The following is a 139,603-nucleotide window of genomic DNA, read 5'->3' as shown; positions in this document are numbered from 1 at the left end:
GCGCATCAGATCCACAGATTTAACGGGAGAAGTCCTGCCATCAACCCCACAGGTGCTGACAGACACGTGACATCCTCGCCGCCCCCCTTCATTAAAAGTGACCAACCTCGGAACTGTATTACCACGGAGTGGAGAAAGGCCTTTCCAATGATGGTGCAAAATCCAAAAGTCAAAATAGACAAGACTGAAAATTTAATTACCAAAAAAATTCCACAGGCAAAAAAAATAAATAACATGCTAACAAAATCAAAAGACAAAAAGAATGTATTTGCAACTTTTACCACTGAAGAGCCAACCTAATACATAAGGGGCTTATAGAAATTGGGGAGGAAGCCATGAACTGCAATAAAAAAAATAGACAAAGCATACCAAAAAACAGCTTGTAGAAAAAAATACATCTTAACTATATTAAAAGATACTCAATCTCATAACAAAAAAATACAAAATAAAACTACATTGAAATGCCGTCTGTCACCCACGGTATTGGCAGGATGCCGCAGGTGTGGTGGCAGTGCCCTGGGTGAGGGAGCCGACTCGGGGGTGTGCTCCTGGGGAGGGCCAGCGGGCCGCCTCTGCAAGCCGCGAGGCCCCTGAGGCCTGCACAAGGCGGCCCGGCCGCTGGGGTTGCGCCCTGCAGACGCCGCGGCACGGCTTCGGGACAGGGCACGCGCTTCAACTCCTCTGCAGTATGGAGACGTTGGATGCCACCCAGTGTCCGTGCACAGGAGGCTAGTTGAAGAAATTACGGACATCCAGGCCGCGGAGCACTCCGCAACTGCGACGGACGGAGGAGAACCTCTCGGGCGCCCAAGGTGTAAGGTGGGAGACAAATGCAAAATGCAAAACTACCTTCTGTGTGAGAGAAAGTAAAACTGAGAATGCACATTTACCGTCTCTTGTGGCAGGGTGGGGGGGACAACCTGCAAGGGTGCCTAAGAAACTGGAAAGGGGTACTGGAGGGGGCGTGGCAAGCACGACCCCTGGGGGTGGGGAGGGGCTGAGAGAGAGCCTTTTCCTCCTGTGTGGTTTAGAACCGTGTGGATTTACTGCCTATTCAACTATTTTAAAACCTGACGCCTGTGTTTGAAGAAGTGCTAAGCTTTTCTGGAAGGACATCCGTTGCTGGTGGCCACTGTCCCTGGGCAGCCAAGCATGCTGGGGAAAGGGAAGTGCGCGCGTCATTTTCCACATTCTGGACTTTGGGCTGTTGGCCGTGCGCTCGCACAGCTTCTCGGTAAAAAGGAATGACGTTCGCCCATGGCGCCGTGTTTCTGAGTGCGTGGAGGCCAGCAGTGCGTGGGGCTCCTCTTGGGCGTGGGATCATTGGGGTCGGGGCACCAGAGAAGGGACTTCTTTGTTTCTGACATGAGTCTGTGACTTTCACAGCCTGCATGCCGTAAGAGAGACCAGGGGACTGAGTTTAGGGGTTCCCTCCAGCCTCCCCACCCCGCAAAAGGCGCGTGGGAGCACTCAGGAGGGTGTGCAAAGAGGAGGTTTTGTTTGAGACCTGGGAGGGCTAAACCCCCGCCGGGCAGCAACCCGAGGAGCGTTCCAGAGGGAAGCAAGAACTGCCTTCAGCTGGGTGTCACTGGGGCCTGTCCCCATAGTTGGGCCCTCAGGGAGGACGGAAGGAGCTGAGAAGGGGACATCTGCCCTCGTTCCTTCTGTGACGCTCAGCGCCACCTGCCCAGCCCCAGGAGGCCTGCTTGTTCTCCAGACAGAAAGATAGACATTTTGTGGCTACCGTTTCCTTATTTATTTTTCTTTTTTTTTGTTTTATTTCCTATTTTTTTCTTTATAGCTACTGTTTCTTTGGCTTTCTGATGGATCACTGTCTCTCTTCGCACAGGTTAGTGCAGGAAGCCTTGAACCTCGAGTCAGGACCTGAGACCCTGCAAACCCCAGGCCGCGAACCTAGGAAGGACCCTTCCCTTCTCCTGACCCCCGGTTCTCCCCAGGGTGCAGGCGGGGGCCAAACCCAGGGGTCCCACTGATTCGGAGAGGCCCTGACTTCAACTGGGAAAGAAACACAGGAAGAAAAGTGGGCGAGGCGCCATGACCAGGGCGGGGGCGGTGATGATGATGGCTATGTTCCTTCACTCATTAGATCTTACTACCTCAGGTGGAAGGCCGCCAGGGGGAGCTGGGGAGCTTCGGGTCAGAGAAGGAAGGTGAGCTGCCTAAGGGCATCTGCAGCTGAGCTCACCTTGGCTTTAATTGACCCGGAGAATCCACACCAGTGGCAATTCTGGTTCAATGAGAACCAGGGGTTTAATTCACGCCAATTAATTTAACGAGACACTTGGAAGGAAGGCTTAGGGGCTATAACCTGAGGCTGCCTGTCTCCCTCCCCTGGGCCTCTGCTCCCCACCTGGGCCTGGGAACCCTGAGGTGGGGGTGGGGGATGGGCACTTCAACAAGGATGAGCGGATGCTGTAAATGCTGCAGTCCTGGCTGTGACCACCAGGGGGAGGAGCTGCTGTAGGAAGCCCTGCCCCCAGAGGCGCCAGAAAAAAAAAAAAGACAAGTCAAAATTCCTTGGCGTGGAAGCGGGAGGCAGTTGGAAGTTCCAGGAGCCTTCTGTCTCATCCAGGAGGTTTGACCTTCTGCTGTAAGCAAAGCCTAGGGCGTCCACCACAGGCAAAAGGCAGGGGAAAAGAGAACATTTTTTAAAGCCCATGGAAGAAGAAAGAGAAAAGAATTCTTTCAGATGCCTTGATTTAGCAGCCTCCTCTAGCCCAGAAATCCTCTGCAGGGGAGGCTGGGTCCCAATGCAGCAAAATGGCCTGGAGGCCTGGGGTAAAATGCATGTTCCTGGGCCCAAGGAACCGGCATTTTAGCGGACCCTCCCGAGGCTTCCGATCCAGGCTTTGGCTTGAAACACTGACATGGCCGGAGAGGGGAAGTCTCTCTTCGAGGGAGTGGTCCTGCGTCCAGACCTGCCCTGTGGGATGGAGTTTGTACACAGGCACAGAACAGTGTTTTCCGTGTAAAAATCAGCCTTGGGCTGCTCTGGGTTGGGGTTGGGCCCGACTGGCCTCCTGCGCTTTAGTGAGAGGTGGTTTTCTCTCTGCGTCTCTCTGTTTGCTATTTTAAAATGCATAACAAGCCCTGAACGGGTGGCTCAGTTGGTTGGAGCACCGTTCCGTACACCAAAAGTTGCAGGTTCAATCCCTGGTCAGGACACACACCTAGGCTGCAGTTTGATCCCCAGTCGGGAGACATACAGGAGGCAAGCAATCGATGTTTTTCTTTCACAGTGGTATCTCTCTCTCCCTTTCTCTCTCTCTAAAATCGATAAACATATCCTTGGGTGAGGATTTACAAAAGTGTATAATGAGCTCCTGCCCAGAGAGGCTGAGTAAGGACACGGCCTTGGCTTTGAAATCCAGGCCCGGAATCCGACTCTTTGACTTCCAGGCTGGATGACATCTTGGCCAAGCTCCCCGAGTCCCGTGAGGGAGTTCTGGGGGGCGCAGGGCCCAGATGCACACCCACACGTCCCGCACGCACTCGGCACTCGGAATCCCCTCTGCAACTGACTCAACCGATTCCCTCTCACGTCCTGGGAGGTGGCTTTGGGCTCCTGGGCTGGCCCTCCTTCTGACCCAAATCCTGAGTTCCAGCCTGTGGCTGAAATTTGGTCCACGACAGGCCCGAGGCCCCACGGCAGCTGGCCAAGGGCATGGGAAGAGCTCAGGCTTTATTATTTTTTTAAAATTTTATTTATTTATCTTTAGACAGAGAGGAAGAGAGGGAGAGAAACGTCAGTGTGTGGTTGCCTCTCACGTGGCCCCTACCCGGGACCTGGCCTGCAACCCAGGCATGTGCCCCGACTGAACCAGAGGTTCGAAGGCTGGCGCTGGGGCCACTGAGCCACACCAGCCAGAGCAGAGTTCGGGCTTTAGAGTCTGATTTGAATCCTGACTCCGCTGTGTGACCTGGGGCGAGCTGCCTGCCCTCTCTGAGCCTGGTTCCTTGTCTCAGGAAATTAGCACCACCTTTCTCCTGGGCTGTAATGAGGCGTGAACCAGAGGGTGTCAGCCGCATGGTCAGCACAGAGCAGAGCAAGCAGCAGTCCAGGTGAGGCACAGGGCAGGGCTGACTTGGCCCCTCCTCACACCGAACCACACTGGTGTGAGACACTGGGTCAACGGGGGCGTGACTTTGTGACCTTACTTGTTTCTGACCCTGTGCGCCTGCCCAGCTCCAGGGCCCACAGAGGGGCTTCTAAGGGATGCCAGAAAATTGTAGCCTTGGTTTCCACCCTGGGGGAGCTTACAATCTAATAAAGGCAACCTGGAACCTGGAAATGGAAGCTTCCCAAAATAGTGCGGTCTGCGAGCTGGTCTCCCAGTGCTGCCTGGTGAAGGTGCTGGGGAAGGAGGGAGGAGTCGCAAGCTCACAGGTGCCCCACCCCCACCCCTGCCTCCTCACGGCCCAGTGGGAGGTGAGGCCCTTCATCCTCACCTCTGTGCTTCAGCAAGATGGGCTGAAGTTGTCCAGCATGAGTAAAGTGGGGCCAACCGTTCCCTGACTTAAAGGGCCGCATGTGGAGGGCTCTGAAAGCTTCAGATTTGGGAGCCGGCCGGTGGGGCGCAGCTGGGGACATTCTCACAGCTGAGCCTGCCTCCCTCACCCCGGAGCCCATGTGGAGATTGAACTTTAACCCAGGCTGCGAGGAGGCAGCCCACAGTGGGTATTTCCTCCACGACTGTAATTCAGTAACCGCACCGAGTGGCATCTCACTGTTCCTGAAAAACCTGCCTGGCCTTTCAGTGCTGGAGAGCCAGGGGGCTTCAGGCACTGCAGGCAGTGGGGCACAGTGAGCTTTGGCCCCAGTGTCCCCAGAGCGGCGGGGCCCCCACGCAGTCCCTCGCAGGAACAGGGTGAGGAGGAGCTTCTTAGGGCATCGAGGTCACCCCAGGACTGGCTTGGCTGGTTGCTGGTCAGTGGCTAAACCCGCCTGTCCAGAGAGGTGGTCGGGGCGGGCCTGGGGGCCCAGGACCCTGCACTAGCTAGTGGTTCCTGGCAGCAGGCCGGGCACCCACCGGCTCCCTGACCACTGCGCCCCCCTCCCATCCCCACCAGGAGACCTGCCGTGGGTGCTGGCGGCTCTGGCCACGGCATTCTCCGAGCTCTCGGGGCAAGTGGGGCTGTGGGTCTCTTCCAGGTCTTGCAAGTCATCTCTCTCCTCCTGCCCTCCGTCTTCGTGCCCTCCCAAATGCTTCTGGACAACTTCTCGGTGGCCGCCCCTGGCCACTGCTGCTGGGCCCACATGCTGGACAATGGCTCTGAGTCCCCCTCGGCCCTCACACCCGAAGTGCTCCGGGTCACCTCCACCCCACCGGGCCCCAACCACGGTCCCCACCAGTGTCACCGCTTCCGCCACCCTCAGTGGCAGCTCCTGGACCCCAACGCCACAGTCACCAACTGGAGCGAGGCAGCCACAGAGCCCTGCGTGGACGGCTGGGTCTACGACGGCAGCACCTTCACCTCCACCATTGTGGCCGAGGTAGGGGCCTCCCCCCACCCGCACCGTAGCTTTCCTCCTTCCTGGCCTCCTGGTGACGGCCGTCCACCCGGGACTGGGAGGTCGTGCCGCCTGCAGCACTGCAGTGAAATGACACATTACTGTCCACAGCGGCCCGGGTTCTGATCTCGGCTCGGGTTGCAGGAGGAGCAGGAGGCTCCCAGAGTCTTAGGTCAGCTGGTGCTTTTGTAATTGGTCAACGTCTCAACCAATAATAGCAACATAACGCGTCTTCTCCTTTTGCCCTTTAAGTAGCAGGCATTGTCCCAAAAGCTTTCCCTATAGTCACATCTCATGGGGTGGGGCTTATTGTTATCTCCATTTAATAAAGGACCACACAGAAGCACAGAGAGGTTAAGTAACTTGTCCCAGGACACACAGCGAAAGTACAATGGGACTTGACCCGACCTGGGCAGTCAGGGGCCAGAGCCTGGGACTCCCCTCGCCCTCCTGTCCTGCTTCCAGAGTCGTGAGCGAGTGCAAAGGTGGGAAGCAGGTCCTGTCATGGGAAAGGGACAGGCAGGGGGCAGGCCTCTCTGAGGAGGGGACATTTAAGGTGAGACTAGATTACTAGAAAAGGATCCAGTCTCCTGGAGGCAGGGAGAGAGCCCCGAGGTCTGAGCCAGGAGTGGGGGTGGGGAGTGGGACAGGAGCTCGATTTTCTTCAAGTGCAAAGGAAAGTCCCCAGAGGCGGCTTTGGGGCAGGGCAGCCCGGTGATCTGACTTGCATTTTCAAGAGGTCACTTCACAAGGTGGCTCCTGCTGCCACCACCCTGGAGAGAAAGGCAGACGCTGAGACACGAGGGAAACCTCAGCCCAGTGGGGGGTGGAGGCAGGGCCAGGGGATGAGGCCCATCCTGGGCTGAAGTTGCCCGAAACCTCCCGGGACGCACGCGTGGTCCCTGTGGGTGCTCTTGGGGGAGAAAATGGGCTCAGCCGGCGCAGGGGACTCCCCCAGGTCCCCAGAGCTGGAATTTGAGCCTCTGTTTAACCACCTCCCACCACTGCCGCCACCAAGTACTTGTGCGCTCGCAGTGGCCATCACACTGTCAGGACCAAAGCCTGTCACATTTGTCACCTGCGTGCCATGCCGCTGGCTGTGTGTAGGGAATGGAGGCCAGCACACCCTTCCACCTCTGTCACCTGGCTAAGGACCTGGGGGCCCCACTGTGGGTGGCCGAACCCGCGGGACCCAGCCTGGACCTCCCTCGGCCCCGGCCCAGCTGGTCCACGTCCCCTGAGCCGGCTGTCGCCCCTCCTTCTCTTCCAGCGGGGCCTGGCGTGCGAGCGCCAGGGCCTGAAGCTCCGGAGGGGCACCCCCGGAGCCGTCTTTGCCCCCGGTTTCCTTGTCTATTGTAGCCTCCGGTTTTTCCGCACTTTTGGATTAGCCGGGCTCTTTCTGACCCCGACGACACTCAGTGAGTCACTCGCTCGGCCGGCCCCCTGCGCGGGGAGGTGGTGGTGGCCCAAGGCCGCCATGCATGGCTCTCACCTGCACGGGAACACGTCGCCGCTCCGTGGTGGCGAGGACCACGCCGTACGTCTGTGAACAGGAGGGGGACCCAGGGTGGGAGGGTGCCCCTCAGCCCCACCACCACCTGGCTGGCCGTGAGTCCAAGAAGCTGAGAGCCATGGAAAGGGGTGATGTGAGCGGGGCCCTCGCTGCGGAGAGACAGGCTGGGGATCCAGGGGGGCATCCGGCCAGAGGGTCTGGGGCCCGCCCAGCCCGCCGGGCTCCCTCCCATGGGCAGCAGCCCCTCCGCGCGGCGGCCGCGCCTGCACGTCGCTGGTCGAGAGCATGTGAGTCCTGAGGACTGGCATTGGATACGGAAAGATGTCATCATCACTACTACTTTTTAAAGATTTTATTTATTTTTAGAGAGAACGGAAGGAAGGGAGAGAAACATCAATGTGGGGTTGCCTCTCACGCATCCCCTACTGGGAATCTGGGCCACAACCCAGGCATGTGGCCTGACTGGGAATCGAACTGGCAACCATTTGGTTTGCAGGCCGCGCCCAATCCACTGAGCTACACCAGCCAGGGCTCATCATCACTATTATTTTGGTGCTGCAAAAATCCCTGAGGTCTGCAAATACAGCAGGACCTCGGTACTCGCCATAATTCATTCAGGAACGTGTAACAAGTGCCGAAGCTGACAACTACCAAACGACGAAGCATTTTCTCTTGTGGGGCCGCATTGTGACTCATACAAGTTTTACAAGTGTGACGAGCCCCGAGCAAGCACCAAGGGCTGAAACATCTTTTTCTCATGAAAATTCGGCGAGTGCAGAGTTCGATGAGTTCTGGAGCCAACAGGTGCCGGGGTCCGGCCGTACCTGCTTGGGTGGGACTGGAGGAGGAGACCCGGGAGACAAACACGAAGGTCCCCGTGCGTGGGAGCTGAGCTCACCTGGGCCCAGGTAAGTCTGCTGTGGGTGTAGGGAGTCATACGGGGTTGCTCACCACTTCTCAGGTACTCACCGCACCCCCACCCTGTGCCCTGGGGACACGTCAGCAGACAAAGCCACTGACCACGTGGAGTTTCACTGTATAAACAGGATCCATGAGCAAGGACGGAGGCAGCGGGCAGTGACGCCCCCAAGGGCCGATTGGCCGTGTCCTGGAAGCTGCCGGTAACACCAGATGTGTGCTAATGTTTCTTCTAACGAGGGAGGTGATATTATTACCAGTGTTTTCAGATGAGGGACTGAGGCCTTAGAGGGTCAGTCGCTTGCCCAAGGCCTTGCAGCTGGTGAGGGCCAGAGACAGGATGGGAACCCAGGCCAGTGGGCTCTTTTAACTGCCTCTGGAAGTTTCTCGTAGCTTCTCTACACACTGGGCGGAGACCCTGCTGGCTGGGGAACTCCGCACCTTCCCCCGGGGAGACCCTTCTCCCTGCCCACCTGCCCCGAGGCGGGGAAGGAGCAGACTGGCTCCTAGAACCATGCGGTCTGGCTGGCAATGTTTTTAATGCGTGGGTTAGTTGTTTTTAGTTCAGCATGATGTCAGCTTCTGCCATGGCAATGGCCCCAGAATCGGCCTGTGCCCACGCAGCCTGGGAGCCCGCTGTGGGCACCGCCCAGGTGGGCAGGATCTGGCTTCCAGGAGCCAGATGGGACGGTCCTGGGGGCAAGGCTTTGGCCCTCATCTGAAAGTCTGGGAGGCGGCATCGCCCAGCCTGGCATTAGCCCTGCAGAGGGAGGCGTGGCTGCCTTCCCCTCCCTCCTGTATGGGGGGGGGGGGTGGACCTGCTGCCTGCCGCGCCCTCCACACCTGACCTGGGGGGTGGGCCCAGCGTGCGTGGGAAAAGCAAAGACCCAACCAGGACATTCTTTCTTTAAAAGGTGGCTGCCAAAATCAACACGAAGGCTAATTAGTGCTGGCAAACCAGACCGAGCCCCTCAGGAACTGAAAAAGGTGGCCAGGATAAATGGCGTCAAGGATGCCAGGAAGACACTGACCAGAGAGGTGAGATGCTGCTTTTTGGGTCCCAGAGCGTGGGATGTGACTGGGAAAGGACATCTGCCGATATATTATCAGTATCAGTGGTACCCACCACCAGGTCCGTGACCCCCACCATTACTGTCACCTTCACCATCTCTGTTATTATCACCACCACCACCGCCATCACCACCATCACCCCCATCACCACCGCCATCACCACCATCACCACCACCACTATCACAAACATAACTACCATCACCACCACCAATAACAATAGAACTGTTTTCAACAACACACCCCTATTATTCACCACCCTAGTCCACGTGTACTGCACACCCACCTCATGGGTTTGGCAACAGGACGTTCTTATTCAAAGGTGAGTATTTCAGGGAAACAGGTGTGGGAGGATGTGCAGCCAGAAACGAGAGGACACAAATCGCCCTGGGGCAGGAGGATCAGGGGAGGCTTCCAGGAAGAGGCAAGTCAGAGCCGACCAGGACGGAGCTGAGCGCAGGGCCTACGGGGCCCAGAGGTGCAGCAGGAGGCCGGATGGGCCCTTGGGGTGCAGAGAGCAGCCAGTGCAGCTGGAGCGGGAAGGCCCTGGTGCCAGCCTGGGTGAGTGAGGGAGGAGGGCGGGGTTTTGCGTAGCAGCTGCCGAGCGCCTCCCAAAGTCTGGTGGAGAGCAGGGGACTTGAGAGCTGGTGCTGAGACTCTCTCCTTGGTTCCGAGGAGGCGGGCCAGGTCTTCAGAGGAGGCCGGCCAGGAGGCAGAGGCCCCGGCCTCTGGCCCCATCCCACCCATCCCCAAGGGCCCTGCAGTCTCCAGAGGTCAAGGCCAGGCTCCCCCATCACTCTGGACACCTTTCCCTGGCACGGGGGTGGGGCAGGGCCACGGGCCCAACACTCACTGTGGTCCTGTGCCCCCCAGAGGTGCTGATGTCCACCGTGGAGGAGGCGGCCTCTGCGAGGGCCCGCCAGTTGCTGCTGGACCTGCTCCGCATGCCCATACTCTGGAGGAGAAGCTGCTATCTGTCAACGGTGAGGTACGCCACCCTCCTGGGAGCAGAGCTGGGGGGGAGGGGAGAGGGGGAACCATGTCGTGTGGGGGCCCCGGGCAGGCCTCTGGGGGTGTGCGTGTCTTAGGCTGGGACAGGCAGCCCCGAGGAGGCAGGAGTCCCGGACGGCAGGGGACCGGCAGCATGTGCCGGTGTGGCCGGGAGGCCGGCTCCTGCTGGGGGGGCCCGGGCCAGACTGGCAGCCCAGGGTGGAGGGAGGGCCCGGCCCAGCAGTGGCTGAAGCGGCCCCTGCGTTTCAGCAATGGATTCAACCCAACAGCGCCCTTCTCGGGGGCAGGGGGCACCTACTTACCCCTCGGAGCCACCCCGAGAGATAAGCTCACTTACACATACAGGTGGGGACAGAGGGTCCAGAGTGGCAAGTAACTTCCTCAAGAGGACAAGCAGGCATTTGAAGGGGCGCTGAGCTGCCTCCTCCGGAGGTGTCACCTGCAGGCCCCGCGTGGAGCGTGGGGGCCTCGCCTCCCCGCCAGGGAATCCTGCCTTGGCACCCAAGGGGCCTGGGACTGAGAGAAGTCCCCTTAATAAAACAAATGCAGCTAAAGTGGCTTCTCCAAGAGCATATTGAAAAGTGAGAGTCCGGTTCGACAGGGACTTACCTTGAAATAAAACCGAAGATTAGGAAAATGTTTATTTTATGCTATATTTAGCCACAGATGTGTTATGAGGACAAACATTTGCTACATCTCAGATCAGAGAATGGATCAAATGCTCTTTTGGAAAAAAATTTCATTTGTTTATTTTTAGAGAGAGGGAAGGGAGGGAGAAAGAGAGGGAGAGAAACATCGATGCGTGGTGATGTGTGGTTGCCTCTCACGCCCCTAAAGGGCAGAGACACCGAACCTTCCATTTTGAAAGAGGGACAGCCCAGCCATGAATCCATCTTTTAAGACAGAGAAATGGGCTACCACAGAGGGGTGGGGACCTCTCTGGTGAACAGAGCCGGAGCCAGGCTGTGGCTCCAGAAACAAAGCCAGAGGATGCTGGAGCCAGAACAAGGTGGGCTCAGCCTGCCCCTCAGAGTCCCTCTCCTCATGGCCAGGGGGCCACCTTGGCCTCCACCATGGCCCAGCCCTGGAACGTTTGAGGCCACTGCCCTTCCCACCCTTTCCTGGGACAGCCCGACCCTGGGGAGACACGACTTACGTTTGGTAGGCGTCTGTGGCACTGGCAGTGACAAGCTGAGGCTGGGCTGTGTGATCTGGGGACAGCCTCGGGCGGCGAGGCAGGGGCCCAACTTCCGGCCTCGCCCTGCAGCTTCTCCCTCGCGATCTCCTTCTTCAGGTTGGTCTACGACCTGCAGAGCCTGGGAGGTGACAGCTTCCTCCTCCAAGTCCTCTTCGGTGCCCTGGACTTCCTGGGCCGGGCCGCCAACAACTTCTTGCTCAAGTTCTTTGGCTGCCGCCTGATCCTGACCAGCTCCCAGGCCAAAACTGGCCCCTCCATCCTGGCCAGCATGCTGGTCCCACAAAGTGAGGCCAGGGTGGCGAGCGGGAGAAGATGGGGCGCCGCTGACGCCCGGGGCCCTTGCTTCCCGGCCCCCCGCTCTGCATGAACCACCCTGGCCTCCCTCCCCTCCCCCGGCCCCAAGGCTGGGCGGGCCCACCGTCCCAGCTCTGCCCAAGTCTATCACCATTACGACCTTTGCCATATCATCTCCAGAATCCAATCCCCAAATAGCCACTGCCTGTCTTCCTGAGGAAGTTGAGGTTCAGAGCGGTGAAGTCACGTGCCCGAGATCCCTCAGCCAGCAGGTGCCGAGCCAGGGCTGGAGCCTGCGGGGGAAGAAGGGGCAGCAAGGCCGAGACAGGCGTTAGGTTGCTGGGCATGAGGCGGGAAAGGCGCCTGGAAGGGAGGCACCGAGCCGGTGAGCGTGGTGTTGCGCGCAGGGAGCTGGGGGCTGCTGAGGGCCTTTGCCATCTCTTCTATTTTGCAGTGAGGCTGCAGGGCCCTGGAGAGCCTCTCTATGTCCCCTTTGTTTCTTAAGGAGGGAGACTGGGCTCTGGCTGTGTGGCTCAGGTGGTTACAGCATCATCCGGATACGCCGAGGTTGCTGGTTTGATTCCCGGTCAGGGCACACACAAGAATCAACCACTGAACGCATAAATAAGTGGAACAATGAATCAACCTCTCTCTCTCCCTTTCCTTTCCCCCCTCTCTCTCTCTCTCTCAAATCAATAAGTACAATTTTTTTTAAAGGAGGGAGACAGGGGCAGGGGCAGGGCTGGCTGGAGTGTGACCTGGACCTCAGCTTCCTGAGAGGAACCCTGCTACCCACCCCGCTCTCTGTGAGCCCCAGGGGTCCCCACGGCCAGGCCAAGGGAGAGTGGGAGGATTCTGGGTACCCGGGCCCTGTGTGACCCTCCCCTTCACAGGAAGGGCCCGGGGCTCTCGGACCCGAGCAGCCGCCCTGTAGGGGGCAGGCCTCCCCTGCTGCCCGCAGCCGCCCCGCCACGCTCGCCCATCCCACGCCTGGCTGCCTCCTGGCCTTGCCTCCCTGCCCCCAGCCACCTGCCATGAGGTCACCCTGCCCTGAGTCGCCCCCGAACCTGGGTGGCCTTGTACTGCCTGGACCTGCCTCCAGCCCAGCGAAGCCTTGGAAGACCCAGCGCCTCAGCTCCGGGCTGGCTGGGCAACCTCTCGGGCCGACCCCTCTGCCTCTCTGCCTCTGCCCAGACTTTCAGAGCCTGTGGGTAGTCCTCGCGGTCCTGGGAAAGGGCCGTTTCGGTGTGTGCCTAACCCGCTACCCTGTCTACAAACTCTTCCCAACCTCGCTGCGGTAGGCTGCACCCCAAAGGAGCCACCAGCCCTGGGGGTGGGTGAGAAAGGGACACCCCCGGGAGGGTCTGTGGGGAGGCCAAAGAGGTCCGGGCACCCAGGGACGCACAGCAGAGGGCAGAGGGGACCCAGCTGCTGCCACGGAACTGCCCGCGCGGCCCGGCTTCCTTCCCCCGAGGCCGTCCTCAGCCAGAGCCTCCCAGAGCAGCCCGTCCCCGAGCCCCAACCCGGGAGGCCGCCCGACAGCAGGGCCCCGCAGGCCTCTCCAGGCCTGTGACTGGAAACTACCCTCTGGCCGGGTGGAACCCGGTAAGGAAACCAACAGCTGCCCTGGTAGAGGGGGACCCTGCCTGTGCCCCACTGCCCCTCCTTGTCCCATCAAAGTCCCCTCCTCGGAACCCAAGGGTTCCAGGGGACCCAGATGGAAAACAAGTGGTCTCAAGTTAGACCACCGCCACACTGGGCAGCTGGGTAAACTGAGGCTTCAGGACTGAGTGTCAAAGGGCTTCCTTAACGGGAGGTCAGGAGTGGACCGCAGCCCCCCTGACTTCTAGCCTCGTGCTCTCCCGCACTCGCGGCGCTCACTCACTCACGTGTGCAGCCTTTCATTCATTTTCTTTGATGCACACTGATTTTGTTGATATCATATAGAAAGCGCAAGCTGGCAACTCAGTGGCATAACAGGAGCCCCGAGGCCAGCCCCCAAATTACCTAAGACCAGAGTGGAGTGGGCCCTAGCTAGTTCCCAAGAAGGACTCAGGTGTTCCCAGGAAGCAGAGGCCCCCTTTCTGGATGGGAAAATCTAGGTGGGCTCCATGGAGGAGGTGACATTATGGAAGGCCCTGAAGAAGGCAACTGCTTTAGTCCAGTTTCTCCTCCCCTGGCATCTCCTGACTCAGCCAAATGTTCCTCCCCGCTCTTCGGTAAAGCCCCCTTCTCTAAAGCGCCAACAATGACAAGGGTCTGGGCCACCCCCTCAGCCCACAGGATGATAGGAGACGGCTTCCTGCAATTAGTAGGTCAGCTTGGGGCCACGCTGGGCCCCCTGATGGGGTGGCCCGCCAGGCCCTGCCCCTGCTGCCTGCCCCCTCCCACGGTGCTCTCCCCATCTTTCCAGTCTTGTCCTGCTCTTCCTTCCGGAGACTCGGGGACTTCCACTACCTGACCCTACCCAGGCCTGGAGAACCAGTGAGGGATTCCCAGCCCCCTGGGAGTGGGCCTGGGCGCCCTCTGACCTGGCCGGGCGGGGCTCCGGTCAGGGAGCCGCCCTGGTGGGGAGGGCTGCACCTGGGCCGGGCTTGCCATGGGGATGACCGCAGCCGCCAGGGGCAGGAGGCTTGTGTTTCTGGAACCGTTTAATCTCGACAACCCCCTGCCAGGGAGAGACCACAGCTCTCTGCCTTTTCAAAAACCTCAGGGAGATGAAGCGACTGCCTCCACGTGTCATAGGCGATGGCACCTTGGGCGGGAGAATACGATGGTGCCTGGCCCAGCGGCTCTGCGGCCAGACCGCCTGCAGCTAAATTCCACCTACCTGGGCACCCCACTCACCTCTCACCAAAACTGCCCGGAGAGAGGTGGCGTCCACTGTCCCAGGCGAGACTCCCCCAGAGAGTTCCGGGCCCAGACAGAGCCGCGGGCGAGTTCTCCTGGACCCTCCAGGCACCGGTCACGTGGCTGTCACGTCGTCTGTGCTTGGAGAGAGGAGCAGTGGGGGAGCCGTCCCAACCTCATTTCGTAGCCAGGACCACCTTTGTGTTTCTGCTTCCTCATTTGTAAAACGGGTGTTAAAAAAAAAGAAAAAAGAAAAACCAGCCAAGCTGGAAGAGTTGTTTTGGGGTTTGAACGGGTGGTAACAGGAAAGCACCCAGGAGAGGCCCGGGCCCTCGGCACATGGTCACTCGCAGCAGCTGCCCTGCCCGAGTGTGGTGTTTACACAGACCCGCCAAGCGGGGCAGGCACCGCGTCATGGTAACCGTGCTGCTAACAGCCGGTGCTCAGGGGCCCCTCCTGCTTCGACACAGCCCCCGGCTCATCCGAGGGCAGCCCCACAAGGCGCTGTTGTGTGCCATCTCACCGTCAGAGCCACGGAGACACAGGGCGGTTACGTGACTTTTTCTCCAATGCAGGGATGCTGGGACCTCATTCCCCCTGCCACTGCGTCTGCCTTGGTTGTGTTCCCACTGTGTTTCCGGCACCGCCCAGTGCTCTGCGGGTGCTGTGGTTGACACGACCCAGCCCCATACAGTCCACACCGCCCTCCCCACTCTGAAGGTGCAGCCCTTCCCCACTTCCTCTCTGTCGTTTAGTCTAGGGGGCAGCAGCAGCCAGGGGCCACCTGTGAGTGGCGGTCTTCACAAAAAGCACCTGGTTCTAGCAGTCCTGCCTGGGTAGAGCCCCTCTGCCAAAGACCTGCAGAGGGAATGGGCTCATCTCCGATCACAGGGCAGAAGCCCCGAGGGCCAGGCGTGGCCGGGGCCAGGCCAGCTGCTGCTCCCCCCACTCTGGGCAGACTCTCCGCCTCAACCCCGGAGGGCCCGCCGGGCTGCCTTCGGTCTCCACACCTTTACCCAGCGCCCTCCCATCCTCACGGAACCTGGCTCTGCAGGGCTGCACCCAAGCTTTGGAGCAGACCCCAGGACAGACAGGGGCAGCTCCAGACAGACCTGGGTCCGGTCTCTCCCCCGACTTCCAGAGTCCTCACCTGGGAAGGGGAGTGATGGCGGAACCTCCCTCTCCGGGGACGGGGAGGCAGGGCTGGCAGCTCCGAGCACAGGCCTGGCTCCAACAGGCAGAACCGCCGGCAGCCGCCCGAGATGGGCGTTCGGGTCGTGCCCGCCCCGAGGCGCCTGCTGAGGGGCAGGTGGGGGCTGGAATCCAGCCCAGGACTACACTGGCCCTAACGGGGGCTATGTTCACTCCGACAAAGGGTATTTTCTTTTTTTTTAAATCCCACCCAAGGATAAATAAACACATTGATTTGAGAGAGAAAGACAGAGAAACACCAAGTGAGAGAGAGACACGTCCGGTACACGTCGGGACCAGAGATCGCACCCGCCACCCAGCCAGGTGTCCTGACTGGGAACCGAACCTGCAACCTTTTGGTGCACAGGGCAGTGCTCCGACCAACCCAGCCGCCAGCCAGGGTGACCCTGCTGGTGAGGGAGTGTTCCCTGCCCTGGGGTCACAGGGACCGTGGCCTCACACAGGACACCAGGCCCTGCGCAGAGGAGATGGGCTGCACTTGATGCGTCACAGGCACCCACGGCTGCTGCACACCACAGGGGTCGCACGGGGTGCACTCAGGAGCACGGAGCCACCTGGGGCTGTGGGAGGAGGCCTTGTGTCACCCGGCGAGTCGGGGGGGCTGGCTCCTGAGGGAGGGTGTCGTGGGCTTATTTGGTGATTTCACAGGTTGGCAGAAAGCTAACACATGGTCTCAGAGAAAACAGGGACTGTACCTGGTCCCCTTGGCGGGAACAGTGTTTGGCCAGAGGACCTTGTCCACAGCAGCAGGCCGGGGACAAACACTTGCAGTTAGGTGATTTGAGACCCTTCCAATTTCGCCCGGTGTCAAAAAGCACATGAGGCCCTGGCTGGTGTAGCTCAGTGGATTGAGCATGGGCCTGCGAACCACACGATCGCGGTTCGATTCCCAGTCAGGGCACATGCCTGGGTTGCAGGCCGGTTCCCTGCAGGCCAGTTCCCAGCAGGGACGCACAAAAGGCAACCATACATTGATGTTTCTCTCCCTCTCTCCTTCCCCCCCTTCCCCTCTAAAGATAAATAAATAAAAAAAAAAAAAAAAAAAAAGCACATGACATGGGGCCTTCATTTCAGCCTCACACCTCAGGGCACCTTTTGGTTGTTGGTCTGTTTCACAGGGTCACCTTTTCCTTTTCCGCAAAGCCTCTCCAGCAGCGGCCTGGGCTGTTGAAACTATAGGGTAATGGAGGCTGGCCAGCTTTTTGAAAGGCGAAGATACTCAAGCCCGGAAAGATGAAGTGACACGCTGAGAGTCACAGGGTGAACCTCCCCCGCCCCCCGGCGAACTGCCCCCCTGGCCGGCGCCCGGTCCAGGGCTCTGCCCAGGACACCGAGCTCCTCGGCCCCCCTGCAGCACTCTGTGCCCTATCGCCCTCGGTCCTGCCGCAAAGTCATACCCCTCCCGGGGGGTCCGCTCTTTAGGCCACTGCCCAGTCTCCCTGTCGACACAGGGAGGCCTCGGGTCCCAGGTGCCCCACCCTGCACATCCCGCTTCCCTCTCAGATCTGAGGCACCGCAGACCAATGAAACCCAGTTCCAATCAAATGCCCTCTCTGCTGAACGCCCTCTGGTGTCTGGTGGTGACCATTGTACTTCCCCCGCCACAGGCCCCCATGGGTCCCCAGCCTTCCTTCACTAATAAATTCTAAATGATTTAAATTCCAAAGTATATTATTGTTATCATGGAATTAAATTAGAAATTAGTAACAGAGCAATATCCAAAAAGACCCCTTAAACTAAACGACACACATCTAAATGACCCGTAGCTCAGAGAAGAAATCACGACTTCCAGCCAAGATGGAGGCGTAGGTAGACGTACCGTGCCTGCTCACACAACCAAGAGAAGGACGGCAACAAACTTCATAGCAAAAAACAACCCGAACTGCCAGAAAATTGAACTGTATGGAAGCCCAACAACCAAGGAGTCAAAGAAGCATTCATCCAGACTGGTAGGAGGGGCAGAGATGGGAGCCAGGCGGACAGAACTTGCAGGGAGGCGGCAGCTGGTGGAGTAGACGGTCCCACATTCGCGTGCAGATAAACAGGGAGGAACAACTGGGGAGTGAAACAGACCGTGCAGCCCGGGGCCCCAGCGCAGGGAAATAAGGCCTCAAACCCCTGACTGAAAACACTTGTGGGGGTTGCAGCAGCAGAGGAGAAACTCCCAGCCTCACAGGAGAGTTCGTTGGAGAGATCCAAGGGTCCTAGAACGCACACAAACCCACCTACCCGGGAACCAGCACCAGAAGAGCCCAATCTGCTTGTGGGCAGCGGGGCAAGGGACTGAAATCTGGCAGAGAGCCGAGCAAGCGCCATTGTTCTTTCTCGAACCCCTCCCCCACATAACGCGTCACAACCCAGCGACTGGGTTGCCCCGCCCTGGTGAATACCTAAGGCTCCGCACCCTCACTACGTAACAGGTGCGCTGAGACAAAAAAAAAAAAAAAAAAAAAAAGGCCTAAATGAAAGAACAGATCAAAGTTCCAGAAAAAGTACAACTAAGCAATGAAGAGATAACCAACCTATCAGATGCACAGTTCAAAACACTGGTTGCCACGTCCACTGCCGCGTCCACTGTTGGATCCCTCTCTCCGTGACAAGGTCCTGAGAGGGGGTGTAAGACTTCAAGGAAGCAGTTTCCAACCTGGTGGACGTGGCATGGAAGGCCCTGCAATACCTATTGTGATTGTGCTTGCTTTGGGGATCATGACCCTTTTTTGCTTTAATCATTATGAATACCCTTGCAGTGATTCAGATAGTGTGCCTGGACCTTTCCCGGCTCAATGAACAGAATAATAATATCATACTAGAACGTCAAGGAATATAGGCACAAGGAAACAACCAGAACAATCTGAGAATTCAAGCTTAATCAATAACAGATCGTTGGAAAAACACCCAAGATAAGATAGAATACTCTAGGAAATCAGGAGATGATCTCACTACTTTCTTAGAAGGAATCAAAGTACAAAACATGTCTATAAAAGAACTCCTAGAGAAACTTAAAAGAAGTACCCTTAAAAGCCCCCTGCAACATAGGAATAGTCCCTCCTTTACCTTGAATAAGAATATATACCAACTAGACAGGCAAAGAAATAACAAAAGCTAGTTAGTTATTACAAACTAAACAGTCACTAGGGAGTCAGAATTTATAGTACACAGAAAAACATTTTAAGCAAAAAAAAAGGTAGATAGCTAAGTTAGACATCACAAGGGCCTTATAATAAATCTCCTATTTTCTCTACTCAATTTAGCGTATCCTTATGCCCTATACCAAATTCTGAGAAACTTTAATATACAATAAGATATTTCTAATTGTCTGATTAATGGCTCTCCTAGTTAAAATAATCTTTAATTAAATCTATAGGAACTTTTGTACTTTTACTGATTACCTTTATATTGATTTTTTCTGCTTAAATGATCATGTTATACTGCAAATATTAATCACTACCTGAAATGAAAATATAAAAACCTGCTTGTACTTGCAATAAACGGAACAGAGCTTCACTGTCCTTTGAGGTGTGTTGTCGTCTGTTACCCAGCGCCGACGCCTTACCCTCACCTGTGGGACCCCCTGACCCGCTGCGGCTGGACCGCGGCAAGTGGCGCCCGAAAACAGGGACCCTCAGGTAAGACCCCTTAAATTATTCTCGGGTAGGCTAGGCTCTCACCGACCGGGTGCTGCAGACCCCCTGGTAGATAGACCAGGTAGCAAAGGGTGAGTAATCATGGGACATACAGAGTCCAAGGAAAGAGGTTTATTTATTGATATAACTAAGCATATGCTCCATAAGAGAGGAGTAAATGTGTCAGGAAGAAAACTTAGAGAATTTTTTCATTTTGTACAAGAATGCGCCCCGTGGTTCCCGGGGGAAGGAACCTTAAGTTTAGATACCTGGCTCAAATTTGGTGATAGTATTAAGCAATACTGTTCTGACCACGGGCCTGAGGATATTCCTGTTAACACTTTCTTTCTCTGGAATCTCATAAGAGATGCTTTAGACCCACAACATGAAAACGTTTCCTTTCATAATAAATAAAAGCCACCCATGACAGGCCACACAAGGAAAGGTAGGCTTGAGAGAGAGCAATAAATTTTCCTTTCAATTAGCTTTTTTTTACAAACACCTCTGAGCATTCTTTCTTTAAAAGCTGCTTTTGCAGCCCTTTTGATTCTGCCTTTTCCCTCCGCCTGCCTGTGAACAGAAAAACAGATAATAAATGAATGTTTTAATTTCAACCGGACCCCGAAGATGAAAAGCATAACTCCCTCCGGCTTCAGATCTCAAGCGTCCCTAGTGAGTAGGGACCTTGTGGAGGTGTCTGGGGTCAATCTCTGAGACGAAGGGGCTTCACAGAAAATTCCAATCACAGTAATTTAACTCTGGGCTCGGTCAGGGAGCGCAATATAAAGGTTGGTCACCTGGCGCTTCGAGCCCTCCCTCGCAGTTTTAGAAGCGTGGGAAAAACCTGAAACCCATAAGCGGGGTTAGGGTACCCTGGGTACCAGGCAGCCCTCCCTGACGGTTTTCACCGACAGTACATCTCTGACCCACCACACTACACTCCCCAATAGCTAATTAGTTAAAGTTTAAAACGGGCTGCAGAATCTGAAACGGCAAAAATCAAAAATAAAAAAGAAACCTTTTAACAAATATAGGCTCTCTAAAGAACAAGTCATGAGTCCTCCCCCCCAAAATTTAATTTTACTGGCCATGTTTACCTATAATTTTCTAAATATTGATATATTGCTCTATACTCCAATTATAAAACATTTCCAGACAAAAGAGTCCAAGCCACCTTTATTTAAAAATCTACTAAGAGATGGCACTTGACAGGGCTCTGTGGAACTTTTAACTTGGGGAAGAGGGTATGCTTGTGTTTGCTTTCCAGAATGACTCTTAGAACTGCAACGATGAAGATGAAGCCATATCACAGAAAAGGCTTCCCTGGCCATGACCCACCTCCACCCATTAGACTCTCTTGATCCAGACTTCTCCAAGCTGTATGTCATCTCCCTGAAGTGGAATTCCAGCTAACAGCCCTGGAGCGGTATTCAACATCACCTAAGAGAGACTTTTTCTACCAACTTGAAGGAACAAATTGATAAATTACAGCTAGAACTACATTTAGAGCTATAACAGTTACAGGACATTCAACGCCTAACGGAGGAAGAAGTTCTTCAGACCCTCTGTGACAATTTTGACTAACTGAACCCCAAAACATTGGTTTGATGGACTCACTCTAAGAATGTGGGTCCTTGGAACCATTAATTGTTAATACATTCTAATAAGACTTTGTAACTTGTTCTTCCTAAAACTCTCTCACCCTGAGTTCAGACACAAGGCCTTACTGCATATCTTTAAAATAACTTCCTAAAGCCTGTGTCAATACTCCCCATACAATTTTAATAGGACCTATTTATACTGAACAACAAGGGTCTTCCTTTTATATTAATTATTCTAATTGTATTTTAACTAATTGCATTGATTCAAGACTACCCAAGAGTTTGACTACATTCATGATAGTTTTTCAACCCTCGCATGTCCTGATGCCTGTGGTACTATCTAGAGATTGGTATGCTGATACAGATTTATATATACTAGAAAAGATAAATGGGTTAATAAGACCAAAAAGATTTGTAGCCGCTCTAATATTAAGAATTACTGCTTTAATCAGTATAATAACCTCTATTACATTATCAACTACCGCTTTAGTACAAGAATACATACTGCACAACATGTTAATCAGCTCTCTCACAATATTTCCCTCGCACTAATTCTACAAGAAAATATTGATAAGAAATTAGAAACTAGAGTAAATGCCTTAGAAGATACGGTTATATATTTAGGTAACCAGATTCAAAATATAAAGACTCAAATGACTACTAGTTGTCATACAGATTTTAAATAGATTTGTGTCACACCTTTGCCTTATGATCAAAATTCCACCACTTGGCCTCAGGTGAAAACTCATTTACAAGGTATTTGACACGATACTATGTTAGGACCTAATCTCAAAGGCCTACATACCAAAATTACAGAAATTAGTCAGGCATATTTAACTGCACCAGGTTCTGAAACTGCAGACAGAATCTGAAAGTCTATTCAAGAATCCATCAACCCTGTCATGTGGTGGTCTAGTTTAATACATATTGGAATCACTAGCTTAATTATTCTAATTTTAATCCTTGTTTTTCCAGTCGTCTTCCGAGTAATCCTCTCCTCCCTTCGAAAAACTACATTAGAATTTCGTCAATTTCGGCTGAAAAATAAAAAAGAGGGAAATGCCACGTCCACTGCCGCGTCCACTGTTGGATCCCTCTCTCCGTGACAAGGTCCTGAGAGGGGGTGTAAGACTTCAAGGAAGCAGTTTCCAACCTGGTGGACGTGGCATGGAAGGCCCTGCAATACCTATTGTGATTGTGCTTGCTTTGGGGATCATGACCCTTTTTTGCTTTAATCATTATGAATACCCTGGCAGTGATTCAGATAGTGTGCCTGGACCTTTCCCGGCTCAATGAACAGAATAATAATATCATACTAGAACGTCAAGGAATATAGGCACAAGGAAACAACCAGAACAATCTGAGAATTCAAGCTTAATCAATAACAGATCGTTGGAAAAACACCCAAGATAAGATAGAATACTCTAGGAAATCAGGAGATGATCTCACTACTTTCTTAGAAGGAATCAAAGTACAAAACATGTCTATAAAAGAACTCCTAGAGAAACTTAAAAGAAGTACCCTTAAAAGCCCCCTGCAACATAGGAATAGCCCCTCCTTTACCTTGAATAAGAATATATACCAACTAGACAGGCAAAGAAATAACAAAAGCTAGTTAGTTATTACAAACTAAACAGTCACTAGGGAGTCAGAATTTATAGTACACAGAAAAACATTTTAAGCAAAAAAAAAAAGGTAGATAGCTAAGTTAGACATCACAAGGGCCTTATAATAAATCTCCTATTTTCTCTACTCAATTTAGCGTATCCTTATGTCCTATACCAAATTCTGAGAAACTTTAATATACAATAAGATATTTCTAATTGTCTGATTAATGGCTCTCCTAGTTAAAATAATCTTTAACTAAATCTATAGGAACTTTTGTACTTTTACTGATTACCTTTATATTGATTTTTTCTGCTTAAATGATCATGTTATACTGCAAATGTTAATCACTACCTGAAATGAAAATATAAAAACCTGCTTGTACTTGCAATAAACGGAACAGAGCTTCACTGTCCTTTGAGGCGTGTTGTCGTCTGTTACCCAGCGCCGACACCTTACCCTCACCTGTGGGACCCCTTGACCCGCTGCGGCTGGACCGCGGCAACTGGTAGTTAGAATGCTCACAGAAATGACTGAGTATGGTCACAAAATATAGGAAAAAGTGAAGGCTATGAAAAGTGAAATAAAGAAAAATGTATAGGGAACCCACAGTGATGGGAAGGAAACTGGAACTCTAATCAATGGTGCAGACCAGAAGAAAGAAATAAACATTCAACCAGAACAGAATGAAGAAACAAGAATTCAAAAAAATCAGGAGAGGCTTAGGGACCTCCAGGACAACTTTAAACATTCCAACACCTGAATCACAGGAGTGCCAGAAGGAAAAGAGGAAGAGCAAGACATTGAAAACTTATTTGAAAAAAATAATGAAGGAGAACTTCCCCAATCTGGCAAAGGAAATAGACTTTCAGGAAATCCAGGAAGCTCAGAGAGTCCCAAAGAAGTTAGACCCAAGGAAGCACACACCAAGGCACATCATCATTACGTTAGCCAAGATTAAAGGTAAAGAGAGAATCTTAAAAGCAGCAAGAGAGAAGGTGACAGTTACCTACAGAGGCGTTCCCACTAGACTATCCACTGATTTCTCAAAAGAGACCTTACAGGCATGAAAGGGCTGGAAAGAAGTATTTCAAAGTCATGAAAGGAAAGGACCTACATCCAAGATGACTCTGTCCAGCGAAGCTATCATTTAGAATGGAAGACCAGATAAAGTGCTTCCCAGACAAGGTCAAAATAAAGGAGTTCATCATCGCCAAGCCATTATTATATGAAATGTTAAAGAAACTGATCTAAGAAAAAGATGATGATCAAAACTGGAAACAGTAAAATGACAACCCACAACTATCAAGAACTGAACCTAAAAACACAAACAAACTAAGCAAACAACTGACACAGGAACGGAATCACAGAAGTAGAGATCACGTGGAGGGTCATCAGTGGGGGAGGAGGGACTGGGGGACAAGGTACAGGGAATAAGAAGCATAAAAATAGCCAGGGGGAGGGTAAGACTAGTATAGAAAATGTAGAAGGCAAAGAACTTCCATGTATGACCCATGGACATGAACTAAGTGGTGTGAGAATGAGGGCGGGAGGGGTGTGCAGGGTGGACGGGAATAAATGGGGGAAATGGGACAACTGTAATAGCATAATCAATACAATATATTTTAAAAAGAAATCACAAAGGAAATTAGAAAATGTTTTGAAATGGATTTAAATATTTTAAATGACATCAAAATTTGTAGGATGAAGTTAAAGCAGTGATTAGAATAAAATTTATATCATTAAATGCTTACATGAGAAAGGAATTCTCAAACACATCAGCTTAAGAAATCAGAAAAAAAGAAGAGCTAATTCCTTAAAGTAAGCATGAGACAGGAGATAATACATGGCAGTAATCTGAAAATCATAAAAGAATCACAGAAACCTGAAGCCACTTCTTGGAGAAGATCAATAAAATGTATAAACCTCTAGACAGTATAAGAAGAAAGAGAAGAAAAACCCATCACCAATACCAGAAATGAAAGAGGAAGCATCACTAGCCCTGACTGGCGTAGCTCAGTGGATTGAGCTACGGGCCTGTGAACCAGCCTGAGAACCAAAGGATTGCAGTTCGATTCCCAGTCAGGGCACACGCCTGGGTTGCAGGCCAGTTCCCAGCAGGGGACGCATGAGAGGCAACCATACATTGACATTTCTCTCCCTCTCTCCTTTCCCTCTCCTCTAAAGATAAATAAATAAAATTTTAAAAGAAAAGAAAGAGGAAGCATCACTACAAATCCCACAGACCTTGAAATGATAAGAGAACATTGTGAGCAATATTTCACCAATAAATGAGACCACTTAGCTGCAATTAACAAATCTCTTGAAGGATAAAATTACAAAAGCTCACTCAAGATAACACGGGCCTGCGAACCAAAAGATCACGGTTTGATTCCGGATCAGGGCACATGCCTGGGTTGCAGGCCAGTTCCCAGCAGGGGCCACTCAAGAGGCAACCACACATTGATGTTTCTCTCCCTCTCTCCTTCCCTTCCCTTCTAAAGATAAATAAATAAAATCTAAAAAAAAGTTTTAAAAGAAATAAATAACACTGTTAACCCTGTTTCTAGTAAAGAAACTGTGGTTTAAAACCTTCCCAAAGAGACAACTCCACACCTGGACAGTTTCCCTGGTTCATTGTGCCAAACATTGAAGCAAAAAAAAAGTACCAATTCTATTCAAAATCCTCCAGAAAATTGAACAAGAGACAACACTTTCCAACTCACTCAATGAGGCCAGCTTTAGTCAACTACCAAAATCAGAAAAAGACATTAAAGGAAAGAAAACTATAAGCCAAAATCTCTTACAAACATAGAGACAAAGATTCTTAACATTTAGAAAAAATGTAAATGTTTACGAAATTGAATTCAGCAATATACTGTATTTAAAGAGGCAGCACATCATGACCAAGTGGAGTTTAAAGACCTTTAATTATTTGTTTTTAGAGAGAGGGGAAGGGAAGGAGGAAGAGGTGGAGGGAAACATCCATATGGGGGAGAAACGCCCATCGCTGGCCTCTCGCACCCTCCCCGACCGGGGGCTGAACCCACAACCCCGGCACATGCCCCGGCCGGGTAATCAACATGGCCACCTTTCCCTTTGTGGGATGACGTCCAACCCAGTGAGCCATGCCAGTCAGGGCACCACGTGGCGTTTGTTCCAGGAATGAGAAGTAGGTTTAATAATCAAAAATCAAGGTAGACAAACAAAATTATTAACTAACCATGTGATCATCTCCATAGAAACAGCATTTCACAAAATTCAGTATTTATTCCGGATCAGTGACAGGCAGCGAACCAAGAACACAGGGAACTGCTCAGCCTACAGAGGGCATCTATGGACAACCTCGAGGTAACGTCCTCCACGGTGGGAGGCTGGGTGCCGTCCTCATAGGATCAGAAATGAGTCTCACCCACACGGGTCCCAGTCCGTGCACTAGGCAAGAAAAGCTAAATGAGAGGCTTACAGACTGGAAAGGAAGGCAAAACCTTCATTATTTGCAGAAGACAGGATTGTAGAAAATCCTAAGAAATCTACAAAAATGTTACTAGAAATAAGTAACGAGTTTGGGAAGGTTATAGGCTACAAGGTCAATACATGAAACTCTGTTGTATTTCTGTGTGTTAGTAACAGTCAGAGACTGAACAGTCCGAAAACATCACTTCACAACAGCGTGGGGGAAAAGTGGTATCTAAGGATAAATTCAAGGAAATAAAGGCCAGATCTGCACACTGAAGCCTACAGCTCATTGCTGAGAGACATTGATGGAGACCGAAATAAATGGAGAGATGGGCCATGCTCATGGATGGGAAGACTCTGTCACCAAGATGTCAATCCTCCACAAAGTAATTTGCATGTGCAATGCACTCCCGGTCACATGCCAGCCCAAAGGGCGGGGCACCCAGGGGCCCCTCAGGTCCCACCAGGCTCAGTGGGTAGTGGTGGGGCTGGGGGGGCCGCATGACTCCAGCCCAGTGCCCCCCCAAAGGAGCACCTTGGCTTCTCCCTCCAGTCACACAGCCTGCATGATGCTAAGAGCTGAGAATGGACCTGCTCTGAGACACACAACCATCCTGGCTTAGGAAACCCCCCTGGGAAGGTCAGGTTGGGAAGGCGAGGCCCTGAGGACACCTGCTTATGCAGGAGAAAGAGCAGCAAAGCAGGAGGCAGATGTCTGTGCTGGGAGAAAGCAGAGGAGACAGGGTGGGGAGGAGGCTGCTGGGAGAACCCAGAGGCCAGAGGCCAGCAAGCAGGACTGTGCAGTTCCACGCAGGCACTGATGCCCTCGTGGCTGCAGACAAATGCGCCCTTTACCTCCGAGAACCGGGAGGACCCAGAAAATGGTGCATGGGTGTGGCATCTGTGTGCACACGTGTGAGCGTGTGAGTGCACCTGCGTGCAGGCACGCTGCATGTCTGTGTAAATAAAGGCTAGGGCTGACATTTGCCCTCTAGGACACGGCAGCATCTGGGTAGGAACACAGGGAGAATCACAAGCCCTTGGAGGACAGACTCCAGCAGGTTCCCATGGCCTGGAGCCCTGCCCTTGGCCCCCTCCCAGACCTCCCTGCACTGTGCTGAGACAGCGTGGGTGGGGAGGGGGCCTGTGGGCTCTGCCCCCAGTGTCTGCATTGCAAGTGTTCTTTCTCAAAAAGTTAGAATTTTTTGTTAAAGCCGCCAAGCAGACATTAGCCCTGTGTGGAAATCACACTCCGACCCGGGTTTGCCATGGCCTCTCTCCATGGTGCACAGTCAGGTGCCTGTCCAAATGGCATCTGCCCTGCCCGATCTGACCCTGAGGCCGTGCCCCCGCCCCCCTCCCCCGTGAGCCCTCCTCAAGTCAGCCTTCCAGGGCTCCCAGGTGTCTCCCACAGTCCTGCTAAAAAACTACGATGACGCCCTGACCTGTGTGCCTCAGTTGGCTGGGCGTCATCCCACAAAGGGAAAAGTTGCCGGTTTCATTCTCAGTCGGGGCAGGTGCCTGGCTTGCGGGTTTGGTCCCAGTTGGGGCGTGTACGAAAGGGAACTGACTGGTATTTCTCTCTCCTCTCCCTCTTTCTCCTTCCCTTCCCCTTCCTCTACAAATAAATAAGTAAATTCTTTAAACAATGATGGTGATGATGATGACAATGACGATGACAACAGCATTGATGTTAAGCACTCACTGGCTGCCAGGGACCTTTCTTGGTGGTGGTCCTACATAAACTCATTGAGTCCTGGCAAGAGCTTTATAAAATCAGAACTCTCATTACCCCATTTTACACAGGAGGACACTGAGGCTCAGAGAGGTTAAGCCCCTTTCCCGAGGCCACACAGCTCGGTCAGAGCAGGGATTCAGATCCAGACAGCGAGCTTCAGCATCTGTGTGCACAGCCCTCGTGCCAGGTGCCTCTCAGTGCAGGGAGCCCTCGGGGTTGTCAGGAGCGTGGCCGGCACTGGCACTGCGGTCTCAGGCTGGGCGCTCCTCATCCGCAGAAGCGGAAGAGAAGGCTGCTGGCTGTACAGCGTGTGTGCAATTCTGGCCAATTCTGGCCAATTCTGGCCACCATGTTTTCTGGGAGAGATTTTGCCAAAATTTTCCTAGAGCTGCTTTGCTGCTCTTCATCTAGTCCTTGCATCCACCTGAAACTACTCCTCTTGGCAGGCTGCAGCTCACAAAATCGGAAGGAGACAGCTTTTGGCAGGAGGACCAGGCCCTTCCAAGGTGCAGCTGACACAGTGGGAACCTGCAGTGGGAAGAGGGGCCCTGCGGCACAGGCCCAGGGACGCAGCACAGCGGCCGGGGCAGGGTGGGGTTTGCAACTGGCCTTGTTAAAGTGTTGCAGCTCGTCCAGGTCAGCTGCAGACAAGGCCCTCACAGAGGGGGGCAAAGTTCAGCCTGCTAGTGCAGCGAGTTATGACAAGTCTGGTGCTGATGGCAGGTGAACATCTCTCAGTTGAATTTTAACTTGAAACATCTTTTTGACACAGCAAGGAGCGTGAAGTCCCTTTGGTGAAGGAGGGCCAGACCTGCAGGAGCCGCCAGGCACATGGGGAGGAGGGAGCCAGAGGGGCTGCCCTGGCCTACATAGAGAGGATTTGTTCAGTGGGCCAGAAGCACGGGGAAAAGCACTCCTGGGAAGCCCAGTGAAGGTGGCTGTGGTCAGGGCTGCAGCTGCTCACCCGAGGGGGCCAATTAAAGCCACGAGAGACTCAGCCCCAGGCCTGGGCCACCTGCCTGAGGTGGTGTGAGGCCAGCAGCTGGAGGCTGCCCCCCGCACCGCCATACCGCCTCTGGTGGGCAGTGGGCACATGCGGGGGTGCAGGGGCTTCACCCTCTCCTGGGAGTCAGGGGCTTTGAGGCCACAGAGAAACGCATTTCCGTGTAGCCACAGCCTGTGACGGCTCTGGGACGGTACCCAGGGACTCGTCGGCTGACGGGTGCCCGCTGGGTACCTGGTGGGTGCAACACACAGGGTGGCACAGGGCGTGGTGGGCAACTCCCGAAGTCGGCTGGGGGTGGGCTGCTCCTCCGTCCAGGAGAACCTCTTACTCACCCTTCGGCCCCATGAAGGCAAAGCCAGGCTCAGGCTGAGATGGAGAGGAGGCCACACTGGCAGCACCAAGAAGCAAAGGGACCTCTGCCCAGGCCTCCCAGGCCATGACAGACATTGATCTGGGGTGCTCTCTGGGGAGGTGCTAAGCTAGGGAAAAGGGGTCAAGGAGGAGAGAACATGAGGGAAGGGGCTGCTGCTCAGAGGGGAGCAGGGCCCCACGAGAGTGAGGAGGGGCCGGTGCTGAGGCAGGGTGCCGGCCTGGCCGCGGGCAGCACCTCCCGGCATGCTCCTTCCCTGCTGCCACCCTCGGGCCAGCTCCGGAGTAAAGGGACAGGGCTGGAGCTGGACCCGCCTGCATGGAGCCCCGACTCTGCCAGGGGAGCTGTGCGACCCAGATCCGCCACCCTGAGTCTCAGTTGTCACATTGGTAAAAGCGGGTGTAAGAATATTGAGGGGTTGTTGGAAGGATTAAATGAGTTAATATAAGGACAGAACTTTGCATCGGGTCCAACACCGAAAAACGACTCAGTGGCCAGTAGGTACCATCACCACCGACACCGTTATCATCACCATGATCATCACCAGCTGGCTGCCACCTTCGTCATAAAGCAGCGAGGCACTCCTCAGCTGTTCCGTGGGGAATTCCGAGTGGAGCCTGTGGCCAGCTTTGGGGCACATTTGTTCCCATGAGCAGTGGGGCTGCTGCGTGTTCTCAGGAGGGCAGTGGTCCACCCGTTTAGGACTGCCCGGAACAGCAGTGTGGGAAAATAACAGGCAGGAGACCAGATGCTCAGAGGCTCTGGACAAGGAGCTGGTGTCTGGGGATCTAAATTATCTTGACATTGACACTGGGGCAGCCATAGAAGGGGAGGGCCCTCGGAGGACTATGTTTTTGTTTTTGTTTTTGTTTTTAAGATTTTGTTTTTGGAAAGAGGGGAAGGGAGGGAGAAAGAGAGGGAGAGAAACATCAAGGTGTGGCTGCCTCTCAAGTGTCCCCTACTGAGTGCGGGACCTGGCCCAGAACCCAGGCATGTGCCCTGACTGGGAATCAAACCAGTGACCATGTGGTTCACAGACCAGCACTCAATCCACTGAGCCACACCAGCCGCAGCAGACTGTGTCTTCTTGTCTGAAAACAATGTTGCCAGGTGGGCCACGAGGCCCATTTTACAGATGAGGATATGGAGGCCCCAGGAGCCCAGATTCAACTAGAGACCATGAAGCCCGCATGGCCTCTCTCCGGCCCTGCCAGGGCCCTGGTCTGCGTGCCAGGTGCTGTTCTGGGCACGGTTGGGCACACGATGACTCAGACACAGCCCAAGGAAGCTTGCAGCCCGTTACCTGGCAGAGGGAAGAGCTTGAGGCTTGTGCAGCGGGAGGGGCTGTTTGGAGGTGTGAAGGGGCAGGAGAGGAAGCAGCTGCTCCACGGGGGCGGGGGGTGGATGGAGGCAAGAGCCCCCAGGTAAGACAGCACACCGGGAAACAGCACAGGGCAGACAGGGCTCAGGGCACGGGGCTCGGCCGGGCCACGAGAAGGAGGCGGAGAGCAAAGGCTTTGAGGGTGGGCTGGGAGGGGAGGGCTTCAGCGCCTGGGCCCGTCTCTGAAGCACTAGTGAGTCTATGCAGGCTCCAAGCAGGAGTGACAGGTGCAGCTGGCAGGTGCCTTCAAAGGGGCCGAGCCAGATGGGCCTCTCGGGAGTGCTGTCCCACCTGGAAGAACCCCCTCATGGCGACAAGGGGCAGGAGGGGAGTGGAGGCTCAGACGCTATGTTAATACTGTGTCCCAGGTTCGGGAGCCCAGAGGCACAAGCAAACTGAGCTGGCTGTGGCTGCCACCTCCTCCCGACGTCTGCCTGGACTCAGCCTGCCCTGCAGGCCGCCCAGGGACTGAGTCACCGACAGCACGTCTTCCCGCTGGCCTTCCTCCCGCCTGGCCTGGGACCAGGGGCAGCTGCTGCCGCCACAGGACATGGGGGTCGGGAGGAGTCACGACCTGGCAGAGAGATGTGCTCACACAGTGAACCCCCAGGTTCCCCCCCCAAAAAACCAACCATGTTGACAAACAGCCTGCCTGGTCCATTCCTGGACTTATGACAGCCTCCTGCTAATAATACCTCATGGTCCCCCGGGCTGGCCCCAGGTGCTGGGTACTCACCCCCTCCCCTCATCTCCTCGGTCACCATCTAAGCCAATGACAGCCGCCTTCCAGGTCTCCCCCCAGCCTCCCGCCCTCCACCTGGACCAGGACAACTCGAGGATGTCACCTGGCTCTGGAGCACAGTGGCCTCCCTGTCTGCGTGGCCCGCACCCACGTCCTCGCTGCCCTCTCGTCGGTCATCGCAGCCCTTCCCCTGCATCCGCACAGCCCAGCGGCCCCACCGGCCTCCACTGCTGTCACCGGGCCCAGCCCGCCTCCCTGTCCACCGCACCCCCTGGCCCTGGCAGCAGAACGGGGCACCGCCTGCACTCTCACAGCTCCCTGCCCACACCCTCTGCTCAATGGCCAGCCCTGCTTCTGCTTTCTCTGGCCTTCCAGGCCCCCCAACCTCACAGCCACCAGAGGGTCCACACGCCACGTCCACATGCCCTGCCTCAGCTCCTGCAGCCCAGAGCAGCTCCTAGGGCCCCTCCCACAGCCTCAGGGCTCTTCCTGCGGGACACGGTCAGGTTTTCTCCGAGCAGAGCACGGGGTTTCCACCAGCACCCAGACCGGGGCGCATCTCCCACGTGAGAACCCCGTACCGGAGACGGCTGTTCCCTTCCCGGCACGCCCAGCTGGCCCGCCAAGTCCTGGGGCCTCGGGACCGGTGCTCACCTATGAAGGTGAATGGAGGCCAAGTGTCATACCTGCTCGTCCCCTTCCGCGGCTTGATGCACACGGCACAGCCACTGTGTATCCGGTGGCCAGGCCACAGCCACAGGGCCGGAGGGCCTGCGTCCCCATCACAGCTTGGAGGAGGGCTGCCCTCTGGTCAGACACAGCCAACCAAACTCTCCACGATCAAGAAACACACTTCTAGCCCTGGCTGGTGTAGCTCAGTGGATCAAGCGCGGGCCTGCGAACCAGAGTATCATGGTTCGATTCCCAGTCAGGGCACATGCCTGGGTTGCAGGCCAGTTCCCGGCAGGGGACACACGAGAGGCAACCACACATTGATATTTCTCTCTCTCTCTCCTTCCCCTCTAAAGATAAATAAATAAAATCTTAAAAAAGAAAGGAACACACTTCTGCAGTGCTGGGGCCACCACTCGTTTGGGGCTTGGGCGGGGCAGCAGCTGGCCCCTCCCTAACTGGACCACTCCCCTTCCGTGACCACTTGGCCATCCCGGCTCACAGTGAAATCCTTCCACGAGCTCTCTGCGTCTGCGGCCCCCCCGTCCTTCCGTCCAATTCCCCGGCCATCCCACGCCCATCTGGCCCACCCACTGCTCCCCAGCAAGCCTGCCAGCCTCGGCCCTCGAGGGTGTCCACCTGCCCGCCCAGAGGGCAGTTCTAGTCCTCACCCATGTGCCAGCGGGACGTCACCGTTTCGGACGCTCTGCTCTCTGTCACTGGGGACGTCAGCGCAGCCCTGGGTACTACCTCTCCGGCTTTGCCTGCACAGCCTTTTTGGCTGGATCCTCAACTTCCTGAGCCCCCCAAGTGGAGATGAGGCCCCGGCTGGTGGGCCGGTTGGAGCGTCGTCCCATACATAGAGGTTCCAGTTTTGATCCCTTGTCGCGGCACTCATCTAAGGCTGCGGGTTCGGTCCCAGGTGCAGACACGGACAGAAAAGAACTGCTTGATGCTCTTCTCTTGCACTGATGTCTCTCTCTTTCCCTCCTCTGTCCCTTCCACTCTCTCCAAAAAGCACTGAGCAAATGGCCTTAGGTGACGATAAAATAAACTAAATAAAGAAAAACAAACATCGGAGACCAAGGGCCCAGTATGAAGTCTCGTAGCTGCTGGGTGAGCTCACCCAGACCTGGACTGGAAAGTGCCTCTGGGCTCTCAGAATGCCCAGTCCGCACCCCCCCACCCCGCGCCCGCCCCCCAGAGACTGGCTGGCTCCCGACGCACCCCTCCCCGTGGCTAACAGCCACGTCAGTCTCACCACGTGCAAAAGCAGACCATCGACTCCCCTCACCCTGCTTCTGTCCCCACCCATGTCCCCAGCAGGAGGCCGTCCTTTTGTTCCCCTCCCAGAACTCACGTCCAACCCACTCGAACCAACACACCCCGAGTGTGGGCACCTCTCCCCGCCCGCGGCCCTGCTGCCCTGCCCGAGCCCCGTCTTCTCTCCCGGGAGCACACACCGCCGCCAGGGGCGCTCTCGCACCAGCCCCTTCCCGGGGTGCTCTCCCCCAGAGGTGGGGGGGCGGGGCTGGTTCTCACCCGAGTCGCATCGCCCCGCCCCCTGTACGCATCCGTGTGTGCTGGCCTGGGACGCCTCTACCCGCCTGTCTTCCCGGTCCTTCCTTCGGTCTCACCACTGCAGCGGCGTCTCACGACCCCCGGTGCACACTGGGCACACGCTCACCCCAGGACCTTCCTGCTCGCTCTTCTCTGCCTGGAATGCACTTCACCCGGGCATCTGGGTGCCTGGTCCCCTCACCCACTCAGGTCTCTGCTGATGTCACCTCCAGAGACATCGTCCCTGACTCTACCCCTCTGCCACCCTGCTTCTCTCCACAGAGCGACTGTTTCTATTCAGTACATTGTATCGATTTCACTCCTGGCCTGTGTCCCCTCCCCCACGGGCATGTCCTTCCACAGAGGCCAAGGCAGGGACTTTTCTTGTGTGTCCACTGCTGCTTCTCGGGGTCTAGAGCACAAGCCGGTCCACCTTCACTCAGCAAAACCCCCTGACGAATGAATGAGTCCCCATAATAATAAGAAAAGAGCACAGGACATCCTCCCGGAGACGGAGGGAAGGATCCGGCCGAGAAACGAGAAGGGGGGTGAGGACAGGGAACGGCCCCTTTAGGAACAACCAGATTGCCGTTTGCAGTGACAGGCACAGATTCTGAGGTTACGGTCCCCACGGCGTGGGAAACGAGACTCGGCAGAAGGACTGAGGAGCGGAACGAATTCCACCGGTGAGCTGAACCGGGCGCCGGACCCTGGAGCTGCCCACCTCCCAGCAGGGGCAGGGAGGTTCTGATGACCCCTCAGCTGAGTGTGTAGTAAGTGACTGAGACATCTGCTCCCTCATCCATTTGACCGTACTGACTGCGTGCCTACTGTGTGTCAGGTTGCTCCAGGTCGCTGAGGTACAGCACTGCACAGAATGGGCCACCGTGAGGGAGCTCACGGTGCAGGGCCGGGAAGGAGCTGGATGAGGAGTAATGAGGCTGCCGGGCACCGGGAAGTGCGGCGGCGCAAGGGAAGCCTGCAGCCCCTCGCAGCCCTGGACAGACCCCACAGCCCTCAGAGGCTGTGCTGCTGGCCTGGCCTCCAGCCCACTCAGGGCAGGGTCCTGATGGTCTTTTGCATTTGCTCCCTCAGATCCAGGTTAAACTTTGATGAGGAAATGATTTCTAACCCTCATTCCCCAAGTCCTACCTGGTTACACTTTAATTCCGGTCATGTTGACTTAAGTCTCCACTCACTCCATGTCCCAAATTCATCTTCTCCCTGTGATCCAGGGTCCCCTGCATCTCTGGGGAACTTCCAGGAACTTCAGGGTTATCACACCCAGCCTCAGGTCCCAGGTGCAGCCAATCAGAGTGACCGTGGCTGGGGGGAGCCCCAGAGCGCCTGGCCAGGAGTCAGCGAGGTGGAGGGGCCCTTGCTGCCGCCAGGGAAGCAGGTCCTCGGGGTGGGGTCCTTGGCACTGAGCTAACCGGTGTGACGCAGGAACCTCCTCTGGTCCCCTGAGGAGCTCCATGGCCTTTTCGGAACTCCTGGACCAAGTGGGCAGCCTGGGCTGGTTCCAGGGTCTCCAGACAGTGGCCTTGGTGGTCCCCATCATGTGGCTCAACACTCACAACTTGGTGGACAACTTCTCGGGCGCTGTGCCCAGCCACCGCTGCTGGGTGCCCCTCCTGGACAACAGCACTGCCCAGGCCAGTGGCCCCGAGGCCCTGGGCCCTGAGGCCCTCCTGGCTGTGTCCATCCCACTGGGGCCCAACCACGGGCCCCACCAGTGTCGCCGCTTCCGCCACCCTCAGTGGCAGCTCCTGGACCCCAACGCCACAGCCACCAACTGGAGCGAGGCAGCCACAGAGCCCTGCGTGGACGGCTGGGTCTACGACCGCAGCACCTTCACCTCCACCATTGTGGCCGAGGTAAGGGCCTCCCTGACACCCTCCCCACATCCTGGCACCTTAGAGGCCAAAGTCACCACCCCAAGCTGGCAGGAGTCAGAATGGCCCAGTCCTGGGAGGCCTCTTCACTCGCCATGAGCTTCCAGCCACCCTACTGGCCACATCCCCCTATGGAGGGGTTGGTGGCAGGAAGCAGCCTACAAAGGTCCTGGCTGGTGGAACAGAAGGTGACACTGAGTGGGCACCCAGGGCGCCCCTTCTGTCACTTGTCAGCAGCGGCCTGGGCAGCCCTCTCTCATGCCAGCCATTGCCCCGCTGGTCATAGGGACTCAGGGAATGTTCAAAGATTCCCAGAGGTGATCCCCTGGGGTCATGAGACATGAGAACGTTGGGAGGTGGCCCTTCCCACCAGCAGGAAGGAGCTCTTTGTGCAGAAGCAGAAGGAAGTGGGCAGAGGAACCAGCTCCGGCAAGGCGGGGGAGGTCAGGTGAGGGGAGAGGGCTTGACCCCCGGCAGGAAGGCAAAAGGGAGCCATGGAGGGGCTTAGGCAATGGGTGACAGCTGTCACTGTCCCACAGGGCATGGCCCTACAGCCCTAGAGTCACCTGGTAGACCACCCACACCCGGCTCCCCAGGGCCTCCCCCTCTCACTCCTCTGCTGCCTCCCACCTGGGCCCCCCTTACCTCCTGAGCTCAGCTCCCCCTCTCTCGCACCAGTGGGACCTGGTGTGTGACTCCCAGGTCCTGAAGACCATGTCCCAGTCCATCTTCCTGGCCGGGGTCCTGGTGGGAGCCGCCATCTTTGGCAGAGTCTCTGATAGGTACGTACCTCCCGTCCCTGCCTATTCCACAGGCCCGGTTGGCCTCACCACCCCTTGCTCCTAGATGCTGGTTGTGGGTCTTGCTCCTGCCCCCTCCAGCTGTACAGTGAGCCGGCTTGGACCATCTCTGGGCCTTGACTTCCCCGACTCTCCTCGGGGGCCGTGGAGGGTCTTGCTCTTCTCAAACATTCACTGCTGAAGCCAGCTCAGCCACATGCCTGCCTCCAGCTGCTGCTTGGGTGCTTCTGCTGATGGAGAGCTCATTTCCTGCCCAGACTGCTTCCTGCCCACTTGTGCTCACAAGCCCTGAGTGGATGAAGAATGGGACTCTGGCCCCCGGTGTCATTTTCTCATCCCCTCTGCTCCATGCGCAGGGCGGGCTCTGGTGGGCCAGGCCCTGCGGCCAATGCCATGGCCAGCTGAGGACCTGTCTCCCCAGTGCATGTGTCACAGGTATGGGCGCAGGCTGGTGCTGACCTGGAACTACCTGCTCATGGCCGTGTGGGGCACAGCAGCAGCCTTTGCCCCAACCTTCTCCATGTACTGCCTGTTCCGCTTCCTGGTGGCCATGGGCTCTGCAGGCGTTATGAACAACACTGCCATTCTCAGTAGGTGCCCCTGCCCTGGGGCCAAGCAGGGAAGGCTCTGGAAGGCTCCAGGGATGACCTGTACGGCTTCCTTGCAGTGATGGAGTGGATGTCTGAGCAAGCACGAACCTTGGCGATGACTTTCAACGCCCTGGGCTACAGCTTGGGGATGGTGCTGTTGGCCGCGATGGCCTATGGTCTGCGCGACTGGACGCTGCTGCAGCTGGCCCTCTCTGTCCCCTTCTTCCTCTTCTTTGTGTACTCCTGGTGGGTGTCATCCCGTGCCCCATGCAAGCCTCTACCCAGGGGAGCAGGCAACACTCCTCGGGCTGCAGGGCTGAGGGGGTAACAGGAGCCTGGCACAGGTGGCAGCCTCAGGCCTCGATGGTCACCCACTGGTCCAGGTGTCCAGGATGCGTCTCCTTCATCTTCTCCTCCTGCTCCTCAAGGAAGCTTTCCTCTCCCTTCTGCATCCTTCCCCCCTTCCTTCCCATCACCCTTCATGACCGCTGTCCCCACCATCCTGCTCCCACCCTGCCTGACAGGGTAGGTGCCCGATGTGCCCACAGCTCTCCCTTCAAATGCTGCTGCCCCAAATCCCCTCCTGCCCCACCTTCCCTGGCCACCAGCCTCCTGCTTCCAGCAGCCTGTGTGACATTACCACAATTGGTGTCGCAGCACCAACATGTACCATTTCCTCACCTGCAACTCCCCAGGGCTCCCCAGGGACCCTGGCGTCGGCAGCTGCCCCTCCCACTGGTACTGGAGTCAGTGGCCACGGCTTCCCCTTTCCCTCCCCGCCCTCGGGACCCAGAGGGCACTGGGTCTGGTCAGCTCCACCTCTCCTGGGCACCTCGAATCCTCCCTCAGCCCCCTGTCCTGCAAACTCCAAAGGACCTCAGGGTGCTAGTGGGTGCGATGCAAGTGGCCCCACCCTGCTGCTGCTCCCAGACAAAGCGTGTCTGGCTGCTGACCTGCAGGACCAAAGCCTGGGGGCAGAAGCTGGCTGGGAGTGGTGGGAACCCCAGAGACCTGGGCCAGCTAGGCAGGCAGAACAGGAGGTCTGGACTTGAGGTTGAGGGCATGAGAGCCAGGTTAGTGTGAGAGTCAGGGTCCTGCCGTGGGGATGGGACACCGAATGACACCCAGGCAGTGGCTGCTGTTGTCTCAGCTTGGACAAGAGGGACAAGGTGAGGCAAGGGACATGGGGCCAGTGGAGCACAAGGGCTACTAGGTGACAAGAACTGTGATGAATGGGGAAGGGAGTGGACTGGGGATTTGGGGACCAAAGACCCTGCTCCAGGCTTGAGTCCCAGGCGGGTATGAAGCCATCTGCAGGGAGGGACAAGGGGAGAGGAGCCAGCTCAGGCAGCAAGGTTCAGGCCAGAGCAGGGAGTATGGGGCTGTGTGACCCGTGGGCAGTGCCCAGCCGTGGAGCAAGGGCCCTGGCAGGCCCCTACCTGTGGTGGACTGGCAGGACAGTGCTCCTGAACCACGGGGGTGCGAGAGCAACCGTGCTGCACCCAGGCCCGGCTCCCAAGACAGGCAGGGGAAGGGCCCTGGGGTCAGGAGCCAGGCTGGAAGGGGAGAACAGGGACCCCCAAACTCAACCCAGTGGAGGGAAGAGGGAGAGAGGAGGGAGGAAAGACGGCCTGCTGGGGAAGGAGGGTGGCTGAGTAGCTGTGGCCGCCACATGTCACAGTGCCCTTAGCTGCCCACCCGCTGACCTTACGACACATAGCAGTGAGGCCACCCCCTTGGGCAGAGGGGGAAAGAGGGGCAGTGAGGCTTGTGTAGGCCCAACCTGGGGCTGACAATGCAGCCAGGCCCTGGGGGCCACAGGCAGTGACCCTCCACTTGTCCCTCACCCCCACCCCAGGTGGCTGGCAGAGTCAGCAAGATGGCTCCTCATCACAGGCAGGCTGGAGAAGGGCTTGCGGGAGCTGCAGAGGGTGGCCGCCATCAACGGGAAGAAGGCAGTGCGGGATGCACTGACCAAGGAGGTGAGGCAGGGCAGAGCCTGCCCCCAGGGCTGGACCCTCACACCCACCTCCCCAACCTCACACAGGGCCTCTGGGTGGCCAACCTAAGGCTCCAGGCCCCTAGGATAAGGGCCCCGAGAGCGGGGCTGCCTGGAGCCCCAATGCTGACAGTGCGCTCCCCTCGCCCAAAGGTCTTGCTCTCAGCCCTACAGGAGGAGCTCAGCGTGAGCCAGGCTCCCACCGGCCTAGGCACCCTGCTTTGCACGCCTGGACTGCGCCTCCGCACTTGTGCCTCCACTCTGTGCTGGTAGATGTCCCTCAACCCCCACCCCTCCTGGGCCCCAGCTCAGTGCTGGCAGCCAGGGAACTTGGAATCAAGGCTCTGGCTGGTCCCACTGGCCCGCAGGGGTCCCAGGACAAGCCCTGTGGCCCTGGCACCTCTATCAGTCGGGCAGGCCAGCCCAAGGGAGCTCAGGTGGCAGAGAGTCCGTGCAGGAGTAGTAAGGAGCCCTCGAACCACAGGCAGAGCCGAACAGCCCAGGACGCTGAGGAAGCAGTCAGAGAACGCACTCCCACCAGCGCTGGGAGGGCCCCAGGAGGAGGAGGGGCACCCCCAAGCCCCGGAGTCAGGGCCACCCAACAGAGACTGAAACCACCCAGGCTCCAAAGGAGTGGAGATGCGGCTGTGGAGGGGACGGAGCCACTGCCTGAGAGCACATCTAGGAGACTGAGGGAGGAATATGAAGGCTCCTCCCCTTGTCCCGCCTCCAGCCTCCCATCAGTGCCTTCCATTGGCCAATTATAATGAGAGGCAGCATGACAAAGCACCCTGGGAAATGTAGTCTGCAGAGACCACCCTCCGCCGTACGGAGCCCACAGCGGGAGGAGAGGGTGTGACGACCATCCAGCCATTGAACAGCTCACTCCTCAGCCGGATTCCACCTGTCCCACCCCCAGGTTTGCCTTTGGCTTCACCTTCTATGGCCTGGCCTTGGACCTGCAGACCCTGGACAGCAACATCTTCCTGTTCCAGGTCCTCATTGGCGTCCTTGACATTCCAGCCAAGATAGGTTCCCTGATGCTGCTGAGGTGTGTGGGCCGCCGCACCATACAGGCAGCATCTCTGGTGCTGGCAGGGCTCTGCATCCTGGCCAACGTGCTGGTGCCCCTCGGTGAGCAGACAGGCCTGGGGCACATCACTGCCACCATAGGCACCCACCCAGGGAGGGGGTGCGTGCTGAGCCACGACCTGTGACCTCTTGCTCCCTCCTCAGAGGATGCCATTCCAGAACAGGGACCCAGTTAGGCAGGAGGCTACAGGGACGACTAGGAGAGGTGGTGGTGGCCTGTCCTGGGCACTGGGAGCAGGGATAGAGTGGGGCGGTGCCATGGTGGCACTGTGAAGATAAAATAAGACCTCAGAGATGGACACTGGAGATGGGGGCAGCGTCAGGGAGGACTTCTGGATTCTGGCTCTGGCTGTCTTCGTGGGGAGCAGATTGGGGGCATCAGAGAAAGTGGCTATGAGGTCACTTAGGACATGGTGCCTGTGTAAGGTCTGGGGACACCCAAACGGAGGTGACTCACAGACATTGAAAGGTCAGGGAGAGCTTTCATCTGACCCTTGGCCCCCACCCCCATCCCTACTAACACTGTCTCTACTACAGAGATGAGGTACCTGCGTTCAGCCCTAGCCGTGCTGGGGCTTGAGTGTATAGGTGTCGCCTTCACCTGCATCACTATCTACAGTGGGGAGCTCTTCCCCACTGTGCTCAGGTGAGGCTGTGCCTGGGCCCAAGAAGGGGGCTTCCCTGGGCTGGGACGGCATGGTGGGGTCGTGTCCCCAGACCTAGATGTCTGTGCCTCGTGCCTCTCTTCCCTGTGGTCTCGGGGATGGCTGCCCATGTGTCCCAGCCTGACCCTGGACAGACTAGGGCTGGCCAGAGTGGGAGGTCCGGGCCATGAGCAGGCAGAGTGGCCCCTCACAAGTACACCTGTGCCAACAGGATGACCGCGTTGGGCCTGGGCCAGGTCGCGGCCCGCGGGGGAGCCATGCTGGGGCCTCTGATGCGGCTGCTGGGCAAACACCACCCCACACTGCCCCTGCTGGTGTACGGGACTGTGCCTGTGCTGAGTGGCCTGACTGCACTGCTGCTGCCCGAGACCCAGAGCCTGCCACTGCCTGATACCATCCAAGATGTGCAGAACCAGTGAGTGGGCCCAGCCCTGGGACCAACATCTTCTCCCTCTGGAGAATCCCAGAGGGGGGGGGGGTGGCCTGGCCACCCTCCCCCATCACTGGACAGAAGTAGAGGCGCAGAGAGGGATAGGATTGTCTGAGAATCATGCAGCACTGCTTTGAGAGAGTGGAGGCCTAGGCCCGGGTCTCCCAGCTGACAGTGTGGAGTGTGAACCCTGCTCTTTGTTCCACCATTGGAGTCCCTAATGGCCCAACCACCCCCAGCTCCACCTTGGGAGAGGTCAGGGGGAAAAGAGTATAGCCCTATGTAAGATGGAGAGCCCAGGGCGCGATGGCCATTGCTGGGTGTCCTCAGTGACCCAGACTCTATTACTAAAACCCCCATGTCACTGCCCCACCCGCCCTCCATGGTATGCTTGGGGGGCTTGGGCAGCTCGGTCCTGGGCCCCTGAGAGCAGCAGTGTCTCTGAGTCCTCAGAATGGTTCAGGTGTGAGGTCAGGGGGCGCTGCACCTCGAGACCCAACCCCTTGCTGTCTTTCCCGAACAGGGCAGTGAAGAAGGCAACAGCCCGCACCCGGAAGCATCCTGTTGTGAAATCCACGCAGTTTTAATCTCCCCTCAAGAAGAACTTTCTGTCCTCTGCAGAAGGCAGGTGAGCAAAGGACTCAATTTTCAGCCCGGCCTCTTCCTGTCTGAGGAGGTGCCTTCAACACACTAAGGGAGAAGGATGGTGTGGTGGACAGGGGCCACCTAGCCCTCACTCTCACTGCAAAGAGGAGCTAGGCCCAGGTCTGGGAGGGTCCTGCCTGTGCCCCCTAAGCTCCCCACTCTTGCTGCCCCGGCTTGAGGCAGATCATCCCCCATGGTCATGACCTCCCCAGCTTCTCTACATTATAGGCCTGAGGGCTCTGCACAGGTACTGTGATCTTGGCCCCTCAGGTTCACCACAAGGTGGCTCTGGACCCCTCAGGCCTCTCCATATTCCAGCCACGCTGCGAGTCCTGTCTGCACCCATATCTTGTCCCTGGAATCCCCTTTGCCACCTTCTCTACAGTTCTACTCAGTCTCCTAAACCCAGGCCAATGTCCTCATCCCAGGAACCCGAGGCCCAGCCCGAGGATAGAATGGAACCTGTACCCACAGCTGGGGCCACATGCCTGTGTCCCACACCGCCAACCTGGGAGCCCCCAGAGGGTTGAGATGTCCTCAGCTGCCACACAGAGCCAGCAGAGGATCATCGGTGGGAGGGTGGAAAGAGGGTGTGAATAAAGGAACAAAGGACTGGCCCTCGCCGACTATTCGATCAGCCCAGTGAATGCCCAGGTACAGGTCCCTTGCTGGCATGGCCCTTTCCCAGGCCATAGAGTCCACCTGGGCTGCTGCCCTTTCCGGCCCCTGTGGTGGGCCAGGCACCACACTGGGCACATCAGGCTCTCATCTCATTTCATCTTCTCCTGAATCCTTCCAGGTAGACTTTGCCCTTTTTCACAGAGGGGAAACTGAGGCTCAGGGACACTGACTGCCCGTGACACACAGGTAGGAAGGGGCAGAATCAGGAATCAGCCCTGGTCTTCAGGTCTCCAGAGCCTGTCTGTGGCCACAACACCCCCCGGCCTGCAGTCAGGCCTTACCATCCCTCTCAGGACGAGCGAGGCCGCTGCAGGGTCCTCTGGCAGCACGTCAGGGAATCACCACGCAGGGCCTCAGGCAGGACGGAGCAGGCTCCAGAGGCCCCCTCTACCAGCTAACAGGTGCGGCTGCAGGCAGGAACCCCTGCTGCCCTGTGGGATCCCCACCGGCCGTGTCCAGTAGCTCTTGGCCCCGGGGCCTGTGTCACTGCTGCCAGGCACCTCAGCAGAGGGTTGCACATTTCCACGTGCACACACAGACTGGTCATAAGCACATACGTGTGCACACATAAGACAGTTGATGGGAAAATAGAATAGAGCTCCTTGTTCCCTTCCCCCCGGGGAGACAGGGTCACTCCCTGACCTGGCCCAGCAGCTGGAGCCCCAGGGCCTCTGGGGGTTATCTCCTTTAGTCACCTGCCTATGGCCAGCCCTCTGGGAAGACCCCTGGACTGAGGTTGTCCCAGCCCACCCTAGACTTTCCACCTTTGCCTACTGCCCAGCTGAGCCCCAGACGTCTTTCCTACCCTTACTCGGCATTCCTGGAACTCCAGGGTGTCCAGAAGCTTCCAGAAGGCAGAATCCAGGGCTGATGAGAGATGGCTCCTCCTCTCCCCTGGAGTGTACTCAGGCTCACCAGAGGGTCAGAGGGGCCTTGCTCCTGGCCCTTCCAGATAGTCACAATCTTCCGGGACCCAGAGCCCTGCCCTTCTGGGGCTACTAGAGGGTATCATCACATGGCAGAGTGGGCACCCTGTGAAGGGAGGCCAGTCCTGCCTGGGTGGCTGCCACAGGCCTGCTTTACAGCTGGGTGCTGCCACCTGAATGGCAGGCCTTCACCTGGGACACACCCTCTCTTTCAGTGCCTGCCACAGGGAGGTCCTAGCCCCAGGAGCTACTGGAGAATGAAGGGGCCAAGGGGACTGGGTATGGGGAAGAAGAACCCATGGTCTGTCCCTCCCATGGTGGTGGAGGCCTCAGGCAGTGAGGGCAGACACATGACTCAGGCCAGTAGATCACCCAGGAGGGTGTGCGCAGAGGGGCACTGCTGGGCACCTCAGGCTCCATGCCCACCTGTAGGAGGGGGACCTCCCACCAGAGGAGCCCAGCACTGGCCAAGCACGGCCAGGGCAGGTCTGCAAGGTCAGACTTCAGCCAGACTTCACTTCAAGCTGCTTCCCCACACCCTGTCCTTGGTCCCCCCGAGGTAGAACCCCTGACACATTCCTGTAAGTGCTGTCAAGGAGCGGAGTGCCTGGACAGGCGGTGGTCCAGCCGCCGCCAGGCCCTGCTTGCACCCTCGTGGGGGTCACTGCCAGGCCAGCCAGAACCCGAGGACTCAGCTTAGGCCCAGCTGAGTTCAACGTCAGATGCCTAAGACAAAGGAGCTGAGACTAAGGGGACCATCTCTTACAGATGGGTAAACTGAGTCAATGGCAGGGTCCAGGACTCTTTCTTCTTACAACTAAGTCTTTGAGTGACAGGCACTCTTAGCCTCCTGACACAGAGAACTGGAGCAGTTCTCACAGAGAACACAGCCACACGGCTGCGGGCGGGACGGGCCTGTCCTTCCAACGCCTGCACGGCCGCTCGGTCTGGACCCCTATTTCTAACAGACTGTTTGGGGCTATTCTAAAAGTTTATTTTATTTCTTTTAAAAATATTTATCTATTTTTAGAGGGAGGGAAAGGAGGGAGAGACACATCAATGTGTGGTTGCCTCTCGCATGCCCCGCACAGGGGATCCAGCCCACAACCCAGTCATGTGCCCTGACTGGGAATCGAACTGGAGCCCCTTTGGTTCGCAGGCCAGTGCTCAATCTACTGAGCTACACCAGCCAGGGATAGAAATTTCTTAAATAAGCATGTTCCTTCCCTTCTTGACACCAAAGAACTACTGACTGCCTGTTTTTATTTTCTTTGGCTTGTGGTGTTAAGGAGAGAGGGCAGCAACAGAGGATGCAGGGGCAGGGCCGTCACCTGCACCAGGACAGGACATTCCAGCAAGACTGCCCCAAGTCAGGGCTCCTGTCAGGCTTCCACAGGCACTAGAGCTCACTTGACCTTGGGGGTGCCAACCTCAGGCTCCACGACTGTGAGCAGTGAGGGAATCAGGGTACCAGAGCCTCCCCCAGCCAGGGTGGCTGGTTTAGGAAGGCAAGGAGAAGACAAAACCATGGAAATCCACACCCCGGGCAACTGGGGGTGGACCACTCCGCTTTCCTTGATAGGACTCTGGAGGAGGGCTCAAGGACCTCTGGGGCCACGCCCCATAGTGGGGTGGGTCCCAAGACAAAAGCCTCATCTTAGGATGGAAGGAGAAAGGGGGTGATGAGCCAACCCGGCTGGGCTGCTGCAGGCAGGGGCCTGGGAGGTATCTAAGGCTCGGGAACTGGGAAATGCCAGCAGAGCCGCCTCAGATGGAAGCTCAGGAAACTGACTCAAGCAGTGAAAGGTGATGGCCAGTTAAGAGCACAAGAAAGCAGAGCCCAGAGGGGAGGTAAGCGTCTCCCACCCCCAGCAGAAGGCAAAGGAGATCTGAGTGTTCAGTGCGCGGTGACCCATCACCACCTCCAGGGAGCACAGACCGCCCGCACACTCGGGTCCTCACCTCCAACCCCACCTGTAGAGTCCCTGCTCCTTGTGACCAAGAGGCTTAATGCAGAGCCCTCTCAGCTCGTCCGCTCCCCTTCGCCTGTCTAGTTTCTCCACGAAAGAGCAAACACCTGGGGGTGAGGCTGCTTTCACCTGTGGCCCCAGGGACTGCCATGGTCAGCCAGAGTGGACAGGGAGGTTGTGGTGGGGGAGGACAGACCTCTAGAGATGTGAAAGGAGCAGAGACCCCGGAGTTAGGCAGAACTGGGGACAAATCTGGATTCGGCTGCTGATTCACCCACCTTGAGACCATGGCGAGCCCCTGGTGCTCTTGCCACCAGGTGTAACTCTGCCTCTCCCAAGAGCTGTCAGCACGACTAGGGGGCAACACGATCCTCCTGCCTCTGGGGCTTTGTCTCCATTCACAGAAGCTAAGGTCCTCAGGTGGGTGGGTCGACCCAACTAGGAACAGAGACTGGCCTTCCCCCATCCTCAGTGACGAGGAGACAAAGACAGTTTGCCCCTTGGAGCCCAAAGCCATGCTCAGCCCAAAAGGTTGGGGGGCTACTTACCAACTCATGGGCCCAGAGGCAGGACCACTGTCCCAGCAGCTCCCACCCTGAACAAACTGCACAGGACCGTTGGGTTTGGAAAGTTTTTGTTTTCTTTTCCCACACATTTCTGGGGTTGGGGTGTTTTCCAAGACTCAGACACATTAACAAAGAGAAAAAATTGGGGGAGCAGGGAGCCCGTGGGCAGAGAAGTGACCCCAGCAGTCCGAGGGCAATGCCTCGCTCTCTCTCCCCTGCTGCTGGCGCCCACCGGGTGCCCCAGGCTGCTGCTCACGGTATCTAGATTATTTGTCTTTAATATATATCTGCATTTGCCTTTCCCCTCCCCCCACCCCCCGCCCCCCACCCCCGCTCCTCCAGCAGTTCCCCCAGCAATGCACGTTGCCCGGCGGCTCACAACAGAACAGGCTTCCCCAAGCCCAAGCCCCTTCCTTGGACTGCACCAGGAAGGCACCTCCCCCAGTGGGCGGGGCCCGGGCGCTCTCGGGGGGCGCCTGCTGCCCCGCCCCCTCCCTCGCTGGGCGCTCGCCCACCCTCCCCCCCTTCTCCCGCGGACTCTGGAAACCCAAAGGGAGAAACCAGACACACACAAAAAAAGAAGTGGGAAGGAGGATGGGGCAGAGAGACTGCAAGCCTGGGGTGGGGACTGGAGGGCTTGGAAGAGAAGGAAGGCAGGAGGGACAGAGGGAGGAAAAAGAAAAGTTGAGGAAAATTAACAGGACAAGCAGTGGACACTTTACAAAACCCCCGGCCTTCCTTCCCGCCCAACCCCACCAAAATAAAACTACTCCCTTTAAAAAAATAAATCAACCCAGGGCTGTGAGCACGTGCCCTGCCCAGGAGCGCAGAGCGGAGAGGGACAGCCAGCCCCACGACTGACGGTGCCGCCACCCCAAACGGCAGGAGGAAAGGGATGAGCACGGGGTTTTCCTTTCCTTTCTTTCTTTCCTTTTTTTTTTTTTTTTTTTTTGCGTTTCCTCTTCGTGAGAGAAGTCTGAGGCAGCCACGGAGTGGGGCCCCAGAGCCCCGGCAGGGAGAGGACCGCACCCTACTCCCGGGCCCTCCCGGAAGGGACAGCTGGCAGTGGGACGAGGTGCCCGGGGCTCAGACGTAATACTCCTTGTCTTTGTTCTTCTTGGCCTTGCTGGGCGTCTTGGGGGCCGCCGGGGCCTTCTCCTTCACCACCGCCCCATTGCTCTGGGCCGAGTTACTGATGTAGTTCCGGCTCTGGTCGACCTGGTAGGAGCCCTCGTCGCGGTTGCGGTACTTGTACATGGCATAGAGGAGGATGAGGATGCAGAGCGCCGCGGCCGCCACGATGCCCACCACCATGCCCGTGGTGCTGCTGGACTCCCGGATCACCTCCACTGCGCCCGGCGGTCCCCGTTCCCCAGGCCCCGTGGGGTTGGCTGTGGGTAGATGGGGGAAGCCGGGGGCAGAGGTCACACCAGGGCGCAGGGGAGGGGGCCTCCGTGGCTCGAAGGACGTGGGGGCCCCGGGCCCCACGGGTGGGTTCTCCAGCAGGGGCTGCAGCGGGTCTCGGTGGTTCATTTTGCCCGCTGGCAGGTTGGGGGCTGGGGCAGAAGGGGCTAGCAGCACCCCAGGGGCGCCTGTGGCCCCATCTGTCCTGAGGTTGGGCCGGGGAGCGGGTTTTCGGGGTGAGAGGAGGGTGGTGCGGTCCGTGACCAGGGGGAAGGTGGTGTAAAAGTCCTCGTCGTCCGTGGGGGGGAGGCTGGAGTCAAAGACCTCCCCGGAGGCAAAGCCCGAGGCCTCGATGGGCTCCTCGCAGTCGCTGTCGTCCTGCTCGGCCTGGCACGGGCCCCCGGCGGAGGGTGGGCGGCGGGCAGAGGGCGGGGGCAGGGTGTCTTGAGTCGCGCCCACGCCCGTGAGGAAGGGGTAGAAGGTGGGGGGTGGGGGCACGAAGGGGGATCGGGTAGCCACGGGAGGGGGGTCTAGGGAGTCCTCCGTGATAATGGGCAATATTAACTCTCCTCCTAGAACAAGAGACAGAAGAGAAAAGAGAGGGCGTCAGCGCAGGCCGGGGCGCAAGTGGCCGCCACAGAGAGAGAAACAACAGCCTCACACACCCAAATCGGTTCCAATTGGCTTTGGCGGAGACTAGAGCGGGCCAGGCCCGCCCGCCAGCCGGCCGCAGCACTGCGCTTTAAGCGGGCAGCGGCTGGATGCCCTGGGCACCCCACGCACGGGCTCTGTGGCTCTCTGGGTTTTGGTCTTTTGATTGTCTTAAGAAACCAAAAGGAACAGAAAGGAAAGGAAATAGAAAAGAAACGGAAAAAAAAACTCTACTGTTTTAAGGCTTTAAAAACAGATAACGAGAGCAGCATTTAAACAAACCTAACAACAATATCTTTTAGGGTTTTTTTCTAGATATTTCTTTTTTTGCTTTTGTTTTTTCTTTTGTTTTTAAAAAAGAAGATAGCATACCACGGAATTCAGGCAACTTACATCAACAAATAGGCCGTGTGATTTTAGCATGAAGAAAAAAATTACAAACAGAGCTGTGTAAGCGGGTTCTCCCGGAAAAAATAAGAAAAAACAACTTTTCTGTACCACGTTTTCTGTCTATCTGATATCTCCCTCCCTCACTCTTCTCTCCCTGGACATCTGGCTGCCTCCTGAATACTCTCCTCCCTCACTTGTGCCCTCTCCCCCTCGAGAAACTAACAGCACTGAAATTTGCGGTGCAGGGTGGTGTTGAGGAGCGGCCACCACCACCTGGTGTCAGCGTGCAGAGCAGGGGGCAGTGGGAAGAGGTGCATGAAGGTGGCTATGTATCGCTACAGGGGTGAGACGACTTGGGAGGGGATGGTCATGGGAGGGAGCTTTGAAGGCCACCTGCAGGTCGGCCATGAGGGCAGGAGAAACTGAAGGTGGGAGGTGACAAGGTCTATGAGGAAGAGTAGACACGGAGGAGACAGACACACTGAAGGAGAACCTTGTCCCGCGGGACTGTGGGGAGGGTGGGGAGAAGCCATGTAGAGGCAGGGCGGTGGGGCAGAGCAGGGAGTGAGTGAAGGAAGCGGGCAGGGACACACGACTCCTGAGTTATCCCTAACTCCCCAACATTCTCCTTCTTCACCCTCCACCTCTGACCCCCACTGACTCCCCCCTCCCCCTCCCCAGAACCCCCATGGGCCGCCAGGACCTGGCCAGGGCTTGACTGCCTCTGGCCCTCTTATTGTTAAAACAATAATAAAACAACGGAAAGAAGAAGAAAGCAAAAAAAGAAAAAAATACATACACAGCCATCTGGGAAGGAAGCACTTGATCATATAGGGCCCAAGGGAACTAGTGGGGAGGGGTTCGGGGGCATTAGGTCTCCTCCCTCCCTGGGTCTGATGACTGGGAACCCTGTGGCAGAAACTGCATTTCCCATCAGCCCCAAAGGGTGAGAACTGCAACTCCCATTAGCTTTTGGAGGGGTGTAGACCACAATCCCCATCAGCCCCTGAGTCAACAAATACAAGTCCCATTGGGACAGTGCCCCCGCCCCACTCTCAAACCAAAGTACTGCGACCCACTAGTGTTGGGTAGAAGGGAGCTGGAGCCCAGTTCTAGAAGGCCGGAAGTTTTCTCCCTAGCTCTCCCTCCAGCAGAGTCCAAGCCCTGCCCCCATCCGAGTGCTCCCCCCTAGTCTCTGCAGGGGGCGGCCTCCGCGGCTCTGTAGTAAGCACGGCTCTGCTGGGTCCTGACTGCCCGGTCCTGCCTGCCCCGCTGCAGCCAGCCTCCAACCCCACACTGCTTCCTCCCTGCCACTCACACACCTCACCACGATACCACGATACCACGGCTACTGAAACCCCACGCTGCCTTCCTTCCCTGACAATCACTCCAGGGGCCCTGGGCTCTGTTGCAAGCAAGTCACACACAGCATGGGGTGCTGGGATTCCTGGGGTCCAGGAAACGTCAAGCAAGCTTGCCCCAGTGAGGACCTAGCAGAGCCTGCAGGAGAGACTCCTCACTGCAAAAGTCCAACTGAGGGGCTCCCCCTCCCACTGGGCATTTGGGAGTACAGCCCCACAAAGTTGTTGGTGCAGGGACCCCAGGTCCAGCTCCATACCACAGGTGCACATCGGGATGGGGTGCCCCTGGGAATCTGACAGGGACTACAGACAGCCTCCCTCCCTCCCCCTACTTCAGACAGCTGCGGCATTTGGGAAACAGGTGCACTAATCACAGGTGCCACCACCCCCTGCTCTGAAATGGAATGCCAGTGCATGCACCAGGCCCACTTACTGGAGCTCCATTCTGGCCAAGGAGAGCACCAGCCACTCCTGAGCAGCTCCCCTTCCCCAGCCCCCCTGCCTCTTGCTAGCCCAGCAAGCTGAGCCCTTTCTGTCTTTAGGGAACAGAAGACCGGTGACTGGAACTCCACCCATGAATCCCATTCCCACCCAAACAAGGCATATCTAGCTCCCACAGGGGTGTCTAGAACTGAGGCTGAGTGTCGGGGACTAAGTCCTTAACCACTGGGTTCCCCACCCAGGTTATGAGGGCCAGAAGGCCACTAGCCCACAGGGCATCACGTGCAAATGAGCAAAAAGGTGGCTTCTGGACTTAGTCTCAGCCCTGCAGATGCACAACTTGGTGAACAGCAGCTCTGTGCACAACTGGAAAACGGTCTTTTGTCCTCCTGGGGGACACAGCCCCACCCCTCCAGGGCCCAGGACACGGGGCTTGGCAAGCAGGCACCGGCTAGATTTCAGCCCTTACTCACCTTTTCCAGCAGAGAACAACCTGTGTAATTGTGTGGCTTGACCAGAAGGATGGTGCCCCTCCCCACCCTGAAACACCAATACAGCAAGGGCACCCACCAAGGGGGACTCAAGGTCAGAGACAGAGATACTTGTGTGTGCACGTACACACCCCTCAGGGCCTGCTCCTGCGCACCTGGGGGCACATCTCTAAGCATGTGCATACACGAACCTCGATGGGTCTAAGCATGTGAATGCACGTCAGCGAGTCTGAGCAGACACATGTGCAAGTGAACCGCTGGCTCAGAGCTCATGTGTGCAGGTGTGGATGCGCCACTGAGCACACATAAGCATGCCACCAAGGGTCTGTGCCCACGCCGTGTGCCTCTGGGTACCTCTTTCCTCACTCATTTTCTTTTCTCCTGGGCAACAAAGACTATATTTCCCAGATTCCCTTGCAATTTGGTGTGGCCATACGACTGAGCAGTGGGCAGTACTGGCCCTTAAAAGCCTCTGTGTTCAATCCTCCATGCTCTTTCTTCTCCTTTCAGTGAATGTGCAAACTACCTGTTAAAAATGGAGGAGCCACCAAACAGGAGTGCAGGTTCTCAAAGCACACCTGAGGCAGAGCACCTGCTGATCAGGAGCACCTAGGTAGGGCTTCACCTGAGCGAGAAGCTCCCGCTGGTATTTGAGGGCTGTCACAGGGACAAATATACTCTAATACAAACACCACTCCAGATGGGAGGGCCACCAAAACCTGTGGCACTCGTGTAACAACCCAAGGAGACGGATCTGGCCCCGGACAGATGAAGAACCACCTAATGCAGTGGCAGGACATGTAGAGGCTGAGGCACCAAGGAAAGTGACAGCAAAGTCAGGGAGGCATCGTTAGCTCTCACTTTCTGCTTCGTGTAACATATTGCGAGAAAGAGACATAGCTGGGCAAGAAGTGGTGGGGAGGCAAAGAGGAAGGGATAGAAGGAGCCCAGAAATGGCGGCCTGCAAGTGTCCAGAGAGCCACTGCTTCCAAACCCCAGGTTGTAAGACAAAGATCGAAAAAGGCTTTGAGGGACAGCGGCCCAGTGAACCCCCCACATGAGCAAGGGGCTCAGCCTTGCCACGGAATCAGATCAAAGGTGTGGCCTCCTCCCCACCATTTCAAATGTGCTCAGGATGGTCACCAGTGAATTGAGACAGGCATGGGAGCAGAGAAACAGGAAATCAGCTGGCTGGGGAGTTGTGTCTAGGAGAGAACCCGGGGTGCAGTTACTTGGACTGCTTGAACCTTTAAATAACACTGGGGCCCCAAATACGGATGAGCAGGAATGGGCTGGCAGCACGATAGGACCCTCAAAGAGGACACTTTTCCGACACCAACTTCAGAGGTGGACAAGGAGAGTGAAGACCAGAAAGAACCTTGCAGAGGACAGCAACAGGGCCCCAGAGGGGGCTCTTCCCAGACCGCAGAGGCAGGTTTGAGGACAAAACTGCCCAGGGCGGGGGCAGGGCCTCGTGCCCTGGGTGCTCCATGCTGGGTGACTTCTCCCACTCTAGCAACTAGGAGCCGCACATCTTCTGTCCTTCCCTTCTTTGAATGAGAGGTTTATTGTGCGTTTGCCTGTGGCCCACTGCTGTATTTTGGGTGTGTGCTGGGCTGTGCAAGCAGTGACATCCACTGTCCTTTCAGTTCGAGTCTCCAGGCCACACAGGGGTGCCCAGGAGCCAGGTCTGAGCCTGATGGAGTGGCGGCCATCCCCCAGGCATCCTCACCTTTGGGAGCGCAGCTCTGACTAGGCGGGGTTTTGGGTGTCTCCCTTGGGGAGGGGTGGGTGAGCTCCGTGGGAGGGAGGAAGAAGGGAATGGGTACTGGTGATCGAAAAACTAGACTGCTGCAAAGAAGTCACTAGCTGGTCACCATAACAGTTTCCGCTTCTTCCTGGGACGCAGCAAGGCCATTCCTCCCGGCCTTCCTGGAAGGTAGGTGGTGGCCCGGTGGCTGGGCTCCGAAGGGCAGAAATCAGTGAGAACAGCGCACACCTCCCAGGCCTGTTCCATAAAACCGCCTCTTTGTGACCCTCCCCGTTCACTCCCTCCCAGCACAGTTGAGGAAGTCACCATGTAAAGATTATACATCTCTTTCAAGATGGAAAGAGGCTGGGCGCTGAGTCAGCACATGGGGAAGAGATGCCCACCACTCAGGAGCACTTACATATAACTGTGTGAAGGGGAAATAAATTTGTGTGTTAAACCACAGATGCTGTGGGGCTACTGTCACAGAACTAGTGTCCCGAGACACTCCAGAATCGGCACACATCGGAGCCTCTGCGAATCTGGGCTGAATGTGAGTCCGAGCAAACATAGCAACGGGTCCACTGTCTACAGAACCCAGCCTGAGCGCGCCGGAGCACCCCACGCATGTGCGTGGGAGCAGTGCTCAGGAGGGACATGCACATATGGGCAGTCCATGAGGCTCCTCCTGTGGGTCTAGCCACACACGGGCTCACGTGAATCTGAAGAGTTGTGTGTACTCACCTGTGTGTACTGTCGTGCGTTTCGCTGGGTCTGAACGCAGGAATGTGAGCTGAGAGTCTGTGACTGTGTGTGCCCTCCCACATGCAGCCACACGGGCACCTCCGAGCAAATGCTTAGGTGCAACAGTAGCCGTGTGGGCTTTGTAGACGTGTGTGGCCGGGGGACTATCTATGTGCACGCCTGCCTTGAGGGGTCCGAGTGTGTGTGCTCTGAGCTCATATGTGCAGGTCTGGGCACACCGAGCCTGCCTGAGAGGTGTAGCTCACTTCTGTGAGAATGAGCATGGTCCTGGTACCTGGGGACATCCCTTTGAGGATGTGTGTGCATGTCTTGGTGACTGTGAACATATATGTGTGGGGGACTGTGGGTCTGAGTGCAAGGGGATGCTTGGGTGGAGCTGTGACACACACACTTGTGACCCTGAGCACAGGCTTACACATTCCTGAACCCCAATTTGTGCACGCATGCATCCCTACCTTGCACATGGCTGACCTGAGCATGTGCACATGCATCTGTAACTCTAGAACGTCTATGAGCAACTGCATGGCAGTGTGTTCAGGGTCTTCAGGTCTGGGCACATGCATGCGCTTGTGAACTGAACACAGATGTGGGATTCTGGGCACCTGAGGACACATATGCATGGCTCTCAATGGCTTTAAGCATGTGTGTGTACATGCTCAGACCCGAACATACATGAGCATCATGTCTAAAATGAATGCTCCTAGAGGCCTGAGCATGTGCATGTCATTCCAAACATCTGGTGTGTCTCTATAGGTGTGTGCAAGTGTGCTGCAGGGTTTGCACATGTGCAGCACTGAGCATATCACATGCCTTGGCGCACGAGACACACTGCATGTGCACTTTTGTGTCGCTGAGCATACGTGTAAGTATGAAGCAGTGGGTCTGAGCAGGGGGCACCGGTGAGTCCATGGCTGTGTGCAGGAACATTTGCAGCTCTAAGCACACGTGTGCAAGACTGTAGCTCTGAGTGCATGTGTGTTTCTCCATGGGACTGTATGTATACATGGATTTGTGCTGCTGTGGGTCTCAATAGCCATTCTGTGTACCAATGTCTGGGGTTCTGAGCACATGTGTTACTTAAGTTCTAAGCGTGTTCAGGTCTCTGCCTGTGTGGATATGAATGGCCTGCACTGTTCTAGGTTTGAACATATGTGTACCTGTACAAGTGGGCCCATGTGGGCTTGCTGATAGGTCTGTGTGCTTCTGGTCAGATGTGTGTGCACAGGCATGTGTGCACATGTAGATGTGTGCCTCTGTGGGTCTGAGCCCGTGCGCACTTCCCGTGTGTCTCAGCAGGTACAAACGCAGATCCCTACAGGGCCAGGCCCATAACAAGATGTGTGGGGCGGGCCGGCTGGGACAGTGAGCAGTGGGGGCCCGTTACCAACTACGCAGTGCACGGCGCCCGGAAGGCACTCCCCCTCAAAAGAAGGGGGAAACAATACTGCTTGACTGGGTTGCCAACCTCATGTAAGATAACCATGTTAGATGATGGTCTCCCCAAGCTGGGGGCAGGGGCGTAGGGCCCAGGGCCTGTGCAGGGGCCCAGGGCCAGGGACAGGGTGGAAAGATGAGCAGGGATGATCCTAGCTTCACACCTGGCCTGAGCGGAGGATCCAGACAGGTGGGAAGGCAAATACCCTGGGCTCAGCCCTGGGGCAGTGGCTGTCTCGAACCAGTCTAATACTGACCTTGGAGCCCAAGCAAGCCGGGTCCTCTACTAGACAAGAAGCCCTCCTGACCTGGGGGCACAGGAAGTATGTGTGTCTCCGCCCTGGGTCACTCCCGGTGCGGGACAACACGGTCTAGATCAACCCAGGGAATGCTAGAGTTGCCCTGGTTCTTGACTGGCTGCCAATCCCAGTAACAAGAATCCAACCTGAAGCATTTTAAGTGGCATAAATGTGAAAGAGCAAATGCCCACTCGTGTGGGGGGACCACCTATGGCTCTAGTTGGTTTCCCCTGGGGGCTCAAGCATGCAGTATGCCTTCTCTCCCCTCCTATTTTTAAAGTCGAGGAGAGCCAAGCTAGACCACCAACCTGTCCCTACCCCCAGCCTCTCTTCTTCTACCTGCCACCCTCCCATCACACACTCAGCCCTTTTCCCAGGAGGAGCTGCCCAGCCACCCATGCAGTCTACTTCGGCCCCTCCTCACTCCCTTGTCCCAACGAAGCCCACCTGTGCACACACTCAGCGTCACACCCAGGCCCCTAACGAGACTCGGGGCTGGGGCTGGGGCTGGGCAGCTAGAACTTGGGTGGACTGTGCGTGGCTCTCATGTGGTCCAGTGCGCCTGTCTGTGTGGTGGCCTTCCGGCCCAACTCTCCTCTCTGCAGGGTCCAGGGAGAGCAGAGACACCTCCTCTCACCCTGGCAGTTCCCATCCCAGAGTGTGTGCACATAGGCACACACGTGTAAACACATATAGTGGGGCCGAGGACCCCTTTCTCATGACCCACGCGGCCCTTAGTCCCCTGAGCCCTATCCCGGGGTTCTCATGGACCATCCATCACAGCCACTCCAGCAGATCTGGGCTAGAGGCCCTGTGCCCCCACGGGAAACCTCGGTCAGTGACGAGTCAGAGGGGACAGGGCACAGTGTAGGAGGAGTGCCATGTTGAAGCTTCCAGGTGCCCAAAGCAATGGTGGAGTGTAAGGGTGCATTCCGAGCCAAGACCCCCCAGGGGGGCAGGGGAGCAGCCCCAACAAAGGGGCCTCCCCGTGGTGGTGGGCTTCTGTTCCAGGAAGCACAGGCCCTGTGCTGTGGATGGGGAGGTCTTTCCAGCCCAGCAGCCCAAGCCTCCCCAAGGTCCCAGGGCCAGGGACCACTGGAAAGAGGCCCCTCAGCGCTGTTCTACCCGGGGCACACAGAGAACAGTCGGACTTTGGCCTCTGGGTCTGGAGGCCTGCACCCTGGAAACCCCCTGCCCTTGGTCTCTGGAAGCGGAGCCTCTGCCTCGAGGCTCCAGCCACAACCCTTCCATGGCTGTAGCCTACCCTCAGCCTCAGCGTCTCCCCTGGGCCTGGCAGACCCCCCCAAGCCCACCCCCTAGGCCAGATTCACAGGACATACCCAGGCCACCCTGCCCGCCTCAGCAACCACCTCACCTCTCTTATCCTGCATGTACCTGCCCCAACCTCTAGCCTTCCGGTACCAACAGCCCACCCACTCCAAGGTAATCAGAAGTTTCTGGAATCCCAAGCAAAGGATGTGTACTCCCTTGGGCTCATCCAGGCTTCCACTAAGGCCCAGGCTCCCTGGATGGGAAGCCTGGTCCTTCCCCCATCGCCACCGCCAGCCTCAAGCACAATGACCTCAGCTCCTCAGCCACCCTCCCTGCCTGCTCAGACCCACCGCACCCACCGTGCTGCTCCACGCCCCGAAGTTCTCAGTCGGCACTCCAGGCCCTCCCCACTTTGCCAGTCTGGTCTCTCTCTGGGGCTGCACCCTTGACTCCAACTGGAAGGAGCACGCACAGGCTGGAATGTCACCCCCAGGAAGCGCTTGCTCCCAGCCCTGCTCTCACCTACTGTAACTCTCCCGCTGGAAATCTGCACCAGACCTCAGGTCCCAATCTCCCCAGGGGGCCACATGTCCGGCCAAGGGGTACCTCCCACCCGGCTGGGCACCAAGCTGCTGTGCAGTAACCGCCCTGGCTTGGCAGCACTGGCAGAATGTCCGTCCCCCTCCCTGAGACTGGGCGGGAGGAGGCCTCAGGATCCGGCAGAAACCCTCCTCTACTAGTGACCAGGAGAATACCAGGCTCAGGGACTGACGGGAGTTGCAGTTCTGGACCCGAGAGCTGATGGAAGTTGTAGTTCCCAAACCTACATTCCTCATCTCCTCTCCCCCAGGACTTATGGGAGATGCAGTAACTCAACTTTCTAGGGAAAAGTCTCCTCATTCCCTCCCAGCACCCCTTGGCTCTTAACCCCAGGACCCCAAGCTAAGGACCTCACTACCTCTGAGGGCTGGGGCACCAAAAGGCCAGAAACTGCCTCTCCAGAGGGCACCTGAGGGACCAGGGTGGGGCCCAGTAGGAAGGGTAGAGCTCTAAGGGAAAGCCAAGGCCTAGCAGCAGGCCCCTTGGGCTTGGGCCAGGTGGAAGGGACAGTCGCCCCTCCCTCCCGTCAGCTTCGCAGTGGGCCCCGGGGCAGGGGAGGGGGGAAAGGCACTCACCAGTACTGGGCTCACACTCCTCTAGGTCCTCGTCATCGCTCGGACACTCAGCCGAGGCCACCAGGAGGTCATCTGTGTTCTGAGGGTGAGAGGAGGGGTGGGGAAAGAAGAGGGTTCCAGGCTGGGTCAGTAGACCCCCACAGCCACCTCTTGAGGTGAGGGATGGCATGGGGGACAGGGCCCTGGGCCGAGACACACACCCTGGCCCATGTCCAGCTCTCTCATCACTTGGTGGGTGACTGAGGGCCTTCGTTTCCCTTGTTCCAAAGGGAAACTAAATAGCTCCCGCCAAGCAGTGGCTCCCCGTGGCTCCTGGGGATCGATGAGACAGCAGCATGTCCAGACATCTGGGGAGACTGGACGACACACTTGGGGCCTCAGGGCTAGATCAAGGGGACCCAGGGACATTGGCAAGACAAGGCACTGGGCCTCCAGAGGTCAGCATGGGCAGGGCAGGGAGCAGGACCTGGAGTTTGCTTGGCTGTAGCCTCACAACCCCATCACCCTCATCTTTCTCCCAAGCCCGTTCCCTGAGCCGGGAACCAGGCTGCACACAATAATTAGGGCTGTGGTTGTCATGACAACGGGAGTCGGCTTTGTCAGCATTTTCTCTCCTCCTGATCACAAAGAAAGAGAATCCCCAAGATGAGTGAGTGTAAGGGGGAGGGATCCTCAGAGGGGTGTCAGGGGAGAGACCTAGGGAGGGAAACCCAGAGTCCAGGCAGGAAGAGAGACTGAGACTGACGGGTGTTGGAGAAGCCTGGGGTGGGGAAGGGATGAAAGGGTTACACCCTGCCCCTTCCCCACCCCTGATCCTCAGATACTGCTGCCCACCCCCAAGGCCTTGGCAGGGCCTGGAGGACCCATTTTTAGTCTGTATCCTTGCCCCCTCTTCACCAGCCTCCCCTGTGGGGGCTTCTCCAGCATAGCTGTGACCCCTAGAGGTCCAACCCCTCTCTTTCACCTGATGGTCTGCCCATCATCCTCCCACTGAACCTGGACGGCTCTTCTAGCCTGTGTTTAGAGGGCACTGGGTGTGTTGGGTGCCTAGCCTGGGGTAGAGCCAGGCCTTTTTCCCAGGGCAAGGCCTGGCAGTTGAACCCCATTGGTGTACTGGGCAGTGAAGGCAGAGGGGAAGGAGGCCCAGGCTTATCATTCCTGACTGGAGTTGGCCGGAGCTTGATGGCACAGCCTGGCCAAGATAAGGGGGCCTGGATGGAGCTCAGTGAGCCCAGCCCCTCACCTACAGAGGCTAAAGACGGTCTCATGCTGAAGGCAGGACACATCCCCATGTGGCCTCCAGACCCCTCTCTCACCCTGGGAGGACAGAGGTCCCTCTAGGCGCAGAGGCCCAATTGCCAGAGCAATGTGGGACCGAAGAAGCTTGGGCAGTGGGGGCAGGGTGACTAACCCAGGTCTCGTGTGTCTGGCTGGAGCACTCCAGGTACCAACAGTTAGAAAACTCAGCCGGGCCCTGAAGCTGCTTCAGTAAGTCACATATGCTCAATGGCTTCGCCCACCAGGAAAGCCAGGCCTGCCCTGCCCCAGGAGGGTTTCATTCTCCATGTACAGCCCCTTCTGGTGTTCCTCTGGGTATAAGGGAAGATAAACTCAAATCCTGGGCTTGCCCGGACCCAGGGAGAGCACCTGCACAGGTGGGGTGGACTCCGGGGGAGGATAAAGCACCAGGGGACTGTCTGCATGGACAACCACAGAGGACACTGAGACCTTCTACACAGTGATGCCCGCTCAAGGTCACAGGACTTGTGACAGCAAGGGACTGGACTTGCGTTCCCACTGCAGGGACTCCAACCATCAGGAAGAGGTTGCTCTAAGCCTCCACCAGTCCCGGGAGAGGGGCTGCCACCCCCAGCTGACCCTGTAGCCCCTCCAGTGCTGTCACCTCTGTGCCATGCCCAGAGCAATGCTATCCTGGTTCCATCTGTCTCCCACTTGCTGCCCACGCAGCACTGAGCACGGCTTTTGTTATGCAATGGGCAGGGACATCGTTCCACCCTCACCCTGAGTCCAGACTTCCTCCCTCTTAGGTGGGGTAGTCATCCCTGGTCCAGCTGGGGTATCAAACTGCCCCTCAACTCTGAGAATGGCCCCATGGAAATGGTGGCCACCTCCACATCTGGGGTCACCAGAGCAAAGGACACTTCAAGAAAGGAGACCTTGCCCGCTGCATCTGAACCATCACCATGACAAGGACAGCAGCCTCCAAGATTCCCCCATGAAGATATCAGTCCAGTGCCCCATTCAAAGCTCCAGCACTTGTCCACCAGCTGGAGGGCCCTCACCTGGGTGGTGCTGTCCCTCAGCGTTGGGGAGCGGCCCCGGCGTGTGGTGGTAGTGGCCATGGTGGTGGTGGTTTCCATGATGGTGGTGGCCATGTCTGCCAGCAGGGTGGTGGCCGTGGTCTCCGCGCTGAGCAGCACAGACGGCCCCTCCCCCACCAGGCGCAGGTGGCCCTCGGTCCGCACATTGGGGTCGCTCTCGGCGGCCAGCGCCAGCACCTTGAGCCCATTGTAGTAGAGGCCAGACACCTGGCCCTGGAAGGGGCGGCCCTGATCCCGGCCCCCGATCTTAATGGCAGCCTGGCTGTTGAAGATGGTCAGCTGGCGGCCTGGTGGGGAGGGGAATGGGCAAGGGTGACAGACAGAGGGACAAGCAGTGGGGGGAGACCAGAAAAGGATGGGGAGAATGGAGAAGAGCCAGAGGAGGGAAGAGGAGTCAAGGTGAAAACCAGTGAGTAGGGTGGGGGTGGGGGGGGAGAAACGAGGAAGGGGCAGACACCAAAGGGAAAGTCCTTGTCAGCCACAGCCCCCAACTCAGCCAAGTGGGGACCCCAGGGGAGAAGGTCCCCAGGGCACACATGGGCTGGGAAGGGGGCCAGCTCCCCGCTCTGCCCACCATGCTCATGCCTCCAACCTTCCTACCCCCTCTCCTCGCCTGCTCCAGGGGCATCACACCCCCCTCCTTTCCCGTCCCTCAGTTTGGTCCCCGTCTTCACCCCCTGCTCCCCCAAGCACCCCATACCCAGCTCCAAGCCACGGAGCACTCAGAAGCAGCAGATAGAGCACACACAGAAGCAGAGACAGAGAAGGCAACCGCCAGGCTGGGGGTCAGTGCGTGTCAGGCAGAGAGGGAGGTGAGGCCAGGGGATGGACAGGACAGTGCGTGGGAGGAGGACAGTGCGAGGGTGGGGGAAGCCACGAGGACCTCACTCTGCCCTCCCGGCCACCACAAGGCCCTCTGACCTCTGGCCAGGCTCCCCTCTCCTCCTCCCCTCCAGGCCCCACAACGCCCGGGCATCAGGCCTTGGAGAGCAGAGGCCTTCCTCCCTGCCCGGATGTGCAAGCACAGAGCTGGAAAACGTTAAAGGGACCTTTCTTCGCTCACTGACAGCCAAAAACAAAAGCGCTCCAGCTCCAGTCTCACTCCTCACTCAGCAGTTCAACCTCCGAATTCCCACCTGGGTGGGTTTTTGCTGTTCTGTTTGGTTTTAATGGATCTGGGGGTCGGTTTAACCCTCTGAGTTTGTTGCTTTGGTTTGGTTTTTAGAAAAAATATTTATTATGTTTAAGTTTAGATTTAACTTTGGTTTTGGTGTTGCTTATTTCGGGGAGGGAGGGGCGCAGAACTACTATGCTGCCCCCTGCTCCTCCGGGCCTTCGGCTGCTGGCTCTGGGGGGTTTAAGACCTGGCTTAGCCCTTGTTAGCTTCTGGTTAGTGCCTCGTTAAAGATCTGGTTTAGAGTTAGGTGCTTGGAAGCCCTGCCCCTAAAACCTGGGCTGAGGACAGTCCAACTTGTGAAACCCACACCCTCTTTCGAAACACGTATCCCTGGGACACCCACCCTTCTCCTGCCTGGCCTCCAGCCAAAGGCCAGCCTCGGGCGCGTCTGCACGGTCCCGTCTGCACGGTCCCCTCCAGTCAGCCTCCCTGCCTCCTCCAGCACCTCCCTCAGCCCTGGAGCAGCGCCTCCATCTCACAAACGGGGGCTGGGGGTGCTGGGGCCCCGGAAGCTGGGCACTAATGGTGGCGAGAGAAGGTTCATAGTCAAACAGGTTTGGGAAGGAAACATTTCACAAATAAACAACAGGTTTCCTTCTCATGGGACTTCCCAGAGCCTTTAGAAAACCAATGTCCCCGTGCCTCCCCCAGCAGGAAGAGACGGGATTCAGCAGCTCCCAAGCTCACTTCACAAGTCCCTTGACTGTGAAGCATCTCATGGGACTCAAGCTTCACAGGACATATTTTGGAACTGGAAAGTGGATTAATTCAATAAATATTTATTGAGCACCTCCCATACGCCAGGTGCTGACAGTGAAATAATCCCTCCAAGGATGCCGAGCCTGTTCTCCAACACTCTCCTGCTCCTTACTGCATTCACTCTCACAGCACCCCTCGTGAGCGAGGCTGAGAGGGCGTCCCTGTCCTTTCCTCCCGAGAAGGGAACTGAGGCTCAGGAAGGTGTTGACCCTCTTGACTAAGGCACGTAACAGGTGAGTTCCTCCGTCCACAGTTGGGGAAATACTAGAATATTTAGCCTAGTATTTCACTTCGTAAAAGAGGAGCTAGTGCCCTGAAGAGAAGGTGTAACCACGTGCTGGTGGAGGGCAGCCGGGTTCCCGTCACCAGGCTGAGCTCTTCCCTAGTCTGGACCGCAAGTCCTACCCTGCCTCCCCCACCACCCGTAATGCCTGTCCTGCTCTCCCTACCCCCTGGGGTCACAAGTTGTCCCAGCCTCAGCCCATGCTGCTCCCTTGGCCTCTCTAATTCCGGGAGAGGGAGGTGGGTAATAAAGAGGAAGCTATGTGGGTTAGCAAACTAGGCCCCTCTGGCCCCACCTGCCATGAACTCCTCAAAGGGTTAAAGTTCGCCCCGCTGGAGAGAGCCACCCAGTGTGGCTGGGGGCTGTAGGTTTTAGCGATGTCTGTTACAGTCCCTTTAACTTTTTGTCCTGTTCCGGATTTATCACATCTGGTTATCAGCAAGTTTAGTCCCCGCTGGCTGTATGGGGGCTGGAAGTGGCGTTTGGGGGTTTTAGTTGGGGGAGGCCCCAGTGGACATTTAAAAGCACAGTTATCAGCTGGTTAGATGGAGGTTTAACAGTGATACTTCCCCCCTAGAGTTTAGCCTTAGAGGTACAGAGCTCGCCCCCTCTCCAAAGGGAATGGGATGGCTTTGCCCTTGGCCCCAACTTCCCTTGGTGACAAGTGGCCTTCTCCCTCATACCCAGCAGCGCCTCTGTCCTCAGACACCCCAGTGTGGTGGCTCCCTCCTGCCCTCTCCCCTCACTCCTCCCCCAGCCCAGCCACTTCTGAGGGGCCTCCTGGGCCATGGCGGGCTACTGCAGACATGGTCCTACAGCCACTCTCCTGGGGGGTGGCTTTTCCAGTAGGACCTGAAGCCCCCACTCTTTCCTCTTCTCTTCAGATGAAGTCTTCCTACCCTTCTCTGGATCCTAGAATCAGCATTTCCTGTGCCCCAAAGCCTTTCTGCTTCTCACGCACTGTAGCCCTTGGCCGGCCCTTTACAGAAACTCCGAGCTGACCACTACCCTCCCTCCTGCGTCCCAGCCTGCTTCATGCAGTGGCTCGGGAATCTCAGATTGTCCTAGTCCCATTTCAAGCTTAGGAAGAGACGAGAACTCTTGTAGGAGATCCCCCGCCCCTGCCCAAAACCGCCACCCTACAAGACACAGACCCTTGACTACAGAGGGAAAGGGGGCCTCCTGGAGGGACAATGGTCCCTTCTCTAGGGGGTGGGCGACGGGAAAGGCATGGATGGGGAAAGAGAGAGCTCTGCACCTTTAAGATAGTGGTTTTAAAGTTAATTAATTAATTAATTAATTAATTCTGGTTAATTACCTTTGTCGAGCAGCCACTCATCTACTACTCGACCAAGCCGGTAGGGGATTCTCTGTCTAGCAATCGCCAGGCGCTCGTTATCAAAGTTTCCTTGGAAAAGTTTAGAAAGACAGTAGGTTTCTCAGGCGGCGAAGTCCAAAGGAGTGAGAAAAGTAATTATGCATTTCTCAGGAGACTCAGAGAAGCAGCAACATCCGACGGACAGGGGCAAGGTCCACCCAAGGCGGGAGAGGAAACGCTGGGTCCCTGGTCCTCCCGCCTCCTCCCCTAGGCTCCCAGCCGGAGCCGGCCCCACCCTGGGGGCAGGAGTGACCCAAAGAAAAAGACAGGGACGGAGAAGAAAAGGAAAGGGAAATGACAGAAAAGGCAGCTGGAAGGTCAAAGGTCAGAGGTTAAATGGGTTTGTCTGTGCTCGAGCTGTTGGCCCTCTTCCTTCCCGATCCCAGAGTGGGGCAGCAGGCAGGCGGGAGGGGCATTTAGCAGGTTTAAGTTAGGGGGTGGGCGGCCTCTACGGCCCAGATGGTTACTGCGTTTAGAGGGTGGTTTAGAAGTGGGAGGGGCAGGTTAAGCAGGGGTTTATGCGGCATTTAGGGGGGGTGGCCCGACACACTCATTTAACAGTGAGATTTAAAAATCACTTCTCCAAGCTGGTCTCGGATCCCTTCACCTTCCTCGATCAACTCCCAGCTTTCCCCTCACCTCCCACACCTCCCCACAGCCCTGGCCCCACCACCAGCTTCCACCTTCAACCCCCAGCCCCACCCTGAAGACCCCCAAGCCCACCGCTGCCCTCACTGCAGGCGCTCCAGGTCTCTCACCCTGGTCCCGGCTCCTGTCTATCTACCGGCACCACTGCGGGCGACCTCCCAGTGTGGTGCCTGGAGTGGCAGCTGGACCGTCACCCTGCAGCTCCACCCACCCCTCTTCCCTTCTCTCCAGGATCTCTGCGCCATTTCACCTCCTCTTCCTCCAGTGTCCCCTGCCTGCTGGTGCCCTCAGTCCTCCTCTGCCTGGGGGCACCCTGCTCTCCTCCCGCCGCAGCTCCGCTCCTGAGACCTTCAGGCTCCTCTCTGCTCAGGTCCCCTCTCCTCTCTGCCCTGTGGGCCCAGCCCAGCTCCTGACCCCTCTCACTCACAAGCCTTCCTCCTTCAGGCTCTGCCCCCACACTCCCTAACCCACACCCTCTCAATCCTCAGCTGGTCACCTGGTTGTGCACCTGTCCCTCTCCACTCGCCATTCTGCAGGCCCCGCAGACAGTGTGTGTGTGTGTGTGTGTGTGTGTGTGTGTGTACAGAAGTTTGTCAGTGTGCCCAGGAGCTCCACATGCTCCTCCCTCACTGTGGGCTCTAGGTGATCACAGTCGGCAGCCGTAGAAATGCCAACAATTTCCTTTGGGAGTCTGGCCACTCTTCCCTTGGAAACCACTTACATACTACTCAGTAACACACACTTTGGGTAGTGGAAGGCTTTTCCTCTCATCTCCCACTGCACAACTGCGCTCGCCTGCCCAGCAATGCCCAGACGTGGGCCCGGGCCTGCCTACAGACACGTGCCTTGAACAAGTCCACCGCACATGTGCACAGCGGTGCCCCTTTGGGTGATTATGAGGCCACGAGACACTGCCTTCTCTACATATTCAGGTCACTCATGTTTCAGTCAACGATGGATCATTTGTTCATTTAGTCACTCAACAAACATTTCTTGAGTGCCTGCTCTGTTCCTGGTGCTGGGTATGAGAGATGGAAAGATAAAGGCCTAGTCCTGGCCCAACACGAGCCAAGCCGGGGAACTGGCAAGTAACTAGCAGTGTTCGGTGTTCTGTTACAGGTAACACAGGGCACCCCATCCTGGGGGTCATGGTAGGGGTGGGAGGGGCCAAAGAAGACACTGAAGGAGGAAAGGAGAAGTCAGGCAGGGAAGGGAGGGAGGGGAAGTTCATGGGCAGAGGGAGAGGGGCAGGAGGCACTCAAGGACCTACCTGCACTGGGGTACTTGTGTGTGTGTGCGTGTTTATCTGTGTATTTGTCCGTGTGTGTCCTAAGAGGAAAGGAAGGACATACATCTGCCTCACTGTGCTCACAAGGATTCTAATAAATGCTGTTTGCTGAACCCCTCCTCTACACCATGCCATTCTAGCACTTGCCTTGGCTTATCTCAAAAATTCTCACAGGACTGCCATGAGGCAGGTATCACGCCCACTTTCAGAGGTGGGTGCTGGCATTCAGAGAGGCTAGAAGACTCTGCAAGGCCACACAGCTTGTCAGGAGGAGATCCTGGACTGCAAGCCAGGTCCTGCCGACTTGAGGTCCCTGGGCTCTGTCTCTGGGCTCCCTTTGCATCTGGGCGCCAGGGCTCTCCTCCCAGGCATGCTGCTAACCTGGCCTGCTGCTAACCTGGCCTGCTGCTGTGGCTCAGGATGACACTCAACTTCTGCAGAGGACCTGCTCACAGTGCACACAGGCAGCCACCCGGCCCTCGGGTTCCTCTGTTTGCAGGTGAGGGGGCACCAGCAGTCTTTGCCACTTTGCCCAGACAGGGTCCCCGAGCAGGGGAGGGCAGGCGTGACTCCTCCAGCCTTGACTCTGGCCTGCTGGACTCTGCAGGGAGACTCGGGACCTGAGCTGTGACTCCATGTGGTGAGGCCTTCATGCCACCTCCCCACCGCAGTCCAGCCCCGTCCAGCGAAGCCTGGTATGCGCACTGCTGTGAAGATCGCTCTGATGGGCATGCAGCTGAGAGGGAGACAGAGAGGTAGCTGCCCACGGGCAGCATCTGTGCACGTGTGGGACTTAGCACAGGCACGCCTGTGTGTCTGAGCGGCCTCACACACACACCCTGAGCCCTGGCGTAGGGCTGGGGTCCTTGGCAGGGCTTTTATTCCTTGTGTCTGTCTGACCAGAAGAATAGGTGTTTGTGGCCATCGGGTGTCTGGAGTTGGCCCGTGTGTCCATCGGCCTCTGTGTTCATTAGTGGGCCATGTGGCCCTCCAGGCCCAGGCACTGCCCGAGAAGGTCTGGGTACCAGCTTGCACGGGCTCTGTGAGATGTGAGCCCACACGGGCACCTTTCTTCCGGCCTAAGCGAGCCCGTGAGGGTTTGCACATCTGCACCTTTCATTGTCTTTCTTCCCTCACTCTTCTTGGTCAGCATGGGGCGACTTCTCTGCCTCCTCCTCAGCTGTCATTTCTAGCTAAGAGAGGGACCGGGGCCGTGCCTCGCAGACACAGCCAGCCTCCACCTCTTTTCTCACTGGCTGTGTCTGTGCGACAGCGTCTCCATATCTCTCAGCCTCGCTCCCAGAGCCGCCTCTGCGTCTGCGGGTGTCTCGGGGACCGTTCCACACCCCTCCATCGCACCCCTCCGTCGCTGCTCCTCTGGCCCACTCTCTTTCTAAGGCTCTTTCTCTGCCTCCCTCTGTATCTCACAGAGTCTCGGCTTCCTCATTTCTCCCACGCCCTCAACCCTGCCCCTCTCCTGTGCTCCTCAGAACTTGGTTTGTCCTCGGCCACCACGGCTGTCACACCATTGAACCGGGTCCGTTTGCATTACTGTGCTTGCCTCTCCCTACCAACACTGTGGACTCCCTGCCAGCAGGGGCTGTGTCCCAATCACCTCTGTGTCCCCAGGGCCTAGCACAGGACCTGATACCTAGTAGGTGGTCAATAAGTTTGTTGCATACACTTGACCTTATTTTTTCACTCTTTTCAACTGTCTCTCCCTTACCCCCTGAGACACTGGGGTCCCTTGTCTCTGGGTCTCCATGGTTACTGCTCTTCCTTTATCTAGATCTCTGATATGGATCTTTGATTTACTCTTTGTAAGGACCTTGGTTTGTTCCTTGGTTCTGTCCTTTAGAACAGCTCTGCCTACTTGCCAAGATACGTTTTGGGTTATTTCCGAATCTTCCCTCCTTGACTTCTGCATCTGCCTCCCTGTTTCCACCTTACCTGAGCTCCGAACTCATCCTTTCCTCAGTTGTGTCTCTGCTCCTACCCTTCCTCCTCTTCTCCCTCGGCCCCAAACTGGACCCTGGCCTTACTGCTCAGCCCCAACCCCTGCCTCCGGGTTCCCACACTCCAAGGGCCACATTTGCCCAGCCCTACAAAGGCCAGCCCCGCCAATCCCACTGGTTTTCTTTAGCCACGCCCATCCTTGTCCCACCCCCAAGCCACACTTCCTCCACGCACTTAGGCCACCTACCTGCTGGGTACCGCTCATTGACTGGCCAGCTGTCCACCTGCAGGGTGGCGTTGCCACCACTTCTAGTGAAGCGCACCACGTGGTATTTGCCGTCACTCACGATGGCATTGGGCTCGTCGATGGTGATGTCGTCCGTGCCCACATTAAAGATCACCCCCACGGTGCCCTGGTCCTGAAGACGGAAAACTAGAGGTCAGTGACTGGGAGGGAGCAGCTGTTCCCTCCTTCTAGCGATCTACCTGTGATCACCACTGGCCCAGCCCCAGGGCACGTCACAGCTTCACAATACACCTGTCCCTGTCACACTTTCACTGGACCCAGCCCCAGGATCCAGAGAGGTCCTGCGTGGGGAGCCCTGCGGGGCCACCCCAAGATGCAGATCAGGAGGAGGGACAGCCTCCCCCAGACATGCCAGGCCCTCTCCGGGCACAGTCCGCACATGCTCTCTTCATCCCCACAGCAACCCTTTCAGGACGCTTGCAGCACCCCCATTTCACTGAGGAGGAAACCTCTCTCAGGAGGTTAAGTAGCATCCCCAAATATCGCAGCTCATAAGAAAGGAGCCCCAGATTGAACCTTCACTGGTCTGACTCCAAAGCCAAGGCTCTCTCCCCACTGCCAGCTGGTCTTGGGAGACAGACTCAAATGGCTGGGGAGGAGGGTGGGGAGACACAGGCACAGGCTCACTCAGGCCCCCTGGGTCACACGGTCACGGGAACCAGATCATCACAGAACACACTGCACTCCCGGGGTCTTCCTGAGACTATCCCCGTCCTCCCTGGGCACCTGGAACCACCTCCTACGCCCGGTGGATTTGAGCAGCTTCGTAGCACTGGGGATGGAGATAGGGAGGCTCACAGATGTGGCAGCGATTGGGGACTGGAGAGCTGGGGGGCGGGATGTGCTGCTGTGGCTTGGAAACCTACACCCCATCCCGTCGCCAGTTGTGGGTCCAGTTCTCCTAGAACCTGGGAAAGCCGCGCCCACACACACAGAGTCATACACGCATGCAGCATCTCTCCTCGGAGGCAGTAAAGCAGGGAAACTGAGGCTGGGCCTGCCTAACAGAGTACTAGCAAGCCCCACCATCCCCCACCCACTGCTGACAACATCTCAGGGAGCTGAGAGCTCGTCTGCTCCCACGCACGTGAGGGGAACAGCCACAGCCGCTTCTCGTCAGTACTATTGTCAGTAGTAACATCACCTAGCAGGGTGTCAGCCCCTTGGACGCCCCTGAGGGTTTCTCCCCACGAGGCTCAGCTGGGCAGGGAAGGTGGTCAAGGAGCAAGTGCAGCCCGGGAGCCGGCGGGCAGAGGGCCAGCCAGGGCAGCTGGAAGGCAGGACACCTGGGTTTCCCAGAAGGCAGCCGAGCTCAGAGCCCTGTACTCCGGGGGAGCGGCAGCTCCCCGGAGCTGCTCCCGACGTGAAGTCAGTTGTCACTTCTGTTAAAGTCATTAATTCCTAATTCCCCAATTACCTCATTAGGCGGCGGTGGGGAGAACGCGGCCGCTCCTACAGCAAATAATTATGGGAGTCAAAATTAATTTGGCAAAGTAGAGCGACGCTTTATTAGAAACGTCAAATTGCTTTTCTCTTATTTTGCTGCCGCCTCCCCACTCTCTGCGAGCTGCTAATGACGCTGTGGTGGGAGCTGATGTGTCACCAGGGGGGAGGGAGCTTGGGGGCTGCTCCCCGGGGCCTGCAGCCCATCTGGCACCCGACTCTCCCCCGGGAGCTGGCCTTCTCTCCTGGCTCCTGCATTTCCTCCAGGGCCCCCACCCTCATCGGCTCCCCATCCGAGCACCAGGCACCCGTTGCTCCCTGCCCTCAGCAGCAGCAGGCACCAGACCTTGTTCCCCAATAACCCTGCACCAGACAAGGTGCGGGGGCAACTGCTGGGAAGGGAAAGGAGACCTCTTCTCCCAGCACTCTGTTCCCCTACCCTTTCTCCTTAGCACTCGCCCTAAACCTACAGGCAGAGAGACACACAGAGGGTGTCCAAGAGCAGGCCCGGAATGCACGTGGACCAACACACCCAGGTGGGTGACCACAGACGACATCAGCCAGCACAGGGGCACCAGCTGACACTGAGGGCTTCCCAAGGGCCAGGCGATGTCCTCGGTGCCTCACGCACTCGGTCTCGTTAAACCTCCCAGCCTCCGTCCGCCAGTCCGGCCACTACGCAGACGAGAACGCTGAGGCCGGAGAGGTGAGGCGGCTGCGCAAAGGCAGAGCAAGGACGTGGCAGGGCTGGGACTCAAGCCCAGGCTCCCTGCTCCAAAGCCACGCAGAGCCTCTCAGGACTGCGGAGGGAGGACAGCAGCCTCCGGTCACAGAAAGGGGCGCAGAAACAGAGTCCCACCTGCCCTGTGTGGCCAGGAGACCGAAATAACAGCAGACAGCACTCTGCCAGGGAACGCAAATATGAAGCGACACACCTGTCACAAAACACAGTCCTTCTCTTCATCCTTCATGGTACCCCACGGTCACACCCTCACTCCTGACACAGCCACCATGCCCCCACTGTCACTCACACACACTGTCTCGCTTGCCCGGGCACGGAACTCCTGGGCTGTCTCCCCAGGCTACTCTTCGCTCTGCACCCCTTTCCTCTGCACGCCCCGCCCGTACTCCCCCCACGCGGCACCCGATAGCTGCCACTGCCACTCCAGCTCCACTCTGCCCACAGGACATCTCTCCTCACACCTTCCTCCTTTGCTCCCTGGTGTTGGGGGAGGGTGTGCAGCCATGGGACCCTAGGAAGCTGCTGTGTAAGGAGGGGCCAGTAGCCACGGCCCTAATCAGATGGGGATGGCAGGAGCCCAAATAAGCCTGCTCCCCGGCTTCCCTGCTCCCCTTAAAGCCCAGGGACTCCCTCGTGGACCTTTCCAGCACACAGAGCCTGGCCTGCCTGCTTCCTGCTCCCGGCTCGGGGCTGCATAGGTGGAAATAGAGACTAAGGTCAGAGCCCCAGGGGCTGAAGCCATGGGGAGGAGACAGGGGAGAAGCTGAGCACAGCAACAAAGAGGAGCAAGGCCAGAGGCCACAGGGAAGAGTGTAGGTCAGAACCAGAGACGGGAAGAGTGGGGGGAAGAACAGGGCTTGCCTGAAAACTCGATCTAGGGTGAAAACCGTGAGGACAGGAGCGGTGGGCATGGCAGGAGGCCCTGAGGGAGTCCCTGGGAAGGAGCGGAGGTGGAGGAGGAAGCAGGCCCTGGGAGGAGCTGGGCAGAGAAAGGCAGAGTGGGGACCAGAGGTCAAGGTGGAGATGCGGCGCTGGACCTAGAGGTCAAAGCAGAGTGAACACAGCCAGAGGGTCTGTAGGGGTGGCAGGGTCAGAGGTGGCTGGGAGAGCAAAGGTCATAGAAACAGAGGTCAAGGTGAGGGCAGAGGCAGGGCTAGGATTTGAAGCAAAGCACTAGGGTGCGCTGCTTGGGGCAGGGAGGGGGAAGGAGGGCAGCAGGGACAGGTGCAGGACACAGAGGCCACCAGAGGCGTTCTAGGCGTGAGCAGGCAGCAGCCCAGGGCAGCCAGTGATGTGGGCACATTTCTGAAGGCTGCGGAACGGCCTGGGAGACTCGAGGAGGCTGCACTTGGAAAGGTCGGAAGACACAGGTGGTCTCCAGGAGTGGAGCACAGGCCGCTTCCAATCAGCAGGGTGACTCTGGGAGTCTCATGAATGAGCCAGGAAGGGAAGGGGTCTCAGAGGCAGAACTACTGAGAGGAAACTCCAGGGGAACAGAGGTTCCAAGGGCTTCACTCAAGGGGAAGATTTGAGGGGCTGACCCCATGGCAATGGAGGGATGGGTCGGGTTTGGGGTAAGAAGGCTGCAGTGTCAGAGGCCAGGGCCCTGGGTCCTTACGATGTGCAGCTGCAGGTAGTCTCCAAGGCCCGAGGCGCTGTCCACCCGCACCAGCACAGCGCTCCGCTGGTGCGTGCTGAAGCCCACGGCCAGGCGGTCCATCCTCGTGCTCGGCCGGTCATTGGGGGGCCACGTGTAGGTGATGAGCGCTCCCCCCTTCCCAAAGATGTATGTGGTCCCGGCTGCAGAGAGAAGGAAAGGGAGAGGGAGATGTGACATCAGGAGGGCAGACCAGCAGGCCTTCAGGGCCATGACCAGAGCACTGGGACACCAGGGTCAGGGTGTGGAGCCACAGCTGGGGTGCCCACAGCGGCCCCAGGCACTGCAGTCCCGGGGACCGGTTGGCAGGCGGGTGCCCGGGTGAGAGCTGTGCACACGCAGGGACAGATGTAGCTGCCTCATCCAGAATTCTGCCTTAATTACAGCAGAACAGAGGTAACAGAGGGAGTGCGACAGAGAGACAGCGAGCCCACGGAGAGGCTGCAGGCGGATCAGGAGGACTTTCTGGGGGCAGAGAGGACCCAAGGGGCCTGAGCCTGACCTGCTCAGCTTCTCCCAGGGCTGGCGGAGGGGACAGATCCAAGGTGTGTACCTCTGTGGGGCCAGCGCCCAGCAGGCGCCCCGGCAAAGGGAGCCCCAGGCGATAGCAGGAGGAGGAGCAGGGGCTGTGTTCAGTTCTGACTCACTGCCCTAGGCTGGCCCCCTTCCAACACCTGCCCCCACCTCGCCCAGCCCCTCGAAATCCTGGTCCCAGTCTGCCCAGCACTCCCTGCTTCTAATCGCAACTAGGGAGCTGCCTGGGTCCCCAAACAAGGGGGTCCTGGAGCCCTGCCTAGAAAAGAAGAGACAGACATGGGGGGGGGGGGCGACTGGGACTGACAGCCAGAGGAAGAAGAAGGCAGAGAGACAGATGGACAGAGAGGGACAGAGAGGGGTGTAGGTGAGAGAAAGCAGGAGAGTGGGAGCCCGAGATGAAGGCTCCTTCCCCTGCCCCCCCACCTCTCCCGTCTCCTCTTCTCCATCAGGCTGCCGGGGGCGGGTGTGAGGTCCCTAACGATCTCAGCCCCAAAATAGACCCCATTAGTCTCCATGTTCCCTCCTGCAGCGGACTGGGTTCCCTGGGGGTAGCGGGTGGAGGCTGGTCGCCCAGTCTCCAGAAAGGGAGCCTTAGCCAGCAGGCCCGGAGGACCCGTGCTCTGGGGCCTTCAGAGAAGGGAGACGACAATCCCGCATTCGTTAGAACCCAAAGGGAGCAGATGAGAGTCACAAAATGCTTAATTAAATAATTAGCTACTAATGACTCCTCTCAAAGCACTTCTTGAGGGGAGAGGGGTTCAAGGGGGATTTATCCAGAGAGAAAGAGAGGGACAGATGGGGCCAGAGGGCAAGAGCCTGGAGTAGACTGGGAGAAAAGCGGGGCCTGGGAGGTGGCAGAGCTCTGGGTGGGATGGAAGACCCGGGGTCCAGGAGCTGGGCTCTGGGTGGGCAGGGAGGAGCAAACCCGCTCTGCCAAGGTGGTAGCCCAGCTGCTAGCGCTCAGGCAGGGCCCCTCAAGCACCTCCAGGTCTCGCCCCCCAGGGGCTCAGCAGCCCCACTGTAGTCAGGCAACATAGTTGAGGGACAGGGGACTCTAGCCCAGGAAGTTCCCAGGGCCCCTCAGAAGAGTGGACTCCCAAGAGCGTTGGAGGAAGGCACCATCTGCTGTCCCAGGGAGGGCCGAGGAGGGCCGGCTGTAGCCTGGGTCCCCGGGAGGCAGTGGGGCCAGCAGGGCGCTGGGCTCAAGGGCAGCAGGGGCTCTCCCCCAGAGCACCTGTGGCGACGCCCTCCATCCCCCCAGGCAGGGCCAGAGAGGAGAGAAGATCCTGGGGGCAGGACAGGGGTGAGAGAACCAACCACTTGGTGTCTAATAACTGACACCTCGCCACAGTGCGAGTCCAGGAAGCACCTCTGGCAGACAGAGGGGGCCAGGCGCCCCTCCTAGCGGGGGCCCCAAAGGGCCAGTGCTGAGAGTTGATTCCTCAGTGTGAGACACCAAGACTAGGGTGGAGAGCTAGACGGGAGCAGGGCACAGAGGGAGCTGCACCCCCACCCAGGATGGGCCACCTGCCTGGAGAGGGCAGGGCCTGAAGGCCAGAAGCAGGGTACGCTTCTACCAGTAGTGATAGTCCCTCCACTCCCAATGCAGCACTCTGGAAAATTGGCTGTTTCCATGGCAACCATAATACCCAGGGTCCTCCCTACTCCCTCCACTTACTCACAACCGCATGGCCAAAATTGGGGCTGGAGGGGGACGGGGAGCTAAGATGCTGACCTTCCTCCACAACCCCTCCACCTTCCTCACCAGAGACTGCTGCCTCTTCACCCCCTGGGCTTCAGGGTCTCCCAGGGAGACAAATGAGGGGCTTATGGGGTTTCTTGGGCTCTCAAACCAGCAATGGAAATGCCATCTACCTGGGGCCTGCTCCAATTCTCCCAGGTCAAGGGGAAAGGAGGCTCTTTCTCCTCGCTTAACCCCTCTGGGAGCCCACACTGCACACTACCCTGGGGCGAGCCCTGCCTGAGCCCAGGGAGGGCCTGAGGGGCAGGCAGTCAGATGCCCCACTAGGCAGTGAGGCCCAAAGGACCAGAGTCCGAGTCGGCACTGCGAGCCCCAGGCCCCACGACAAACGTGCCCGCTGACACACCGGCAGGCCCCACACCAACGCACAGGCAGAGACGCACCGAGCTGCACACGAAGACCCGGCCTGGAGAGGCAGACCCCCCCACAGGAGACGCGAAGCACCCGGCACCCTGGCGGTGAGCACACAAAGGCGGGGCAGGCAGCGAGGGCAGGGGCTGGCACGTGCAGGGCAGGAGGGCGCATGGTCCCGCCCCTGAGACCCAGGGCGCATGGCCACCCGCCCACGGCCTCCCCATTTCCCAGCTCCAGAGCCAGGCCTCCCAGGGGATTTATGACCCAGCTGGTCCCACAATGCAGCCAGTTTATTAAGCTGGGCGAACCTGTAAAAGCCTAAGGGCATTTATTACACTGGGGGCGGGGAAAGATCCAGTGGAGAGACATACTTCTAGGGCCAGGGAGATGAAGGATGAATGGTTTATTGGACTGGGGCGGCAGTAATTACCCTGGAGAGACATTTCTCTCCCCAGACCCAAGCTCCCGCCAGAGGGCGCAGAGGGCCAGGTAGAGAGGACAGTGGGATTGGGGGGGCACTGGCAGTGTCTCTGCCAAGTGCCCCCTGCTGGGACCCTCCTGGGCCTCTTGCCTCTGGCCCTGCAGGCTGTCCTTTGCCCTGACCACCAGACAGAGTCCTAGGGGAAGGCACAGAGATAGGACGTCCAGGTCTCCACACCACATCTGGAACCTCAGAAAGGTTCTGGAAGGGGCCGTGGAGTTGAGAGGGACCTAAGCCAAGATGCAGGTGTTGTGCTGGGGTGGTCCAGACCACTGGTTTTGATCTCCCCAGGAAGCCTCTAGTGAGCGACATCACGCATCATATTTCAGGGCTGCCGCACACCCCTTAAGCCCAAGACGGAAGCACTCTGCTCCTCCACCCAAAGGCCTGAGGCTGGCACCCTCTGCCCACACCCAACACAGTCCCTTCAAAGCCTCCTAGACCCAGAAATTCACTGATCCAGTAAAACACTTTAAACGACCAAGAATCTTCCATGGAGTTCCCACACACCTGCGCTCTAGAAAAAAAACGACCAACCATTAGTGATGGTTAGCTAACCCAGACCCAAACAACACAATTATCTCGTGTAAACACCCCATGCGGCGATGCTCCCGTGGTTAAAACTACATGTGCAGACCCTCCATCTGCCCATCCTTCTGCAGCATCACAAGCCATAAAAATCTTCTCGTAGATCTAGAATCATGAGAACCGAAAGTCCCACACAATCCAGAAAAGCCATGCTCCTAGGTGCCCCTGGGGCCACCCCAGCTCTTGTACCCGGAGCCTCACAACCCGGGAGATGTCCATAAACGCAACCGTGAGGCTCAGCTCTCCCCTGATCTAGAGTCCCAGCGCAACAGCCCCTTCGATGTTCGAGCCCATTCCTGGCCATAAACCACCCAGTCAGAAATTTAAGATAACACACTCACATCCAGAATCCGAATAAATGCCAGCCCCCTTTATTAGCCAGAGGGATGAATCCAGAAACCTTGGAAGCTACTGACCCAGAGCTGAGCTGGGAGCAACCCCTCCATCCCTGGCTTTGGAGGGGACCAGAAATGAAGGTCGGGGGCTGAGAAGCTCCTCAAGGACTCTGAAACCAAAGGTGGGGCCAGGGACCAGGAGAGTGTCATCTCTCGGGCCATTTTTAGGGCCCAGGAATCCTGGTCCCCCTGAGCCTGGGCCAACATCAGGTGCAGGAGCGTTGGGAGCGTCTGGAGAGTGGGAGGGGTGTTATGCAATGGGGGGTGGGAGGGGTGGGGGACGGAGGGGTCAGTGGAGGAAAGGAGGAAGGGAAGGAGGAAGGAAGGCCAGAAGAAAGGCAGTAAGACCCCAGGAGGGGGACGTGGAGCAGCAGACGCATGAGAAGAGGCCCCCACACTGGGGGCAGGTGCTAAGGAGACACTGGGACAGGGAGGACAGGTCTCCCCTGGCCTAGAAAGGCCTCTCAAGCTGGCCTCTTCCTCCAGCCAGGCCTGAGGCCCTCAGAGAAGCCTGCGCTCTGCCACCCCCGCCCCATGGCTAAGGTGAGCAGAGGTGGGGCTCAGCCGCGGCAGGTAGGCTCCTCCCTACTCTTCTCTCTGCCCTCTGACCCTCCCCCCTCTCGCCGGCCCAACCCCTCCCCGGCCCCTCCACTCAATCTCCCACCATCTTCCATCCCTGTCCCGGGTGCCCTCCAGCTCCTCCTCTGCTTGTACGTGGTGCTGGGCAGACATCGGCCCTCCCAGGGCCATTCTCTTCCTCTGCCCAGCAAGGGGGTGGCCATCTCTGAGACAATCCCAGCACCAACATACCACAGGGTCCCCCACTAATGCTCTTTCCTCCATTTTCTCTCCTTCTTTCTCCGTTCTTTCCGACCTGACTCCAGAGCCCAGGCCCCTCCTTCCAATCTGCTCATCTCCCTGGGCCAGTGCCTCTCACCTTTCCCTTCCTCTTCGACCAACTCTCCTCTCCAACCCACAACGCCCTCCTCCAACACCCCTGCCGTGCCCCTCTCCTCTCACCCCTCTGTGCCTCTCCTCATGGCCCAGAAAGACCATGTCTTCTCTGGGTCCCTTTGCGAGCAACACTGGGACTGACAGGAGCCCAAGGGGACGATGAAGAGGAGGGAGGAAGGCGCAGAGGACCACAGAACTCACGGGAAGAAACAGAGAGTGAAGTGTGCGGTGGACAAGCGGAAGAAGAGGAAGAGAGGGGACAGTGCTGCGTGGCGAGGACGCTCGCTGGGACGGAGGCCAGACCAGACAGGACTGCTGGGGAAAGAGAAGAAAGCAACGAAGGGGAGACTGGAAGGGGCCACTCTGGGAACTGGATGAGAGAGAGACGAGGCAGAGAAAACCAGAGCGAGATGAAGTAGAAGAAAAGCAAGGAAGAGTAGAAAAGGGGTGGGAAGCGATGGGGGAACGAAGACTGGAAAGCGAGGATGAACAGATGAAGACCAATAACGGGGGCGGGGCAGAGGCGAGGTAGAGATGGAGGCCGTGATGGGCCTCGACGGGAAGGGATGAGGACACAGCCACAGAAGGTGCCAGAGGAACAGGAATGAGCGAAAAAGTGAGAGGCGATGGATGAGCAGGAATGGGAGGCGATGGGAGTGCGGGCGTCGGAGGCAGCGAGGACGCAGAGTGGAGGTGGGTGAAGGTGTGGTCAGGAGACATGATGGGCTCGAGGTAAAAGATGCCGGGGCCATGAGGACATCCGAGTGCCGAGATGGGAGGCGATGGGGGAGAGATGGGAGGTGACGACAGTCCCAGGTTGGAAAGCGATGGAGGTACAGGAATGGGGAGCATTGGAGGGCCGAGATGGAGGCCAAAGATGGAAGCGACAGAGCAGGAAGATGGGAGGTGACGGAGGCGGAAGGCGATGAGTGGTACCACAGGTAAAGACGGGCAGAGGCGGGGGGGTGAGGGATGCGGAGGACGGAGGCAAAGGGGCGCCCCGTGCAGGGTGCCGGCAGGGCCCACAGAGGGAGGTGATGCGGTGCACGGAGCGGGGAAGTGATGAGCAGGCTCAAGTGGCCAGAGGGGTCTGCGGGGTGGGGGTGACAGGAACTCTGCGATGGCCCGTGAGGGAGAGACTGAGATGGAACATGACCAAGTGCCATGGAAATGAAATGGAATGTGAAGAGGGACAGACATGGGAGTGATGGGGATGGAACATGACCAGTGCCATGGAAATGAAATGGAATGTGAAGAGGGACAGACATGGGAGTGATGGGGATGGAACATGACCAGTGCCATGGAAATGAAATGGAATGTGAAGAGGGACAGACATGGGAGTGATGGGGATGGAACATGACCAGTGCCATGGAAATGAAATGGAATGTGAAGAGGGACAGACATGGGAGTGATGGGGAGCACAGAGGGTGGAAATCACGGGGGTGTGGTGGGGGTGTGGAGAACGTGGGGCCGAGACTGGAAGAGATGGCAGGCAGGCGAAGAACCTGGAGGGCCCAGGACGAGAAGTGATGAGGGGACTGAGATGGGAGGAGACGGCAGGCAGAAACCAGAAGAGGCAACAGAGGTCAGAGATGGAAGGGGTGGGGGCGGAGAGCAAAGGTGAAGTAGGTTTTGAGTTGGAAGGATAAAGGGCTGAGGTGAGGTGACAGTGGAGGTGACAGCAGTGGAAAAGCAATGGGAACTGACAGGAGGTGAAGGAGAGTGTGGGGAAGTCAGCTCCGAATCACAGGGCCACGGTGGTGAGAAGTGCTGGAGACCAGCACTGGCCAGCAGACATGGGGCAGCGATGCAGGCGTGCGGGCAGGAGAAGCAGGAGAGGAAGGAAATGAGGCCGAGAAAATGATGGGACAATGGAGCAGGACTGGCAGGTGGCGGTGGAAGGACAGTAACGGGGAAAGAAGGGGAGGTTGCTGGGAAGACGGGGGTGAGACAGAGGCAGGTAAGACGTGAAAGAGGAAGAGATGGGACATGGCAGAGGCAGAGCTGACAGATGGGCACAGAGGTGGGAGAGTGGTTACAGGGGGACAAAGGTAAGAAGATAATGGGGTACACAGATGCTAGAGCAGCAACGGGAAGGTGAGGGTGAGGCGGAGGTAAGCCAGATGGAGAGAAGCGGCAGAGACGCAGGAAGTGATGAGGAAGACAGCCTGGGGAAGGGAGAGCTGGCCGGAGGAGGAAAGGACAGAGGCGGGGAGGTGATGGGGGAACAGAAACATAACAGTGATAACGAGGCAGAGTTCAGGATAAGGAGGTGAAGGGGAGGCAAAGAATGAAAGTGGTGAAGACAGAGATGAGGTGATAAAGAGATGGGGGGTAGGGTTGTGATGGAGAGGCCAGGGTGGGGCTGAGAAGATGGGAGCTGGAGATGGGAGGTGAGGGGGCGCGGGCCGCAAAGCAGGAGGACTGGGCCTGGGGCACACAGGCTGGGGTGCGGCCCGTGGGGGCCAGGACGGCGCACACCGGCGGCCCGGGGGCCAGCCGGCCGATCGGGCCGGCACAGCCCGCCACTTACCGTGCCCGCCGCGGGTGAGGAAGGGCATGCGGTTGATGGCGATGGGCACGGTGCCGTGCTTGCTGTGGAAGTGGTGGACGTGGTGGGTGGTGCTGAGGCTGGAGGAGACCCGGGCCCCGTCGGCCGCCCCCAGCAGCACCAGCAGCAGCAGCAGCAGCAGTAGCGGCAGCAGAGGTGGCGGCGGCGGGGGCCCGGCCAGGGCGGGGGGGCGGCGCGGGCACCCCCCCGGCCCGCTCCCCCCGGGGGGCATTTCGGCCCGGGGGCGGCCGCCTCACAGCCCCATGGCCGGGGGCGGGGACGCGGGGCTACGCAGCCCCGCGAAGCCCCCTCCGGCTCCGAGCCCCGGGGGGGGGTAGGGGTGAGGAGAAGGAAAACCAGAGCCCAAGCCTCGGTCCGGAGCCAATGAAATCAACCGGATCCCGCCGGGGAACCCGGGGTCTGCAGAACGGCAACGCCAAGGTCCAGAATGCCTGGGTCCATCGCGAGAAGCTAAGGGTCTCCCCGCATCCCGGCGGGGTCTGGGCGGCGCAGAGGGCCGTCAGAAACCCGGGGGAGCGCCTAGGGGAGGGGGCATAGTTCCGGGTGGAGAGGTGGGGAAGGCGAGGGGGCCAAGCAGGGAGGGGACCGCGGGGGAAATCCTGCGGAAAAATCGGGCTGGGGAGGGACTGAAGCAGAGAAGCGGGAACCCGACGGAGACTAGGGCCGGCCGCGCGGCTGCCGCCGCTGCGGCCCGACGGAGGCCCGCGCAAAGGAGGGAGCGGCCAGGGGGAGGAGGGGCGGGGGAAGGGGGAAGGGAAGCAAATCCGGGTGAGGGGGGAATGGAATGGAGGGAGGGGAGAGGAGAGGAGGGGAGCAGGGCTGAGCAGAGGAAAGGCGCGAGCCTGCGAGATTCCGGCGGAGCGATGGAGGCAGCGGAGTGTTGCTGCAGAGGCAGAGAGGCTGGAAGGGAGAGGGAGGAGGGAGACGAGGAGGCAGGAAAGGAGGAAGTGGAGAGGGGAGGGGAGTGGGAGCGCGGGAGGAGGAGGGGGCAGGGCGGAGGGACCGGAGCGGCTCCCGGTCTGCGGGCGGCGCTGGACAGCTCCGGCGCGCGTCACCTGGCTAGCCCGCTCGGCGCTCGCCTCTCCTCGGCGCGCGCCCCGCCTCTCCCTCGCGCCGGGGCGCGCGCGCCCCTCCCGCCCCCTCCGAAGAAGGGGCCCTGCTGAATAATTGAACGGGTCTGAGGCTAGCAAGAGAGGCAGCTCTCTTCCTCCTCCTCCCCTCCCCCGCCCCGCACCCGGACGAACCCCAATAGTGCTTGCTGGTCCGGCGTGCAGAGATGTGGCCACCAGACACCTCTGCACGCACCCCTCAGAACACACGTGCGCGCTACGATGTGGACGGGCCTGGAGATGGAGACACACACGTGCCCATACAGGCATCAGTGTGCGCGCATGCATACATAGGCTGAGACTCATACGTGCATGCATGTGCTCATAGACTGGTGCATGAACTCACACTCAGCCGAGCATATGCACATGCTCACAGAGGCATACACAGGCTCACATACGTGTTTGTCACAGGCAATGAATGGCCAAGTACACACAGACAGCTGCTGCAGGCTCACCCTCCAAAAACAGGGTCATTTGTATGCACACACACAATGCATCGGAACCTCAGAGATACTCAGGAGTAAGACACAGTACACTCGGAAGTCTCCTCACCACCTCCCCAAGGGGTAGCCCCTAACCTCCCGAACACCCCTCCTCTCCACTCTCCCTGCTCCTCCCCCAGCCTCAACCTCTCCCTCCCAGGGGATTTTCCAGGACACCTGTCCACTGAGTGTCCCACTTGGGACAAAACCCTTCCTGGGACATTTATGTCCAGCTGAGAAAGTCACCTCTGCAAGGTGTGCTGCCTCAACTGGGATCTGCCCCCCAGACTTAGGGGGTCTCTGGGAAGCACTTGTCACAGCCCAAGAGGATAAGTACAGGGAGGCCCCCTTCCCTTCCCTTCATCTGGATGTCACCTCTGCACCCACCTCAGCTTGGGCTCTGCCCAGAGGATGCTCTGCTAGGTCTTGAGATTGGGGAGTAGAAAAGTGGGAAAAGAGGGAGGGGAGGTGGAGGTAGACCCTTGAAGGAGTCAGGGATATAGGGTAGTAGAGTGAGAAGTGGTGAAGAGGGGGCAAAAGGGAGTGGGGTAACAGGAGAAGGGTGAGGGAGAATGGGGGAGAGAAGGGTAGCTCCTGCTTATTGATTCTGAATTCCATCTGGGAGCAGAAAGTGTCACCAGGAGCCCCACACCTGCTGCACACAGCTCCTGGATGCTGTCAGGACCCAGGACCCATGACCCTTTGTGGCTTCTGCCACTTCCCTACCCTTGCTAAATGCCAGGACCCCTTTTGACGGTGGCCCTTCGGAAGTGAACAAAGGGTCCTCAGAGGTACCCAAGAGGAGGGTCCGAAGTGGTGTGCGGCCCCAGGAGGGAGGAGAGAACATGCAGGGTGGACAAGTCCCCCCCCCAAGACTTGTCCTCCTGCCCTCTCCATCCCATGCTGTGCCCAGAGCTCTGAAATATAGACTGACACAGCTCTGAGCAGGCAGAAAATTTATGGTCCCAGAGGGAAGGAGGGAGGAGCCGGTAGCAGAGGAGAGGAAGGGAAACCGCCTAGAGGCCAATCAATATCAGTGAGTGGGAAGTGGAGAGAGTTGGAGGGGGGTGACGCTGGGGAGTGTGGTGGGAGACAGAGGGTAAAAAAGAAGGGAGACAGAGGTGTGCGAGAGATCAATAGAGGCTGCAGAGAGGAACAGAGCAAATGGAGAGATGAGAAACGGGGGTCAGAGACGGTGATGAACTGATGGCCTAGGGGAGGCCTGAGACAGGCTCTGAGAGACAGAGCAGTAAGCAGGCCCAAGGGGAGCCCCTTGGCCTGGAACCTCAGCCCTGGGACTTCGGCTGCATGTCAGGAAGTGTCTCTCCTTTTGGCTTCCTTCCCCTCTCACTGCCTATTGTCTTATTCATCCTCTCCACTTTCCTCTTTCTCATGGAGGAGATGGGTCCTCGCCCTTTGATCTCTCTCCTACCTCCCAGAACAGACTCCTGAGCCTAAAAGGGACACGGAGATCCCTTCACCACCAGCCCAGTTTAGTGCCCACATCACAGATGGAGAAACTGAGGCCATAAACAGGGAAACATTGGACCTCTTTCATCTCAGCCTCAACCCACCCGACCCCCTCACCCCAACCAGCTTCACACCCCAACCTCCACCCTCCGAGGACAGGGTCAGGCTCTCTCCACCCTGGCCATTCCCACCCACATTCCCTCTTCGGGTGAAGAGCCTTTGGTGTCCATGCTGCCCCCAGGACCTTCACTCTCGAGGGCTGGGTGGGGGACAACTGAACAGGCCTGGGCCCGTTTCCTGCTGGACCTTGAGCTTCGGTGGGGCCTCAGGAAGACCAGCCTCAGAGACGGCGTGAACATGAAACAGGGAGAATCAGGAGGAGGGGCAGCCCCAAGAGAAGGGGGCTGTGGCTTGGAAAGCCCTGGCAGAGTCCCCAACTCTCAGATTCCTGCCCTGTCCTTCAGGGCAGAGAGTTCAGGGGTATCCCAGGGCCGGGTTTGGAGGCTCCTAGGTTGCACCCACCTTGTCCAGGGCTCTGCGTGCCAGACTGCAGACCAGGGTTCCTGCATGGTACCACTTCCCCAGCCCCACCTCTCCCCACCCCCCACCCACCTGGAACCAAAGAAATCCCAACCTCTCTTCCCTGCTGAAAGACGCGGTGATTCCCTAAACCGGCATTTGTTTCCATGCCCCCTTCTAGAAGGTTCCACCATGGAGTAGAGTAGCGACCATGGGCAGCAGTGCTTCTCGATCCTGATCCCCTGCACCCTCAGCCAGCCAGGCCCACCGCCCACACCGCCAGCACCCTGTGACTAAGTGAGCTGCATCGAGGAGCAGGGTCAGGAGCGCCCGCGTTCCCACCAGGCTCCACCACCCGCACGCCGGCTTAGGGCAAGGAACCAAGGTCTGCTTCCTCGTGAATTAAATAGGATGGTTGATCTCCAGCCCACTGCCTTCTCTGAGTAACAAATTATAAGGGCTTTGCAAGCTCCAAAACACTAAACATCAGTGAGGATTGTTATTATTAGCAGCAAAGGTACCACCATCTTCCGATCTGCACCCAGCTGAACGCGCTAGAGAGGAAGAGGCCCGCCCCAGCCCCATCTCTGTTCCCGGAACCCGGGCTGGAATGCCTCTGAGCTGCCCATTGTCTGGGAGTTTTGGAAAGTGCCCAGAATGGCAGGTCAGATGAAGAAAATTCTGGAGAATGGGCAGGGCCCCGCCTGAGGGCACAAGGATGGTGTCAAGGGAGATGGGCTGGATATTTTTTCTAGGGAGAAGGAGAACCATGATCCACCCAAGAGCCCATTCCAGAACCAGTCCACTCCGTAAGAAAACTAGGACTCTGCCCAAATGACTGCGGCTCCAAGGTGTGGCACAGTGGCTGAGGTGTGAACCCCCGCTCTTAGCCCCAATCTACTGTTGACTTCCTCCAGAAATCCACTCACCCCTCTGTGTGTGTGTGTGTGTGTGTGTGTGTGTGTGTGTGTGTATGTTTGGGGATCTTTCCTCCCAGGCAGCTGAGTGGTCAACTTCCCTGGTCTCTCAGCAGGGCTGACGCCTTAGGAAGCACCACTGAAGTGATACCTGAGGGAGCAGCCTGTTCCCTAGCCCCTGCTCCAGCCTGATCACCCAAAGGGAGCTGCAAACACCCCTCCAGTAGGAGGCTGCCTCTGCCCTTTTCTGCCCCTTTTCTGCCCCAGCGGTCCTCTCTCTGCCAAGCTCTCACCAGCTGCTGGCCACCGGCCACTGGGGACTGGAAACTGCTGCTGAAGCTGCCCTGGGGTGGGGGTGGGGGGTCAAATAATATGCAAGTTGGCAGGTAGATACTCAGCCACGGAGTAGAAGAAGCAGGCAAGGACACTAGGGAGTGCCCTTGTGGTTCCAAGGGACAACCTGCAGTTGGGGTGGGTCGGGGAAGAGAACAGCACACCCGATGCCCAGGGAAGCCATGGGCCCGATGACCCAGCGGCCTGGCCTCCTGGGAATCTCCTGAGTCTGCCCTGCAGGGCATGGTCCTCTCCAGGCAGGAGAGAACAGGTGTCCACTGCATAATTCTGAGGGCACCAGAGAAAAGGGGGTACAGGTCGACACCAGCCCCCGACCCTGGGCGAGAGTGTGTATGTCTGAGCTACACATACATACAACACAGAAGACCATAGCCAAATTTGCTTCGGGAGAGCAACAGAGGCTGACACCTTCGGTTCTGGGTGAAGGGAGCAGTGTCCCGCCAGCTCAGAACGAAGGAGAGAGTCCGTCTATCAACAGGTTGCCCCAGATATTCGGGCAGCAGCCCTCCTGCACAGGCCTGAGAGAAAAGACTGAGAGGGGACAGCAGCCAGCAGCTCTCCTTGGGCTCTCAGGACAAGGAGGGAAGAGAAGGAAGCAGGCATCAAGGCTCTCAGAGACCCTCCCCCCTCCCCAGCTGTCCCCAAGGTGAGGAATGGTCCCAGACCAGCCCCTAGCAGCCCCAAGCCCCCCTGGCACTCACGGTCATTGCAGACAGGGCCTCCATAGGAAGTCATGGTGCAGTCACAGGTGAAGCCATCCCACTGCTGCAAGCAGACGCCCTGGTTGGCACAAGACTCTTCGGTGCAGGTGGTACTGGGGCCTGGAAGAAGCAGGAGGAAGGAACATACCATGCTCAGCCAAGCCCCCTCCCGCCCAGAAGGCACGGAAGCTTCAGGACCAGGCTGAGAGGTTCTGCTCTGAGATCTGCTAGGCTGAAAGGGCCAAGTACTGATGAAGGGGGAGGGGGAGGAATGGGGGGACTCTAGGACTGCCAGGCTTGGCCTTGAACCGTGGTAAGGGGCCAGGGTGGGATGCAAGGAGGAGAGCAAGTGACCCTTCACCCCCCTGTACCCCTGCTCCAGAGCTGAGGGGCAGGCTTGTGCAAGGCCTGAGAAGAAAGGCCACTTTGCTGCCTTGGTGTGCGTCTGCAGCTGGCCCTCCTACAGCCTGCAGGGTCACACTTAACTCCTCCACCCTGCACTCACCGTCACAGCCCCTCTCCACCTGCCCGATGCGGTGCAGGGCGTCAGCGATGAGGTCTGGGAGGCGCCCGTTGAGGTCCACTGAGGCCAGGCAGCCCTGAAAGCCATCCCGGGAGGCCACCAGCTTGGGCAGGTTGCTGAACATATTCTTGCTCAGACCACCAATGTACAACTCCCCTGCAAAGGGAGTGGGGTCAAAAACCTGGGCCTCCCAGTCCCAATTCCCCTCCCAGGACTTCACATCTGGCTGTCAGATCTTCCTGCACGTGCAGTGTCCCGACCCACACTCCGGTTTCCTCTGTGGAGATCCAGCGCCTTGCACAGCCCCGCCCCCACCTCTTTCTTCGTCCTTCTCCACCTTGCCATCTGTCGGCTCCTCTCCCAGAGAAGAAGCCCAGATGCAGGGGGTGGGGGCTGGGGGGAGATGGGAGGGAGCAGCTGGAGAAAATTGCTCCCCACTCTCTCCCACACATCTGATTCCAGTTCCGGCCTGTAATCAGGCCCTTTCATAGATGCGCAGCCCCAACTCCCTCCCACCCCTGTTCCCCCCTTCCAAAGTCTCCCATCCCCAGAACTCCTCAGGCCTCTCCCAGCCTCTCCCTACTCTGAGTTCTCTCCTGGCAGGTGGGTTGAAGCCCAGCTTCATCTCCCCAACTAAGGCTTGGCCTGGAGACTCTGGGTGACACGGGGTACTTCTCCTCAGGTCCATCTGATCCCCACACCGCTGCCTGGCCACCTCAAACCTAACTCCCTGGATGTTTGGGCCAGCCCACAGCAGAGCTTCACCAGGTCAACTCTGATGCCTGGGCCGTGGGCTCAATGCAACACAAGGCAGGCCCAGAGCACCTGGGGTTTGCAGCCACTGTGGGTTACCTGTGGCACATCGCCCCCTTCTGGGAGCATGGAGAATTGGCAGCACCATGCCACACAATCTGCCCCAGGATCTGACCAAGCTTCCAGTTCCGGCTCTGCTGCCTGCTTACTGGACTTCAGGCAAGCCATCTAGCTTCGAGAAGCTTCTTCTTACAGCTCTCCAAGAGTGGGATGAATCAACAGTCTCTGAGGATCCCCCTCAAGCTCAGACAGTCTGAGTCACAGATACCCATGGGTCCCGAAGGAACTGAGCGCTGCCTTGGGCTTATGAAAGAAATGGCCCTCGTTGCCCCACTGGGGTCTGGAATAGCCATGGGTATTGTCCTCACTTCTGTTCCCACAGCCCAGCTTGCAGGCTCATCCTCCTCTTCCCTGCTCTCTGAACCACCCCTTCTGGGGCAGATGATAACTACTTCGATGGGTGCTGAAGAGTCCCTGGGAATGTGGGTCCTGGTGTAATGCTAGCCCACCAGGGAGCCCTGGGCCCAAAAAGGTGCCCAGAGCCAGCCCAGCCAAGGCCCACAGTATACGACCAGAGCAGCGTGCAGGGGCCCAGCTACTGCTACTCCCTCCTCCCTCCTCCACTGCCCCTTCCACCCCTCTCTAAGAAGCACCTCCCAGGATGCTAAGCTCCCATTCTCCCTCCAGCCCCATCCAAGGCAGGCTTCACAACCTCGGAGGACCAAGAGGTCTTCGGAAGGCCTGGGCTATCTACTCCTAGCTTTAGAGTAAGGCCACCAAACTCCCCATGAGACACGTCCTGCGGCCAGGCTCTCAGTGCTGAGAGGACAGTCTTGCAGAAGAGGTGAGCAGACCTCTGACAGGGGCACGTAGTGCTGGACACAGTGGGAACAGGAAAAGGGGAGGAGGCAGAATCAAGCTGGTGGAAGAGCACCCAGAGTGGGGGTGATCCTGCGGGGCCTAGGGGGTAGCTGGTCTAGGGCCAGGCCTCAGGCCCCACCTTTGAGATCAAGGTTGCGGGCGCCATTGGAGTGCTGCGTGACAGTTCGGGAGTCGATCTTGAGCGTGTGCACGTTGCCTGGGTCCCTCGACACCACCACGTTGTGCCACTGGTTGTCATTGACCGGTTTGTCCGAGTTCCCCTTCATCAAGGACGGGCCATTCCCCAGGTCAAACACGTAGTGGATGTACCTGCCCCACGGTAGGGAGGAGACACTGGGTCAAGGTGGTGGCGATGCTGGGAAGGAGGGACTACAGCTGGCAGGGGCCCCAGGGGCCCCAGGAGGAAGGGGTAGAGTGGGAGACCTCACAAGGGAGAAACCCAAAGCAATGGCACAAGGACCCCAGTTCTGGGGAAAACATGCAGAGGGAGGGCCACTGGGGAGCTGGTAGGGGGAGAGGTTGGTGGGGGCAGCACGGTCCCCTGGGATCAGGGACAGGGATGCTCTAAGTGGGGTTTTCTTGGGTAAGAGAGGCCACGGAACACGGCCCTGTCTTCTGCTGGTAGAGGGCTGGAGGGCCCAGGCCCAGACAGCGAATGAAGAACTGGAAAACCCCTGGCGAGGAAGTAACTGGGGAGTCACCAAGGGGGGAGAAAGGGTGCTGCTTCGCCATCCTGGCTGATGGCTGGAACCTGAATCAAGTTTGACCTGTGGCTGGGGGGGATTAGACATCCCAGCCAGTGGCTAAGGGGCCATATCTTGGCCAGCAGGGAGAGGGGACCACTTCCTTGACAGCAGTGCAGCGCCCAGCACCTCACCCCTTGACCAGCTCAATGACAATGAAGTCATTGCCATTGCCAGAGTTGAACAGGAGAAGCCCATCGGGGGCTGTGGTCTTGAACTGGAAGAAGAGGTGCATAGAGGCGTAGGCTTGAAGAGTGGCAAGTGCCAGGTAGCTGCTCCGACTCTTGAAGGTGACGGGATCTGCCACAATGGCACGTAGGCCAAAGCGAGCATTGAGCTCGCAATAAGTGATGTCCCCGTCCTTGCACTGGTCCATGTAGGGCTGGCCATTGAACACCAGCCCACTCAGGTGCCCGATGAAGTTGGAGGGCACCACAGAGATGAAACGCCGCTCCGTCATGATGCCCGTCTCAATGTTGTAGAACTCCAGCCGTGTATGGGCTCCTGCCATCTGTCCTGCTTGGGACAGGAGACAGAGATGAGGGGCGTGGCTTTGCGGCACAGGCTGTAGGATCATTTCTGAGGTTGGGCCATGGGTCCCCAGGAGCCTCCCCTCCATACAGGGCCACACAGCAGAGACATCAGCAAACAGCTCTCAGGTAGGTGCTGACAGCAAGCATGGCTCCTGGATCCAGGGGAAGTGGTGGGACTCGTTAGTCCTGGGTTGACAGGCTTCCAGGCACTTGCTGCCTGCAGGGAGTCGAAATGGTCCCCGGGGTCCAGCCCCCCCAATATACCACCCTTGAGGGAGAAATGACAGCAGCGGCTTGAGAGAATGCTGCCCTAGGCAGTGAGCACCCAGAAGAATGGGGCCAGGAACAGGTCGCTTGAGACGTGTCCACCTCCCTGGCCGCAGGCCACCTACCCTCCACAGTCACGTTGTCCACAGACAGCTGCAGGTTCTTGCCACGCCGCACTACCCTCACCGTGTGCCACTCGTTGTCATTGAGCTTGTGCCCCGCAAAGAGGGTCTCGGGGCCTTTACCTGCGGCACCAAGGGGGGAGTGAGCGTGGCACCTGTGCACACCTGTGCACTGCTGCACACCCCAGCCCAGCACAGAGCCTCACCACCCACAGACATGTGCACGCAGGCCCACACACAACCTACGGCACATATTTGACTGGGCCACACACCATGCACACAGGTACACACGAACAGAGCTTTGTACACACCCAGACACACTCAGTAATACCATTCCGTACGGTATCTGAGGGCACTGTTGGAAGAGGCTCGATGCGAACCATGCCTTGTGAGGCCCTGCCCACAGACACTCCCAACCAGCATCTCTCCCAGCCTCCTAGCACCCTTCAGTGTCCGTGTGTGCGGCCAGCCCCTAAGCTCCCAACATGCACCCACAGACCTAGAACTTTCCGAGCCTCACCACACATCCGCTTCCTCGCTGGCGCTGGAACCTCCACACAGACACACAGCCCCCCATCTACATGGGGACCCAGTGTGACCTTCCCGCACACACAGGTTAACTCCACAGTCTGACATGCAACCACACGCGGCACATTCAGCATGGCCAGAGAAGGGAATTTTTTTTAGGAATTATGACCATTGATCAAGACCAGGATTATCTGCTTCCAAGCCTAAAAAATATTTATCTTTAGAATGGTGCCGAACCTTGCAGCACTCCCAGTCACCCCTGGGCTCCCCAGTGCTCAGGCCAGCAGGGAACAGGGCTCATCACGCATATGCACGCAGGTACCAAACACTCACGGAGACACGCTCAACACACAGAGTCCCTCAGCCTCCACCTGCCCTGTTCCTGCACTCTCCTACACGACCTCAGGGCACGCCATGCAGAACCACTGGGAGACAGCATTGAGCCCAGGACACTGGGATGCTCAGAAATGTCCACACTCACTCTCCATCTCACCCTTGCTGACAGCCTCACTGTCACTCTGAAAGCGCCCCCACTTACAAAAACTTGGCCTCTAAGGGACACAGGCACTGGGAGGGCTGTTTTGAGGCCCTGACCAAGCAAGCTGGCCTCCACTCATAGCAAGCTACATCTTCTCTCCTGCGTGCCTCGCCCTCCCCCTTGTGGCCGCTTGTGGAGGTGCAGCGGAACATCCTAGTCCCTCTCTCCAGCTCCTTCCGGCCCATAAAGGATAGTGGGCCATCCTAGGGCAGGGGTCACCGAGTCTTTATCCCACCCTCTCTGAGATGATGAGATTTGCTGGCCTTCCTTTCCCCAGACCTGGTGAGCATGCTGACCCCGGACCCCCAACAAACTGGCCCTGGTTTGGCTTCACTTGGCCCATTCTGTCTTCCACAGCCACACCACCCCCATCCTCCTGGCTCTGGTTCCCCTCCCCACACCCCAGCCCATTGCCCAACCCCCACACGAGCCAGTGATGAGGCTTCTCCTCCCCCCACCATCCCTCCCAGACCCCAGTGTCCAGCATCCCAAGCCCCTTGGGGCTCTGCGGAAGAAGAGGGAAGCCACTTACTGGGTGCGCAGCCGACGCGCAGGCAGTCTGGGGGGGCCATGGGGCGGGCAGAGGGGAAGGGGAGACAAAAAGGCAGAACAAGTTTTTTTTTTTTTTACATCCTTCACAGGGAGGGGTGTCTGCAGGCGGGGGTTCCCCCCCGGGCCACTTTCCGGGGACCACGCGTGCCCAGGTGCCCTGTCTCCCCTTCCACAGTTGGATCCCTATACCTCCTGCCCCCAAAGGGGCTCCAACCCTCCCCAGGGCTGGGGGGCAAGGCAATCAGGTGACAAGAGGGCTTGCTTCTCCCTTCTTAGAAGGGCCCAGGCCTCTCCAGTCTGAGGGAGATGGGCACCTTGGGAATTTCAGTGTACAGGGGATCATAGGGGGCTGAGGGCTTGACCAACCCAACACCGCCCCATCTCTGGGAGGGAGATGCGCAGGCCGGCCAGAGCCCCTGCCTCCCCTGCCCTGGGACAACTCCCTGCTCAGAGCTCAGGATGTGGCACATCACTACCCATGCCCTCTGGGCTCTGAGCTAAATGGAGGAGTCTGCCCCAGGGTCCCCTTCCGGTGGCCATATGCCTCCCAAAGTCCCAGGGGGCTGGCACCACCCCTACAGGAACCTTCTTTCTACCCTTCCTGACCCAGAGGATGCCAGGCTGTCACTGGGGACCTAGTGGTCCCTCTCCCTGAAGAGGAACTGGTATTTATCGGTTTCCCTAGGAGGGGCTATGGCCTCATAGACAGGGACACTGAGACCCGCAAAGCATGACTCTGAGGGCACAGCAGGTCATGGACCAAGCAGGCACCATAAGCAAAGTCCCCTGCCCCTGCCCAGCCCCAGCGTGGCTGTCCTCCAACTCCAGGCTCTAAGTGCCCCACGTGGCCAGAAAGCAGGGGCTGTCTACACAGAGCTGCAGCCTGGGCCTCTGGCCGTCCCCCTGCTGGGGCACGTGACCCACAACATGCCAGTTGGCCAACCTTGCAGAGGGAACAGAGCACCGGAGCCCCGTGAAGTTGGCACTTAGGATCCTGAATGTCTCACTCCTTCAGACCCGACAGCCAGGAACTACAAAGTCCTGCACCAGGAGGCAGAAAAGCTGGGTCCTAATCTCATTTTGTGATGGGCAAATCTCTCTAAGCCTTAGCTTCCTTCCCTGTGATCTGAGGGGCTTGAACAAGAGGATCCTAAGCTGGGAGCAAGAAACAGGTATTCACTGGGCTGTTTCTTGCCTGTCAGAGGGGACAGTCACCAGCCCTCCGTTAACAGCAATATCGTGGCATCCTGTGACTTATGCCAGAACAGGCTCTGCCAAGAACCCCAGGGGCTAGGAAGCAAAGGGGAATAGGGGAACCTGGCATCCCCGGGCCCTGAAGGTCCCTGCAGTGGAGGCAAACAGACTCTCCTGTGGCTCTGGGCGGCACGGGCCCCTCCGGCAGTACAGCTGAGCTCCACACGCGTTGTCAACCGCAGCAGAAGAGTGGGGGGAGCAGCCGGGACCCTGAGCCACAGCCTGGCACCAAGGGGAAGGCTGAGGAGGCAGGAGGTCAAGGGGCAGGCACGGGGGGGGGGGGGGGGGGGGGGCTAGTCAGAAGTTCCAGAAAGAGGAAAGACAAAAGGAACAGAGAGAAAAAGAGGAAGAAAAGGGGAGCAGAGAGTAGGGGAAGCTGGACAGAGGGGGGGGAGGAACGTTGGGGGAGGGTGCCAGGCCTGGAGTCAGGTCACGGGGGCTCTCGGGGCCAGCAGAGTCTTCACCAATGAAGGGTCCAAAAAAGAAAAAAGAGGGCTGAAAGAGCAGGCCGACTCCGTTGGGGAAAAGGCCCAGGGAGGAGTTCAATTCTTTCCCCTCCCCAGCAGGGGAGCACCAGGAAAGGGGGTCCATCTGTCCAGAGAAGAGGTGTCAGCTCTAGGCCCAACCCTCTGCAGTGAGCACACTCTCCGAAGCCCCTACTCCAATGGGGTGTGAGGAGAGCAAACTCTCGTTGAAGACAGGTACCCCAAGAGGGAGCCAGCGCTGTCTGGGAGGAAAGCCAAGGAGCTGCAAGTGAGGGGGAGAAACAGCCCTCCGGTGCACCTCCCCGCCCAGCTCAGGAGCATCAGCTGGTAGCCTATGGACTAGTAAGTAACATGCGCCTTGAGTTCAGGGATTGGACAGAAGTGACTGGTCTGCGCAAACCCACCGAGGCCCTGGTTGGACAGAGACCAGGGTGAGGACATGAGTGTGTGATGGTACAGGTAGAAAGAAGTCTCCTGAATGGAAAGGAACTCCGAGAAAGAATGCAGCTTCCTGGGCTCCATCTGACCCCCTGCCACCCCCATCCCCACAGATGGAGGGCGTTGTGGGGGGGGCTCCTATGCAAGGAGCCTCAGGAGCCCACTGGCTGGAGCCCCATCTCAGAGGTGACATTGCAGAGTGGCAGTGTGCACTCCTGGCACAGCCCTCATTAGACCTGTCGCTGCACGAGCCCAGCCAACAGAGGGAGCTCTGACCAGCCCCAGGTGGGCACGAGGTGCCCTTCCATGGCCCCAGGGATTGAAGGGCTTTGGGATATAATGTGTATTTAGCCTGGCATACAATGTGAATGAGAGTCAGACTTGCTCTGTATGGCTCAACAGGGCAGAACTAGGTCCACAAGTGGGCATTTCAGAGGGGGGGTGCCACCTAGGCAGAATGACCCGATGATTAGAATGGCCACCTCAGAGACAAGGAATTCCTGACACGGACAGTGTCTGAGAACAGGTGGGGAGCTTCCAGAAGTGCTGAAGGAGGTGGCTTCCGAGGGCCCCTCCAGCTCTAAGATCCTTTCATTACAACGAGCCCTTCGTGTTACTGACAAATGGGAGCACATGGGCACACCTGTCGGAGGGCAACTCCAAGGAGCGTGAGGAGGAACAGGTGGCCCGGCTGAGTACTGGCCCCAGGGACCGCACCCAAGGCAGAAGGAACCCAGGGACGGAGGTCACGCTGGAACAAGATGAGGAATCCAGAGGACTCTATGGCAACCGCTCTGCTCAGGGGCTGCAGACAGCAGAGCCCTGGGAACTTGCTCGGCGTCTGCAGAAATGCTGGAGCCCGGGGGACAGGGCAGGAGGCACAGCCTGCCTTCTGCGGCAGGTTTCCGTGGCATCCTCTGCCCGAAGGAAGCAGCACAGCCTCAGGGCCCCTCTGGCCTGGCACACACCCCATCTGCTGAGACAGGCACTCGGTGCCTCCTCCCGGCTATCCCCCACAGTGGTCACTGGCAGACAGCTCCCTCTTCAGGACCCAGCACCGTGTCTGCATCATCCCACTGAGCACCTGGGGAGCAGCACAGCCACCTGCATAAGGCTGGCTTCCCTTCCCGTAGGATGAGACCACGAGGCCAGAGGCCAGGCCCCAGCCGTCTTCTCTCCATTCCTCAGGAGTGAGTCCAGCTCAGGGCTGGGGCCTCAGTGGTGCTGCCTGTCTGTGAAGCCCAGCAGGCCCTACATAGCATGGGGATCGCACCGCAGATCCTGCAGTGGGGTCATCCAATGCGAGAGGAAGCAAGCCTCCAGCCTGGCTCTAAGCTAGCGTCCCTATCCAAGTACGATTTTCCTTCAAGAAGGCTGGTGAGTCTCTAGCATGTGTCTTGCATCTGTATAATGTGATCACTTCCATTATTCCATTTGAGCCTCAAAACTATCACAGAGAGTAGGCAAAGATTCTTGTCCCCATTTTACAGAGAAGAAAACAGAGGCTCAGAGAGAAGGAATGACTTATTCAGTAGTCAAGGAGACCAGGACTAGAACCCAGATCTCCTGGCCCCGGGCCCACTGCCCTTCCCATGGCGGCCCAAGGCTGAGTGGCTGGGTGTGGACAGCCTATTGTGTCTGTGTGACCACACAGTGACCACACGATCCTGTATACACTTTACTTGGTATTTGTGGGCACATGCGTCTGCACCAAGCATTTGGTCACAGCTTGTCGTGAGCCATGTTAGAGATGGCATCTCTGTGGATGGGACTGGGCACACACAACGGGGAGAGGCAGGTGGGAAGAACTGTCTTGCTGACCATCAGCCTGAGAACCACCTTGTTCTCTAACTTCTAACTACTTATCTGGCACAGACAGAAAACCGTGGCCATGGGAAGCCCTGGCTGGTGTGGCTCAGTGGATTGAGTGCCAGCCTGTAAATCAAAGGGTTGCCAGTTCAGTTCCCAGTCAGGGCACGCGCCCGGGTTGAGGGCTAGGTCAGGTCCCCAGTAGGGGGCGCACAAGAGGCAACCACACATTGCTGTTTCCCTCCCTTCCCTTCTGTCTAAAATAAATAAACAGAATCTTTTAAAAATGCATAAGTAAAATAAAATAGTAGTGTTTAAAAAAATGGCCATGGGAAGGAGAAAGTAGACCCTAAGGGTGAAAGGTCCTGAGGGCCCCCCGAGCGCGTTTTTCCGGCCAAGGACACCGCCCCCTGCCTAATCTAGAGAAACCCAGGCTTCTTCGTGGGGGACCTAAGGCAGTCCAAGGGAGGGACAAGCATCTGTCTTCATGGCAAGCAGAAGGCCCCCGAGTCCCCCTGCTGTGTTCCCAACACGTACATCCCCGGGCACACAGACCTAGGCGGTCCGAGCAGCACAGGACCACTCAGGGCATCCTGGACGGATGCCTCCTCGCTCCTGTGACCATTTCAGGGGTGCCTGGGGGTGTTGAACAGACCCGTAGATGTGTTTCCCACCCCGCCTTCCCCTGCAGCGCTGCCCCCTGCTACCCACTTGGGCTGTGATTGGGGTTAGAAGTAGAGCTTTGGGGAACTGTAAAACCACTCCAAGACCCTGGCTATCTTCACGCCTCCCTGCCCCCAGCTCCCACCTCGCTCTGTAAATCCTTGTCCTAGGAGTACAAAGGCCAGGTGGCCAAAAGGGGAAAGAAAAACAACATAGCATAAATGTATTAAGTTCTTGGGCCCTCAAAGGGCCACAGTCTATCCCACGAATGCCCTGGAGACCAGCATTAGCTGAGACTCTAGGTAAATATCAAGAAGCCCGAAGCTGGGCTATCTCCAGCTGAGGGTCCTAACCTGCCCAGAAGAGCCCTCCTTCTCCTCAATGCCCGGGACACGAGTGACCCCAGTGACCTGAGTCTTCCTACCCTGCAGGCCCTTGGGTGCTGCTCATCTGTTCGCTTAGAGGGGCTAGTCTGGAATGGACAGATGTGACCCCCACCTGGACAGCTTAGGACCTTTTAACTTCCCTGACCGAAAGTTCCATGATGGAGGTGCCTCATCTCACCCGATACTACAGCCCCTGGTTTGGAATACACCTGGCACCTATAAGGTGTCCCATAAATATGAGCTAGATGGGCAAGCCTGCTGTTTTCTGTTCACCCAGCAGGCCTTGCGGTCCTGCCCACATGGCACCCGGAGGGCTGTGGGGTGAAGTGGAGTGCGGCCTGCTCTGGGCAGGGGCAGAGGCACCAGCCTCTGAAAGCAAGGGCCCCCACGCCCGCCCTCCCTCCCACCCCCAGCTCGGTTAGAGGCAGGCAGGAAAGCACTCCCCGCCCCTCTACTCCCATCACCCCCACTAGCTTTGTCACATTGGATAAGGCAGCGTATGAACTTCACAGTCTCTAAAACAGGGACAGTAACACCTCTCTGGTCCCACAGGGCAGCTATGGGACTCCAATGTGAAAGCAGACAAGAGGAAGAGGACACGTCTTGAGGGATCCTGTGCTGCGCGTGCACCTACACACGGAGACACAGACGAACACAGCTCTAAGTGCAGGGCCTAGGAGGGCGGCTGTGGGGGGCGGACCCTCCTCAGCTCCAGGCCTGCTGCTGCACCGAGCCCGGGCTCAGCACCAGGCGCTCCCCCAGTGAATGAACCACGCATGAGCGAATGGATGAGGCGACAACCAAGAATGAGCTCTCGGTGCATGTGTGCACGTGCGTGGGACGGAGGCCGCCGAGACCCACGTGAGAACCGTGGGAGGGCGGCTGCTGTACCTCACACACTCTCGGGCAGATGGTGTGACCACACGTGGGGCAGCCCCACACGATGCTGCTGAGCGCAGAGCTTCACCCTGCACCAGGCATCCTCACCGGGGTAGGAGCTCTCAGGGGCCCTGACCCTCCCCACCTCCAAACTCTCACTGGGCCCCCACCAGCTTCTCCAGACAGAGGGGGTGTGAGTCAGAGGAGAGGTCAGGGAAGGGGTCAGGAGCACAGGGTGGGGTGGTTACCGAGGTTGACAGTGAGCTTCATCTGGCCCCCGTCCAGCTCGAGGCGCAGGGTGTCGGCTGACTCCCTGGATGTGGTGGCCATCATGAGCCCATACGCCCGCTGGGACATGAAGCGCAGGGACACGTCCTCCGCCTCTGTGTGCATGGCGTTCGGCAGCATGATCTTCATGTACATGGAGCCGTCATAGCTCAGGACCGTGGCCTCTGCCCCAGGGGTGGGGGGAGAGCGGGGTGGGGGACAGGCAAAGGCCAGTGGAGGGAGAGAGAAGATGGAGAGAATCATTACAAGGAGGACAGGCCCAGGGCCGGTCTATGAGGGGCACCCTGCAGAGGAGGGGCCGTGGAGACAGGCAGCAGGACACCTGGGATGAAGACTAGCCTCACCTCTCTCACAGACCCGCCCCAGAAAGCCGGTCCCGACGCAGTCACAGACGAAGCGGTTCCAGCCCTCTCGGCAGATGCCCCCGTTGCGACAGGGGGCAGATGCACACTGCTTCAGAGTCTCCCGGGAGCAGAAGGGGGCAACACCCATAGCCCCCTGTGCCTCGGCCAGGCCCCGCAGGTCTCGGCTACGCCCGTCTATGAAGAGGTCCCGCACACAGCCCACATAGCCAGCCCGAAGCGCCGCCGTCCACACCTCCGGGGGCAGGGGCATTTCCACTCGGCCCCCCTCAGGGAGACCGCCCAGGTACAGCTCGCTCTCCAGGTCCAGAATCTCGCTCTCCCCAGTGGCCAAGAACGGTGTGCTGCGGCTGTTCACGGAGATGGAGCCTGGGGATCAAAACAAACTGAGCCTCAGTGGGGAAGGCCCAGTGAAGAGGCCACAGGCCGGAAAGGACAGCTGACCTTGCAGCTGGGCCTCGCCACCCCACACCCTGCAGCAGCCCTGGGTGGGAAGCTCAGCCTCACTCATCTGCTCAGATACTGTCTGGCGAAGGTACTCCCAAGTTCGGGAGTTCACCTGAGCCAGCCCCAGCCCATCTGCCATGTAAGGTCCAGACTCCTCCTTCCCCACCTGAGCAAGTCCTTGGAGGATGCCCAGGAAGGTGGACACACCCCAAAAGGGCTGGATCATTCACAGCTCATTCTCCCCTCCAGTCCCTTAAATCAGCAACTAGAGGCACAGAACCCTAGGGAGGCTAAACGGGTTGAAACTAAGGGTGTTCCCCACCAACACTTACTGAGCATTTAGGAGTATATGCCAGACGTTTAGCACTTTACTTACATCACTTAAGTCTCACAGTAACCCTATGAAATTGGTCCTTCACAATCCCACTTTGAAATGGCAGACAAGCCTTAGAGAAAATGGGGGACCTGCCCAAAGGACCACAGCAGGTGAGAAGCAGCGCCAAAGCATGCCACCCAGCCCGGACCCTCTGCCCGGAGCCCACTTTCTCCGCCCCTCCGGCCTGGAGCCCCTCTGTGGCTGGTGGACAAGATGGGCAGGCAGGTCAGCTCCTGGGGCCGGTGAGGCAGGATGGCAGCCAGGAAAAGGGGGGCTCGGGAACTGTAATCGTTTTTGGAAGGAGGAGCTGGTTACCTTGGAAAAAGATTTGGGATCAGGTAGGAGCTTCAAAGGTTTTACTGAGCAAGAGAAAATGAAATTGTGTATAGGCCTTACTCCAAGGCCACTCTAAAACATGGAAAGGGAAAAACCCGAATGGTCAGTGATGGATGACTGGGTAAACAAAATGTGATCTGTGACACGCAGTGGAATATCATTCAGCCATAAAAAGGAGAGAAATATTGGCTACGGCATGGGCGACCCTTGGAAATATTCTGTTGAGAGACAAGCCAGGACGAGTGCTGTATAATCCCACTTACCGGAAGGGGGTCCCTAGACTAGCATTCACAGAGGCAGGAAGCAGGACAGTGGTTGCCAGGGGCTGCAGGAGGGGGGATGGGCGTTCATGTTTAATGAGGACAAAAGTTCAGTTTGGGGACATTAAAACATTCTGGAGATGGGTGGTGGTGGTTGTAATAATGTGAATGAACTTGACGCCACTAACCTGTGTACTTAAAATGGCTAAAATGGTAAATTTTATGTTATGTATAATTTACCACAATTTTTTTAACTGGAAAAAGTCAGAGAGCTTTGTCAGAATGACTGCCCAGGCTGTGTTTGTGCGCATGGATGGATGTGGGCCATTGGACAAGGCCAGAGTTGGTCAAGACAGGGACCCAAGGACCAGCCAGACCTAATGAGCGGGCTCTGGAGTTCGGTGTGAAGCTAAGAAGACCAGTTCCTGAAGGCAAAGCGGAGCAGAAGGCCCAGGGGTTCTGTGCAAGGCACAGGCAGCTTTCCAGCCTAAAACGTTACTGATCACTGGAGTGGAAATGCCAGGAGGCAGCATGTGAAGCCCCCAGGTGGCATCAGGAGACCAAACCAGGGAGGAACCCATGCACCACCGAGCCCTGGGAAGGCAGCCTTTCTCTGAGGAAGGGAGAGGAAGAACCAGCTAGCCCGTGAGAAGCGGACACTTCCGGGGGCCATGGCTGCCCCCTCCTCCCGTGTGTGGGTGGATGGTCACTCCACTGGGACTCGAAGGCCTGGTGCAGTGACAGCTGAGGGAGCACACAAATTTAGCTGACATTAGGAAGTGCTTACATTGGATGATATGTCCATTCTCGTTATATCAGTTCTCTCTTTCTCGGATACTTCTCTCATGTTCAACAAGATGAATTAAGCAGAAAACAAGAGGGGGATGGGAAAGGGGGACAGAAGGTTCGAGGAGAGGGGAGGGTGGCTAAAGAGGTTCCCGGAGTAGCACCCGCCTGACCTCAGCACTCTCAGCTCTGCTGCTTCACTGTGCTGGAGTCCTCGCCAGGGCAGGCACTGCCGGCTCCCCCGCCCTCACCAGAGGGGAGCTCTGGGACAGACAGCCGGGACTGTCTAGCTCACTCCTCTCCCCACTCCAGCACCAGGGACAGCACCTAGCACAGCCGGTACTGGTATTTCTAAAGTGAATTAATCCAACAAAGTTGGATTATCTAGACAGAAGGGAGACATAGTTGGGAAGAGTTTTAGGGGAATGACATATCAACTCTGTGGGGACACTGTGCTAATGCTTGTACAATGTTCTGTTGTTTTCGCCTCTTGGTGACCCCGACGCCATGATTCCCGTTATAGGTGAGGAAGCTGAGCTTCAGTGGGGTTCAGTGATGGGCCTAAAGCTACACAGTAAGTGAGAAGCACTGAGGTGCGAGCCCAGGTCTCCAAACATTATGCTGGTTGCACCCCGGGCACCATGACGGGAGTGGCCCTGGAGGGGCTGGGAGGGCCAGAGGGACAGGGGAGAATAGTGTGGGGGAGTCCAGGAAACTGTAGGCCAGAAGAGACCTGTGGAGGACAACAGGGCATGGAACAGAAGTGGCCAGGGTGAGGGAAGGGACCAGAGGCCTCCTGACCTTTGCGTCCGTCCCTCTGGAAGTCCACGTGGCACCACTCGCCGTCATTGACCTTGCGGCTGGACGCCCGCAGCTTGATGCCCCCGGAGCCCATGTCCAGCAGAAGGTAGAGGTAGCCATCCAACAGCTCCATGGCAAAGTAGTCGGCCCGCTGGGCAGAGCTGTGGCTGCCCGTCCCGGCCCCGGCCCCGGCCCTCCGGCCCTGGCTGAAGAGCAGCAGCCCATTGGGCTCCGTGGTGCGGAAGTCCAGGGAGATGGAGCCGGTGCGCTTGGCGCTCCAGCGGGGCAGGGCCACAAAAGCCTCAGGGTTCTCAAAGGTCACGGGGTCCAGGGCAGCCACATCTTCGCAGCGGAATGACAGGTCCCCCTGCAGCTTCATCTTGGGGTCCCCTTCCTTTGCCAGGCGGGATAGCTCCAGCTTGAAGTCATTATTCTTATAGACCACCTGCAGGGAGGGACAGGGTCCGGAATGAAGAGGCAGAAGGGGCTTAGCAGCCTGGCCACTCCTGCCCAGCAGCTGCCAGCACCATGGGACCTGCCACCCAGCCCTGGGGGGCTCCCTGCTCAGCACCACCAGACCACTGGCTTGGCTTTTGTTCTAGAACTTTACACACAGAGGCCATGAACAAGCAACTCCCATGCCCCATTTATTTTCTCTGTCCGGTCTTGCCACCCAGCACCAGAACGGGGCCCGTTCCTAACACTGGTGAGCCGATCACACCACCATCTGGCAGACACTGCCCAGCTGACAAAGTCTTTTCGTTTACACTCTCATCTGCTCCTCACACCCACCGGGAGAAGCGGGTAGTGACCGCTCACTTAACAGATGAGGAAACGAAGAGTTAGACGGGACTGGGGACTCGGCCAAGGTCACAGAGCTAGTGAGTGGAGGAGCTGGAACTCAAACACAGGGGTCTGATCTGCACATGCACCCCTCTGAGAGGATGGGGACTTCTAAGGTCAAGGACAAGAGAGAAAAGCCTCCTGATGGAGTCAGTGGCCTTGGATTTTGAAGAAGGAAGGTCTCCCACCATGGACTTGGAAGGCACAGAGGCCCAGGAAGCTGGCCAGGTCCAACTAAACCACACTGAAGACTGAGATAAAGGGTTCCCAGGCTGACCGCAGCCCCTTCCTAGCCCTACTCACGTCCTTGAGGCAGCCCATGAAGTTGTTGCTGACGGGCGAGCCCGGCAGGTCGGCTGTGTTGGGGCTGCCCCCGATGTAGAAGAAGTCGTCCGAGCCCAGCATGGTGTAATCCTCCTGCGTGTAGCCTGTGGTGGTCAGGATCCCGTCCACCGAGATGGTCACCTGCCCAGCCCAGGGAGTGGGGGAGAGAGACAAGGAGACAACCGGCATCAACTCCCTGGGAAGAGTCCAGGGCTGGGAAAGGGAGGGGCTGGGGGGCAGAGGGGGAGGGGGACCCCCATTTTTATGTCTGCTTGTCTCAGAGGAGGAACAGTGTGGGGGGAGAGAGGGTAGGGGAAAAGGAGGCAGCACAAGATTTGATGGTGTCAGGGTGGGCGAAGGCCCGCCCCACGGCCCCCAGCTCAGCAGGCAGAGAGGCCTGAGGGCACTGAAAACAGTGCTCGCCAAGAACCAGTTCCTGGAAGTGGCTCCGAATGGAAGTGGGAACCCCAGGTCAGGCTCCAGTGTGGGGGATGCAAGTGGCACCCTCACTCCCTCCTCTTGAAGATACTCTCTGGGCCCGCACGTGGTTTCAGAGCCTCTTTCATAAACAAGACAGAGACACCAATTCTCCTTGGACTTTAGTGGCTTCGACTCACCTGCAGCTCCCCGTTCAGGGTGCTGAGGAGTCCTTTCAGTCCTTAGCCCAGCAGGGAGGTGGCAGAGAGCAAGGGCACAAGGAGCAAGAACTCAGATATTCCTGAGGAATCTTGGGACTTACTGGGAGACGCAGAACGGCCTTCAGGGCTGATTCCTACCACTGCGCCACTTTCCTGAGTCAGTCTCCTTACCCCCAGGTCCCTCTGCACTCAGGTCACTCTTGTCTCCCAAGGAGAGGGCAGTACTTTACCTAGTCACCAGCCTGCCCTCCTCTCCTTGCCTTCCCTGCTGATGCCATCATTGTACCCTGGGGAGTCAGGGCCAAGTTAGGAAACAGAGGGGGACAAGGCTGACCCTGCACTGAAAGGTCAGGTTAAAAAACAAGATGAGTAAGAACTGGGGGGCACGTGGTGTTCCCAGGAGGTGAGGAGGGCTCAGTAGTGGCCTGGGGGAGGCAGTGACCCTGGCAGGGAGTGGCAAGTGCAGGGAACTCTCAGACTACCCACTACCCAGGCAAAGGCCCACCTGGCCCCTGAAAAGTCCACAGGAGTGACCCACAAGGGCTCCAGACACCCAGCCAGGTTGTGGGGAAAGAGTCAAAATCTGTGGGACCATGAACCCCCACTCTAGGAAGGCTGTCGTTTAGGATGGGTCCGCTGGGAAGAGCGGGCAGGTTCCTGCAGGGGCCATCAGGGAGTAAATATGTGCTTCCGCAGGCCATGGTTCACCCCACTTCTCACTCCCTTAAAGTGCTTCGGCACCCCCTTTTCAGAAAAAGTCTGGAGACTGCAGCCTTCCATTCACCAGCTGTGGCATCCCCACCCATAGAAGTTCACCTGCACAGGCCACCAGCCATCACCCGGCAACCAGTCTCCAGAGTTCCGCTGTCATGGGGGCAAGAGAGGCTACTGGGAGCCCCAAGGGACATGAACAGAATGGGAGCAGGGGGAACCACCCCCACAGGACCCTTGAGTCCCCCTCGTGCTGAGCTGGGACCTCCCAGTGAGCGGGGAGGGGGCTGATCAAAGCCAGGGCCGAAGGGACCCCTCCAGGGGACCATCAAACCTTGTGCTGGGGGAACTAGGTTCGAGGGCAGGTGGTAAGGGGGTATCTTTGTGGAAGGGGGCGGTGTGAAAGCTTTTGAGTCTGGGTTTGAGGAGAGGGCTAGTCATTATTCTTTCTTCTTCCCTGCATCCTAGCCGGGAAGTGGGGATCTGGGTGGACGAGGGGAGGGTCACAGTATTAGTCACAAAAGCATGCAGACGAGATCAGACTGGGCAGAAGGGGGCTGGGGAAAGGGAGGAAGGTACTGGGCTGAAGGGGCGGGGACAAGACGGGGGGTGGCAGGGCGATGGGGTCTCCCTGCGACAAATTCCATTCCATCCTGCCTTCTGCCTCCACTCTTGAACTGGACCACTAATTAGTTCCTGAGGCTGCAGCTGGTCACCCCAAATAGATGATCAACTCCTGAAGGACAGGGCCCTGGCCTGACATGTCCCTGTAACCCCACTAATTCCAGGACAGTCCAGGGACACATCATAGTCATTTAAGGCGACATCAAGTCACCTCATGATTTGGGGCCACACTTGGATGTCACTGTCTGTGCCCCATGCATAAACCCTACACCTCGGGAGACTGGTGGGCAGAGCCTCAGGCCTCTAAGTGCTCTAACCTCACACCCCTGCCTCCGCCTCTACACTCGGCCTTCCAGTCCCCCCACCCGGGAGCCTCTCAACTGTCCTCCCTCCCCAGCCCCAGCAGCCCAGGCACCCGAAGGCTTCTCCTCGGCCCAGTCCATTTGGCCAGTTCACCTGCCTTTGCCCTCTCAGATTGGAAGGACCTGACTAGAGGAGGAGGGGTGCCCTCCTCAACTGCCCTCCAGATTAGGGGCAAATCTGACCGGGCCTCACAGCTTTATGCAAATCACTGCCACTCAGTGCCCCCTAGTAGAACAGGGTCGCCTTAATCACCCTATCTGTCCTCCATATTCACAACTCCTTTTTTAGAGCAGCCCTGGCCCAAGAGGTTGAGGAGAGGGTAGGAGGCGGTGGGGAGCATCAGGAGATGCACAGAGAAAGGGAGGTCAGCCTGGGGGGGGGGGGGAGTAGAGAAGTGGGGAACGGGCACTGGGTGGAAAGGAAGCCAAGGGCAGGGCAATGGAGGGAGGTCTCTGGGGAAGGCAAGAGGGAGATGACAGATTAGTAAACCCAACTGTTCCCTCAGACAAATCAAAGTCCAGACACAAAAATGGCGGATTCGTTAGTAAAAGCAGGAAACAGGGAAATAATTCCCCTGTCCCCCTCCACCCTGGGGGTTCATGATGCCCCTGCCCCCCAACCCCCCCGCGCAGCTTCTGGAAGGGGTAGGGCCGGCGGGGGAGGAGGGCGGGGGGGGGGGCATGCAACACAGAACAGCCACTGCATCAGGGGCACATGCGGGTTAGAGGGCCAGGGTGGGGGCCGGCCCAGCAGGGGAGGTGAGAGAACACAGCCACTGGTGAGAAGGCACGCAGGCCAGCGGGGCAGGAAGAGCAGAGATGGAGGCAAAAGAGCTGTGGGGGTGCAGGAAGGAGAAGCTTCCTTCCAGCAGAGGAGGGGAGAAGGGCCCTCACTAGGACAGATATCTATGGCCTGAGAAAAAAGGGGAAGGAGATTAGACTCAGACCGTCCCCACCAGAGGGTAACCCATACGCTCATTCCCACGGCCCATTCACCACTGATCACGGACCCCAGACACACCTGCTCATACACCAGCACATCCCACTGAAGGTGGCGGGGGGGGGGGGGGCAGGTCTCGATGGGCTCATTTCCAACAGCACCCTTTTCATCACCAGAACCATATAGCTCAGGCCCCAAGACAGGCAGAGACTCTATACCCTGCCCATAGCAGTTCACTCGGCCAGTCCACTCTACACGGACAGGCCGGGCCTGAGTGGGGACCAAGTAGGCCGGGAGGAAAAAGTCACAGCTCTGGCTGGGAAGAGCTGTGCCCAGGCAGGGAGCACAGCAAATGCAGGAGCCCAGCGCCCAGCGGCACAGCCCCAGCTCCATGCCCCAGGAGCAGAGAGGGTGGCTGGAGGTGCTAGAAGGGGCGGCCGACTGCCTGGGCGGGCTCTCAACCCTCCCCGCTGACCTCGCCTCTCTTCTGCTCTGCTTGGCTCCCTACTTAGGCAGCGTGGCAGGGTGTGAAACCAGGCCCTGGCCACAGACATTCCCCAGGAAGAAAGGGAGGAAGAGCAGATCCCCTCTGGCATCACCCAGAGCCCTGCTTAGCTCCCTGCTGTGATCACGGTCATGGGCCTCCTTGGAAGGGCCTCATTTGAGGGAGAATAAGATGGGGTCAGGGCAAGTGCTTCGAACTTGTGGGTGGGCTGGATGGGCTTTGGGGATTCATGAAGCCCCTTGACATTGTAGGCAAAACTGCATCAACGGGCAGTTTGTTTCCCTGCAAGGGGCCGTTTCTGTGTCATCAGATTCTCCCTGGGTTCCACAAGCCAAACTTGGTTAACTTAGAACTGAGTGGGATGGGAGCAGACAATGAAGGTGGCGGGGCATCTGAGGGAGGCGTGCAGCCCTGCTCCGTGCTGACATTTAGCCAGGTGTGCGGATGGGGGAGAAACTAAGGAGAGAAGCCGGCTGGAAAGACACACCAGGAAGATGATCGAGCCAGCAGACACAGCCCGACGGTCAGCCCTGGTGTCCGGGTCTGGTCAAGTTTGGGAACAGAAGCTTCGGGTCAGAAACCCTGAGTCCTTTAGCCTTTCCCGTTTTCCAGGACAATCCCAATTCACCTCTCTGACTCTCATCTGTACAAGGGGTTTAACAACTCCCGTCACTCTCCCTTCTCCCAGGCTAACTAGGAGGGTCACGTGAGACAGCTGAAATGAACTCATGGAAATCTTCCATACCTGGCTGCGTGACCCCAGGCTTTCTCTGGGCCCCAGTCCCTTCATCTGTTAACTGGAAATAATCTCGCCTGCTGCCCGCAATCTAGACATTCATCAAGTTTAAATGATGTTCAAAACGTGAGAGCTATTTAATGGAACTAAAGCCCCAGTGTGTGCACAAAGAACTATTACTAGTTTTATAAGAAAACATCTATTGGCCTGACCACACCTGATCCAAACCTTGGCCTTTTTGATCTGTATCCACCCTCTCCCTGAGGAAGAAAAGAGTTAGTAAAAAAATAAGTACTAACCCTGTTGGAACCCGGCTACAGAAGGCCTGGGAATCAGAGAAGGCTGAATCCTGTGTATTTTGGTGCCCTGTTCTCTGACTTCAGTCCTGGCCTGCAGGAGCTGGTCCCTGCAACATTTTTCTGAGGGTTTATGAGTCCACCCCGATCATCAATGACGATGCTCACACTGGAAAGTGTAGACTTCAAAGATGGAGAATTTAGTAGCAACTTCCCTTGCCAGGGAGGAAACCAGAGAGGGTTCTTTGCTTCTTAATCAGCTTACCCAAGTCACCCCATCACCCCTCCTCCTCCCCAGGCCCAATTCCTGAGGCACTCTGGGGTTTCATGAAGTTATTTTAGGACTAATTCCTAAGAAGAGATGGTAATAGGGTCTCCAGTGGGGCCAGCGACACTATTCTCCAGGGTTTGCTGTGGGAAGGGACCTGCATCTTTACAGAACATCCCTGCCCTGGAAACACTGAGATAATCAGTTAGCACTTTATAAAGCCTAATAAAATTAGAATTGCCTTTACAGAGTACAAATGCTTCCTCTTCCATCACCCTCCCTGACCTTCACATTGACCCCATGAAACAGGTAGTACAGGTGCATCACCAGCCCGTTGGGTAACTGAGCTTTAGCCCCAGGTCACAGGCGCGAGACTGGCAGGAAGGCCTGCAGGCCCTAACCCCAGGATGGTGCTTGGGGTTTACCACAGGGGCTTATCTTGCCTCCCCCTTCTGTCCCCAAGTTACAGTGAAGCTCTGTAAAGAGAAGTCCCGACAGGCACTTGATGGCCCAGTCAGGTGTGGGCAGCAGCTACATCCTAGAAGCATCCTCTCACCCCCTCTGGACAATGGATAGTGGAGGAGTGGGGCTGGGACCCCCCAATGGCTCCATTTGAACTTGGGGACAACTGGGAGTGACCAGAGAAGATCTTGGACTGGGGACAGCTAGGATGGCCACAGCCATGGGCACTGGCTCGGGGACAAGGCAGAGGACAGGGTCATCATGAGTCTGTGGGTGCAGGGAAGTGCAGACCCGCAAAGCATCAAGACAGGCCAGGCATGGCCTCAGAGGCAGAGCCTCGTGGAGAGATGAAAGAGCCACTCAGACTGGGAGCCTACCCGTCACACTTCCGTCCCCACCAGCCAGGCAACCACATGGACCAGGCAGGCTGGGAAGGCCAGGCAGCTGCCCCAAGCAGCGTGGGCCCCACGGGAGCGGACACGTCCATCTGCAGGGTCCCCAGTCTGGTGCTCAATCACTCTGCATTATTAATAGGCGATGACTAACCGCCTGCTGCCGCAGAGCCAGGGCCCGGCAGGCATGAGGGAATCCCAGGGGATGGCGCGCGGCAGGGCCTGCAGGCGCACTCCGAGGCGAAGCGAGGCTCGGAGCAAAGGGCCGGCCTCAGCCCCTCCCGCTCCTGTCCCCACAACCACCTCCACGCAGAGCCCTCACCATGCTCAAACACACACATGGCCGCAGAGCCTCTGGCTCACACCGGCCAGCAGTTACATGTGTAGCATCATCAGCAGAGTCTCACAAACACACAGTGCAGTCGCCCACTAACACCCAAGTGTCACACCAACATTTACACACACTTGCACCCACACACCGACACACACCAGCTGCATTTATACAGACACCCACACCAACACTCACAGGGACCGAGCCCAATCCAAACAGAGGAGCCTGGGGACAACCACCCCAACTCCACCCCTGCTGGGCCTCCTCTGACCCCCTCCCCAGGGAAGGAAACCAACCCCAGTCACAGGCCATGCTGGAGAGGCAGGGAACAGAGAGGGCAGGAGAGATGGAGGGGAAGGAAGACAGTGTGAAACACAGTGTTAGTTAGAGCAGCAGAGCTGTGGGGGGAACTGGACGCTGTCCCTGGTGGGGGGAAAGACCATTCGTGCCATGCAAAATGTGCAGGAAGATGGAACCAGGAGCCCTCAAGGTTGAGAAGTGAGGGTAGGGAGTGTCACCTCTTCTCTGGCAGCCAGCAGGGGACAGCCCCCAAACTGGTATGAACTGGTGATTTGAAAGAGCTGTCTGGGCGGGTCCCAGGCAGCTGCACATCTCCCAACGTGGTTTCTGCCCCCTCTGGGGGACCCACCCAGCTGGCAGCCACTGGAGGTCTCACTCCCAACCCCCTCCCCCAACTTAAGGGGCCTGTCCAGGAGCTGACAGTGAGCAGAGCAGAGCATGTCATGGGATGGTGTTTTCCATGGATTTTCAGGAGACCAAGAAAGAAACTAAACCAAAGAGAAAAAACGAGGGGGGGGGGGTTTTAACAAAAAAAAAAAAAGCAATAGAAATAAGCAGCCTGGCATCGGGGCTGGTCTAACCAGAGCCGATGAACTTGGGGCCTGCCTCCAGGTCCCTCTGGCCAGGAATCTGAATTCAGGAGTCAGGGGTTAAAGCAGGGACAGGCCAAATTCCTCGATTTTCATTTGTCTTTTGGATTTGAGTTTGGACCAAAAAAAGAAAGAAAAGGGAAAGAGGAAAACTAAAGGAGAAGCAAAAATCTAAAGATTGTCCAGGACGCAAAAAAGGAAGAGCAAAACAACCAAAACCAAACAAGGGAAGGAAACAAAAGAGGGAGAATCGAACAGTTAAAAAAACCCACGGCAAACCAAACGGTAAGACAATTAGAGTGATATCTACCAGATAATGCAGTTTGTTTACCATAGCGTGTCCAATCCCTGCGTGCTTCACCGGAGATAGGGGGAGGGGGTGGGGTCAAAAAAACCAACGACAAAGACAACAACAAAAGAACAGAACGAAAGAAAAGAAAAATAAAATGACCAACTGTGAAACTCAAGGAAGGAGGAAAAATATATATCCATATATATTTGGTTGTTTGTTCAGACCCTCCCACCTTAGGTTTAGCTAAAGTATTTTGTTTAAAGAAAATTAAATCATGATGGGAAGGAGAAATAAAACACACACACACAAATTAAACCCCTTCATCTCCCGATCCCTCCTCCACCCCTCCTGTGGATTCCTCTTCCCCCATCCCCGCCCGGAGGAAGAGCCTGTTGCAGAGAAGGGGAACAGTTAAAGACCTTGGTTAGTAGAGAAGAAAACAAAAGAACTGGACCAAGAAAGCAAAGACTTAAAGATGGTCAACATTCCGCAGATGACACAGAAAGGTTAGTTCAGTCTTTCACTCATACCTTGCCCCACCTGTCCCTGCCCATCCCTTGGCCCCCTGGGTTATAAGCGTGTTAGTAACACACACAGAGTCGGCAACGGGGTTTTCCAACAGAGGGTGAAAGAGGGAAGGCAGGGGGTTAAGAAGCAGACCCAGTTATGCGGTATTAGTAAACCCTATCGGCTGGAATGTTAGGGAGTTGAGGGGAGGAAGGGAGGAGAGCACGGGGTATGAGACAGGGATGGACTGTTGACTTGGGTAGGACAAGGGAGTTTATTGGCTAACTGGTCAACCAGATGGCTTTACAGAGAACTGGCTAAAGAGCGAGCTGGTGCTGGCCAACGGATTGACCAATGGCCATGTGGAGTTAATGGGTTAACTGTTTGGTGATGGCCAGCTGGCTGTCAGGCTGGGAAAAGAGTGGCCCGACACCCCTAGAGAATCACAGTAGGGGCTAGAATGACTGGAGATTTCATTTGGGGACAAAGGATAGGGATTCCCAAGGAGCATAGGATGGGATATGGGTGTCTACTCTTCCTGGGGATGGAGGATAGGCAAACAGAACCAAGGGGGGAGGGGCAGCTGCCCCCCTTTTTTTATCTATCTCCCTTCCTTGAGAAAGGAAGAGAGTGAGTTGTCACTGGAATGAGGAAAAAGAAACCTTCCCCTCCGCAGGCTGGCAGAGGGTTCACTCTCAAATCATATGTAATCATCCCCAACTCTCCCCCCTGTCCTCCCCTTCTCCCACCCAAAGTTGACTCCCCTTCCTGCCTAACCTGACTTTTCAGAGCCCACGTTTCCCAGAAAGTTCCCCAGGTCCTTCAACCACAGCACCCCCATTTTCTTATGCTCCTCCAGGCAGCTCTCCCTCCCCAAATTAAGTATCCACCACCAGCACCCCTGCCAGTCTCTGGAACTGGCAAGGTTTTCCTAGCAGCCTAGCCTCCCCCCATGCACACCCACAGACCCCTGAGCCTCCACGCCCCACAGCCAGCACCAGAAACTCAGCCACTCCACACCACGCCATAAAAAGGAGCAGGGGCCGACCTACCTCTAAAACCCTTTACTCCTCCCTAAGCTATAAGCCAGCTTCTTCTACCCCCAAGTTCATTTTCTCTTCTCACGGCCAAAGACAGGAGCAACAACTACCTTCAAAATTACCCTGATCTTTGGGGAAGAGATGTCAAAAGGACAGAGGCAGCTTCACTGAGACTATCAGCCATGGAAGAGCACTGCTGCCAAACACTGAACTGCACACCCGAGAGTGACAGTGAGAAGGAAAGGGATTCTAGGGGCAGCTCCATTAGTTGGAGAGTTATAACCGGTGGGCATGGGGCTAATTCAGTAACACAATTAATAAGGGCCTCATATAATTAAAAATAACAGAATTCAATATTTAGCAACTAGAAGGAGTGTGGAATAACCAATGTTAATTCTTAGATGCAGAAGCAGTTTACATAGCAGGAGGGCAAGAGTCTCACTGCGGGGGCAGTGGCTGGAACAAGGGGACAACGGGTGACTCAAGTTTCCATCAGCAGGGCCATCGTGAAATGAAGAGGACCACTGGTCAAGACAAGGAACAATGAGCTTCAGGACAGCTGAACCGATTGCAGCAAAACAAGTAAGAGCTGCCTGGTACTGCTGTGCTAGTTGAACAAGGTAGGAAAAGGGCATCGGAGAGGGAACACAACTACTACTGTTTTTAAATTAGAGCTCATTGTGGAAACTAAAATTTAAGGAAAAAAAAACACTTTTCAACTTTCCTTCGCAACTTCCATTTTAACAAATAGAAGAGCAAACTCAGAAATAAGATTAAGAGGGAGGAGATGGGAGTTCAAAGCCTGGGCCTTCCACTAAGGTGTCCAGAGATACAGGTTGGAGTAGGTGACAGGGGACCCCTCTAGACCTAGGGATCAGGGGTCCAGAACCCAGTCTGTGGGGATCGTGCCAGAGGGGGCAATTATGGCCAAATGTTCGAGTGGAGCTCCCACTGAAACCCATTCCCGGTGGCTTGTGAGGTGGCGACTCGTGCCTTCACAGATGACGGGATCTGGAGAGCTGACCTTCAGACTAACAGACATGCAGGAAAGGGCGTCCTCCACTCACAGGGACAACTCGGGGCCACCAGAATGGCAGTGCTTGGAGGGGGAGCGGGGCATTGAGTCACAGAGGGGAGAAGTCACTCATTGCTTCAAGTGTAGACTCCCCATGGCCCCTGAAGCGCCCTTGGGCCAAACTATACGCTGTCTCCACCTTGAACTCTGAGTGTAGCCCCAGCCCCTGGAGACAGCCTCGAGGGAGGTCACACAAATGTGCATGAAGACAATCTCTGTGGAGCTTGGGCAAGAGACGCTCAGGACAAAGAAAAGAGGCGCCCGCTTTACTCAGAGATGAGAGAGGTCCATTTTCTGAGACGAGCAGAACATTCCAATGGTTGCAAGATTTGGGAACATCCAAGAACGGCAGAACCACAAGACAGACTACAGCCACCACTGCGTTTGGTACCAACGATGACCACCAGGCCCTCCCTGGGAGGCAGAGAATCGGAGTGCCTGCGAAGTTAGGCAGACTTCCCATTGTACCACTCCCTGACTGGGTAACTTTGGGTGAGTCCTTTAACTTGCCGAGTCTCAACTTCCTCAACAGTAACAGGGGACTACCTCCCACTTCACAGGATGTAGAAACATTAGTGAGACCAAAAAAGGAAATGAGACCCTTGACGTGAAGGGCTGGGAGAGGAGAGAAGGGGCAGCACCCCCAAGGCGGGCTGTAAAAGAGGGACACAGTCCCATGGAAACTCAGAGGAGGGGATGGGAGAGGCTTTGCCCTGGCTTTATAAAGCGAATAGGAGTCTTCCGGAGGGCAAGTTCAATGCTCGTATGAGATAGATCTGCTGGGTCCTCGTGTCCAAAACCCACCAAATGGCTTCAAGAAAGAGCCCAACTGAACCAGAAAAAACACTAGAACAACTACAAACACTCAGTAGTTGCTGGCATTGAGCCCCTAAGGAACTTACCCCCTAGGAGGAGAGATAGGAGATGAACAGAAGCATTGACCACTCAGACGGAATGAGAGGACAGCGCTGGAACACGGCAAAGAACAAAGCCTGGTTGTGGGTGGGAGGGTCAGGAAGGCTGTGTGAGGAAGGTGGCATCTGGGCCAGGCCTGAAGGACTGAACAAACCCCCAGTAATGAGAATGGCCCAGAGCCCCTCACTGCTCAGAGGGGCAGCACCTCGCTGCACCGCGCTGCACTGCGCTGCACTGCGCTGCACCGCACCACCTCAGTCAGCAAAGGCACTTCACCCATGACCAGCTAAGCGCAGAGAGGTTACCTAACTTGCCTCAGGTCTCTCAAACTAGTAGCAGAGCTGAGATTCAAACCCAGCCTGTCGGACTCAAACCCCAGCTCTAGGCAGAAAGGAGGAGAATGGTGGTGGTGGCGGGAGAACTAAGGGAACGAAGGGAGAGCCAGGGCAGCTGGCGCCGATGGAGTATGCAGAGAAGCACAGTTAGATCCTCTGACAGGGCATCTGAGTTGCTGGAGAAGACTGGCCCTGAGACAGAAAGTGGAGGAGGGAGCCCCCAAATGCCCAGAGGACCCCATTTTGCGGGGACTGCCTCCTTGGGGCCAGGGGAGCTCCTGAAAATCTCCGCACTGAGAAGCCAGGCAGGAGGAAGCACATGTGATACTTTGGTAGCCGGCCTGTCTTCCAAATTTGGTGCTGGCTGGTAATGACACGGGTTTGGACTCGGCTCGCAGGGTGGTGGGAGGCACACTGGGGATGGGAGGAGAGTGGACCCAGGATTAAAATAGACCCCGGGGAATCCGCAAAGGTAACCCTGCCTGCAGAGCTCCCCCAGGAGACGCCTCCGGTCACAGTGGCCTCAGGCAGAGTTCGAAGGCAGCAGAAGGCAAGAGCAAGGTGCTCGCTCAGTGAGGCCTCCTCCGGTCCCAGCGGCTGTGTTCTAAGAGCCTCTGGATGATTTCAGGGACAATTCCCTGGTTCAGAGAAGGGGGGGAATTCTGCCTCCTTCCAGTCTTTGGAGCTGGCCTCTCGACCCAGAGCCAAGGGGAAAGGAGACCCCCTCGGTGCTCACTCTGGGGCAGGCCCTTCCCGCTTTGGCCTTTCTAATCACTTGGGGAAAACAATGTGGAACCCGGTGTTCTCAGACCCTGCCATCTACCCTGTAAGGGAGACAGATGTCACTTCTTACACTTACTCCCATCCTTGCTCATGCCCACAGAACCCGGGGACACAGAATACTGCTTTAAAACCACCCACCCCAGCCCAACATCACCCCTCCGATCACAAAAGGGTTTTCCCAAGCCGAGGACACCATCTGGACACTGTACAGACTTTTTGGGCAGGGTTTCTACCCCTCAGCACTCTGACACCTGGGGCCACATCGCTCTTTGCCGTGGGGCTGCCCTGTGCATCGTGGGGTATTTAGCAGCACCCTGGCCTCTACCAGTAGCAGCCTCTCCTGAGCTGTGACAACCCAAAATGTCTCCAGATGTTGCCAAATGTCTGCTGGGAAGAGGGGCACACCACCCTCGATGCAGAACCACTACTTTAGGGACAACGGGGCCCAGTAACTTCTTAGAAGCCCTGAAAAATAGGCAGTCGAAGGTCCCGGTGAGGATCCAGTGAATCCGGAGCACAGCCTTGAGGCTCGGCTCCCCCAATGGTGCAGTCACCAAGGAAGGGCTGTGCCTCACCTCACAGACATGAGCTAGACTGAAAAAACACCCCCAGAACCCCTTTTTAAAGAGGGCTCTCCATCAAAGTCTTAAGCAGATACCCTCTTGGGGCCCAAAGGCCTACATTCGGGTCAGTGTGACCTGACTCTGACCCGACTCTGCTCTCCCCCATCTGGTGGGACAGGCTGGGAGAAGTCAGTTCCCTCAGTCACCAGCTGGGACCCACAACTCTGTGAGCCCCAGGAAGAGGCTTCCTTGGCTCACCATTTACACTCCATGCTGCTGAGACCAGGCCTCATCCCCACTGAGCCTTCCCACCCGCTCGGCCACAGACCTCTCCCTCCTCTCAGTGCCTCTCTGGTTCCTAGAACATTTAAAGTTCCTGCTCCTCAGTTGGCATTTGCATGGCTTTGCTGGGTTCACTTTTAGCAGACATCCCGTCTCTTCCAGGGCTGGTAGGGCAGGGACCTCTTTTCCCTCCATACCCCATATGGACACACAGCGCATTTGTTGGCCAAGTGATGCACAGACAGGGACTCTGAGCCTGCAGCATCCTCTTGCCAAGGGCAGTACCAGGTGACAGCGCTGGTCCTGGGGAGGGAAAGCAAGCAAGAAGCACCAAAGGTAACGCCCCCCACACACACACTCTCACAGTAAAATGTGTGCGGCACATAAAAGGATGACAAAGGGACAGACACTCTCAGGTTTGCGCAGGTGGTCGGGGAATGATGGGACTTGAAGAGAGGCACTGCACCGAGGAGGAGTGCCTCCACCATGCACGCCACTTACAGAGCACGGGGACACTAGGAACGGGCGCCTGGGCAGAGGCCCAGCTGTAGAGGTAGCAGCAGGGGGAAGGAACGGCAGGCACCCCTCCTCACAGCCGAGAAAGGAGCTACTGGAGAAGCCCCATGAGATCACCGGCATTGAAGGAGAACAGGTAAGGAGGGTGCATGGTCAGCCGGAATCCCGACCCCTGTTGACCAGCCTTTCAGGGGGAAGAGAAGGAGGGATAAGATGATGATGAAGAGGAGAGACAATGGGAGGCTGGCCACCATACGACCAGAACCAGAAGCACAGGTAACCAGAAGCACAGGTAAGCACAAGTTATCTCTTACGATAACTAGTAAGAGAAGGGCCGTGAACCAGCAGAGACAGCGCCTCCCAGGGCCAAGATGCTATGTGCTCTGGCTGCACTGCAGTGCCGTAGGTGCAGCCAGGAGAGCTTCTCTGCCATCAGCCACAAGAGAAAGCAGTGGACCCGAGGGAAGGGCCGGCAAAAGCCTGGGCACCTGATGAGCAGGGACAGGAGTCAGCAGGTGGAGACAAGGATGCACAGTGGCCTCTCCTGCTTTCAAAGAAGCATCTGGCTTGGACCTGGCTTGAGACAGGAACTTCTCAGGGCTGGAAACAGCTATGCTGTCAGGCAGAAGCCTGGCCAAAGAGATGGCCTCCCCTGTCATAGCGACCCTGGGCCTTGTGAGAGGCAAAGAGACTACTAAGGGACAGAGCTGATGCCCAGAAACAGCGGCACCTCTCCGGAGGGCGAGTCTGGGAGCAGGAGCCGAGGGGACAGTGTGGAGAAGAGCCCTGTCCTGCCTGCAGGAGCAGAGCCAAGAGTCTCCTCTGAGTTCCTGCATGGGCTGGCCTGGGAGCCTTGGAAAGACAGCCATGGACTGCTGAGATGGCCTGGGCTCCTTCGGAGGGACTGAAAGGGAAAAGAGAAGGAAGTGTGCTGCCCAGAGGAGAGGTGGGCCCCAGCCCCTCTCTGTCCGGCTCCCCCTCACCCACCTGCTGCACCTCCACCTTGTTCTGACCCAACCCTTGCCTCTGTCGGAGAATGGCCCCACCGAGGGGCGGGGGCAGGCCATACCCTGATCCCACACGCACCCCAGGCTTCTGCTTGTGCCCTTCTGCCCTAACGTTGGGACACCCCCCACAGCCGCTCCACCCAGCCAGTGTCTCCTCACCCCAAAGCCCCCCGGGGCCCACCCATCCAGGCCTTACTTCACTCCTCCCAGCTCCTGAATCGCCCTTCTGCCAGATCACCTGCTTCCTTTACCCCAGCCCTTGAAACCCCAGCGACTGCCACCAACCGGAGCCCAGCCCTTCCCCATCCCTCAGACCCCTACCCTGGGCAGCTCTTCAGCCACCTGCCTCCCTAGCTCCACTCCCTTGTCCTTGAAGCCTGCTGGCTACTGCCACACTCCTGGATCGTCACAGTCCCAAGTCTCGCTCTTCTCCAGAGCCACTTCTCAACGCCCTGCCCTGACGCCTCACACCCGCACTCCCATTCTGCCCCAGTCATAGCTGGGCCTGGCCTTCTTCTTGCTCCCCCTACCTGGCGCAGGTTTCGGGTGACCCGGACGTCGTGCCAGGCATTGTCGTTGAACTTGCCATTGACAGGCTCCACAAGGGCCTCGAAGGCTCCTGAGCCCAGGTTGATGACCAGCCAGACGGCGCCAGACTTGAGGGACAGGTTGACGTAGTCGGCCGACTTGCCCGTGTGCAGCATCAGCCCATTACGCTGCAGGGTGCGGAAGGCCAGGGTGATCTCGTCCGTGCTGCTCTGGATCGGGTTGTGTGACAGGTCGTAGCAGAAGAACTCATTGCCTTTAAAGGTCGCCACGAACTCCTCCTTGCCTGGACGCCGTGGTGTGGGGAAAGGGGAGAAGGCTGAGTGGGAGAGCGGATGCCAGACCACCCTCTTCCCCTCCAGCAGCCCGGGCACGGGTCCCCCATGGCCCCAACTGCAAGCCTCAGGCCCTCTCCCCTCCCCAGCCTCTCCACCCTCCTCTCTGGACCCAGCCATCTCTGCTGTCAGATGTCAACTTCCCCCATGTGCATTTCCAAGGCAAGAGACTGCTAAGTAGTTCTCACACTGACAGCTGACAATTAAGCTGCCACAGGGCCAGGCAAAGCAGCCATTCTCATTGTCTCCTCCCCCACCAGCCTTCCATCAGCCACTCCCCTTAACAAAGGGATGTGGAAGACACACAGGCTCCACCTGACTTCTCCCTGTGAGGGCCTTCTCTATGGCTGGGGCACCAAGGTGCCCTGAGTGCAGCCCACCTCCCTCTGCTGCCTCTTCTCAGTGATGACGTTCTCAGCCCAGGGACAGTTTCGGGCCTCACCAGCAGGGAGGCAACTAGTAGGCCTGCTGATGAGAAGAATATGGAAGGGGGGACGGGGTGGGGGAGAGGCAGGGGTAGGACACATGGGAAGGCAATGCAAGTGACAGGGATGTGCACCAGGTAGCAGCAGGCCACTGGGTGGGGCTTACAAGGAGGCTATCATGCCAGCAATCACCCTCCCCCCACTTCCTACTCCAACCTCAGAGGACAGCAGAGATGGGCCCTTAGGCAGAGAGCCACCGAGGGGCCCCAGGGAATGGGTGTGAGACCCAGTGTGCCGGTGACTGGCTACGGGTGAAAGGGCAAGGGCAGGCCTGGCTCTCATACATGCACGTGTGCACGTGTGTGCACAGGGCTCCTTCCACAGGCACTTTTTTTTAGATTTCATTTATTTACTTTTAGAGAGAAGAGAAAAGAGGAAGAAAGGGAGAGAAAAATCCATGTGCAAGAGTTATGTGATCAGTTGTCTCTCGTACGCCTCCAACTGGGGACCTGGCCCGCAACCCAGGCATGTGCCCTGACTGGGAATCGAACCAGCGACCTTTCCTTTTGAAGGTCAGCACTCAGTCCACTTAGCCTCGCCAGCCAGGGCCCATAGGCACTTTTTAAGCAGAAGCAAAAATGACTAGGAGAGCCTTAGGGACATTTAGCATTCTGTCAGTGGTGACAGGTGAGAGGTCACCGACTCAGTGGAGGGAAGCTGGGGCTTCACAAGCCAGAGCTCACTCAGAGAGGAGAAAACGGGACAGGGTGGGGAGAGCAGAGAACCTGGCCCCTGAGAGCGACTGCTCCTCCTCCCCAGCAAACGGCTTGTCCTGCCTGCCTCACAGGAACAAGAGTGCTGGCAAAGGCCTTTATGGAGTGCAGGGGGTGGAGTATAGGCCCCCAGGTCTGGCAGGAGCAAGGCACAATGTGGGGGTGCGGGGGCACCCGTGGCCCTCATAAGGCACCTGCCGGGCCAGGCCACAGCAGCGGGCACCGCGTGTGGGAGCGGGCTCTCTGGGTGCACTTTCTGCCCATGCCCCTCCCTTGCATACACGTTTCTCCCCGTCCGGGCGGGCTGCCCGTAGACTCGGTCCTCGCTGCCTCCGGATGCCAAAGCACCAGCTGCCGCCCCAAAGCCTGGCACCACACTTACTGCAGCTGGCAAGGCCCAGCTTCCTGAGGCCACAGGGCAGCAAGGCTGGTGAGGACACAGGCAACGTGGGGACAGTTGAAACTCTGCTCTGCCTACCTCAGGGCTCCAGTGGGGAGGGCCAGAGAGAAGACAGGGGAAAGGTCAAGCCAAGACAAGAAGGGGAAGGTGTGGAGGGAGAAAGATGGACCATCGGGAACAGAAAGGAAATGGTGAGGGAGCAAGAGGTGAGGGAGTGAAGCAATCTGGATAAAGGAGCAAACTGGGAGGGGACCGGCAATGGTGATGGGAAGAGGTCCGGCAAGGAAAGGGGGACTGCGACCTCTAAGCAATGGAAGCCAAGGCTTTGTCAGGATTTTACTGCTTCCATAGCAACCAGGCCTGCTGCTGGGACACTGGCAGGGGAAGGAGAGGCAGGCTCAAGGACCAGAAAGGGGACCCTGTTTCGCCTTGGGTTTGCCACAGGTACTAGTCTCTCCCAGAAGCCAGGCCTTCCCTCCCACTCCTTCACCTCCACTTCGGTCAGAGAAAATATCATTAAATGGAGTGTCAATCAGGGAAAAAAGGCAAGAATAAGGCAACCACGTGAAAAAGTGATCAGGACAGAACAAAAGAGGCCAGTAAAAAGGAGAGAGGCAGGGCAGGGGCTGGACCACAGCTGCTGCCTCGGCAAAGTGGAGAAATGAGGTCGATCTCCATTCCTCCAGGCTCTGCCTCAGGTCTCCTAGGCAAGGAGACAAAGCCACTCTGCAGCCTGAGTCCACATGTTCTCCAGTTCCTTATGCAGCCAGAGACCCTGGAAGGCCCAGAGATGAAAGAGGCTTGAAGAAGCCAGAGGAAGCCTGAAAGAATTTCAGGAGATGGAAGAGAAAACCCGAAGGTGGTGGGAAACACAGAGCGACTCTAAGTAGGGAAGGGGACCTCAAGGGATTTTAGAGGGACTTTTTCAGGATAAGGATGTGGAGGCTGTCCAAGCACAAACCAGACGTGGGAGGAGCAGACCTGAAGCACCAGGGGGCGCTCTCCCCCATTTCGCAGCCCAGACCATCCCGAAACTACCACCCCAGCAGCGCTTGAACAATCACAGCTCCTAAGAGCCCCTGGTCCAGGAAGGGGGGGAGTCACGGATGCATGTTTTCCCCCAGGTCAGGGAGCTTGGGGCCCCACAGGTGTCTCAGTCAACCCGAATGTGTCTAGAGACCAGTCGTGGGGTCCTGGCTTTCTGAGCGCTGTAAGGGACAGAGCAGCTGCCTCCTTTCCCAGCCCAGCCAGAGCCCTCTGGGAAGGTCTCCAGCCCCCTCGCCCCTCCCTGCTCTCAAGCACTACAGCTGTCTGTTCTGCTCATTTGGCACTCACTGCCGAGTAACATCTTGTACTGCTCCCCTGAGAGGAAGTGTGATGTGAGAGAGACCTGGACACTAATACTGGCTTTTCCACCAGCTTTGTGACCTTGGCCAAGAGGCAACATCTCCCAGCCCCAGCTTTCTCCCTGGACAAAGGACCTAATCATCAGCCTACCTCGCAGGTTGCTCTGGGTTTTAGAGAGAGAACAGATGGGTGTGACTTCCTAAGCTGTGAACCGTTCCACGAATAAACGACTCTTGTGCTGCTGTGTAAGTTTCTGTGTGTGTGCACTGACTCCCTCTCTAGATCAATGAATACATTAACTCCTCTGGACAGTCTTCGCTTTTCATATACTTTGCATGTACCACGCGTTATCGTACTTATTTGTTAGAATGTCAATGAGCCCCTTGAGAACAAAGACCATTTGCCCATTTAAAATCACTTTGCTGAGCATGTGCCTCCTCCTGTGCCAGAAGCTGTGTAAGGCAGGGGGCACACAAATGAAGAGACCCGAGGGCTGTCCTCAGGGAGCTCAGTCCAGTGAGGAAGGCAAACAGGTAAAGTGATAGTTACAACACAGTGGGACGAGGGACTAATGGATGTGTAGACAGGGAGAACACCAAAGAGTGTCTGGGGTCGCCTGGGGAGTCAAGGGGCTCCTTCCAATGTGGATGGTCTGGCTGCTTTTTCAAGAGTCAGCTTAAAGATACCAAATGGCTGGGGAAGACAGCAGGGATGGCGGAAATCCAGGCTGACAGAACAGCGTGTTCTGAACAAATGCAGACGGGACCCGATAGCCCCAGTGCTTGGCACCCACCAGTGTTCCTTGAAGGGTTGCAAAACTACCCTGACCACTTCTTAGGAAAGAGGATCTCTTAAGAAAGCAGCTTCAGTGCTTAAAGCCCACAGCCCTGAGACAGGCTCAAGGGCCCTGTGCTGGTCTTGGGGGGGGGGCTTTGGCAGGTGTCAGTTTCCTCCTCTGTAAACCCAGGGCAACATGCCCCTCCACGGAGGGTCGTGGAGGTTCAGTGAGGCGATGCATGTGATCCATTCGTATTATAAATGCCACACCTGCCACCCAGAATCTGATGATTAAGTGGGGGTGGGGCTTCCCCAGCTGCCTGGTCATTCCACCAGAGAAACATGCTTTCTAGCAATGAGTCTAAACAACTGCCATAAAAAGACATCTGTATTCTAGACAGAGGTCACCAGGTCAACTGAGCTTTGGGAAGGAAGTGGAGGCTGTGGCCCTTCACGCCAGGGCAGGTACAGGGGTGCAGGCCTACCAGTCCCTGTGGGCCTCAGAGAGGGTACACCTCTATTGACTAACCGCCCCCATGGGAAGTGCAGTTTGCTTGCAGTGGGTGAGGGCTGGGCTCCCTGGGGACTGTGGTCACTGACCTTTCGTCGGCTGGTGCACATCACTGGCTGCTCCTCTCCCGGCCCCCCCCTCGGAGAACAGTAAGGACCCTACTGGAGAAGCAGAATTGGGGAGTCAGGCACGGGGGCTACCCAGCCAGTCCCACCCCAGCCTTGAGGTGATGGAGGGGCCTTTCCAGGGCAAAGGTCCTCTTGCTTGAAGGGACAGGTTTGGGGCCAGAGGAGCTCCTCTGGGGACTCACTTGCTTTGGGGACTATAGGGATAGAGCCTGTTGACAAACCAAGGATTCCATTGGCCCCAGAAATCCCATCAGACTCCTGACCACCAACTTCTGCCCTTTGCCCAGGCCTGATCCGACTGGGGTGGAGACCACACTGCTGGCTCAGGAATCCCCTCCACCTGTGCACAGAGGACAGCCCCCCCAATAGCCCGGAGGTTGGAGGGCGGGGCCTGAGCTCCCACTTCCTGTTCCTGTCTCATCCTTCTTCCTACTCTGTATCTTGCTCACATCCTACCTGCTGGGTCAGAGTCCATATTCTTCAACTCATTCAAAAGCCTGACACAGGCACCCTTCCTCCAAAACTCCCCAATTCACATACACCACCCCCTTCTGATCTTTGCCTGTCCTCGAAGCAAACCTGGCTCTCCATCTGCACCTGGTTCATTTACTACAGGGAGTGCTTTTGATGTCACCTTTGTCCACATCTTTGCCAGTCAGAATATGGGGCATCGCAGGGGCGGGACCACAGTTTCTGCTTGTACTCTGTCCCTCCACAGTGCCTTCAGAGGACTGTGCACACCAAGGGAGGTCCTGACTGGCTGGGTCTCATGTCTGGGTGAAGCCCTCTCTCAGGGATGACTCCTTGCTCTGTGCCACCCAGCTTGGCTGCCACATGCCCCTCTCTGAAGGCCCCACGGCTGTGTATGCCTGGGTTCCAGGTCAGCTTAAGTTCTTCAACCACCCACCCATGCCAGTGATTTTGTGTGCTTAGCACCCAGTTCCCAGGCACCCACAACTTTTGCCAGACCCCATGGGATGGCTTCAGGTTGAGGGGAACTCAAAAATGGAGTTTAAAAGTCCCTACACAGGCCCTCACTCCCACCCAATCTCAAATCCCCAGAACTAAAGCTAGAGTGACACCTGGACTGTGGAGCTTTCAAGGGCAGAGGATCCTTTTGGTCCTCAACTATGACAAAGGTGAGTCGCAGCCAGGACCCCCAGAACCAGGCACTGACAGGCAAGAAGGATGTAAGTGAACCAACCAGGTCCTGACTCCCCACTTGGGGCTTCCTCTCTCCCCACATTTCTTGCCATAATTTCACATCCTTGCAAGAACCATGGGCCCCTCCTCCCCAGACCTAAGCCCATCCCCAAATTCCAGAGCTTGGTCTCTGCCCACAGCTCAGCCATCCTGTTGGCCTCTCCCGCCTACAGGCTGAGGACCCCACCTCCTTCCAGCGGAAGATGAGCCCCAAGAGAGGACGGCTCTGGGCAGGGGAGCAAGTGCCTGTGAGTCTAGAAGGCCAAATACACGAGCTCAAGAGAATCGATGGCGGGGGTCCCTGGGGGAGGTCATAGCTGGCAGGGCCCACAGTCAGGACTCCTGGGCTCTGTCTCCAGTTCCTGAACGCCAGGGCTCTCAAAAGTGGTAGGGACTTGGTGGAGGCTAAAAATAGAGCAGTCCCAAGGGTACCACCAATTAGAGTCCATGTAATCACTAGAAAGTCACTTCGTCTCCCTGGGCCTGAATGTCCTCATCTGTTAAACAGAGTCAAGAGATGTTCAAAAGACACAAGGGTGAAGGCATGCAGTGGGGCAGCTGTGGAAAGGGGGGATCCCATGCCAGCACTCCCCGACTTCTCCCGCTTACTCCACTGTGGATACAGGGGGCCCCCACAGCAGCTGGGCAAGGGGAGGGAGGCTGCCTAAAGTCCCCTTTCTCCAGCCCGTGCTTTTCTCTTTTTATCTGGATTCATAGAGAAGAAAGAATGATCAGAATGAGTGGAAGAAAACAAAATACCACCATGAGAAATTAAAAAAGCAAGATACACTACCAGGAAAACGCAAAAAGGTGGCTGGAGACAACGGCAGGAGTTCAAACATCTCTTGATGTCAGAAACCAAGGTGAGATGAGGGCGGATGGAGTGAGGTGGGGAGAGGGGAGAGCACAGACACGACCAAACCCCCACCCCCACCCAGCACCCCCTAAAAAATAGAGACATGGCAGAGGAAGGGGGTGGGAAGGGAAGGGGGTGGGACAGATGGAGGAGGGGGAAGAGGAACAAGGAGAGGAACAGAAAATCCAGGTGCAGGTTGGGGGCAACCAGTTCAATCCAAAGCAAACCAGAACTTCAAACCATACCTTCGCTGTTTAACGTCAGGTGAGCCGGACCTTGGAAAGGGGAAGGAGAGAGAGAAAGAAAGGAAAAACAAAAAAAAAAAAAGAAGAAGAAGAGGAAGAAAGAAAGAAAGAAAAGGGGAAAGAAACAAAGAAAACACGAGTCATCAAAATCAGCCAGAGAGAGGGGAGAAAAAAGCTTTTGCTGCCACAATTTAAAAACCCTTTTTAACTTGTGACAGACATCGGGGAAAAGCCCCCAGCCCAGAAGCTGAGGAAGGGGCCCGATGCCGAAACAGAGGGTGGAGGGCATGAGGGGGGAAGAGAGAGAGAAAGAGAAGAGGGCACCAGAGAAGGGGAGGGGTACAGGCAGAACCAGAGGAAGAGTGGGGCAGGGAGTCACCGCAGGGGAAGAGGACATTTTGGTTTCTTTTTTTCCTTCTTGCCGGAAAAAAAAAAAGGAAAAGGAGGAGAAGCATGAGGCTGGGAGTGCTGCTTTTTCCTTTTTCTTTTTTTCTTTTTTTTTTTTCTTCCGGGAGACGGAGAGAAAAAAAAACGGTCAACGAGAAAAACGATTCAAATGGAGGAGAAAATAAAATACGACACAAAAATCAAAGCCACCTGGAGAAAGAGAGAGTGTCCCGTTAGCGTGGAATTGAGCGGGCAAGGGGGACCTCCAACCCCACCCCCCCAAGCCCCAGCCCTGCTACCCCTAAGGGGAAGAGAGGGGACAGGAGGAGCCTGGGCCTAGAGGGATCCCCTGCCAAAGTGAGCCTTGGGAGCACATCTGTCCAGGTCCAGTCCTCCCAGCTGCTCCTCCCACAGCCTCTGTGTGGATAGCAGGCACCCTGCACACCTGGGTTCTATAAGGAAACTGGGGTTTGGGAGCAGAAAGTGAGGTGGGAGAAAGCACAGTCTAGGGAGACAATGGAGCAAGGATGGGGGACGTGCCAGGACTAAGCCTGGAGCCAGCAGTCTCGGACAGCAGTGGGTAAAGAGGACAGCCCAGACCCACGGCAGGAGGCCCGGGTCTACGAGAGGCCAAACGCCCCATTCATAAGTTGTTCTGTGGACCCCCTTTCTCTGGCCAGGCTGTGTCTGAGATGACCCAAAAACTGGATTTTGAAAATGGAAAAAAGAAACCCTATATCCAATACTATGAGCAAGAGCAGCTGGGATTACTTTCAGGGTTACCTTGGCCCCTTAAAAGAGCCTGGTCGGCCCTGACCCAGGGCACCCCTCAGCCTTAAGGTAAGAGCCTCTGGTCCACTGGACCAGGTCCCCAGTCCCCAGAAGGTACCAATCAAGGGAAGCTCTCTCCAGAGAGGCTGGCAGTCCCAGGTCCCATGGCTGGGCTGAGACCCCAGGACCTGAGATGACTAGCCAGCCCCACTAAACCTCAGGCCTCCCAGTCTCCTCACCCTTCACCCACACTGTCTGGCCAAGAGGCTGGGAAAGGAAGAGGACTGTAGTCAGTACCACGTCGCCCTTGGAAACCATCCCAGCTACTGTGGCAATGGGATGTGGGTTCTAGGGGTAAGAAGCAGAGCCAGGGCAGGGGTATCAAGGGTAAAGGGCCCCGGGTGTCTCAGGGATGAAGCTGAGGGCCAGTGAGCCTGGGTTCATGAGGAAGGCAGTGAGGAGGCCAGGAAGGCGTGGCCTGGGGCCAAGGCCTGGATCCTGTGGAAGATGTGGGCAGATGGTTCATGCTGCCCCCTCCTGGCTCGGGCACATCGGCTTCTCCCCACCTCCGGGTCTGAGGCCAGTTGGGGGTGGGGGCCACAGCTGCTGAGGGCTGCCTCAGGACAGAACAGCTCTCAGGAAGACAAAGGTTTTATCTACGAAACAGGAGGGGCCCAAGCATTTGGACTGAGTCTTTTGTCTTGCTCCGAATGCCCCTCACCAACTCTTTCCTCAAGAACTACCTGCATCCACTTCCAAACCCCCAAATTCAGAACCTAGACCAAAGCCCTAACCCCTCATCTGGCAAGAATAGACTGGCTCATATGCTCCCACCTTTGGAATTCCAGACCCAGGAGCTGGTGCCCTGTGGACCCGCCCTCTGTCCCCTGCAAACATGTGTTGAGGGTGGGGGGAGGGGCAGGGGCAGGGGAGAGCAGTGCCTTGTAGACCCTTGCACTGCCCAGCTCCTAGCCAGCCTCATTAGCATGCAGCGCTCTCCCTCTGTCACCACGGCAACCAGCTGCTCAGTTCCCTCAGGCGTGACAGCACCAGCCATCTTGGTGAAGGGGAGGCCAGTTCCCTGCCCTGTCTCCCAAGGCTCAGCCCAACCTGGCCCTAGGGTGCTCTTCCCACCTAGCCATGCCTCCCCACCTGGCCCTGGAGCCTCTCCTCCCTCCTCATGCCCAGCTCCCACTCAGTAGGCCCCTCCTCATGTCCACCTGTGGCATCAGCCCCTCCTCCCACCACAGGAGAAGAGCTGGCGGTGACGAAGGATGGCACTACCAAAGGTCCTTTCTTAGGGCACTTTATCTGGTTATTTCTGTGTCTTCTTTCTGCTACGAGAGGCTGGAGAGAAAGGAGGTGGGGCAGCCAGGGTCCCCCAAAAGGAGATGTTCAGCAGGGGGCTAAGAAGCAGGATGGCTGGGCTCCTGAGAGAAAGCCAGGCCTGAGAGACAGCATCGGGGGGCAAGAAGAGAGGGTGAAGCATGGAGGACTCAGAGATCCGAAGGGGGGGCTGCACAGTCCAGAGCACAGTGCCACAGAGGAGGCCCCGCACCCCCACGTCCCTAAACCACCGTCTGCCACACCCACTCTCAGTCCCCCTCTCTTCCTCTCCTACCAAACTCCCAAGAGGACCAGCAGAGGACCATCAAAAGAAGGAAGCCAGTTATAGGGGACAACCTTGAGAGACACATAGCAGACATGTCACAGAGACAGACAGAAGCATCACATCACTAGGTTTGTACACACACATGCACTCACACTCACACAGCCGCAGGCACACACCCCTGCACAGCCACTGACATGCAGGCACACTCAAGGCCCCCCGGCCAAAGGAGCAGATCACTGTGCTGCCCTCAGGAAATGGCTGGGTGACGTCACAGACCTCATTCCTCACTAGTCCCCAAAGCCCAGCCCCCTTCGTGTCCCTGCCAATCCTACTGGCTCAGACAAGAGCTGCTCCCTTTCCCCTCCCCTCCTAGCTCCAGTCTTCTCCCCCAGCAGCCCCCCAACCCACTCCTCTCAGCCAGGACGTTTTGCCCTTCCCAGCGCAACCCTCTCTGCCCCTCCCTCCCTGAGCATCCCGCCTCTTCCCACCACTATTTACTGCTCTCCTTCCTCCTGAATATCTGCCCCCTCCTGGTCCCCCCAAGCCTCTCTCCTCTGCCCTTTTCTCCCTTCTCTTGGCTTCCCTTCATCTGTCCCTTTGTTCCAGAGCAGACATGACATCAAAAGCAACGAAAAGTCACATCAGCACTAAATCTTATCTCCAGCCCTCAGAAGGCCGCGTCCGCCCAGACACTCAGACTCTCGTGCACGCAGAAGTAAACACTGACACACGGAGACGCAGACACAGGCGGGACAGGTGCAGGCAGAGGCAGACGCTCCTGCAGAGGCACAGAGACGGGGGCCACACCGCGGGGGACACAGCACGGGAGGTGCACTCTCCTCCACAGACACGAAGACACACATGTGTGCAGGCGTGCGCAAAGGCACATGACACAACAGAGCTGTGTGCACGTGTGTGCACACAGGTACACACACACACGAGGGTGCCTGCACACTAGGACCAGGGGACCTGAGGACATCCACAGAGAAGAGACATCAACCAGAGAGACCAGCCAAACTGTGGACGCCACCAGGAAAAATGGATTCTACCCCTACGCTCAGGGCGAGAGCCCTCCCTCCTTTCTTTCCCAGGACTCCTGCTCCCCACTACTGCGCCCAGGGCAGGGCCCAGGCCCAAGGAGCTCTCACTCCTGCTGCTTCTCCAGGAAGAGAAGGCGGGCAGGTTTGGTGCCTGCCTTCCCTGTGGTGGCCATGACAGCTGGCCGGCAGCCCAGCCTCCAAGTCCGATCACCCGACTAGGTCTTCCCTCTCCCTGACCTACTCCACCCCGGAAGAAGAAAAGAAACAGAGAACCAAACCGAGGGGGAAGGCTCAGAGAATGTCAGGAACCCAAAGAGGGCCTGGGGAAGGACAGAAACTAGAGACAAAGACAGAGGTCCAGGGACAGAGCCCTGGAAAACACCCAGAGAGAGAGAGAAAAAAGGCAAAAGAACGAGAAGACAGGGAAAGAATGGACAGAGAGACCCCAGAGAGAGGCACCTGCCCCACCTTTGCCCTTGGCCTGGGCTGAAGGAGAAGCAGACTACCAGCCCACAGGACAGAGGACAGGGGTCTGCTGCAAGTGCCAGTCAGAGCGGAGAAGCTGCCACCTACACACTCGCTGACTGGGGACAGGGCCCACCCCCTGCCTGCCCTTTCCAAACCCCAGTGAGGATTCCACCCAAGCACTGCTCCCAGCCCACCCAGGTCAGGTCAGCATGGCTTTTCTGAGCTTCATCTGCTGGGCTGGGCAAAACAGTGTCTCCTCACTGGCTTCTGGGCACTTCAGAACCCTCCAGTCCCACCTTCCCCTCACAATCCCTGTCCCCTCCCTAAGGAAGAAAAAGAAAGACCAGTAGGCAGACTGACAGTGAAGACGAGCAAGGGTCTGCCCTCTGTCTGGCAGTTCTCCCCGCAAACCAATAAAGAGGGGAAAGGCCAGAGGTGGGGCTGAGGCCGCCAAGGGGACACCCAGACATCCTTCCCTGGGCATGGGCTGGGGAGGGAGCCCTCAGATGGCCAACCATACCCCCCACATAGGATCCCACAGCGATTGGCCACTTCTGTGACCAAAAGATATCACTCACCTTCCATGGGGTGCTCCTCTACAGGCCAGTGGTGTTCAGCAAGGGGCAAAGCAGAGGGAGAGGGAGAGAGAGAGAGAGAGGCTGTTAGCAAGGATACTACAGACAGGGCTCCAAGGAGAGTGATGGGTTCAAGGTCTCCAAGCCCACCCAGGCCCTGACGCAGGCCATCCAACCAGGAAGGCCCTGCTGGGGACAAGACAGAGACCAAGACCGAGGTGTTTTTTGAGTCTGTGCCTCAAACACAGCGTCACACAGCCCAAGAGGACCCAAGCCTCATATCGCATTTCAGGAAACTGAGGCCCAAGGCAGGGAAGTGGCCATGCAAGGTCACATGGAGACTCAGAGGCAGAGCCAGGAGCCACAGTCAAGCATCTTGCCCCTCCAGGCACGCTTCTCCCCTGCATCCCGTTGCATCTCTGAGACAGATGGAGACACGCTCACATGGGGCTCACCAGAGATACACACACTCATGCTCAGTGACACACTGACACACATAGGCACTTACTGATCTAGAGACACGTGTAATCTCTCACTCAGCTCACATCCAAAGCCCTTGCACACAGGACCCAACTGCGCCCCACATGGTACCCACCCAGGGGAGAAAAGTCATGGGTATACAAATCAGAAAACACCCTTTCACCCCAAAGTGCTGTGCGACTCCCACAGAGGCAGTTCCTTCCACTGACTGAGGGTCCTGGAGCAGGCTGGGGGCTGGCCTGCCTTGTAAGAGGACCAAGTCACCCCTTCCAAACACTTCTGCCATGCCCACCTGCTGGGAGCCATGCGAGAAGCAACAGGCAGGAATAGAAACAGTACAGGCTACAAACAGACCCGGAGGGAAACACACACACACGTGGGCCTCAGGATACGCACACATACACATGCATACACACAAACAGCTCTTCACTACATAGTTAGGCCTGGAAGCACACACCGTCTCCTCCTACCTCCAACCGCATTTTGTTATTTGCTCACTCGCTCTTCGGGATTTAGCTATCCTCCAGGAACGCATACTGTCATTTATCATAACTTATGCCACCCCCATTACACACACACAGGCTGAATGCAGAATCAATACCCACACAGTGATCTAATGCACGATATTAGATGCAGGCACCACCACCCCACATGCCCTCCGGTGGCTAAAGACACACCCTGAGATGAACATAGCTCCCTTTTTCTCTATCTGTCTATCCATTTATCCAGCTGCCTATCTACCCATCTACCTACCTCTCTCCCATTTTCTAAACCTACCCACTCAAGCCTTTACATAGCTAGATATGTCACAGACACACTATATACAACACAGAGCTGCTTTTACCTGCCAGCTTCGTCCCCAAAAGCTGTGTATACGATGACTTTCTTAAGTAAACTGAGTCCCGTTATATTTTCGAGGCCTGGCTAACTGAAGAGGCCCTTGGGAAAACCCTTGGGTGCTCACCGAGAGCCCTCCATCAGTCCTCTTCGGCCCCGGTGTGCAAAGGCCCTGGTCAGTCGGCACAACCATCTCTCCAGCACCTGCATGAACTAGGAGGCCTGGTGCCTTCTGGATCATCCAGCATGGGGGTATTTCAAAAGGTGTTGCCCCCTGCCACCGCCCTGGGTCCTGCCATGCTCAGGGAGGTGGAACAACCAAGTTTGGCCTGCTGCCCATACAAGCCTTCCCCTCTCCTGGCTTCTGAGAGGTGGCACCCAGGGGCGCACTGGCTCCACTTTCTCTGCAGCTCTTCGCTTTCTGCTGATTAACCTGTGCCCTGCACCAGCCACCCTGGGCCCCTGCAGGCTCAGTCCCACGCCCTCCACATTCCTGTCTCTTCTCCAGCCCTCCTCGGTGACAGATCCCTTCTGTCATTTAGGAGATCCGAAAACAACTGTATTTGTACAGGCCCAGCCTCTTCCCTGGGTGCCAGCCCTGCATGCTCACCTGTCTGCTCAGCAATTACTTGGGCAGCTCTCTGCCATCCAAACTCTACCACTAACGCCATGCTCAACACCTCTGCCCCCACAACAAAGTGCTTGTTTCCCTGTGTTCAGCAAAGGCACTGCTTCCAGCCAGCACTTCCTGAGCATCCACACTCTGCCAGGCTCCAGAGGTTCACCACCACTCCATACAGACCCTCAGTACGTGCCAGTGTGCCTCCACCTGGCAGCAGCCTGAGTGAGCTCCATGGTATTATCTACCTCCTTTGGACAGACAAGGGTACTTCCCCAGGAGCACAAAATCACCTTGGCCTTCGTCCTCTGCACCGCTAAGTCGCCATAGCCCCCATCCTCACTCCGGGTTTCCCGCATTAGACTCCAGCTGGTTGGCCTCCCTGACCAACCCCAGCCTGGCTTTCTCAGCAGCAGATACACCTGACCAAATACTGTTGTGACCAACATGCACACAACACACACACGTGCACACACATTCAGAACTTTTTCAGTGGCTCCAGTGCAAACCTCTCTTCTGTCCTCTTAACCTATATATCCACCTGCATTTAGAAAAGCTCTACCTGAGTGTCTCATGGGCTTCTCACCCTCCATGTGTCCAAAATCCATCCCATTCCCCCCGACCCAAAGCCCTCTCCCCTACCTGCATTCCCTGGGCAGGTTAGGTACCCAGGAGTTGGCCCCACTCTTTCCATACCAACCACCAGGTCCATTGGTTCCTTTCAAAACCTGAAAAACTGAATTAGGCTCCTAGAAACCCTTTTCATCCCTCCATCACCGTTTAAGGGCAGACCCCCATCAGATCCTCCCCTCAGAGCATTAATGAGCTTCTTAAACAACATCCTCTACAGCCAGTCTTTTCACCCTGCAGCTCACAGTCCAAGTACCGCCAAAGTGGTCCAACCAAGTCACAACCCTGCATATAACCTTCCCAACTTCCCAGCACCTACAGGATAAAGTCCACTCATCTCAGTAAAGTCCATTCACAGTTTGACCACACCTCTCTCCAATCTCCTTTCCTGCAACAGTTTAGGCTTCCAGCCACACCCAATTTCTTCCCATTTCCCTAACATGCCATGTTTCTGCACATATTTTGAAATGCCCTTCCCCATCCTTATTCTTCTCATCCTAAACATTCTGGAAAAAGTCGACTCTTGCTTTCAGACCAGGTCAGAACAGCTTCGTCTGTGTTCTGAAGTGACCTCCCAGACAGAGTAAGCCATCCCTCTTTCGTGCCAGCTCTCAATACGTACATTGTGTTGTTATTTCACTTATCAGATCTGTCTTGCGATTGCGTTTCCACCCCCGCTTCCTGACTGGACTGCGAGATATCCAAGAGCAAGGACAATGTCTCATTCATCTCTCTATATCCAGCTGCTAGTACAGTTCCTGGCTCAGGAAAAAGCATGGCTGTGTTTGTCAAGTGAATAATAAAAAGCACATCTCATGTAATGAGCACTTCAAGTGTGCCTGGCTCTTTCGGTGCACTGTATTGTTTCCTCACCGCCGTCCCCTCGTCAGTGGATCCCTTGTAGGACACCGTCCCCTGCTGTGACTCCCTGGTAGAGATGGGGACCCGAGGTGCAGAAAGTGGAAGACACTTTTCCAAGAGCACACTGTTCATTAGGGACAGGGTCAAAAGCTGAACCCAAATTTGTCTGGCTTTAAAACTTCCAGTGAAACTACATTCTTGGCCTGGAAGTCAAGACTTCGAGGAGTTCACTTGATTCCACAGTTCTGATTTTTCTCTCTCACAAAGCACAAACATCTTGGTCTCCTCACCACCCCCCCCCACCGAGACACTTGACTCACACCCACTGTCTGGTACATGAGACTCCTCATTTAGGCTGTTTTCCTTATGGCAAAGCCCCATCCTTTCCTTTCCACCTCCATCAAGCTCACTCAGTCATCCTTGATCTAGCCAAGTCCCACCTCCTCCCTGAAAGACTTCCCTGACCACTAGGATTAATAATTATATAGCCCTGTCCAGGAAGCTAAGTCGATTGGAGCATCAGCCCATACACCAAAAAGTTGGAGGTTCGACCCCTGGTCAGGGCACATACGGAGGCTGCAGGTTCAATCCCAGTCAGGGTACCTACAGGAGGCAACTGATCAATGTTTCTCTGTATGTGTGTGTCTCTGTCTTTCTCTCTCTAAAACCAATAAACATACCCTCTGAGGAGGATTTTTTAAAATAATATAATTATGGTAGCATTTATCAATCACTTAGATAGTACCTGGCACATTGTGAAGGATTTCCATATATAAACTCATTTAGTCCTTTTTTAAAAATTGTTATTCAATTACAGAGTAGGACATTGAAGAACAACGCAATCAAGTAAACTACCCAAGTTCACACAGCTAGCAAGTAGCAAAGCTGGGATTCAAACCCGGGCAGCCCATGCTCTTAGCCACTCTGCCTCAGGAGGCTTTCCTTGGGAGCATCCACCCCCCTCCAGAGTCCTACAGCAGCCGCTCCGGGTATGGCTGTCCCGAGCAGGCGGTCCCATTCTGCCCGGAGCCATTTCCAACCGCAGAAACTGTCAGGACCACAGATATCAGATGTTAGAGCTGACAGTGATTCTACATTCGTGACCTCATTTATTCAGTTTTCACACATATAGGTTGTGACTGCCCCACCAGAGGGCATAGATGGTACAGTCTTGCCCAACATCAATTTGTGATTCCGGCAGATTCGTTATGGAGGACAGCAGTGAAGACTGGAACTAAAGAAAAGACAGGGTTCTGAGCAGCCAAAACCGGCATCACAACAGTTATGCAGGGAAACCGTTATTTTTTCAGACTCTACCCAGACTCCACTTACTGTGGGCGACACACAATCCTGACATGCTGGGGAATGCAGATTTCCAAGTTCACAAACCGACAGAGCGGTAGATATGAGTTGCTATCTGACAACTCCTCCTACGGGCGGAGGTGGAAAAACCAGGAAAAGCTAATATAAGAATTCAAAAGTCCAGCAGTCAAGCATCACTTCGGGCAGGGACCAGCCTCAAAGAAGCAACAATCCAGCGCAGCACCTGAGGGGAATCACGACAGCCTGAGTCATCCGGAAGACATTCCAAATATTATGCTTACGGAGGCAGGGAGGCGTGCAACATACAGAAAGATTTCCATCTGGATGTTTTGAATGTTAGTGAGCTGTATAGTTTAATGGGGAAAAAAGGCGTTTTCCAGAGGGAGTCCTTCCAGGAGGGCTCACAAGGCTGAGATTTTCCTGAAGGATTTCCACTGCCTTCTCTAGGTACTGGGACAGCTGACCAACCAATACAGGATCACCCTCATCACATAATGGCTTAAGGGAGAAGCTGCAGCCTGAGAAATTTGGGTAGTTACTGGCTTCTGATCAAACACTGTCCCCAAGCACCCCAATAAACCAAGTGCAGGTAATCCATGGACACAGCTGATGGACCACTTCTCTGTTTTGGAGGCAGCATGGACAAAGCAGGGACAACGGGTCCTGGAGTCAGCTCAGGGATCAGACCGCAGCTCTTCTATTTCAGGTGGTGGTCACAGGGATTAAATGAGATAAAGCAGCCAAGGCACCTCACAAACGCCCACTGGCTGCCAGCCCCATGCTTTCTGTCCTTGCCTGTGTGATCTGATTCTCTTTGTGTTCCTACTGCTCCTTCACTGTCTGCAGCTGCTCCTCTCTCTCCTCCGCCCTACTGGATGCCCCTCTGAAGTCTTTCACCTTCTCCTTGGCCACCTCATCCACTTCTAGAGCTTCAAATACTATCTCTCCATGCCTGTGGCTCCCAGGTCGCCATCAGCACCCCGCCTTCCATTCAAAGCTCGATCTCATATTGCCATCTAGGCACCCCTGTCGAGGAACACCGGGGCCACCACAGCTCAACACATGCACGGCCTGTGGCCACGACTGCTCCCCACCTGACTTCCCCGTTTCCTTTCCCCCATCCACCATCCTTCCAGCCATGCAAACCTGAAATCTCATCATCTCCACCCGCTCCCAACTGCCTCCACATACAAGCAGCAGAGACCCACAGCTTCAGCCTCAGCAATGGCTCTCAGCCACTGCTGCCATTGCTGTTGACCCAGGTGCCACCACCCTTCCTTGCCACTCCCCAAGAAAACCAAGGATCGGGACCTCTATATCTCTTTCCTGAACTATCTCCCAACTGAATTTTCTACCGCATAACTCTATCCCCTATCGTCTATTCTACACCTCACTCCCAGCTTCCGAAACAGCTCTTATTATTCATATACCTGCTCAAAACTCATTTGTGGCTCCATCTGCCAATACTCTGTAGATAGTGTCCAATAAATGTTGATTCAGTGACTTAGGTCAAAACTCCAAGACCTGGTCTCAACGTGCTTCTCCTGCTTTAGATTCCACCATTTTCCCAGCACTCTTTGGTGCCCCTCTGTGGGCATGACTACATGTCCCCCTTCCACACCTTCATTCTCACCAGTTCCTTTGCTTGGAATGAACTCCCCCAAATCAAACTTACTAATCAATGCTCAAGGCCAATCTTAAATAGTATGCCTTTTATTACTGATCCTCCCAACTAGCAAACTCTCCCCTTCTCCAAAACCCCAAGAGTATTCTGCCTGTAACAGTATCTACCATTTACTCACCACTCATTATGTACCAGACACTCATTTAATCCCCATAAGACACCTGTGAAGGAAATATGCTCATCTCCATTTAGGAAGAATTAGTCTGAAGGTTAGGTACTCATCTGATGTCACAGGCCTAGCAGTGAGTAGGGAAGTCAGATTTAAACCCAGATCTGAGCCTCGGAGTCTACGGTTTAATCACATGGCCTCACTGCATCTCTTTAGGTATATATATTACACAGTTTTGCATTGTTCTTTTGCTGTTATTAGCACTTTCTATATGCTGGGCTCTGTTCTAAGCACTTCACAAGAATTAGCTAGTTTAATTCTCTCAACAAATGTAAAGTATAGGTACTACTATTATTGTCCGTATTTTACAGATGAGAAAACCAGGGCAGAGAGAACTGAAGTTCAAGGTCATTGCCCAGGCAGTCTAGCTGCAGAATCTGCTCTCTTAACCACACAAGAAACTTGTTTTTTGGTTCTTTTGTTTATTTGTTTTAATTAAAGATTTAATTATTTATTTTTAGAGAAAGGGTAAAAGGAGGTTTCAAGAAAGAGGAAGAGAAACATCGATGTGTGAGGAACATGGATCAGTTGCCTCTCATATGTCCCTAACCAGGGACCTGGCCTGAAACCCAGGCACATGTCCTGACTGGGGATCGAACCGGTGATCTTTCACTTTGCAGGATGGTGCCCAAACCACCGAGCCACACCAGTGGCTGTTTACTTGTTTACTTGTTTGTTTTATCTACTGGACTGTTTACTTGTTTGTTTTATCTACTTCCCCAATTAAACAGTTAACTCCTGGAGCAGCTTATTCATCTCTGATTCCCCTTCAGGCCCCAACACAAGACATGTCACAAAGGAGGCCTTGAAAGCTACCTGTTGAATGAAATCACCAATAAACTTACAAAACACACACATGAGACACGTGCATCTACCTCACTGCCAACACACACTTCACCATCAGTTTCATATTTCTCTCCCACGCCAGGCACACACGTGACACTGTCCTGTACCTCTGAGCACCCACTCCTCGGAAGGTCTCCTACACACCTGCACACACTTCTTCCTTGATCACTTTTCAGCCCTTTCTCTACACACTTGAGTGACATGAGGAGGAGTTCACATGCAAACCACTGCAAAATTCCAGTCTACCCCATCCCAGCCTTGGCAGATAGTCAGCATTTACACACTCTCAGTTGTTCATACAGACACCTCAGAGGAAAAAAGAAAATCTCCTAACACGAAGATTCTTACTCAATGGGTGTGCCCAGACCTGGAATGGCGGGGGGGCATTCCGAAGCCCCCACAAATCCATATGCACACCAAATACCTGAAAGCAGGTCAGTATATCTTGCACACAAAGCTAAAACTATTTTTTCTAATGTATATTTGATTAACCACAATGGCAAATATAATATCAAAGTCATCTAAAAGCTATCCTGAATTCATAGTAGCTTTGAGCCATCTATTTTCACACTAAACAGATATAAAAAGAACTACTATTTGGGAAGGGTACTGTGAATTACTGACTTTAAAAATGTCTTTAAGCTCAGAAAAAGTTGAGAGCCACTCAAAGCAGATAACAATGAAGCACCTATGACTTCCAGGGAAAGCTTGGGGCTCCTGGCCCTGAGACCTGTCTCAGAGGTTGGGAGCCAGGCCTGCTTCCTTAAAGTCTTCCTCCCTCAACCCCAGTACCCAAGGGTGGGAGCCCATTCCTTTCCTTCTTGGCTAGATGACAATGTACTGGTAGAACTTTAATGACCGCAGGATATTGCAGGAGACGCCCAAAAAACAAGGAACAGAAATAAAAGGAGAGGGAATGGAGTCACAGGGTAGGGAGGGGTATCAGAGCTGTCACGGCACCTGTCATCTGCAGACGCAACACCCAAGCCCTCCCACAATATACATCTGAAAACATACACGTGCATATTTTCACATGCATATACAGCCTTACCTCAAGCCTGTAATCTCTCAACTACATAGTAATGTCTCTTCATTCATTCCACAAATCTTTATCAAACACCCACTAAGTGGCTGGTACTATATTAGGTACAGGGAATGCAGAGATGAATATCCCTGCCTTTTCATCGCAGACGATGAGCCACTCCCTCAACAGACACTGCACACACTCACACACGGAAGCACCCCTGCCCCTGCCAGCTGTCTGACACCCATCTAACATTCCCCTTTCCTTTTTCCTTGTGAATCTCACACGCACACACAATGGGTCAGATACATAACTGCCTCTCACAGCTCCCACACAACTGACACAAACATTCTTCTGACACGTATCCAGCACATACACATCCGATACACAGAACAGTCCCTCTCAACACAGGTACTCAAACACATCTCAGCCACAAAGCCACACAACCCTCATTCAGAAGCACACACTTTGTCTGGCTCGCTGGGAGCCTCTGGCCAACGAATTCTTTCAGGGAATGGATGCAAGGGCTCTGTTTGACCAGGGTGCTTCTGGCTGCATCTATCATACACCCAAGGCCTGATTCTGCATGGGGACACTGTGGACCAATCAATTACTGTGACCTTCCTCTCTGTGGCTCAAATTTCCCTCCCATAAAGTTAGAAGTGTGGTTCGTCCTGTGTCCTTTTTTTAACTTTATTTTTATTGTTGACATTATTAGAGATGTCCCCATCGCCCTTTTTCTTAGGAAGGCTTGAAGGGGAGGCGTCATAGGGACTGCAGAATCACAGAGAGGTCATAGAGAAAAGGACTCCTCGCAGAGCCCAGTGTCTTACTGAGGCCTCACATTACAGCACACACCCATGGGCCCCTGCACACGAGCACATGCCCTTACATGTGAGCCCTCTTCACTCTACTAGGCACTGGACCTCAGTCTGTAAACACTACTGTTCAAACAGTCTCATTCACACACATACTTTCACGGGCCTCTGCATGCAGGCAAACACACACACAGACGCCCAATTTCACAGTTTAGGGAGCACCTGAGCTCCTTGGGGAAAAGGCGAGAAGGCGTCAGATTAATTTAATACACACAGTTCCTGAAGATATGGCCCCACAACCTTGTACGAATAACCCCCCAAAAGCAATCTAAAAACCTTCCTTTTACATTCCTCTACCACATACAGATACACAATCAAAATAAAGTGCAAAGTGCGGATTTCCCAAGCCCAGGGCTACACTTACAGACTCGGCTCCTCCCCCCGCTGTCCACGTGCTGGCGGCCACGAGGACGCGCAACCCTGAAGCATCCCAGAGCCACACTAGATGGTGGGCACGCACACACATATGCACACCCCCTCCCCAAAGACTCCCTCTCCGAGCAGACACAGGCAACTGCCACGTGGCCCACGGCTTCGGGGGTCACCGAGGGAGAGGAAAGCATGTCTGTCTGCACACGCTTGCAGAAAGCAGCCGCCATTGACCCGGGATGAAGAAGACACGGAACCTCTCCCCACTCCTCAGCCAGAGCAAAGTACAACAGGTGCCTTAAAGTCCCTCCCCCTCCCACCCCCACGAGAACCACAGCCCACCCCAGGCCTGGTGCACCCCACCACCGAGTCACCCCTCTCTGCCCCTTGCAGCCGGGGAGGTGGCAGAACCTCCCCCGCCCTTCAGCCTCCCCGTCGAGCCCCTATGCCACCTTCCACGCCACACCCCAGCGTCCCACCGAGCCCGCTCCGGACCACTAGTCTCTCTTCCAAAGCCCGGAAGGTCAGGGCTGGATGTTCAAAACAGAACCTTCCGCTCCCCACCTCTCGCCCGGGAGAAGCGACCAGCCATTTTTTTTGCCCCTCAAGAAATCCGTCGTCTCCTAGTCACGAGCCGCAGAAGCCTCAGCCACCCTCTCCCTCATTTTTCCTTCACTCTCCAAGGGGCTCTGCCGATTCTGTGAAAAAGAAACACTCGGTGCCCTCCCTCCTGGAGCCCGCAGCCACGGCTCGCAACCCGCACTCGCCCTCACGTGCCTTCGTGCCCTCCGCCCCACGCCCACCGCCCTCGCGCCTAGGTTTTCATCCCCGCCCCGCCCCCCCAGTCGCGGCACAGCCTCAGAGGCGGTCTTCGCGCCCCTCAGCCGCGGACGCTGAAAGACTGCTGTGCCCCGCCCTCCTAAGCCGACCACGCCCCCCACCGGCCCCGCCCACAGGCCCCGCCCACAGCCCTCCAGGCCCACACAGGCCTCGCCGCCCCACCCCCAGCCGACCATTCGCCCTCACAGCCCTACGTAGCCTAGCCATTCAGGCCCTACCCACTTTCTTCAGGACTCGCTCCCAGACCCTAGACCTTTAGCCCCCGGAGTCCCCGCCCTCAGGGACCCGCTCACTGCCTCTCATAGGTCCCACCCACACAGGCCACCATCCACAAGCCCTCTTAAGGAGCCTCACTTCCCCCCTCACCCGCAGGACACACGCCCACTCTCAAGTGCCAGACCCACACTCTCCAGCCAGGACCTGACTAGCCACAAGACGATCCTGAGTGGAGGGAGGTTGGCCCAGAGGCCACGCCCACACTCTCCGCTTCACCCAGCGGCTCCTGCGCTCACTACCTACCTATTCACCTGCGCTCTCCCCGACAAGCATCCTCACCCGGGACACGGGTCACAGTCCTCCGGTGGTGGTGCACACTCCAACCCCGGGGCACCTCCAGGCCCTCCCTCCCGCAGCCAGGCGCCCCACGGCGGCTCCCCGGCTCACCTTCGCTGCAGAACTTGCCGCCGAAGCCCGTGTGGCTGCAGTCGCAGCCCACCTCGCCGGGGGCCAGCACTGTGCAGAGGCCGCCGTTTGCGCAGGGGTTGCGCGCGGGCGCGCACAGAGGGTCGGCAGCGGCGCCGCGTAGGCCCTGGCTGCCCAGCAGCGCAGGGGGCCGCTCGCCCAGCTTCAGGTTGGCCAGGAGGCCGCGGAATGGCGGTTCGTACTTGACGGTGCTGAGCGTGAGCGCCGAGAGGCGCACGTCGGGCGGGATGCCGCCCACGAACAGGTCGCTGGCCACCTGCATCTCGCGCCTCTTCGAACGCACTTCGGCGGCTCGGGCCTCGCCGTCTACCGCCAGTGCGGTGCGTCGCGCGTCGCGGGTCAGTAGCACCATGTGCCAGCGGTCGTCGGCCACTGGCGTGTCCAGCTGCAGCGTGGCCGGCTCAGCGCACGAAAGCGTGAAGCGCAGCCTCAGGCGCCCATCCACCAACAGCAGCTCCAGGAAGTCGCAGTCACCGCCGTCGTCCAGGTAGAGCAGCAGCGCGCGCGTGGCGTTTGTGCGCAGGCTGAAGCTGAGCTCCCCGCTGCTTGCCGCGCCCGCCCAGCGCGCGTAGCGAGCCCACTGCCCGGGGCCGCCGCCGAACTCCAGGCCGCCAGCGCCCACCGCCAACATCAGCAGCAGCAGCAACAGCGGCGGCGATGGCGGCCACCACGGGCTCCCAGGCGCCATGCCTCCGGCGGCCCCGGCCCCGCCCGGCCCCCGGCCCCGCTCAGGCTTCAGAGCCGCGGGCGCATGGGGCGGGGAGGGGGCCGGGCGCCCCCGGCACCGAGCGGGGCTCCCTCGCGGGTTCACAGTGCCATGGGCCTGGCTCTGAAGCGAGGCACGCAGAGGCCCAAGTGCCGGCTTCCCCGAGCCCCGGCGGAGGCGCCCCTCCCCTGCTGCGGGCTCCGATGGAAGATGGGGGAGGGATGCCTGCGAGAAAAGAGAGAAGAAAAAGTTAATGAGGAGCTCCGGAGAGGGGAGGCCGTCCGTGTCTAGCTCCCCACTCACATCA

General features: G+C 56.9%; 3 protein-coding genes across 18 annotated transcripts; 2 read left to right on the top strand and 1 right to left on the bottom strand.

Moving 5' to 3' along the window:
- Positions 1-4,018: 4,018 nt before the first annotated feature.
- On the top strand, positions 4,019-14,644 carry LOC119050234 (uncharacterized). The gene is made up of 9 exons (XM_053659035.1): positions 4,019-4,083; positions 5,092-5,618; positions 6,526-7,070; positions 7,665-7,954; positions 8,879-9,002; positions 9,908-10,020; positions 11,311-11,525; positions 12,730-12,832; positions 13,949-14,644. Exons 1-9 carry the CDS (start codon positions 4,019-4,021, stop codon positions 14,142-14,144), a joined length of 2,178 nt encoding a protein of 725 aa, XP_053515010.1. The 3' UTR covers positions 14,145-14,644.
- A 19,914-nt stretch (positions 14,645-34,558) lies between these two features.
- Positions 34,559-42,063, top strand: SLC22A12 (solute carrier family 22 member 12). Of its 4 annotated transcripts, none has more exons than XM_037146407.2 (11): positions 34,559-35,231; positions 35,928-36,031; positions 36,485-36,639; positions 36,717-36,885; positions 38,498-38,621; positions 38,792-38,907; positions 39,558-39,772; positions 40,268-40,376; positions 40,607-40,810; positions 41,349-41,453; positions 41,899-42,063. In XM_037146407.2, exons 1-10 carry the CDS (start codon positions 34,830-34,832, stop codon positions 41,410-41,412), a joined length of 1,662 nt encoding a protein of 553 aa, XP_037002302.2. In that variant the 5' UTR covers positions 34,559-34,829; the 3' UTR covers positions 41,413-41,453; positions 41,899-42,063. The 4 variants fall into 4 exon arrangements, with proteins under 4 accessions (XP_037002302.2, XP_037002303.2, XP_037002304.2 ...); XM_037146408.2 differs by lacking the exon at positions 41,899-42,063 and adding an exon at positions 41,741-41,892; XM_037146410.2 differs by lacking the exon at positions 34,559-35,231 and adding an exon at positions 35,607-35,697.
- A 3,605-nt stretch (positions 42,064-45,668) lies between these two features.
- On the bottom strand, positions 45,669-139,278 carry NRXN2 (neurexin 2). 13 transcript variants are annotated; one of them, XM_037146414.2, is made up of 22 exons: positions 138,552-139,278; positions 127,332-127,349; positions 122,476-122,505; positions 120,133-120,204; positions 115,460-115,761; positions 107,946-107,969; positions 100,439-100,600; positions 99,293-99,737; positions 96,269-96,655; positions 95,885-96,088; positions 89,703-89,729; positions 88,108-88,227; positions 87,317-87,698; positions 86,558-86,748; positions 84,727-84,900; positions 84,222-84,341; positions 70,988-71,169; positions 67,125-67,296; positions 62,926-63,015; positions 59,350-59,675; positions 57,047-57,125; positions 45,669-47,589 (listed from the first exon to the last, which is right to left on the bottom strand). In XM_037146414.2, exons 1-22 carry the CDS (start codon positions 139,276-139,278, stop codon positions 46,700-46,702), a joined length of 5,124 nt encoding a protein of 1,707 aa, XP_037002309.2. In that variant the 3' UTR covers positions 45,669-46,699. The 13 variants fall into 13 exon arrangements, with proteins under 13 accessions (XP_037002309.2, XP_037002311.2, XP_037002314.2 ...); XM_037146416.2 differs by having other exon boundaries at positions 45,669-47,004; XM_037146419.2 differs by lacking the exon at positions 62,926-63,015 and having other exon boundaries at positions 45,669-47,004.
- Positions 139,279-139,603: the final 325 nt, after the last annotated feature.

The sequence above is a fragment of the Artibeus jamaicensis genome, unplaced genomic scaffold (assembly GCF_021234435.1).
Source record: "Artibeus jamaicensis isolate MK-2021 breed Jamaican fruit bat unplaced genomic scaffold, CSHL_Jam_final scaffold_614, whole genome shotgun sequence".
Classification (NCBI taxonomy): domain Eukaryota; kingdom Metazoa; phylum Chordata; class Mammalia; order Chiroptera; family Phyllostomidae; genus Artibeus; species Artibeus jamaicensis.
The sequence above is the reverse complement of the archived record's forward strand: the minus strand, read 5'-3'. Positions and strand labels throughout refer to the sequence as shown.

Coding starts and splice junctions, on each gene's coding strand:
- LOC119050234 (XM_053659035.1), top strand. CDS start 4,019: ATGAGGCGTGAACCAGAGGGTGTCAGCCGCATGGTCAGCACAGAGCAG. Junction 4,084..5,091: donor CAGAGCAAGCAGCAGTCCAG/GTGAGGCACAGG, acceptor CATCCCCACCAG/GAGACCTGCCGTGGGTGCTG. Junction 5,619..6,525: donor GTGCCGCCTGCAGCACTGCA/GTGAAATGACAC, acceptor CCTCTGTTTAAC/CACCTCCCACCACTGCCGCC.
- SLC22A12 (XM_037146407.2), top strand. CDS start 34,830: ATGGCCTTTTCGGAACTCCTGGACCAAGTGGGCAGCCTGGGCTGGTTC. Junction 38,622..38,791: donor GGGATGCACTGACCAAGGAG/GTGAGGCAGGGC, acceptor CCTCGCCCAAAG/GTCTTGCTCTCAGCCCTACA. Junction 38,908..39,557: donor TGTGCCTCCACTCTGTGCTG/GTAGATGTCCCT, acceptor TCCCACCCCCAG/GTTTGCCTTTGGCTTCACCT.
- NRXN2 (XM_037146414.2), bottom strand. CDS start 139,278: ATGGCGCCTGGGAGCCCGTGGTGGCCGCCATCGCCGCCGCTGTTGCTG. Junction 96,089..96,268: donor GGGGCGGGTCTGTGAGAGAG/GTGAGGCTAGTC, acceptor CCCCTGGGGCAG/AGGCCACGGTCCTGAGCTAT. Junction 57,126..59,349: donor TGAGGGACAGCACCACCCAG/GTGAGGGCCCTC, acceptor TCTCACCCTCAG/AACACAGATGACCTCCTGGT.